Source organism: Phasianus colchicus, chromosome 1 (assembly GCF_987193195.1).
Source record: "Phasianus colchicus chromosome 1, bPhaCol1.hap1.1, whole genome shotgun sequence".
Classification (NCBI taxonomy): domain Eukaryota; kingdom Metazoa; phylum Chordata; class Aves; order Galliformes; family Phasianidae; genus Phasianus; species Phasianus colchicus.
In genome coordinates, this window is record NC_143436.1 from 80,282,214 (window position 1) to 80,403,034 (window position 120,821).

The 120,821-nt window shown below is 39.1% G+C and overlaps 1 protein-coding gene and 2 long non-coding RNA genes across 8 annotated transcripts; 2 read left to right on the forward strand and 1 right to left on the reverse strand.

The window, feature by feature from the left end:
• Positions 1–28,971: 28,971 nt before the first annotated feature.
• LOC116239750 (ephrin type-B receptor 5) lies at positions 28,972–102,438 on the reverse strand. 6 transcript variants are annotated; one of them, XM_090149706.1, is made up of 18 exons: positions 101,983–102,438; positions 98,975–99,091; positions 86,521–86,771; positions 71,009–71,073; positions 69,677–70,373; positions 57,517–57,672; positions 52,309–52,647; positions 43,936–44,060; positions 42,810–42,972; positions 41,869–41,983; positions 39,445–39,500; positions 39,212–39,331; positions 38,619–38,866; positions 37,517–37,732; positions 34,296–34,445; positions 33,954–34,147; positions 32,581–32,736; positions 28,972–29,997 (listed from the first exon to the last, which is right to left on the reverse strand). In XM_090149706.1, the coding sequence occupies exons 3-18, from the start codon at positions 86,612–86,614 to the stop codon at positions 29,889–29,891; spliced, it is 3,003 nt and encodes a 1,000-aa protein (XP_090005832.1). In that variant the 5' UTR covers positions 86,615–86,771; positions 98,975–99,091; positions 101,983–102,438; the 3' UTR covers positions 28,972–29,888. The 6 variants fall into 6 exon arrangements, 5 of the variants coding, with proteins under 5 accessions (XP_090005832.1, XP_090005829.1, XP_031465801.1 ...); XM_090149703.1 differs by lacking the exons at positions 98,975–99,091; positions 101,983–102,438 and adding exons at positions 77,450–77,513; positions 77,602–77,701 and having other exon boundaries at positions 86,521–86,592; XM_031609941.2 differs by lacking the exon at positions 98,975–99,091.
• LOC149919790 (uncharacterized) lies at positions 85,686–86,610 on the forward strand. Its single transcript, XR_016470819.1, has 3 exons — positions 85,686–85,765; positions 86,070–86,241; positions 86,528–86,610. It is a non-coding gene; the product is annotated as an uncharacterized LOC149919790 (long non-coding RNA).
• A 12,483-nt stretch (positions 102,439–114,921) lies between the features above and the next one.
• Positions 114,922–116,018, forward strand: LOC149919791 (uncharacterized). Its single transcript, XR_016470823.1, has 2 exons — positions 114,922–115,868; positions 115,959–116,018. It is a non-coding gene; the product is annotated as an uncharacterized LOC149919791 (long non-coding RNA).
• The last annotated feature ends 4,803 nt before the right edge of the window (positions 116,019–120,821 follow it).

Here is a 120,821-nt window from a genome sequence, read left to right on the forward strand (position 1 = left end):
ACATAAACAAGTTATCCATGGACTACAGTGCCATCTTTCTATGCCAGAATAAGTTGTCGCAGAATTATTATCTCTTCTCATATTTCCCACTTGTGGAAGAGTTATCTGGATTCATTACACTGCAAACACAAACTTCATTCTTGATTAACTTTGGTACTGACATTGTAAATTTAGTTGGAATTACTTTAGAGCCAAAGACTTCCAGCAATAACCAGTGTTAAGAGAATAAAAGTCAAAAAATCATGAAGTGAGCCTCCCCAAAGAGTAGGATACATATACATGTAATTGTTCTGATATCTAGAATGATTTCATCACAAGGAAACATTAGAGGATGGAAAACAAATGTTACTTTAACTGTCGGGCTGAATCATGGAATCATAGAATCACAGAACCATACAATGACTTGGGTTGGAAAGGATCTCAAACATCATCTAGTTCTGATGCCCCTGCCCTGGGCAGGTTTGCCAACCACTAAATCAGACACTAGATCAGGTTGCCCAGGGCCCTGTCTGACCTGGCTATGAACATACAGGGATGTGGCATCCACAGCCTCTCAGGGCAGCCTGTTCCAGCACCTCACCACTCTCTCAGTGAAAAATTTTCCTCTGATATCTAATCTGAATCTCTCCTCTTTTAGTTTAAAACCATTCACCCTTGTCCTATCACTATCAGGTCATATAAAAAAGTGTGTCTCCTTCCTTAATATAAGCAAGTTTGCTGATGACATTAAACTGAGTGTTGCAGTTGATACAGTAAAAGGAAGGAATGACATCCAGAGGAATCCAAACAAGCTTGAAAAGAGGGCCTATGAGAATCTAATGAGACCCAACAAGATGATGCACTTAGGCTGGGGCAATCCTAGATATGTATGCAAGTACTTAAAAGGAGCTTACTGACTTTTTAAACTATCTTATAGTAATAGTACAATGGGGATGGTTTTAAAGTGAAAGAGGGGAAGCTTAGATGTTAGGAAGAAATGTAATTTGCACTTCTACATCAAAAATTGGTTGGTGCATTTCCTATTATGTAATGTTGTACAAGTTCACTAGAAGATGATGTCCATTTGTTCTCCAGACTTTCAATGCGTTCTTTCTCCATAATGTTGTGGTGACACAAACCGTCTGCAAAGTTGCTTCTGAAGCAGAAGGTCAAGTAGCTCTCCTTAAAGTTCAAATGAGTCAATCATTGTTGCTGAGTTTTCTTTTTAATTTCCCGTTAATCTTCCCCCCCTTCCAGTAAAAACCACAGCAGCAACACCAAAAGCAAAGCAAAAAAAACCCCACCCACAATCCATTCCTCACCTTTCTTTCCTTCTTTTCCCTTTCAATGAAATCAAGTTGGAATTCATGACCTTGGGGCTACCATTAAAAATTCAAGTGACACAAAAGATCTGAAAGATACTCCTTCAGCAGCTGTAATGTCATCAAAGTGCATGTGTATGTAACTTTGTTTTTGGCAGCTTAATGATTATTTACATTTTCTAAAAGTCTTCTCTATATTTAGATAATATACATCCGCATTTGAACCAGAAATACAACAGTACTGAGTTACTGGATAAAATTTTGACTTTCATGTTTCTCCTTTCAGAGTTTCCCTGCAGATAAGTTGCTAGCATTTCTCCTTCCTAACTGAAAATGCAACACAACCTGCATCACTTCGCGTCTTTGTGGAATTATACTGAAAGTTACCATTTATTTAACACTTACACTTCACAAAATTTGTAACTGTAGAAAACAAAAGAAACTCAATTCTATGGCCTGTCTTGGTATCTTTGGAGATCTGCTTTCTGATTTTATTTTCGTAGCCTCATTTATATTAAGAGCAAACTGCTTCAAAATCTTGAAATTGGTACCACTTTTCAATCAGAAAAACAGTAGGGATTTTTAACCAGCTGAGAAGCCTTACTGGAAACTGCAGTGCACATAGCAGCTCAGTCTTAACTCGCTCACTTACTCACCTCAACTCACTACGAAGTATTACTTTAGCTTATTTTCTGCATCCTCCCCTTCAGGGAATAGCAAGACTTGCAGAGGTAATCGGAACCTTATCGATACGGCTTGTACTTTACTTCTTTTGAGAATCTGGTAATATATAACTTAGTGATACTATTCAAACTGTTGAATAAGATATCTAGAAATATCTGAATTCTGCAGAGAAGGATTTGTGAACATCACATCTCTCACTTAATTACTATCCCTGGACTCCTTTCTTGTTTTGTTTTGTTTTTTTAATTAAAATATTTTTTATATTCATAAATGTTCATTAGGACAAGTATGCTCAGGTACGAAAAAAATGCAAAGGCTTTTCTATTTTAAAGCTTGTATTATTGCCATGTTTTAAAAATTTCAGGAACCTAATGAGGAAGAAGAGCTATTACTACAGGATTTTGAAACCCACCATGACTGAATTTATTTATTTTATTCCAGATAAAATTATTGTATTAACATGTCAGAACTGTCATCATGTACTGCTGCATGACATTACTTCCTTAACACCTACCATGGTTTGCAACTTTTGATTTTGTAAGAAGATTAAAATTGGAAAACAATAAAAAATACTGCTTGCCTCTTAGTATCCAGTCTGATCTTGTAAAATTTATGGTTTATGTAGAGTCAGACATGTTTAATTTTCAAATAAGAAAAATGAATCTAAGAGTGTAATACCAAAGAGGAGATGGTAAGTATTTATGGGTTGGCTCCATCTTTAAGGTTAATTTCTCAAAGATGAGTTACATTTCAAAATCACTGAATTAAAAGTCATCAGTATCCAACCATTAGCAAAGTATGTACGATCATTAGCAAAATATGTATCTTGGACAAAACATCTCATTAGCAAGAGATGTAGTTTAGAGAAAGTGTTATGAGAATGTTTTAACCTCTTCTTTTTTGGAAGCATAGTGTCAAGGCCTACTAGAACACAAACTTCCTTGGCTCCTCCTTGAGCCTTCTCCAGGCTTGAGGTGGAATCCAAAGGGAGAATGAAACCATAATTCTCATGTAAATGTGTTTATTCAACAATATATGGATCCTCTTGCAGCAAAGTTGGAGACCTCACCTACAAGTGGAGGCACTGCATAGGCCTTCCCAGTTGCTGGGAAAGGCTCTTCACATCCTCACAGCAACCAGGGCTCCCCAGTGTCTGCAGATCTGAATGGTGATAAAGTATTAGGGCAATCTGTGATATATCTTTCTTAATCACTATCACTATCCTCATGTAGGTTCATTGCCTTGTTCTGTATTATTCTTGCAGTATTGTTTCACTTATTTTCTCATTGTTTTAAACTTAAGTAAAGATAAATGCATTTCTTTAACTTGACCTTTGTGCTGATCTCTGTCCACTGGCAAAACACTATGCACTGTAATAGTTCTTACCATCAGAACAGCAAATTCAGTATGTAATTATTTATAATTTTTCTGTGTATTACACAACAATTCTTAGTCTTTCCTAGTATCAGAGAAATTACAGATGTTAGGAACTTAAAAGGTATTTACCACAGTGGTATGGGAAATTATCAATGAAGTTTGAGAGCTAGCTTGTTACACTAAGATGAATTACCTTTGGTATTATGTTCCTATTTTACATGTGATGAAACCATGATGGAGAGTGCAAGTGTCCAAGGGAATAGATGCATTTGGTAGCACAATAGTTTTTATATTACGTATTTCTTTACACCAATGCACACAGCCTGGGAAATAAGCAGGAAGAGTTGGAATCCATAGCACAATTAGAAAACTGTGACCAAATTGTGATCACAGAGACATGGTGAGGTGATTCACGTGACTGAGGGGAGCCAGTGGTTGAGGCCTTTTTGCTTCATCTTACAAGAGGTGTCATGCTCACAGGGGGTTTTCAGTCACCTGGATGTCTCCTGAGAAGGTAACACACAGACTGGAAGCAATCCAGGAGACTCTTGGAGTGTGTTGCAGATAACTTCACGGTCCAGATATTAGATAAACTGACCAGAGAAGTGTTTCTGGACATAATGTTCACCAATGCAGAGGAGCTCATTAAAGAGATTAAGATTGTAGGCACTCTGGGCTTAGTGACAATGTTCTGGTAGAGTTTGTGATCTTGAGGAGGATGGTCTTAGCAAAAAAAAAAAAACAGTCAGGGCCCTAAACCTCAGGAGAGCAAACTGCAAGCTATTTAAGGAATTACTAGATAAGATTCCCTGGAAAGCTGTCCTTAGAGACAAAGAAGCTGAACAGAGTTGGCAACTTTTTAAGAATGCCTTTCTGAGAGCACAAGAGTTCTCTGTCCCCAGACAAAGGAAAACAGGCAGAAAAAGAAGAAGAGGAGGTAGGAAACCGGCATGGCTGAGCAAGGCCCTGCTGGTCAAACTGAGTAGTAAGAAGGACATATACAGGCAGTAGAAACAAGGGCATGTTGCCTGGGAAGAATAAAGAGAAGCTGTCTAGACATGCAGAGATGGGATCAGGAAAGCCAAGGCACAGGTGGAACAGCATTTGCAAAGGATGTTAAAAATTACAAGAAGAGATTCTACAGGTACATTGGTCAGAAGAGACAGGCAAAAGCAAGGGTACTCCTTCTCATGAATTAGAAGGGGAGAACAGTTTCAAGAGACACGGAGAAGGCTGAAGTACTCAGTGGTTCTTTGTCTTAGTCTTCACTGGCAGGCAGGCTTCTCATTCTCTTACATCCCAGAACCTCACACACATGAACCTCTGGGCAGGGACTGGGGAAGAAAATCTCTCCCAGCAGTAAGACAAGAACAAGTTCAAAACCACCTCATGACAACGGATGTGTATAAGTCCACCTGGCCCAATGGCATGCATTCCAGGGTCCTGAAGGAGGTGGCAAATGTGGTTGTCAAGCCACTCTCCAACATATTTGAATTCTTGTGGCTATCAGGTGAAGTCCCCAGTGACTGAAAAAGGGAAACATCACTCCCATTTTCAAGAAAGGAGAAAGGAAGACCTGGGGAACTACATGCTGACAAGCCTCACATCTGCGCCTGGAAAAATCAAGGAACAGATACTTCTGAAAGACGTGTCAAGACACATGAGGGATGAGGAGATGATATGAGACAGATAGCATGGCTTCACCACGGGCAGATTATGCCTGACCAGTCTGGTGGCCTTCTATGATGGAGTGACAGCTCTGGTGGCCAAAAAACTGATGTTGCCTACCTGGACTTGTGCACGGCCTTTTACATTGTCCTGCATGACATCCTTATCTCTAAATTGGAGAGATATGGATTTGAAAGGTGGACTAATCAGTGAGTAAAGAGTTGGTCATAGCCAGAGGGTTGTAGTCAACGGATCTATATCCAGGTGGAAACCGGTGATGAGAGGTATCTGCCAGGAGCATATTTGGGGATCAGTACACTTCAACATCTTTTTCAGTGACATAGGTCATGGGATTTAGAACACCCACAGTAAGTCTGTGGACAATACGAAGCTGAGTGTTGCAGTTGTTATGACAGACGGAAGGGATGCCATCCAGACGAACCTGGACAGGCATGAGAGATGAACCGATATTGAGCCTAATGAGGCTCAACAAGGCCAAGTGCAAGGTGTGTCAGGGAAATCCCAGATAGAAGTACAGTCTGGGAGAAGAACTCCTTGAGAGCAGCCCTGCTGAGAAGGACTTAGGTGTCCTGGTAAATGAAAAACTTAACAAGCCAGCAGCATATGCTTGTAGCCCAAAAGGCCAACAGTATCCTGGGATGCATCAAAAGAGGAGTGGCCAGCAGAGAAAGGGAGGTGATTGTCCCTCTCTATTCTGCCCTTGTGAGGCCTCATCTGGAGTACTGCACCCAGGCCTGGGGCCCCAGTACAGGAAGGATGAGGAGTTTTTGGAATAAGTCCATAGGAGGGCCATGAAGATGATCAGAGGGCTGGAGCACCTCTTCTACAATGACAGCTTGAAGGAGTTGGGCTTGTTTAGCCTGGAGAAGAGAAGTGTCAGGAGAGACCTCATTGCACCTTTCCAGTACTTAAAGGGAGCTTCTAAGCAGGAGGGAAATCAATTTTTTACACGGGTACATAGTCACAGGACAATGGGGAATGATTTTAAATGAAGAGATAGGAGATTTAGATTAGATAGGAAAAAATTTTCACTGAGAGGGTGGTGAAGCACTGGCACAGGCTGCCCAGGGAGGCTGTGGATGCCACATCCCTGGAGGTATTCAAAGCCAGGTTGGGTGGGGCCCTGGGTAACCTGTTCCAACGCCTAATTTAATGGTTGGCAACCCTGCCCACAGCAGGGGGTTGGAACTAGATGATCTTTGAGGTCTTTTCCAACCCAAGTCATTCTATGATTCTGTAATATTAATATTAAACTCTCCATTAAAACACCTGAAGTTTTACACTAAATATAGTGCTGTGTGTACTGGGTAAAAGAAATTTCAACTCCTCTTCACCTGTATACACAATATGTATTGTGCTAAAGACACAATAAAAATTTGAGCACTTAAATTGAACCTCTGTTATGAATCAGAAGTCTAGCTCAGTTATCTAATACTTCTGAGATGCATAGGTGTGAGGGAAAACATATTTTAGATGTTCAGCAATAGTATTCTACAGAGATATGTCATTTCATTTCACTAGTATTCTGCAGCTTGATTTTATTTCCGTTAAGACTTCATTCCAAACTTTGAAATTGTCATTGAAAAGAATGCCTGCTCACCCAGTTAGATCAATTTATTAGGCTGCTGCAAAGCTGAATTTTGTAGGATGAGATATAGTTGCCAGAAATAAAAGTAAGTTTTCAAGTGTATCAAGATGCTCCAAAATCTGAGGGAAAAAAAGATTAATTAAAAATGTAAATAACAAAAGACATTCTAAACTCAAATGATTGTAATGGTTTTTTGAGAACACTGAATATATTTTAACACTAAAAATGTTTTAATATTCCATATATTTTCCTCATCAACTTTAGGAAAATCAGTCAATCAAATAGTCTCCTAAGCATTTGCTACACAGTCTTTCTATCTGGAGAAAACTTGTTTCAGTACCATCATGGTCTGTAGGAATTTCCCTTTCCTTTATGTAGTGAGAACACTAGGGCATCCAATATGATCAGAAAAGACTGAGGAGAGTGTATCCACTCTGCTAAATGAGAACGGAGAACAGGCTAAAACAGACATGGAGAAGGGTGAGGTACTCAACAATTTCTTTGTCTCAGTCTTCATTAACAGTAAGGCTTCCCACGTCTCTCAAGTCCCTGAACCTCTAGGCAGATAAAAATCCCTCATGCAGTAAGCCAAGAGACAGTTTGAGACCACCTGATGAAACTGCAGCTGAACATGTATATGTTTATGGGGCTGGACAACATGAATCCCAGGGTCCTTAAGGAACTGGCTGATGTAGTTTCCAAGCCACTCTCCATCATATTTTAAAAGTTGTGGCTGTCAGGAGAAGTCCACAGTGAATGGAAAATGCCATCCAAAGGGACCTGGACAAGCTTGAGAAGTGGACCCATGTGATCCTAATGAGATTGAAGATCAGGGCACTCACAGACATGAGTATGGATATTGAGAGCAGCCCTGCAGAGAAGGACTGGGAGGTTCTGGTGGATGAAAATCTCAACATAAGCCAGCAGCTCAGAGAACCATCTGTATCCTGGCTTGCATTATGGAGGGTGCCAGCATGGTTAGGGAAGTGACAGTCCCCCTTGGCTTGTGAGGACCCACCTGGAATAATACATCCAAGTCCAGAGGAGGTCCATGATCAGAGGGCTGGAGAACCTCTCCTATGAAGAAAGGGTGAGGGAGTTGGGCTTGTTTGGTCTGGAGAAAAGAAGGTTCAGAGGAGATCTCATGGCAGCCTTTCAGTAATTAAAGGGGCATACAAAAAAGATGGAGAGAGAATTTTACATGTTCTTGTAATGATAGGAAAAGAGAGAAATGGTTTTAAACTAAATAAAACTTAGGCTAGATATTAGAAGGAATTTTTTTACTCACAAGTGGTGTGACACTGGAACAGGCTGCCCAGAGAAGCTGTGGATGCCCCATTCCTGAAGGTTTTCAAGGTTGGATGTGGCTCTGTGCAACTTGATCTAGTGGATAGCAACTCTGCCCATAGCAGAGGAGTTGGAACTAGATGATCTTTGAGGTCCCTCCCAACCCAAGCCATTCTGTGATGATTATGTCAATTTAACAAGAGATCAATTACCTAATTCATTTAGCAAGAAACCTGTTACATATCTCATCCTCACACTTCAGTTTTCATACTTCTTTGATTAAATAACGTAAGAGAAAATAAAATAACAGCAGAGATATCTTTATAGGTGCAACAGATGTCTACATTAAAGTGAACTTATGGAGATCAGTCTTTGCAGACCCTTTGCTGATATGTTTTTGGTTTAATGACTCCTGGGGTGGGGGAAAATGGCTTAGAGTAGGTGAAAGGCATACATAGTTGTTCCCCAGGGACTGGACTGTAAGCAAATGCATCAGGATTTGCTCATCATGGATAGAGACACAAGAAGTTTTCCTCCAACATAACACAGAAGACCTTCAAGCAAACCTTTGGCTTTCTTTTGCAATGAGGGGCAAAATGTAACAGAAAAAGAAAGAAAGTGAAAAGAAAGGAAATGCAACTCGTGACAATCTTTGGTATTCTCTGCTGTTTCTCTTAAAATCTGTACTTGGAAATCTGTTCTGGAAGCTCTGTGTGGGGCATAATCAGAATACAAAGATTTCACATAGCTTTTACCAAAAAATTGTGCTTTTTTAGAGAGAACAGAGCCTTCTCTCTAAAAATCAGAAAGTGGTATGGAAGCAAAGTGTGTGCTGCCTTTCACTAAGCAACTTTCCAGCAGGCTTTCTCTGAAACTTACCTTCAGCCAAATGTTGCAACTCTTTGTTGATCTTCTGTCTTGACCTTTTCCATAGAAGCACTTGCTTCCCTCTTAGGTTGTTTATTTCGGGTGAAATACGGAGAGAAAATGCTGTTTACAGGCATACATTAGAGGGAGAAAGACATGTAGGTGACCATTACATTAGAAGGAGAAAAAGATGAAGGTGACAGTTTGAGTTCAGATGGGGAGGAAGAGCACAGCGCCATGGAGATGTTCCTGTCAGAGAATCATGGGTTTCCCCACTGGCTCTTGCCACAGTTTGTAGGGTGAAAGAGTTCAGGCCAGGTTCCTAGATGAAATCAACCTATTGCAGCAAAAAAGCTATGGCTAAGAGCTCTCATTCCTCACTGCTTTTTACTTCAGATCTTTGTCTTGTCTGCTGTTCTCACCTTGTATTTTTTTTCTGCCATAGGCAAAAAATAACTGCTGTCTTCAGGCAGCTCAGAAATAGTTCTATTCATATAGCACTGGTTGTTAAAATGGGCATTTCAGAGGGCAAACCTCCTAAGGTCTAACTGAAGGGCACTGCAACAAAAAGATATAGATGATTTGACTTCAGTAGGTCCCAATTTTTAGGGAAAGAGTAACAGAGACCTTAGTAATCTTCTGCCGTCTTTAGTCATCTGTGGTCTCAAAAGAGATGTACTTCAACCTTTAGCACAATTGCAACCAGAAATTTGATGTGTCACACCCATCCTCCATTATCTTCTCTGTTATGTCTCCTTTCTGCTGAAATATTTGTGGAGAGAGACACATTTTTAAAGCATTTGTACTTTCTTCTGACTGTGGATAAGAATGTAACAGAGACTTACAGATTATCTTCCACCATCTACATACAAAGTCCTAGGGGAAGAAAATCAGTCAATTAGAAAATGCCTATTCAGTCTGAATATATGTGGCCACAGTATCTGACATCTTGTGCTTTGGCTGCCACTGAAAGGAGAAGATCCCTCTCCCTCTTTCCTTCTTGTGCAAACACTGATGCTAATGTATCTGTGCTCCAACTTGCAGCAGAGAAATGAAATTGCTGCAGACTACAAATCTGTGGAGAGTGTTTGTTTTTAGCTGTTGCAATTCTTCTAGTGTTTGCCGAGAACTGAACTATCATTGACACATGCAAAAGAAGGCAGAAGCAGAGAAAATGATAGGGCTGTTTTCTTTGTTCCCCCCTTCCACCCCCCACACTCAAAATGGCTGTGCAGCAGCAACCTTAAACACAACTTGCTTAACATCCTCCTCCTGTGATGGTGCTGTGCATTGTAGTGGGAGATAGCTAACTGTCTGTAACTAGGCTGCAAAAACTACCCCTTCAGCCCTTGGTGTGCTTGCTGAATGAGTAGTATTTTTGAGTTTTAGCTGAGAAGTACCTCATTCCTCCTTGCAGAGAGCTATATATGAAAACCGTCATTGTTATAAATTTTAAGGAGACAAAGCATCAGCATTACTTAAATGATACTTAGGGGGGGGGGAGGGAGCATGCTCTGGGTGACCTGCTGCTCTACGGGGTTGAATACAGTGAAAGAAATAAAACCCTTTTGTCATTATAGGAATTTTTTCACAATGTGAGCATAGTAGCTGCTGTAGACTCTTTTCTTGTGAGGCATTTGGAGAAAATTAAGTGCTGTGCTGCAGGTGATAGTTTCCTGTGGGTGGCCAAATAGGTGACTCATAGGACTGGCTTGATTGGTTGTTTATGCTATTAAGTCTTAGGGTGCTTACATTTAATTCTGTTTGTCTCAACCATGATGAGTTGCACCTAGGAAAGTCATGAATATGAAGGCAATAAAACTTGACCTGAGACCTGAAGTACAGAGGGCCAGTAATTATAAAGTAACGAGATGTAACTGTAAACCTTTCTTCTAAGCCCTCCTACTCCATTACCTAACAATGTTCACCACCACTGATTTAACCAACTGTCTATAGCAAATAATGAAATTAATGGAATATGTTTGTAAACAGGAAAAGTGTTAGGCGTTAAAACATTTCACTAGTTTACTGGTTTACTTTTAAAATTTTAGACTGTTTAAAATAGATTGTATTTAAGTACAACGAGAATATACTAATGCTTAGGGCTATAGGCTACTATAATTTGAATGAGAGAACATTACTCCAGTCACCATCACTCCAAAAACTTGCTTCTGTCTTTTTCTGTAAATGAATGAGAAAATTTTCTGCTAGAATCATGTAATCATGTGTTCAGCCTTGGTTACTTTGTCATCCTATCACACACACACACACACAAAAGAGGGAAAGAGGGTAACGTGCACAAAAGCTTATTGAAAGCATGAAGAAACTATGATGTAAGAAAGACATGAAATTGTTTGGTTTAGAGAGTAGGTGAGTAAGTGGGAGTCTCTGTGCATGGAGGGAAGATGTCCTAAGACAGTCAATGGAGTAAAGAAAGATGGCCCTATCCTTCTTATAGGGGAAGAAATATGAGATGCTTAACCAAAATGTTAACCAAATGTTAACCAAAAAAATTGTTTTTAGAGAAAATATAATTAACTTCTGGAACAGGATATAGTGAAGTAAAAAGCACAGCACACACACACACAAAAGCATAGAGAATATAGAGGGCTTTTTGTTGTTGTTGTTTTTGTTTGTTTTTAAAGTAGATTAAATTCATAGTTACTAGCATAAACCTGTAGTTTACCAGAATACAGTCAGAGATGCAGGAGACTTTTTAATGGTGAAGCTTTACCAGGAAAGGGACAGTTAAATGCCCTGCAGGTGCTCCCATCCTCAATGCTATTATGCTAATTCACATTATATATCCCTCAGCATGAACTGTCTCATATATTTAATGAGTGGATATGATCCAGATATTGGCCTCTAGAAAACCCCTGGCATCTTTCTCCATCATATATGACATTGGCCAGATTCTCTAACAGAACACTGAATTAGTGAGCTGCAACAGTGTCACAGTATGGTAAAGACTATATTTTCTTAGTAGTCAAGATAATAATGAGGACTAGACTATCATCTTAGTTTCACAATATTTCTTAACTGAAAGCAAATTTGTGTTGCACAAGTGCAACTTAATCTTGAATTTTAATTGTGGTTCATCGCCATGAATAACTTCCTCTGATTAATTCATGTTTTAAACCAGGTCAACATTGATTAAAAATTTTGACTATATCATAGAGATTAACATCTTGGTTAAATTAAAAATCAGAATGAGTTGATCTTCCAAAGATTTCCATTTCTTAAAATCTGTATATACCATCTGATTATGCATTTTAAATGATTATATACAATTAAATTATAGATATATTTTTGGAATATGCATAGTATGTTTTGGCACTACATGCATTCCTGGCATAGGTAAGGCCAAAGACTATCGTTGGTGTGTGCATGTTTCATGCTAAATCAGCTTTGTTTAGTCAGATGTCTAAGAAGTGCCCCACTACCTAGCAAGAACTGGAATTTCATGTAGAACTGTCTGGGCATTCTTTTAGATGATTACATAGATAACATGCCAAGGAATGCAGCCCTGCTAACAGAGTATTAGCAACATAGTCATTACCATAAAAGAATGACTTTTTCTAAAAGGTTTATCTAAAAGTTTATTATGTAACACAAACAGCCTAGAGCCATTGCATTTTTATGAGCTAATTCTTACTGTCAGTGACACTCTTCAACCCCACTGACCTCAGCTAGCCTGTCCAAGTGGGTCCAAGAATGTATGACCTTTTGACCAATAGTCCTTCTACCTATGTTATCTCACAAAGCTACACAAATATTTGAAGGTTTTTTATATCTGAAATCCAGTTTGATTTTTTTTTTAATTATTTAATTGTACCTGGCAAATAGAAATGTGTAGTAAGTACAATTAATTAAAAAAAAATTGTGTGTGTTGGAGATCAATCTGTTTAAACCCAATTTCATGTTTTACTTTCTGTAACTAGCATCTTTTGCAGGTTTACTTGCAGAACAAAAGCTGAGTGAGAGCTATATGAGCGCCATGAAGATGATCTGCCACAATGATGGGAGAAACTTTGTTTCTAACATTACAGAATCACAGAATGGCCAGGGTTGGAAGGGATCTCAAGGACCATGAATCTTCAACCCTCCTGCCACATGCAGGGCCACAAATCTCCCCATTTAATACTAGACCAGGCTGCCCAGAGCCCCATCCAATCTGGCCTTGAACACCTCCAGGGACTAATAGATTCCAGTTCTAATAGATTTGAAGTAGTTTGATGTTCCTAGGCTTCACCTTAGTTCTACAAAAGGATTTCACAGAAAATTGCAATGATATTCTCTTCATTTACAAAGGTGATCTATGATCTTGAAGTGACATTCCACCAACTTTGCTCTAATTCACTGTGTAGCCAAAATTAACATAATTCTGAGCCCTAATTTAAAGAGAATTATGTTCTGATCTTAACCTAAACTAAGCTAGTTTTATTCTTAAAAAAGAATAGGATTTCTCCATTACTCCAAATCAAATATGTCAGTTGTTGCACTGTTTTTTTTTTGATAGTCATTTACTCCACGGACATATTCACATATATTTTATTTACTCAAAATAGCTTGAATATAATCTCAAACATCTCCACTTCTTTGTTGCATTTTATATCAGAAGTTCAGAATGAAGATAATTCTCAAAACTCTGTATTCTGGGCAAAATACAGTATTTAAAGACTTAAGATACCAGTATTTTATGATGACACGCAATCCATATTCCTCCTAATAGAACACTACTCCTCTTTAGTACAGTTCTTAAAGAACTTGAACCCTAAGGCTTTTAAAATGGAAATATATGTGATGATCTCTAGGGTGATATGATCTTCTAGGGGAGAGAAAATCCTTATGTCCTGAGTTACCTATATCTAGGATGGAGCAGTAGATATGTTTCTAGACTAGCCTTTGGAGTAGAACTCTAGTTTAGTAAGGAAAGGATTTATTTTGTTTGGAACCTACCAGACTTCTAAACTCGATAACCATAGTAAAGGGACATTAATAATTGGTGATATTTTTCCTTACAGTTCTTTTCATGAAGTGGATCTGAAATAATAAATATTTGAATGGTTTTAGGCTTGGATTTTATCTGTCTGAAGATAAAGGGGCAATTTTTTTCTCTGGTATCTGATAGCAGGGCTTAGTGGTTACATCAGGGAACTGAATGACACGATACCTTAGAGTTGGGCATTTTCATTTTGACTGGCTTTGTGAATTTGATAATGCTTTTATCACTCTCAACATCTCAGTTTCCTCATCTGCATAATAAATAGAAAAAACATAGCTGTGTTCTAAAAAAGATTTGAGATAATCAGATGGAAACAGCAACATGAAAATGAATATAAAATTTAATACCTCAAGAAGTAGAAAGATGGTTCACTGCAGTCTCAAAGCTAGCATGACTTACATTGAGATGGCACGAATCTAAATTGCTTTCAGAAACATTTCAGCTTTTTTTTCAGTTTCAATATGAAGACAACTATACCTGGAATACTGAAGAATGGAAGCAGCCGAGGGAAAAATAGAGAAATTCAACCAGTATTATTTCAAAATAATTATACCCACAACAGCAATATAATAGGAAATTAAATGACATTTTGGTCTATTCGAATGATGTCTCAGTATCTTTTTTTTTTTTTTCCTCTCTAATTGCATAAAAATAGAGGTTCATTTACTTCACATTTTCCCCTTCAGTAAAGATGTCATTGTCATCAGTGTATTTTTTATCTCCAGATAGTGTAAGAATATTTTACATGTGTAATTACAGGAGGGCAAATCCCTTCTAAATGTATACATATTCTACTTGGTTTTATATTTTTCATTATTTTCCTAACGTTGCATGAAGAATAAAAGAACAGTAGGTACCTGGCCAAATGATACACAATGGTACAGTTGTATTTTGAGAAAATTGAAGTAAAATTAATACAAATTCTGACCCGAGACTTTTCTAATCCATGATTCAATCTCTGTTGCTTGGTGTAAGAATAGTCAAAGTTAATAACTTGGAAAATAATCTCTTAATCTCTGGCTATTATTTTGAAACAAAGGTTTCATTTTCAAGATTGACTGACATATCCCTAAAGAATTGCCCAGATGTATTGTTTCCAATAATACACTGAATATACTGCGTTGGTGATTCTAATTTCTGCTCAGGTGGAGGTGAGGATGATGAAAAAAATCAAGTAGATATGATATGGCTGGGTACTTTGTTCCTTAGAAGCTGTAAGAACAAAGAAACAATTTGCCCATGTAGGGAAGGCAGCTAAAATAAACACTAATGAATAATGTGCTCTGCACTTATTCTTGAAAGGCTCCTTTTCTTATCAAACCACGTGCACACTTCCAAAGCAGAGTGTCTATTTATTCAGGAAGAAGAGCTGTTTTAATCTCACATATCAATAAAGATCAGACTTCATGTTGAGTTAGTTTATAGCAGCACGTTTAAAAACTGAAACCTAATTGAAATGCTTTGTATATACTTGAAGTTGTTTCATGTAGATCTTCTCTAAACATAAACATACATTTTTACTCTTTAAAGTGTGATTCTGTGCTAGCTTTTTTAAGCCAGTCCAAATATGTGTGGATAATACAATATTAGTCTTGGTAAATGCAAGTTAAATTTCTAGAAACAGCTTTAGGCAAACAAAAAAGTGTTTCTGGGTACCCAAGACACAGTTAACATAATTAACTAAATGTCACTGTAACAATCATTGTTGTTCTCAGTGATCACGGCAGGTCTATTTACAAATAAAAACCAAACTAACTGCCAATCTGATGCAGTTGTTTTGTATTCTGAATACATCTGAGAACTCTCCTACTTTTCTGTCATTAAAACTTAGCTTTTACATCAGTTTCCAGATATGCAAACTGGCAGTTTTTTGAACAGCTTACTTGTAGTCATATACTGAGTTATATAATTCCTACCAGAAACAAACAAACAAACAAAAAAAAAACAGATTTCAAACATAAGATTTCCTTATGCCACTTCTATTTTTCACTCAGGTCTCTGCTGCCACCTTGTGGTCATATAATTTCATTACATTAGAATGGATATCGGATTCGTATTACATCCTTACCAAAAATTTGTCCTGGGATCTTACAGTAACAATCCAAATGAACAGTTTCTAGTCCAGAGAAGTATTTGTAGTAGTCATTTGAGGTACACTTTTATCTGTGAGTGATGCCAGACATTTTTAGATTAGCAAATTCTTTGCAGATGATTATTTCTGTCTCACACCCACTATCTGTTCACACTGAAGATTGCTCCAAAGAGATTTTTCTATCCACTGAAAAATAGAAGCCAGTGCTTGGCAAAACACATGGTTTATGAGTGTTTTTATTCCCACCATCATTCTAGAAGCAGCAGAAACACTGATGAGAATTTTCATTTTTCAGTGAGCGAGAAAATTTGATTTGATCAACCATTTGTCAGGCAACTGTTCAAAAAAGCTATTCTGCTGCTTCCACCTCTAACAAATATATATGTTATGAAAACAACTGTCATATTTATTTCTTATCTGTCAGTCAATTTTCACAAATGTTTATTCTCTTTGGCATGGTGGTCTATCTCTCTCCAGAAAGGCTTACTGGCCAAACAGACCTAAATACCACTGTATTTGTTGAGGTAATTTTCAAATGCAAAGAAAGAAAAACACAGGCTCGAATGACATTTTATCTTATGTTTTTATTAGATAGAAAAGATCCACTTGCTCAATGAAGTTAAAAAAGCGTGAAGAACTCTTTTCTTCCTACAGTCATACATCTGAATAATAGTAATTGTCAAAAGAATAGAAAGAAAGCTGAAAATTTGCTGTTATGTAATTCAGAGCTAAGTCTTGCTTCTGAAATTGAACTAATTGCATGACTCAGTACAGGGACAAAGTGATGAGAGGATGGCCTGGCAGACATAAAATTGGCAAACACCAAGAAGAACATGTGTAAGAATTGTGCCTTTGAGGTAATGCCTTTTAGTTCTTGCTGTGATGTGTTAGAAAAAGCAGAGTAAACAGGGCAGAGAAGTGATTATTTACTTCAGCGTAGATGAGGCTGCATTTAGGAAAAGTCCTGGGTTGAGATCTGCAGTACAGAAATGAGTACAGTTAAGGATCAGTGTAATATTTAGAGCGCTGGAGGAGGGCAACTGAAAAAGCAGTCATCCCACTCTTCTTAGAATAACACAGTGAAAGAGAGAGGCAACTGAAACAGATTGCATTATGGAAAGTTCTGATAGGACTTAAGGAAAGAAATCTCCTGATTGTAGTTCAGGCTCAGCATGGGAAAAGCTTCCCAGAGTTTCTAGCTGAAGAACCTAAATCCTTGGAGATGCTCAGAATTCACTTGAAGAACCTGGTGAGCAGGAATTTTAAGTAGAAAATCCCAGAGAAGACACCTCCAGAGGTCTTTTCCAGACAAAATATTAAATTCTGACAAAGTAAAATTATTTTTTCCTTGAAGCTAGTCTCATAAACAGGTGGTTTGTTTTTGTTCTGTTTTGTTTTGCATTTGTGTTTTTTTATCCCCCAATTAACAAAACAAACAAACAAAAACCCAAAGAGTTTTAAATACTGGTTTGTGGTTGAACCAGTATTAAAAAAATGGGATTCACAGTTTACAAACTGGGAGAAGGGCCTCAGAAAAACTGGTTGTGGTGACATCAATCAGTCAGTGCCTTTTGTATCTGGTAAAGTCTCCTCCTTGCTATCAAACCAAACACTCAATATATGTGCATTAGTTTTAAATAAATAGTAGATAGGAAATCAGGGCTATCTATCTTCTATTTATTTTGAGTGTAATGATTTCATTGGAAAGGTAATTTTCTTTAGGGAGTTCCTGCATGTGCAGGGAAGAGGCACAACACTCTCAGCACTTGAATTTGAATTTTCATGCTCCAAAATACTGTTGCTAATTTGTAGGAAAGCTGCAGTCATTGGAGGAAGCTGAAATAAATGAAGGTAAGAAAACCCCTTCCTATTTCCTACCTTCCGAAAGAGGAATTTGTCTCAGCTCAGGACCCACTATATGTACTCTCATTCTTCCTAGATACATTTGATTGTGTTATTGGCCAATTATCAGATTATGATGGCTCAAACAATGGGATTCTCTCGTTACCCTTGGGAACATGCACCAGAATAAAGACTTCTCACTGATTCATGTTTGTTTATTTTTCACATTTGAATCTCTGTAAACAGTTTCTCCCTACATGTTTTCACTGCTGCTCTCTACATGCCTTGTAGTCTGTCACTGTACCATATAATAATGGTTTCTAAAATCATTAACCAACACCATCTGAAGGATGAAAAGTCTAGAATAAGTATGTTTGTGGCAGAAAAATTAAACAATCCAATAGGAAAAAGTGAAGAGAATCTGTATTTGGCTTTTCAAAACATAATGAATTTTTCTTTGTATTGTATTCCAGGCAGAGTATCATTCACTACTCAGAGAGTTCTAAATCGAGAATTTTGCCACAGGTTATGCAGAAAACAAAAAGAGAACCCTGTACTGGAACTCTGAAGTACTTTGATATTTCGTTAAGTGGAATATTATACCGCAAAGCATGCTCCTTTTTACTGGGTTTATGTAGGAAGCAGCAGATGTTCTATACTGAACAGCTACTGTACACTGACTCACTCTTAGGTAGCTTCTATTTTCCTTTTGTAGACTTACCATTGTTTTTTTTTAAATATATTTCATTTTGAACAATTAAGCCTGAGTACACATGAGACTAGAGAACAATGCAGATTTCCAGCCTACCAAATATCTTGCAGACATTTAGGCTCAACACCTTTCTTTTATTCGTGACTCTCTTAGGAGTACTTTCTGACAGGAAAGAATTGTGATTTTGAAGGTTTGATAACCATTCCGGAGGAACGTTCCTGAAGAACCTGCTAAAAAAGGAACATTTGAACATTTAATAATGAGAAATATCATCTGTCAGTAGTTTTGTGTGAATTCACTCTTCCTTTTATAGTTATCTCAGGCAAGTAACTAGAGGTAGGGGGTGAATACTAAAATGGTATTTGGTGGCAGAACTGTTTCTTTTCCAGTCTTAGCATTCGTTACTTGTCCTCTGCAGCTGCAGTTTCAGCCCAGAATTTTCATCTGGACCTACCGAAAGATAAAAAGCTACTCATCTGTGGAAATAGCATTCCGTTTTCTTCTGAGGGACACAGCTCTTTTCTGCTCTTTCTCATGTATGTATAGCTTTCTATTCTGAGTCATCACTTAAGATACCATAGTCTACATGGACAAACAGAAGCTATGAAGACATCAGAGTAGTCTCCTTTTCCATGGCATGCATGGAAACCAAGGAGAAACACAATAAGTGAACATACAAGACATAAGTAAGATGGTTTCCCCCCCTTTTTCTTGGATACTTTTGGAGTATCAGGGCCCACAGTTGATTTAAGGAAAATGCTAAGCCTAATTCTTCTTTCAACATTTCATAAATGTTAATAAATCTTGAGACTAGCATCCCAATACATATATGTAATATAGTTGCCTCCTTACGCAGTCAGCACCTGAGGTCCTCAATTGTAACTATGCATTCATATTACCCACCAATATTTAGTAACTTCTGAAACCATCTAGTGTATCAAGCAATGCATTACTGGTAAAGCTTGAATAGCTAACAGCACTACCTAAATGTTATGCAGTTCCAGTAAATGCTGAACAAATGTCCACTGAAACATACTCCAGTCCTCTTCTGTATGCTTCCTTCTCTATCATCTTTGGCTTCTGCATGCAATTTCACAGATGCTGGTCAGCAGAGGGATGAAGTCCTTTATCTAATCTACATCTTCAACCTCATATAGCGCTTATTTAATACCTGTTAGCCATTTATTCTCTGTTACTCCAGTCTTGCCCTTTCAGCAGATTTGCCATTAACTTCAAGCTTGATTTCCCATTTTCTTAAGCACAACCTTCTCCAATAAAACGAGTGCAGTGGTTTTCATTCTCTCCTTATGAAAAGCATGATGCTGCATGTTGTTAATACACTTCCTTAGTGTATAATCTTATTTTACTTTAAATTAAGAAGCTGATGAAAAGAAAGCTTATTTCTTTTTCATTTCAACAGATTAATGTGACAGGGTACTTACAGATAGCATTAATAATTTTTTTTTTAGTATGAAAAGAATCAGTGATCAGCCTTTTGAAGAATAACTGATAAATCTGAAACGGGAATGAAAAATCCAGAAATGATGAAGGGAATACGTGCAGTTCTTGCATGAATCTCATAGGTTGCCTGATAGGAAATGCTGAGCCTGGTAGCCTAACATTTGAAGGTAATTTGACTCTTTGTACAAGTTCTAATCAAGCATGATAAATGTGCAATTGCCGTGGAATCTTAACTTACTGCCTGAGTCAGTTATGTTTCGTTTTTAATTTTCATCAGCTCTCTAGTAATTTAATAAGTGAACTGTAGATCTTTGATTGTGCAAAATACCTGATCTTTAAAAGGTAGCACACTGATATATATGTCTTGATAATTCTCAAGAATGCCTGTTATCTTGAAAACAGTTTGTTACGTTCTTGTAGCAACACTTTTTAGGATGGCCATATTATTTGTTCTAAGACTGTGAACAGGCAGTTTGTTATTGTTCTGGTATTTGTGAATCTCCTCTACTTCAGGCTTTGAAGGATAATGATGTGCAAGCTGTTCAGAAACTTCTTGCTTGTAAAACCTGTGAAACTCATCAGAGATGTGTTTCTTGATAAGAAGAGGAAGCTCCTTCATGTGCTACCTTTGGTTAAAATACTTTTTGAGAAGAAAACATCTACGGTCTGCATGTTTTCACAATGGGCACAGGACTGTAGCTGTAGAAAAATATAAACTTGCCAGGGTGGCATGGAAATGGCTGAACACTGGAGATTCAACACAGAGATTGTTAATTTACCATTGTATCCTTGGTTGCATTGGGAGAGACATGTAGCTGCCTTGTAGAACAGCATGGAGGCTTGTCTCTGACAGAGAGAGCCCAGAACTTGTCAATGAATTAATGGCATGTAAGTGGTATGAGCATAGGGATGCTGAGCTGAAAGGAGAATCTCAGAACACCCAAATAACCCAAAGTGGTCCAACATCTGCATCCATGCAAGAGATGCGCTCATGATCCAAGGCAACCACCAAAAATGACCTGCTCAAGCATGCTTGATTATATAGTCCCTTGACTCATTGGTGTGACACCTCTGGATAATTTTTCCCTTCAAGAAGTAGACTATACCAGCATTGATCTAAAAAACCCGTGTTTAAAAATTCATGTTGTCCTTGTAATATATCCCACTACCAACCTGTTTTCTGCACCTCACAGCCCCATTGGGTTTATATAGCTTGATAATCGAGCAAGATCACTTTAAGATAATCCCTTCAGAAATGTGTCAGCACTGCAGGAAGCAACATGGATACAGAAGATGATGCTTTTCCTCTCTGAAACTTCCTCACAGATGTTGCTAGATGCAGTATAAGCAGTCCTGGGGGAGTGACCTCCCCAACTAAACACAGCCAGTGAGAGAAAAATACATCTGAAACTCTTAAACATTCATTTGGCCTTCAGGAGCAGCAGTATTGATTCTGTTGTTTTACCCAAATTCAGGGCAAAAATTACATTTAACTCTGGATTTTTTCTGTGAGTTACTATTTTAGAATGCTTTCATATCAATTCCATGCATTGTTTCAGAATTGTATTTCTGAGAAATACTGAAAAAAAAAATGAGTATAATCTAGAAATTCACGTGGAAAACCTAGATATTGTCATTTCCCTGCCTCCAAATAAGCTTCTACATTTCTCCGTGCCTCAGTTTCTCCATCTGTAAAATGTCATGAAAAATTTCAGAGCCATAAACAAAGGCTGTTGGAAAATTTGGTGAATTAACAAGCAAAGTATTTGAGATACTCACACAGAAGCTGTTTCAGAAGTGTGAAAATATGACAAGGAATATAAGTGTAATGAACAAGGCATTGAAACAACTTAATGAGAAGTGCTGAGAATGAATGCTGCTTCTTTTGAATGACAATTTGTTTCACAGCTATGGTTTTTCCTTTTTGATCAAAATAAAGTCTGCATATATGGGAAACTAAGCCAGATCTTCTAAAGGAGAATATCCAGAATGTCTTCTACGAAGTCTCTGTCAACATGTGAATTAGATAAGAGTCTGTTTTGAGAATTACAAAAAAATCTAAAGAAATTAGAAATTTAATCTCCTTCAATCCATGTGTATTCATTGTTGATTCTCATGGGAAACTGAAAATCCCGTGTTTCCCCAAGCATCTGAATTTTCCACTTAAAAAATATTTCTGGCTATGTTGTGAATGTTTAATTGTTAAAGAGCTTCTGGCATCTTTGGTGTGGTGAGACACAGTTTTCACATTATTAAGATGAAAAAATATATCAGTCTGGTAAAAAGCAATAGTGGAAAAGGGAGTTGATGACAAGAATCCCTGAGCCGCCGGATACTCTCATCTACTTTGGTATTTATGTGAGAGCTAAACTGATATGATGCCTTTTTATCTGATATACTAGCTGAATGTCTTTGTATTTGTCTTCCTTTTCTTCCTCTTTATATCAATATCTCTAGCCAGTAGCTTGTCTTTGTGTCTTTCATAAACCCTAACATTAGAATTGACAAGGAAATCTAACCTTGTCTGAAAACTTTGCTCCAGAAATTTTGTCATTGTTTGAAATAAATGAAATAAAATAAAATTAAAAAAATTACTGCATTTACTAAAAATTTTCCTATCTAGAATTAATTTTCATTGTGGAGAAAAGTCTGAGTCTGTAGACATCCTGAAACTGTAGCTAAAAAAATACTTTAATACTGGGTAATAACTTTAGTCTTCTGTAATATAATGATACTGAGAAAAATTGTTCATGACTTCACTGTCACCCATTACAACACTAATAGAATTAAGCTGAAAACTTCATACTGTATTTTCTCTTGTGCTTAAGAGCAGAAGATCTTCAGTATCCAATCTAAGCAACTTCAAATATGCAGTGTGAAATTCTGAGATATATTGAAAATAATAACAAAACAAAGCCAGCATAAAAATGCTATGAAGAGCAAAAGAACAGATTGCATGAAAGTATTTGTCTTGTTAAATGTTTTCTTCTCAAGTATTTCTGTTGTTCTGTGGGCCCACACAGGTTGATTGGAAATATTTGATATCAGCTATAGCTTTTCTATTTGCCCCTTAAAATAATTTAGTTATTTTTGTGTTAATTACACTGCTCATTCAAAATACAGCTTTCAAAAAATATGTATACTTACAAAATTTCTTGTGTGCTACTTTGAAATTAAAGATAATTGCCTGTGAATGCACAGAGACTGGTAATTTAGTCATCTGTCTTTTGTTTCTTTCTTGTGTGAATCTTCTTTCTCAGTGATCATGTCATGTCTCATCACACCACCTCATCTCACCTCATCCCACTCCATCTTGTCTCATCTCATTTCATCATATTCTTCAAAGAAGCAAATGACAGCCAGGGAGAGCATTTTTCAAAAAGGTCCCAGAAGACATAACAAAAAGTAAAGGAATTTAATAACAAAAAGTATAGGCTGAGCATCAGGAAATATTTCTGACAGTCAGTAAATTTGGGTATGAAGCATTTCCCCTAGGAAGTTTGTAGAGATTTCAAAGCACTATTCACTTAAAACAAAAACAAAAACAAAAACAACAACAACAAAAAATTACTGAGTAAAAAATTAAAGAGGAATTATTTGTTTGGCTGGCGGTTCTCTTTTTGTGGAAGAGATTGGCAATGCTGATTAAAGATTGATTAGCATTGTAAAATACTAATACGAAGACTCATTTCTAAAAAACTTTCACGTAAGGTTAGTTCTTGACAGCTAGAGAAATAAGTGCATATTCTTTCTACATAGAATGAATTTCCTAAAAAACATAGAACTGAGAATGATCTGTGTTCTACTGGTCAATGAATTCCATTGCAAAAGGCTTATAGTGGTCTGTGGTTGGATCAACAGCAGACTCGGTGTGGGAGCCTGATTTTTCTGTCCATGTACAGCATTAGTTAGGCTAATGGTGTCTGGTCTTGATATTCACTTAAAAACAATGGCCAAAAATGCGATGAAGCAATGACCCGTAACAATAGTATGATGGCAATATGAGAGCTGTGACAGGAAGTTTTTAAATATTTCAATTTTTTAGAATATAGAGGGACCTGATTGTGGTGGGAAACCTGGAAATATCACGTTACAAATAGCTCTTACTTCTCATTTGGTACAGCAAAAAAGTACAAGGCAAACCGCAATTAAAGATTGTGTAGCCTTGAGGGAAATGAGTCTAGGTGTCTGGTAGATTCATTGTTCCTGAATTAGTCAAAATTAGATGTCTTGCTAGCTAATATCCTTCAGTCAAGTATAAATTAAACTCAACAGTGAGTAGAAGGGTGAAAAGTAACGTACTGAGGAGTAAAGGTAATCAGACTGGATAATCAGTGTTCCCTCTTCTGCCTTAATTGTCATGGTAAGATGCTCTTGTTTCTTTTGTGAAACAATTTAGTCTTTTTACTTGTACTTTGCCTAAGCTGCAGATATGTGGAGTGTGGCCCAAGCAGAACCTGCTGAAGAAAAAGAGTGGTCATGCAAGATCAAAGAATAAAATGGGGCGTAGGTCCAGTAGCAATCCTCTAGCTGATAACGAGCACTGCCCCTAGCCATGGAGGTCAGATAAAAGGCCATAGTTATGCCTCTGTCACTCTCCTTGCATAACACCATGTGGTCCAGTACACGTGTCAAAGGACTGAGCTATGAGCAGGAGTTCTCAGGGAAAAGAAGAAGTACTGCCTTTGGCAAAAATACGGAGACCATAAAACTGTGTGATAATTAACACATAGGTAATCCCTCACATTTTTGGGATCTGAAAACCAGGTCTTATGGAATGAATGGAAGTTTGTCTGCTTTGCTGTGAAGTCATGTGTTTTTCATACCCCTGTCTATATTTTAACCTGTGCACCTTCTAACACTTTGCCTCCTGCCCCTTGCTCATCATGGCAAACCGTGTCTAAAAGGGGTATAAAGTCAGGACATTGGAGGACAATTTTCAGAGCATCACTCAGCCAGCATGAGACCCCTCCAGACCGTAAGCACACCCAGTCCCTGGACTCCATCCCGCAACAGATGTGTTAATGAGACAGGTTGTATAACCTTTCCTGCCCTAATTTACCTTCCCCAAAATTTGTATAACTTTACCCAATTTACCTAATTTACCCTTATCTACCCTAACTTCCTGCCCCCAGAATACTGATTAGTCATAGGCTAATACACTATTTGCTTAGAATACATGTGATTATAGATCATATGTGCAAACACGTTGCTCAGAATATATTTGTTTTTTGTGCACCTGATCTGTGTCAGTGAAGTGTGCCACAGTCACTAGCTGTGATTGAACAAAACAAATTAGGGAGCAAAGTGGGACAGTAAAATTCAAATTGTTTTGATGCACCTGGTATGTGTTAGTAAAGTGTGCCATAGTCACTGTCTTCTCATTGGGTGAAATAAATTGGGGAACGGGGTATGTCAAGATGGTATTTCGGGACCTCATGTGGCTCAGCTGGTTCATGGTAGATGTGATCTTTGGTTTTGCATCATGTAAGCATATGTTAGCCAACAAGATGCCACAAACAAGCTAGCAGAGATTAAAAGGCTAACATAATTCTCCAAAAGATAGCATATTTTAAATATTCACCAACAGAATTCTACATGTAGTTTTCCAGTATTTGTGTTAGGGTTAGGGTTAGGGTTAGGGTTAGGGTAAGGGTTAGGGTTAGGGTTAGGGTTAGGGTTAGGGTAGGGTTAGGGTTAGGGTTAGGGTTAGGGTAGGGTTAGGGTTAGGGTTAGGGTTAGGGTTAGGGTAGGGTTAGGGTTAGGGTTAGGGTTAGGGTTAGGGTTAGGGTTAGGGAGTTAGGACACATGAGTGTGGTTATAAATCTTCTATACATACTATGAATATGTACAAATGCCTACTCTGTTATTTCTTTTCTTTTTCTTCAGTCTTTTTTTTTTTTCCTTTCTCATTTTTCTGTGTTCTCCTTCTCATCCAATCCCTTCTGTCATAGCTGACCTGATATATCTTAGCAGAAAAGTTGCTTTGATTTGGTTCCATTAAAAGAAAAGTTATTTAAAGGACCCAAATTCTGTGAATTCAGAAGAAGAGGACAACTGGAATTTGATTCAACTGTGGAAAAACTCCAGTACTGCTAGTAAGACAGAATCTACATCCTTCTCATTTTTCTTTTTTTTTCTTTCTTTTTTTTTTTTTTCAGAGAGGCAATATGAATTCCCTTCCAGTTCCTGAGCAGCAAAAGCATCCCCTGGCCAACTACTGCAGTTTTATTATTCAGCATGATGTCATGTAGTATGAAATATACCTCTGGCCGTTTTGGATCAGCTGTTCTGGTTCTGCCCTCTCTCAGCTTCTGGTGCACCCCTGACCTCCTTGCTATCAGGACAACATGAGAAACTGAAAAGTCTTTGACCTAGTGTAAGCACTATTCAGCAACTAAGCTGTTGGTATGTGATCAACACTGTTCTGATCCTAAATCCAAAACACAACATCATACCAGCTACCAGGAAGAAAATTAACTGTCCAACTGAAACCAGGGAACATACATAGGAGAGACCAGGACGACATAGCGGTTTGGGCTAAAATCCGATGCTATAGTTTATGGATTATCAGGTTATGCTGGCAAGGGCTATGACAATGGCCTTCAGTTTTCTTCTTTTTTCTATTTTTCCTCCTTTGTTTTCTTTGCTAGCTTTTTATATCATCTTCCAGACCCAAAATCCTGATGGCCACTTTCACAACTACACTAAATCGCTTTTCAGTACTTATGAGTTCTTTACCAAGATGAATGGACCTGCCACAAGTGGAATAGATGTACCCCTCATATATTACAACAAATATTTAACCTTTACTGTTACTGCCATTCTCTTTATGCTCAACTTGCTCACTGTTGTGATGGATGCCACCCTGTGGAGAGTGGCTTATAAGCAGGATGAACTTTGGAGAATGCAGGTAGGAAAACTGTTCAGTTACATATTCCCTCTTCTGAATTGTGATGAATCTGATGGAAAGGACAGACTGCTTTCCAGTTTCGAAGAGAAAGAACTGGGTCCCAGAGACATGTGGCCAGTTTAGTTCAGAAGAGTTGTGGATTTTCTTATGGAGGGAAAAACTGAACACATATGAGCAGAGGTGAGACTAGGTGATAATTACATGTATGCCATGTGGAATGCCAATAACAAAAATCATAAAGACAATTAAGGTGATTAGAAAAATGTGGCTTTTATATTTGCTACACTGGTCTCATGGCAGCCATGGATATTCTTCTCTGTTTCTTCTGCTTCTGCATCCTGTAATGCCTATTATACACATTACAGATATTATCCACGTTTACTCCATATAATAACTTGTTAATCTCCCAGCTGATTCTCCAGCAGATAATATGGTTTGGTAAGACTTTATTGTATTGTTTCTTTTTTTTTCTAGTAATTACAGATAGCAGATGTCTAGGTGGATCCCACTGCTTTCCCTTCTGATTCTCATTCCTACCTGTTGAGGGTGCTCATATATTGCAGAAGATCTCCACTGATGTCTGTTGGAACAGAAAGCGAGATTTCTACTTTCACATAGGGTTGAGTAAAGTAAGATCAGGATATTATTTCTAGTGCTTTTTTTCTTCCTCTTATCTTTTGTTTATTCTCTAGTACAGGATTACCCTTCCTTCATATTTGCAGAGTTGAGGAGTGACATGATGACCAATCACTCAAGACATAGTAAACACAACAACCTTTGCACCCCAAGTTACGAGGAAAAATAGGATGCCCTGAGAATATATAGAGGGACTTGTTGCAGAAGACAGTTGCCCTCTTGCACTTCCTCTACGACCTCAAGCCTCTCTCTGCACAACTCTAGCTACAATAGGACATCTTGAATATTGATCCCTTGGGCCAGCTGTAGGAATATTTCAACCAAACTTGAGAACAGGGAGAAGATCTATGATGTCTTATCACTAATTACCTATCTTGGTATAGCAATGTCCTTATTTCAGATGAAACAGTGCCAATTGCACACAGGTGTTTGGTTGTACCTGAGCAATGGAGTGTGGAGAACAGCAGACACCATGATGGTGCAGGGGATGGGACAGAGCCAGGACAGGTGCCTTACCTGGTGACACCATGTGGAAGGCCATAACGCTATGGGGAGTTGGCCAGAGAGCAGCTGCTGCTCAGGGGTTGTGGGAGCACTGATCAGTGCAAAGGAGACCTTGCACTGCTGGTGGGATATTGTATTTATTACTGAGTATTGGTTGGCAAGTAATTGCCTTGTGACTATATATATTGCTATAATTGCTCTTCTGTTTCTGTTTTCCTCTTCTGCCTTAGTAAATACTTTTTTATCTCAACCAATGAGTTCTGTTTTATTACAAATTCTCTCCCTCATTCCATACAGGGGGTAGGTGGGAGAGTGAGCAAACAGCTGTGTGGTGTTTAGCTGCCAGCCAGGTTAAGCTACAATAAGCAAGTTAATCATTATCCTTTGTATGTGAAAACAACTTTATCATAGACTTGGTATGCAATAGTAAATGTACTATTGCCTGCACTCCCACCAAGCAGATAAATTAAATGCAGATCCCCATAGAAGGCTATTAAACCTCATTGTCTTTAGTCTGAGAGTAAGACAAGGCTCCTATTTTGTTTCCTACTGCAGAAAATTAAGTGCTGAAAAAACATGTAGGATTAAGTTTCCATTGAGCTAAAAAGAGACCAGAATTTGAACTAGATCATTAATTTCTCCACTAATCTTGACCACTAAAAGGGACTGCTGTCTATGAAAAACATAGCCTGCTGTTTCTCTAAATGGCCTGCAGAACTGTTAAAACATACTCATATATGAATGCACGTACATGTGCTTGTGCCCTCTGTGGAAGGTGCTGGAGACCATAGATTCCCCTCAACATTTTCTGCTTAGTATCCTTTCTGAAGAGGGCAATTCTTGCTCAGTCTCACGTGCTGTGGGTGTAATTGATAGTCAGCATACACAAAACTTTGGATTTGTGAGCATTACAAGATCCTAGAAACTCTTTAAAAAGTTACAGACTCTTGCTTTTTACAGGTGGACCGCTTCTAGTTTCATTTCTATTTAAAAAATGAGAAAAGGAGAATACATTTTTCAGTTGTAAAGGACTTCAGATTTATTTCTGTTACTCTCTTCCATATCTGCATGGGGTAAGGGGAGGGACTGGAGGAGAATTAGAAAAGAATGAAACCAGAATTGAGTGCAACTTGCACCTTTCTTCTCGAGAACGGGCTCTCCAATTGAAAATTCAGCAGGATGGATTTTATGAACCATTATTGTTTTATTCTGTTTACACTCCCATAGATAGATGCTATGCATCTAAGTCTTGCTGTTCCTTGCTTCAGCACAATGGATTAGTAAGTTTCCCTTCTGGATCATGGGACAGACCCAAGAACTGCATATGTTATAGCATAGAATTTTAACCCCTTTACTCTTAACCTCTGTGAAAAACTACCAGGTGATGCATCTCATTGTTTACCACATACTGTGTATTAAGTGGAATTCCAGTTTCTCATAAATCCGGCATACTGCAGATGGAAGCGATGTCCATTTCCAACTGAGTGATAATCTCTCACAATGTGCTGATATTCTTCTGGAAAAATTGTGATTTCTTTGTTGCTTTTATTATGTCGTTATCACTTTGTTGAGTTCCCAGTCACAGATAAAGCCTGCTGATGACGTTGGAGAATTGTCTGATGATTTTAGTTAGTGGAGAAGAGCTAGCAGGTGCTTGTGATCTGTCCAAACTATTATATCAGCTCCCCCCTGCGTTACTATAACTTTCTCTCCCCTGACCTACTCCTAGCGTATGATGCCACCAGCTATTTAGCTCTGCTTTTAAATCATGGCAAGATTCTCTTTTTGCTGATGGAATGGGACATGTAATGTCTACTCTCTAGGTGCAATAAGTCTTCAAAGAGCATCTCGCCATTTCCTTTTCTTACAGTGTCAATCCCTCTGAATCCTCTCAGAATTTCAGTCTGGTGAAATACAGAGAGTTAAAGCATCACACTTCAACTGGTTCAAGCTGATTCAAATGAACTTTCATGAGCTGGATGCTGTTTAGAATCTTTTTCTGGTGACCAATCAGGGTAATTCCAATACGCTGGAGATCTCTGCAAAAGAACAGAAAGTGTTGAAAGTGTTAAAATGGTTTTATTATTCTGAACAGTCCCAGTTCCTTTCCCCGTTACTCCATGTTGATATATGTGGTTATCCATATCTGGGAAACAGTTAAAAAGGTTTCTGCTTTTGCTTGGCAAATGTTTGGATAGACGAGGTGTGGGCAGAACTTGATAGATCATTATTTAAAAAAAAGCATTTTCCTTGCTTCTGTGCTCTATGTAACACTTCACAGAATCACAGAATCTTAGGAAGGCTTGAGCTGAAAGAGACCTTAAAGATAATCCAGTCCCAATTCAGCTGATAGGGTTGCTAACCCAGATAGGGTTGCTACCAACTAGATCAAGATGTCAACCGTCACATCCAGCCTGGCTTTGAATACCTCCAGGGATGGGGCATTCAACAACTTCTCTGAGCATCCTGTTTCAGTATCTCACAACCCTTGGAGTAAAAAACATATAATCCTAGCATAGAATCATCATAGAATCAGGAATGGCTTGGGTTGGAGGGGACCTTTATGATCATCTAGTTCCGACATCTAACATAAATCTCCCTCTTTTAGCTTAAAACCATTCCCCCTTGCCCTATCGCTATCAGATCATGTAAAAAGTCATTCTGGATTTTTTTAATAAACTTTCTTTATGTACTGAAATGCTGCAGTGAGGCCTTCCTGGTACCTTCTCTTCTTCAGACCAAATAAACCCAGCTCCCTCAGTCTTTCTTCATAGCAGAGGTGTTCCAACCTTCTAATCATCTTCGTGGTCTCCACTGGACCCATTTCAACAGTTCTGTGTCTTCCCTGTGCTGACAGCCCCAGATCTGGACACAGTATTCCAGATAAGGCCTCATGAGGAGCAGAATTGGGACCATCCCCTCCCTCTCCCTGCTGGCAACCCCTCTTGATGCAGACCAGCACACAGTTGGCATTACAGGCTGTAAGCACACACCTCTGGCTTTTCATCCACCAGAATCACAAAGTCCTTCTCTGCAGGACTGCTCTCAATGAATTCTTCTCTAAGTCTGTACACGTATCTGGGATTGCCCTGAACAGAGCTGCACCTTGCATTTGGCCCTCATTGGGTTCATGTGGGCCTACATCTCATACTTATCCAGGTCTCTTTGGATTGCAATCCTTCCTTCTGCAGTATCAACTGCACTACTCAGCTTGGTGTCATCTGCAAACTTGCTGAGGGTCAGCTTGATCTCACTGGCTATGTAAATGATAAAGATAAGAAGCAGCAGTCCCAAGACAGATCCCTGAAAGATATTGCTCATGACTGCCCTTCATGTGGACATAGCTGACCATGATTTCAGCAGCACCCATCCAGTCAACTCCTTATCCATTGAATAGCCCACCCATCCAATCCATTTCTGCCCAATTTAGTTACATGGATGTTCTATGGGACCACATCAAAGGTCTTACAGAAATCCAGGCAGATGACATTGTTCAGTCTTCTCTTGTCAACTGACACAGTCATTCCATCACAGAAGGCCATCAGATTGGTCAGGCATCATTTGTCCCTGGTGAAGCTATGCTGGTTGTCTCAGATGACATCTTTTGCATGTACCTTAACAGTGCTTCCAGGAGAATCTGCTCCAGGATCTTCCCAGGCACAGAGGAGAGGCTCACCAGCCTTAGTTCCCTGAGTCTTCCTTTCAGTCCTTCTTAAAAGTGGGATAAATGTTTGTTTTTTCTAGTCACCAGAGACTTCTGAAGTTCTGATAATGACTTTTCAAATGTGCTGGCATGGCAACTACACCAGCTAGTTTCCTCAGTACACTGGGATTGGCCCCCCTAACCTGGCAACTTGCGAAAAAACATTCATCCAAGTGAACACCTTTGCACCAGTGACACCCATTTCTGCCCTCAGGCTCTAGGGTGATGTCCAGAAACTGTAGTTCCTTGAAAATGAAGGTCTGGGCAGCTCTTTCAGCCCTTTGGAGGTCTGTTTGGATACGTGGGTCTGCATGGGAAGGTTGTGGTCTCTCCATCTGGATTTCAACTGATTGCCCCAGCAAGTGACTGTTAATGGTGGTTATGCTGTGTTTAAATGTACTGCTTCTGTTCCTGATCTTGCCCATGCCTTGTCAGCCACTCTCACAATGTCTGGTTCTCTCCATTGGCTCTCTCCACTTCCCCAGAGTCTCTTCAATTGCAGCAACATCCCTGCACACCTTGATCCTCTGGTCCACTGCAGAACATGCCTACATTGGAGCTGATCACCTCAGCAAGTAGTATATACTTAGTATATAGTGTAGCTGCTCTACACAACCCCCTGTAAGTGACTGCTTCTTGTGTCAGGTGTCATGAACTTTCTGATGTAACATTCTCTCTGTAACACTGACAATATGTTTTGTACTGTATGTCAGTTAGTGCTTATATATTAGTGCTTATAGAAACAGTCTATATATATATATATACACAATGGTATGGAGGGCAATTAGAAGTCCTAATAAAGATGCAAGACAGAGTAGCTACTTTGCTCTAGATTCTTTCTCCTGTTTTATGCATATATATTCTCCATATAGCTCTCACTTTCTGTATTGTATACTATAGTCTTTGTCTCTATACTTACTCCAGAGTCATGCGTGATATGACCTCAAATGTAATCAGACCAGCCTGGTCAAAGTTCTCCTTGTAGCGACCCATCTTGATGGCATCCAACCACTCATGGGCATTGCTGAGTGAAGGAAAATCTGGAGGGGAGTTGCTCAGGAGAGGTTGAGATGGTCTGCAAAAGAGTCAGCTTCTAAAATTCCCTGTTATCAACATCAGTGACCATGATAAGGTCAGTTACAAGAGAGAGAGAACAGCACAGCATGGACTAAGCAATTACATTTGTTCTTCATGCCTTGATTCACAAAGCCCCTCCTTAACATCTTTTTCTAGATTATGCCTTCCTTCTGCCTAAAACTATCCACCCAACCTAAGCTGTTGATCCTTCCTTCCCATTTTATACTCCCCCAGGAACAATCTCCTCTTCTTATCCCAAATCTTTCCACTTTCTGGGTCTAAAGCTGTCATCAGAGCTAAGAGCTGCAGTTTCCAAGGCACGGAGATGATCTTGTATCTTTTCCAAGATGTATGTTTGTATGTTTCCAAGGCACGGAGAATCTTGTACCTTTTTACCTTTGTGAATAGCTCTGCTTCTCGAGGATGTGGGTTTTTTTTTGCATCACAAAGGACCCTATAAGATAGTGTGTCATTTGGGTTTCAACACACATAAGGCAGAAGAAAGCAATGTCAAAGAAAATACTGTTTATGAATGTCATGTTCTGTTTTTCCTGGCATCTGAATCTGTCCAGAGCAATTATATGCTGTTTTTTAGTAAATTGGGAATTATTTCATTTTCCTACTTGCTCCAAGCTTCGCAGTGTGTTGCACTGAGTGAAGCCTAGAACTGCAGCAAAATCTTCCATATCAGCAGGACGTAATTCTATTATCAGCCCATCAGCTTTCTAATCTTAGCTCCATTTACCTCCCTCTGGAGACTTCTCCCTTGCTAACCTCCTCCCTCTGGTTCTATCAGGTAGCAAAATAGAGATGTGAAAATATGAGATGTAAACTGCAGTTCTGATTAGTTTTAGCTACAGAATTCCTTCACTCCACAAGCTATGGTCTTTTTTTTTAACACCTCCTGTTGTCACAGTTTTGTGATCATACAGTACCTTGTACAGCTGCACCAACCCCAAAGGTCTCTCAACTCATCAAGATCTCTTGTTTGTCATATTCAGCACTCACAACTCCTAATTCATCCTCATCACCCACAAACTGAATCAGGATATACATCTCTTCCAACTGTCTACTACATTTTTTATTTATTAATTGGTCTCAGTCTCGGAAGAGAGAGTTGGAAAAACACTATATAGACTGATTTACTGCCTTCTTTTCCTTATGATGTCTACCCAGAGAACAGCTGTATTATTTTGCATTAAATCCTTCTCTCACCTGCTGCTCCCAGTGCCAGTGGCTTTGAGAGCAGACGGCTTGCGGATCATTTTATCTAGGGCACTGACTATTTGTTCAAATTTTGGTCTCTGGACTCGTTCCTTTTGCCAGCAGTCAAGCATCAGCAGATGCAAAACAGTTGGGCAGTCTGGGGGTGGTGGCAGGCGATAATCCTGGTCAATGGCATTAATTACCTGCCAAAAAAAGTAGAATAAAGTTTTATCACAAGTGAGAAAATAAAAGACAGACAAGCTTCAGTCACTTGGCAGTGTGTGACTTTCTTCTGCTTGAAGATGCAGAGCAGAAAGGCAGATGTACGTTCCCACCACTTCCCCAACTTACATCCTGGTTGGACATGTCCCAGTAAGGTCTCTCACCGTAGGACATCACCTCCCACATGACAATGCCATAGCTCCAGACATCACTGGAGGAAGTGAACTTGCGATACTGGACAGCTTCAGGGGCAGTCCAACGGATGGGGATTTTGCAACCCTAGAAAATGTAAGAGAGTAATCAGAATGTTAGTGAGATAAGGACTACTTGGGAAAATGACAATGTTGACCAGGTCAGATGCCAGCGGAATGACATATCTCTAAAATGATGTGACAGTTAATGCTGTCTTGTACGCATTGGTGGTTTAAATTCAAAGTTTGTTAAAAGTTTCCACCTTGTTCTACTGAAACCTACAAGTTAAATAAAAAAAAAAAAACCAAACAATATAGATTCATGTCCCCTTGCTGCTACAAATTCTAAATATAATGGAATTTAAATTTTATAGGTCTTCTGTGCAGTACTTAAGAGGTAGCAGACAGTCAAATCCTCCTGAAAGTCTCAACAATTTGGAAATTGAAAGCCATGCAGAATAGAATAGTTGAACAGAATAGTTCAGTTGGAAGAGACTTACAAAGATTGAGTCCAACTACAATATCCAAATGCCTCTTAAAAAGAGAGAATCACAAGATATCAATCACTGTTCCAGTGACTAACTGGAAATTTCTCCCACGGTCTAGTCTGAACCTCCACAAACAGTTTTGAGCTATTGCCACGTGTCCTGTTAAAAGAAACGGGATAACAGATGAGCAACCCTCTGTCTACTAATCCTACTCAAGAAGTTGTAGAGAGCAACAAACTAGACAAACCAAGTGCCCTCACTGACTCCTCAGAGGACATACTTCCCAAAGTTTTAACCAGCTTTCTTGCAATCCTCTGGATGCATTCAAGTATCTTAAAATCCTTTTTAAATTGTGTAACCCAGAACTGCACACAGTATTCCAAGAGAGGTTGGACCAATGCTGTATGTGATAGGATAATTACTTTTTTTGACTGGCCAGCTATGCTGTGTTTAATGCATCCCAGAACACAGTTTGTCTTCTTAGCTGCCAGGGTACATTGATGGCTCATACTGAACCTACCAGTCAGCTTCCCCACATCCCTTCTTGCAGCACTGCTCTCCAGCCAATCTTCCTGTGTGGCCTAACCTTGCCTAGAGAGATCATAATGCTTTCTTTTTCTACTTGAATTCCAAGAAGAGTTCCTTATTCAGCTAAACTGATCTTCTGTCCTGCTTACTTGATTTATGACACAGTGGATTTGCCTTCTGTGCTTCTGTGCTTTTAAAAGGGGTTCTTAAAAAGTAATCAGTTCTTGTAGACTCCTGGGCCCTTAGAGGAAGATTCACAGGGAACTCTGCTAACTCCTGAGTATTGAAGTTTGCTCTTTGAAAATCAAGAATGACAACTTTGCTGACTATTTTTCTCATTTCACTAAAAATGTTAAATTAAAACATTTCATGATCACTTTGGCTACAACAGTCAACAACAGTCTCATCTCCCAGGATGCCTTCTGTACTCATGAACAAGTATAGGAAGACACCTTTCCTGGTTAGTTAATTAAGTATTTGTGACCAGAAGTTATCTTTGACATACTTCAGGAATTTCCCAGACTTACTTGTCACTACAGTATGATGTTCCCTGTTAATTATCAGAGAAGTTAGAATCTCCCAAAAGGACAGGGACTACCAATTCAGAGATTTCTCTTAATTGTCTATTAAATAACTAACCAATACTGTCATTCTGGCTGAGTGAACTATGATAGAAAACTATGACAGCATCTGCTTTTTAGCATGTATCCCTAATCCTTTTATCCAGAGGCACTCAAGCAGGTTATTCCTAACCAAAAGGACTGCACCTTAAACCTCTTCCTTTCATATACTGCAGCTCCTCCACCTTGTCTGCCCTGCCCATCTCTCCTAGACAGACTATAGCCCTCTATCCCAGCACTCCAGCTGGGGCACTTGTTCCACCAAGTTCCATTATTAACAATGATGTCTGGGAACAGACTGAAGTTTTGGGTTCCTCCTGTTTGTTTCTCAGTAATAATAATAAATGCATTGATGTACAGGCATTTCAGATAGTCTCCCAAGCCTTCAGTGCTCCCTGGACCAACATAAACACTCCCATTAACTGTGTCATTCCTTGCCTTACCCACAGTATTCCTGGTGGTTACAAAAAAGATTTCTTGCAAAGACAGCAGTGTTGGAGCTAGATGTTGTCCTGGACTTGTCTGTTTCTTCCAATATCCTTCCATGTCAACAGAAGGATAGAGGAAAACACTACCTAAGCTCCTGAATGCTCTAGTAATCATCAATTTTGATTACCTGAAACTTCCTGAGGTAACATCATTGGTACCTACCTGAAAGAGCAGGATTTGGTAACAGTTGTAATAAACTCTTCATTACGCTAGTAACATCCCTAATCTGAGTCCTGGGGAAGCAACAAACTTGAAAGAGGATCCGATCTGCAGATGGTCCTCAATACCAGTCCTCAAGAGAGGATCCTGTACGACCATAACTCACAACATGAACTATCTCAACTTGCAACACCAATGATGGATACTCTGAATGACTATCATTAAATCTCTCTTCTTTCCATCTTAACCTCTCTGACATGCAGTTACAACCTGGCAGATGAAATATGATTCAGGTGTGTTGGTTCTTCAGAATACGTATATCTAAAACTTGTCTCCCCTTTCAGTGACAGAATTCTTCATTCCTTGCATTCTAAATGGTAGTTTCAATACATCTGTTACACCACTTTTATGGAAGGTATAAAGGGCATCAGAACATTATAGGCAATAAGTTAATTTGATGATTGGTAGTAAGACTATATTTAGGCCGATTATCTTTTCTACAGGAAAAAAAGTATTCTCTCCTCAAATGTAGTAGTACAGACTTCAATCTTACCTTCAGTTCTTTTAGTTTCCTATAAGAAGCTCATGTAAGGGAAAAGATAGCATCTATACTAGTTTATGAAGCTTGTCCTCTTTTCGTCCTATTCACCATCATCCCACAAAGAACTTCACTTAGACTCAATTTCACATGGCAGAGGGAATCAGATACTCAAGTTATCGTTCTTTCTTTGTTTGAAATAGACAGCTTGCAAGGTAGAAGGCTTCACCCTCACCTGACTGGTCACACAGGCTTTGAGATGGGCTAAAAAGGATGCACACAGAACAAATTTATAGTGGGCAGCACTTCAGTAAATTACTCCACAGTGGTAACTCACCAGAGCTCCAGTATAAGTGGGATTTGAAGCATCATCTTCAAGAAAGCGGGACAAACCAAAGTCTGACACCTTGCATACAAGGTTACTGTTGACTAAGATGTTACGTGCTGCGAGATCACGATGCACATAGTTCATGTCTGAAAGGTAGCGCATGCCTGCTGCAATCCCTCGTAGCATTCCCACCAGCTGTAACACACTGAACTGTCCCTCCTTCTGCTGCAAGTGAAGAGGCAAACACAGGCTTTTATGACCACAGAAAATGAAGCCTATGGGGAAGACTATCAAAGAGAAAGTTAATAAGGTAGATTTATGAAGTTAGAAAACGTATCTTAATTTCAGCCAAACTCTAAGGCCTCATGAACACCAAATAAGAAAGGAAACTGGGCCTAAGGGACTGAATCTCAAATGAAATCAGACTTTGATGACGTACTTCTGAAGATAAATCTCATATTGTGGTCATATCCTCCTTTAGCATCCTATGTCTACTCTCTCATTAACTACTAAGATGTCTAAGTGAAGGAAAACATAAAATCCACTCTTAATGTTCTGAGATTTTTACAGTGAGTTCTATTCAATTCCATATAGTGGTTTCGTGTGCTTTTCAAAATGCACCTGCTGAAGTGGCTGGGTTGAATTATAATCTGCATCAATGAAGAAAGAAGTAAAGCATCTATACTACAGAAATATCTGTATTTTCATTTCATTATTGGAAAAAAACACTGGAGACTCTTGAGTCCAAAAATAACAACAAATTGAATTATTGGAAGTTACTTGAAAACATTCAGTGGAATTAACAGAATTATCTGAACAGCAAGGCAAATTTAAAGTATGTCCATAGTAAGTGAAAGGCCATGTACAAAGTACAATTTCATATTGTTGAGTTTGAGAGGTCTAAAAGAATGCATAGATGATAGGTGAACTTTTGTAATATGGGCTTCAAAAACAATTAGCCTGATTTGCTGTTATTCCTATTGCACATACACAGGGCTATTGAGGACTTGTGGAGACAAAGGGAAGAGGAAGGATAGGCAATTATCAGGTCTGAGAATGGCATGTAGCAAGACTAAGAGGTAACAGTTGTGGGAGACTCCAGTTATGGTACCCTGAGGAAGGAATCCAGTGATCCATTCTCCATGAACTCTGTGACAATCATGACTGGTCGGCTTTTGGTTACCACACCCTCCAGGTGGATGACATTGGGATGCTCAAATTGCCCCATGATGCTGGCCTCACTCAGGAACTCTCGACGCTGTTCATCAGTATAACCTGACTTCAGGGTTTTAATAGCTACTGTGTATTCACGTTTCCCTGGGTGTTTTAGGCGCCCAAAGCACACCTCTCCAAATTCTCCTGTTAGGAAGGGATGAAACACACTTCAAGTAAGGAAACACAGAAAAGTGTTTAGTCAGGTGCATTAAAACATTCCTATATGGAAGATTTCTGAAACCGCTTGGAAATAATGTTACTTAGGACCATTTAGGTCAAAGTAAAGTTCTTGATGAAGGCTCTGAATTCAGTCAGGCTGGGGACTACTTGTTCAGAGTTCAAATGAGGAAGTCAAATGAATCTTCAAAGGGTGTTTTAAACTTGGTTTGGAGAGAGAGAGACTTGATGTGTCAGAATCTGGCCCACTTCCGGCCACTAGTGTGCTAAATTAGGACAAGAAAGTTCAAAATCTAAAGATTCACATACTACCTGATCCAATGACCTCCTCAATTTTGATGAAGGACACATCAATCTCCTTGGCAAACTCTCGAATAGCTTCATTGGGATCTTCATACGTGGAAGGATCAATGTAATACTTCACTCCAAGTCCTGCAGTGGAGGAGACAGTCCAAAACATCACCAGAATTTGCCCCTGAAGAAAATGGGTTCTACTGAGTCCTGAAGAGATACGTCTTTGCCATTTGCTGCTTAAGAACACTTACCTCGTGTACTGATATACTGCTGCAGGCGGTCTGTGTATGGAGTCTCTTGCCTTTTACTGCAGGACGTAAAGGAAAGGAAAGTCAAAACATGCAAAAGTCTGCCCTAGATATTGTGGTAGGCTTCTCAGTGAAAGACTCGAATCCTTGAATTTAGGTATATATGATACTGTTAAGAACCTGCAGATCTCTTGGTAACCTAGCTTGTTTTCTACTTGGTAGATTTTACACTATTGTGTGCAACCCCACTTTAGACATGAGAAATCAGATGGAATCCAGCAGTTTACTGAAAAAGAAAACTGCAGTTTAACTTTACTGTCTTGGAAGTTTTCTTTATATTCTTGTTAATTTACATTTTAATTTTATTGAATTACAACAAATTATTATTTTCAATAACAATCTAGTTCATCTCCTGTGAAAAAACATTCAAAAACATTCTAAGACCAACCTACTCAAATTACAAATGCTTGACGTATATAAATTCCATTATTTATTTCTCATTCTTCTTTAATAGCATGTACTTAGACTACTCAGTATGGTACCCCAAAACAATCAGAAAGAACAAGATGGATGGACATCTGTTCCATTATTTGATCTCCACATGTGCAGCTTAAAACAGTCTTTTACTGTAATACTTATTGCAAATAAGAATCTAAATTCCAATATGCACAGGTTATTCTCAGCATAGGTGCTTCTCAGATTTCAATATCATTTTAAATGTGTTTTATTCAAGCCATTTTTATCACATGACCTAGCTGTTTTTCAAGTATTATCCAGTTCTTGGTCTGATCTTAATATTTTCTATTTTTTTAGTAACATTCCTTCCATCAATGTTTATAGTTTTATTTCCCCCCTGAAGATGTACATAGTAGTTTACTACCTTTTCTAAATCATATTAATTATACTAGATTGTAAATCAGACCCATGTTTCTATAGAATCATTGCTGTATACAAGAAGTCTTATGAACTCATCCACTTTGCTGCTTCAATACAAGACCCATCTGATTCAATTAGCATCTGAAGTCAGAGCTTTGTGAAACATAATATTACTTTTCTTTACTATTGTTTTATCATTGTAACAGGAAATGTGGATTATTCAAACTTATGAAGCTTATTTCTTAAAATTCTGCTAAGATTCCACAACCATAGATATTTCCTTCTTTGAAGTCTGTTCTTTCTGTGGGGGAAAAAATGCCTTTAATGGGAACTCATACCTACAAACTCTAACTCTGCTATTGGATATGAAAGTCAGGTCAGCATTCAGGTTTTTTATAGGTCATCTGACGTATTAATATTTTTCCATCATAAAACCAAAACAAAAAATCAGCTAGAATAGGTGTTTTACATTGTATATTAGCTGGACCAGATGTATCAAAAATTTGCAAAACCAAATTAAAATTATTGTATTTGTCTCCATGTATATTTGATCTTTTAAAGATTTTCATGTGAATTTCCTACATCATCAAATTAATTTTCCTTATCAAGGACAAATTAAAAATAGCCATACTATTTCTTCACTTTCTCTGAGCCACTGCTACATGATTCCTCATGTATAAATGTATCTACTTTGATGATATTTCTTTTTACGTGTTTACATCTACCAAAAAAAAAAAAAAAGGATTTGGTAATATTAATTTACTCTGGGTTTGGATTTTTTTTTTAGAAAAATATACCCTTTATTGACTTGCACACATAATTTTAATTTCACATTTCCATCTGTAACAAAAAATTGTATTTTAACAGTTCAAATCTACAAAAGGAGACAACATTGTGAATATAACAATATTTGATTTTTTTCTTCCCAGAAATAAAAATATTAAAAGTGAATACACACTGATGAAGAAAAAAAATAAAATAAAAAAGAGAACAACAACAAAAAAGAGCTAACACTAGGTGTCACTTTCTAAAGATAAATGATTTATATAGTTCTATAGTTCAGCAAAGAAAGTTAAAAAGTTCACTTTGTGAAGTGGCAGAGTGGAGAAAAGATCCATGAATTCATTACTGACAGTCTAAGGAATTAAGTTCAAAACTTTACACTGAAGGAACAGGTGATGACTGTTTTTTTCTTCAGCCCTCCTTCACTGTTTACTTTTATACCTCTACACAGCTCTTCCAGCAACCCTCGCTTTTATTCCTTTCAAAGATTTCTGCCCTGCTCTTTTACCATATCAGACTATCTCTACATTGAGTTTACATTTTTTCCTTTCCAAAACTGAAAGTGGTATTTGCTTTCTTTACCCTGTGTTTTATGAATCTGCGTTCTGTGGAATGATCTGGGATGTACAGTTTTTATCCTTCAGCAAACTGGCTACAGCTAATTGTAGATCAGGCAGCTGTTCTGGGGATTGTGTTATGTAGCAGGGGTAAGAAAGTTTCACTATGTAGGGTGCAGGCACTGGCAAATAAGCAAGTCAAAGAAATCACCTCTTGAAGATGATGGCAAGAATGGCAATGGCAGCAATTACCAAGAAGGCTAGACCACCAAGTGCTGAGCCCACAATAAGTGGTAGTCGGTCCTGTGCTGTCTCCGTGTGCTCTCCTAGAAAAGAAGACACACACGTGCAAAAGTACAGAATAGGTACAATTAGAGTTTCCCATCTGCTCATCTAGATTTCAGCTGTAATTCTATCCGTATCAGCCTTTTGCCTCCCAGCCTAAACCTGATCATTTAGCAAACGCTTGCCTTGGTTATCCTTTTACCCCTTCAGCTGTGCTTCTCCAGTGCTTTCCCTCCTATTTTTGAAAGCCAATATTCCCTCCCAGTTCATTCTTCATTTCCCTAGTTCACCGACATCTCATTAGCCACTTAAATATTGGCTGGCTCTAAACCTGGGCTTTGATCCCATTTCATATTATTATTTTAGCTTGTAGACACATGTACCTTTGATTAAGAGCAAAGGGCATCACAATGCAGTACATTGCTCTCTGCATGAATGGATGGTAATACTGCTAGAAAGTAAGGTTTTGTGTATATGTTCTTTGTCCCACTCGTCTTAAGACTTTCACAGAGCATTCAGAAGTAAGATGTCCTGTCACAGATGGAGACCAAACCACGGCATATAGTGCTATGCTCCTAAAGAGAGTTCTATTGACACACACTGCTCCTGCTGAAAAGTATATAAAATCAAGGAGTAGGAATGGATAACAGGAAGGTAGACAAAGCTAAGAGAGTGTAAACAACATGCTCTGATAACATGAATTTTCTGGGAGTGAAAACAATTTGCATATGCAAATTGCAACATACAAGCACACAAGTTGAGTAGCAGTGTCTTGCAGCATTCTCCTGAGGATAAGCTAATAAAAAGAGTGACACATGGATAAAAGATGGGCATGTGCAGATGTGAATACAAAATGGTAGCACTTACCTCCCATTAAAGTCTGGAAATACATCTTTCCACTGTATGGGCCATAACCTACTGCTGTTCTAGCTCGTACTTGGAAGACATAGATCTTGCCTGGACTCAGATTTAATACAGTGGCCATGTTAGTTTCACTAGTCAAAGTAAATGAATTATCCTCATCTTCTGCCTGTGAATGTCAGTGACCAAAACAAAAAAAAAAGTGAGACTTTTGCCAATATGGCTGGCTCTTCGTATCAAGGAATAATAGTTTCCATATGGGTGTAATATTTTTTGAATCTGTTACAGAGCCTCCCAATGTTAATGTCGCTTCTCATGGCTACTTTTCATTCCCTTATGCCTGGGTTTCCCACAAAGCTCTCAGTGACCCTTGTGAATCTTTTCCAACTCAGGATTCTATGACTCATGCAAATCTCATTGGAGAATTCTGAGGAAAATATATCCAAGAAGCTAACAGGCAGGTTGTTACAAACAGCAGGCCCCTTTGCTGCTAGAAGAAACAATAGCCCTACAGAATTCTGCACATATTTAAATAAGAGATCAGATATAGAGTATGACAACTTGTCTGAACAGCCCTATGGACCTCTTCCCCTCAAGATTAGGAGTTGTGAAAGAAGTGAATGGAGAATGACTTTGTATTTGTCACCCTGTCATTTCAGCACATAAACATGTAACTGGGATCTGCCAGCTAGTAAATGAAAGAGAGCATTCTTTTTGCCAAAATTTCTTAGAGGTGTCCATCTAGGCATAAATAGCGACACGGGACAGTTGCAGTGAGTCCATTTCCAATATGGACTTTTGGAAACTTGAGCTTCTTCCACTGTTTCCTGTATCAGATGATGCTAAATTTATTCAGTTATTTCAATCACGGCTTTTTACTTTAGCTACAAGCATCTTTTTCCCTGTTTAACATCATCTCTACATGGTTCCAAGCTGGGAAATGCAGATGGACAGATGTTAGATGAAGCATATATTATGAACTTTGGTGCTTACTATAGTTTGATCTTCCTTCATAACTGGATCATTTTTCTCAGCCTCATCCAACCTGATCCAAGGGTGAATCTTCCAGATAGAAGACTTCCCCATTCTCTTCTGCATAATAGCTATCTGCACTGCATCACTCTCTTCTCACCTTGTCAAAGTACCGTAGCTGGTAATCCAGGATAACCCCATTCGGCTGGTCTGGTTGAGGCCAAGACAGTGTGATGCTGCTGGTAGCACGACTCACCTGATGCATCATAGGGATTGAGGAGGGCACTGGAATAAAAGAGAGAAGGAGTGATTGCAAAGTGAAAAAGTTAACAAGGTCCTATAGTTGAATATTTGTTATGAAAAATTAAAAGGTTAGGTCAAACCTCCCTTAATTTCCCTTTTTACTTTGTAAAATAACCAGTAGAAAACCAAGTACAATTTTACTGTACTGGGAGTAGAGATATAGTCACTGAAAATTGGGACAGACAATGAAGAAAACCACATCTAACTGATCGTGCACAGGAATTCTGAAAATATATATACTGTAGTTATAATTATTTTGGGCTTCAAACTTTAAACTTTTACATGCAAAATGAAAGTACACTGACAGAGTGTACTTCCTTGCTCTAGGGTCATGCCTGGACACACAATATGATAAGAGCAAAAGAAGATCACACTACTCTCTAATGCTTCTCCCCTATAGTATAATACTTTGCCTGGGGAAAAACAAAACAAAACAAAACAAAAAAACAAGTATGGGTTTCCAAAATAACAGAGTTCTCTCACTTCCACATCACTGTTGCAAACTAGAAGATTGACACTGAAGGATACAGATGAGTTAAGAAATAGACTTTGAAGTATTCAGTGGTCCCACATCAGTTACAGATCATAGAGAATGAAAGCATCTCATTTTCGTAGCCTCATCTGCAGCCTACTGTTCAGACTAGCTCCTAAATCTCAGACCAGCCCTTAATAAGGCTGTAATCCAGATAACAAAACAACTGTTGTATTGAGGAGTCTCAGTATCCCTGCATTCCAGTTTGAATGGACTTCTGACCAACACTCTGAGTTCAGATTTTTATATTCAAGTTTCACTTTTATTTAAGGTCAACACATTAAACACAGCCAGAGAGCTTTCCCACATTTCAAGTAGGGTTTTCTAGATTTCTCCTTTGAAACACCTCATAGAAATGCAAAGGTGATGTGAAACGTGGATGCATTGGTGTAAAATAAGTTTACTGTCAGAAGCTTATTAACAAAGTTCTTTTCCCAGTGTTAGTAAATTAGGGAATACAAAGTTCAAAGTTTCCTATCATAAGAAAGCACCTGTGTTACCATGCCTCTTGTGCCACCAAAGTGCTAAAAGCATGTTTTCCTTTACATGCATTCTGATCTTCAACAATTTGTGTAACAGAACATTGGTTTCAAAGCTTCTTTCATGTATACAGTGAAGCACTTTGTAGCTTCACTGACTATTCACTGAACGCAAATGGCATATTGTGAGATATGAGGCCTGCATATTTTAAGAAAGTTTGAAAATAGACTGGTTTTTATATTTCTTAAAATATTTATAAAATAGCAAATGTATGGAAAATTCTTGCACAAGTATCACATGTAACACCTAATGAAAGATGTTAAGTAGTCTAACTGCTAGGTAAATACAGCTCTTAGATTCTATTTTTTGTTGGATGTTGGCTGCAATTCTTCTACATGTAAGGATAATATTTTTCCTGCTAGCACACAATGGTGGATTGAATTTAGAGTACCATGAAAACGTTACATTCTCTGAGTTACTAGTTTTTGACAGGTTTTTGCTCTTTTCTTGTAATTCTGATGCCCTTGACAGTAGTATCTAGTCAGACCAGCAATATGACTCTGCAAGCCTAAAATTCTATCTAAATAAGTGGAATTGGGTAAAGAAAGAATGTGAAGGAAAGGGGGACACCTCTTCCTTGGTTCTGCTCCTCCAGGAAAGGGGGACACGTCTTCTTTGGTTCTGCTTCACCAGAGTTACTCAAGAGGAACAGACTGATTCAAAACCCCTTCGTAGGGAAAAAAAACCAAAACCAACACACCTATATTCTCCAGATTTAGGAAGCAGACAGAAAACAGATCTCATCTTGGATCAGTATACCTTGCTACCAACTAATCTTCATGAATAGACTGAGGAATCACATGACTTAAGTTTTCTTTACAAGATGTACTAGGATCCCACAGTATGTCCTCTTCTATCACCCTAAGATGCCATACAGCTGGGCTTGCCATCACCAAGAAAGAGAATAAGACTTTGGGACGACTGAAACATTTGATGAGCAGCAAATGGAAGTTCTGCAAAGATCAAGGAATGCTAGATTATCATCATCACTTATTTTTTAGCTTCACATGTATGCAATTCACCAATAAAGAGTTCATGAAACATTCACTTTTTTTATCAAGTTACATTGAAGATACAATGATAAAAGGTTTTAAGAAGAAATTCTTTATCACTACAGAGGATGCTCAAATGCTACCTGCCTGTAGGCCTGATACACAAACCTTTTTGGGAAACAGGAATCAGGATGTCTTTATTTCCTAGGAGAGACTTTAGCACTGAGGGAGATTCACAAAACTTAGTTATTGCATAAATAAATCCAGACAAAAGGTCAGAGGTATGCAATTATTATAGAAATAATAATACTAAAAATAAAAATAATCTCAATTTGCTAAGACTTGTAGAATAAAAACCAGTTCATACCAAGAGATCTCCCAGTAGTTCAGGGATTTTACTACTGGAGCGCATTTTGTGTTGTTTGGTTGCTGCTTAGTGATGGGTGTATATCTCGGGTTGAGCCCAGCCACTCTGCAGGATAAAGCTGCTGCCAGGATGGCATGGGACAGGGTATGGGTTACAGGACAGGCTCGGCCAGTCCTCATGAGGCCTGTGGGCCATGAGTTGGACATGCCTGTCCAATCTCATCAATTCTGTGATACTGTGCAGACAACTGAATCACTCAGCCCTACTGTTTATACTTCCATGGATCACCACAGGAGTTCAGACCACTGATTTACAGGTGATCATGTCTGTAAGATTCAAATTAAATCCCATCAAGACCAGTGATTCTTTTCTTCGCCTTTCCTGTCACTTCAGAGGCTTCTAGAAGCTTCTTTAGGCAACCTTTTTCATGTTGTTTTGGCCTCTAGATTTCACATTTTGACCACTCTCACCTATGCCTTTTTCAAGCTCACATCTCACATTGTTACTTCTACTTCTTTACCTCTTCAGATATTTTGGTCTCAGGTAATGGCATTACACCCCAGCCTTGTTCGACACACCATCCCACATATCTTCATGGAAAATGTCTGAATTCCACACGGAAATCACTTTCTTCACATCTTCAACAGCTTCTCTTCCTTTTGGCAATGCCCTACGTCTTTCCCATAGATTTTAGTTGAGTTCTGACCGTTTGTTTTTTTTAGGAAATCCTGTAAAAGTATCTTGGGCTGTACTCTGACATAAATTTGTCCTGTAGTTCCTGTGTATGAAGAGTGCTTTTGGAAGGCAAATTAGTTATTTTCTCTATCCTTACTTCTATTATTACTACTTTTTGTGAATGGGTTCCACTTATGCCTAATATACAAAGAATTTTCCCTTATATCACAAGGTGACGGGTGACATTTGGATGTTCTATTTTTTCAGAAAGCTTCTGTCTTTATTGAAAGAGCTGCTGAAACCTGAAATATGAAAGGAGCAAATTCATCCTCTGCTTATGCTGCAGAAGTAGGGCAGTTAGAGAGAAGAAACTGAAACAATTTCTTCCTGTGGAGTGACCAGAGCAATTTTTAAGATCCCACCACACCCGGGCAGATCCACTGGAGACAACAAAGTTGACATATGTCGCTAAAGGAAAAATTAAACTTCAAGAGTACTTTTGATGTTCCTATACAAGAAGAAAACTTGGTAAATTCTTAGGGATCTCTGCTGAGTGCCTGGAGTTGGCAATTAAAGTGGTAAGTAAACAGCTTGTTACTTTGGAAATTAGTGTAATTTATTCGATGGATGATGAAAAATCAGCTCACATGTCATTTGCTTTAGCTTTAGCTGCTGGTTTCAGCCTGGCAAAACACAGTAATATTTATTTTTTGTCTATGGGACACTTCCATTTCTTTTTGAAAGAAAAAACATCTTCAAGAAAATTTTCCTGACTGATTCATCCATTTGCCTTTTTAAACTCAGATCATACTTGGAATTTAAGTCTTTTCCTCCTTTCCACCTGAAAATCTTATATCAGGTCCTTTGAAATTTCCTGGTATTACCCATAACTATCATTGTTTTCACCCAACCTCCTACACAAGCCTTCAGCCTCTCCAGCTTTTATTTCTGCAGTTCTGTGCTTCTTTGATATTGCCAGGTCCCACTGATCTTAACCCACCTGATGCAGAAGGCTGCTAGATATCTTTCCACAGGTACAAAGCAATCTGGTCACATCACCTTTGTCCTCTGTTAGCTATCATAGTATCTGGATTCAGCTAAAAATTTCTAGTTGCTTTTAAAACTCTGCAAGGACCTCTCCAAAATTTGCATCTCTTCTGTCCTTCTCTCTTTCTCTACTGACTAGCAATGCAACAAATTTCAGAATGAGTAAGTTCTGAATAATATAACTCAAGTAACCAATATTATTTCATGCCTCAGTGGAAGGCATAGGAAAAAGAAATAATGGATAGGCAGTTTACAGCTGTACACAGAGAGTTTTTCCAGTGTCCCTAAAATGAAAGCCTAACTTCTGCCCTGAGGCATGAGAAAAATACTGTTAAAATAATCACTAAAATTTTAATCAGATTATTATTATTTTTTCCAATAATATGATGATTGGTTTTAAAGTTCTGTATTCGCTCTGTGCCAGGCTCTCTCCTGTCTGAAGAAGAATAATCATGTTAAAATTAAATAGTAGTCTTTCTTCATGCAATTCATGCTATCTGGAATGGCCTCCTAACATCCTTCTACATATCCCGATACTTCTTTAGCTATTCACCCTTATCACTTCAGATCCGAGCTGAAAGCAATTCCCTTTTCTCTTGTCTCTCTTCCGGGACAGTTCTTCCTCCTGGTGCTTTGCTTCAGTGCCACGTAATGCATCATTTTATATCACATTATTACTATCCAAAAAAGGTTTCAAATGTTTTTTGCTATAAGAGATTAATTCTTATTTAAAAAGTTAAGTCTAATATCAAAGAAAGTTTCTCTATGCTAGTCCTTCTCTAAAAACATAGTCACTGAAGGGTAGGAATATCATAATCATGCTATCGTATAAAATGTGATTGTGTAAGTAGAGGGTCCTACCATACTTTGAATTAGGGTTATTAGACTCTAAGGGATAAGCAAACCCTTAGATGAACAGTATTTTGGAGACAAAGATGAAGAGCAAATAGGTAGCAGGGAAAAAAAAAAAAAAAAAAAAAAAAAAGAAAAAAAAAAAACTGTGCCAGGACAGAATACCACCTATGACATCTTTAATAAAGAGTCACAGTGTGGGGAGGAGTATTTTTTCTATCAGCAAATGAAGGAAGTCAGAAAACTCTAATGCATGAATAAGCAGAATATGCAGAAGCTATCAGTACTGAAGGGTATTTCTTTTGTCACTTTTAATTCAGTGGAAACCAAATTTATGATATATCCATTCATTCAGACAGTTCATCTTTCTCCAATTTAGATTTTTCTGCTCTTCACATCTTCCTGTCTCCTTCTTGTTTCTTTAAGAATGGAACAACCTGAAATATCCATCTTTGCCATATAATAAAAATTGCTAAAATAATAATAACAACAATAGTAAGCTAAACCAATGTGAAAAACTGCTGAGAGGATTGAAGGGAGAGGGACATGGATGATGCGGGCGTGTAATGGAGGAAGCAGGGTTTTGTCACAGCAGAGCTATCACCTTGAATCCAGGGTGGCTCATTTCAAGCTCACTCCTAGTGAAGTCACGGAAGAGCAAGAAAAAAAAAGGGAACACAAAATCAAGCCACTCTAAATACATTGTTTAAGGAATACTGCCTTCTCTCATTGAAGACTGCATTAGTGCATGAGAGAGCACTCTGGAGAGAGATAGCCAAGTAACCCAACATGCCCAAACATGCTAACAGACACCCAGGAGAATAGGAGTGGTGGGAAAAGTCAAAAGCAAAAAAGCAGATTGGTGATTTTAGGCAGAAGGAGAAAGCAGCTGTTCATTTAAATTACATCAGGTGAGGAAGGCTGAGGAGTAGCAGGAAGAAAGAGAATTCTTTAGGATATTCATAGAATACCTGCCTATATTCAGCAGAAGTCAAAGGATTTGCCTGAAATTACCAAGTGAATTATTCAGCCCAACCTTTCCCTGTAAACAAAAACTGACCACCCACTTGCAGCCAGACTCCTAAGAGGACGAGGTATCCCTGTATACGGTCCACTACTCAGTGTCTTTGAGAAAGTAGTTCAAAACCCCTGGTATTTGCTAAAAGTAGGAAGTTGCTTGGATTGTATATGTGTTTCCTTCCTTCTGAAGGCACAGAAGAAGCAGAAAGCAAAAGATGTGATTTAACCAACCTCATATCCTGCAGCGCTTTTTTCTTTTTGAGTTTTACTGACTTTTTTTCCCCAGTGGTTTCTGCAACTACAGCGTGAAATCCAATTAGTTTTATTTTAGTTTAACATTTACACGTCTCTAAATGTTTACAGACATTTTATGTTGCTCAGTTTAAACTGTTCCCCCTCATTCTCCTTATCATATTATTCCTCTCCATACCTTCTCAACCAAGCTGCGTACAGTTCCTCTCCATACCTGCTTATACATGCTTATGAAGAACAATAATGCCCAATCTCTTATTGCTAACATTTAGCAAAACTGTACACATGCTCGCTCCAGCTGCCTCTGTATTTCAGTCCTTGTGTAGGATATTCACAGAAATACAGAATTCGATGTTCTTTCTTCCAAATATACAACTTCTTTATACATCAATTTGATTTCCTCTTCAACACTTTTACCTCCTTTTTTTTTCTCTGACTGCCCACACAAATCATTTGTATTTTAGTGATTATCATGAAGTATAATTAGTTCCTCGTCATCTGTCTTGTTTAGTTCCTAGCTACAAGGATCACAACAGCTTTGTGAAAAATGTTAGATATTTTAAAAGTTCTATCAAGGTAAAAGGCAAAAAAAATCTGTTCCTTACTGACAAGAGAATAACATTCCAAAATCATTTATCAAAACAAGGATAAAAAGGTAAGAGCAAAGTACCTGTAAACACAAGGTGTGCAAATAATGGAGTGCAGCTCAAATAAATTAGCAATGGTGACTCTGCTTCTGGATGTTTTATCAAAATTCAGTTTAACGCTTCCCCAAGAAGAGTATTATATGTAGGTGATTAGTAATTGTGTACATTCTTTCTGTTATGGCCTGTTATACAGTGCCTATCAGTATTCTTTATATTTACGTAACGTCTTTCTCTATTTTCTACCTTCTTACTTTATTAAGCAATAAGGCAAAAAAAGAATAGATTTGACAAAACACTCAACACTATTTGTTAAAGTGCATCGAGGTAGGAACTGAAATGAGGGGATTGGAAGTTGATGTACTGGAACAATACAAGGTGGAAAAACAGTAACTTTGAAATTAAAATTGAAGAGGTGAAAAATTCTAAATATGTATATGAATGTACATCAATGAAGTATAAGAAGATGAGGGATTGAACACTTCTCCTATGAGGACAGGCTGAGAGCTGTGGCTGTACAGCCTGGAGAATAGACGGCTCTGAGGTGACCTGATAATGGCCTTTCAATATTTAAAGAGGATCTACAGGAAAGAAGGGGACAGGCTCTTTATCAGGGTCTCTGGTGACAGAACAAGGGAAAATGGTCTCAAACTCAAAGAGGATAGATTTAGGTTGGATATAAGGAAAAAATCTTTTATAGTGAGTGTGATGAGGCACTGGAACACATTGCCTAGAGATGTGGCTGATGCCCCTTCCCTGGAGACTTTCCAGGCGAGGCTGGATCAAGCCCTGGGCAACTTGTTTTAGCTGTGCATATCCCTGTTCATTGCATGGGAGTTGGATTAGATGATGTCTGAACGTCCATTCTAACACTAACGATTCTATGATAAAATGGAATTTTATTTTAGAATGGATTCTATGATAAAAATAGGAAATAGATGAAGTGAACAAAAAAAAAAAAAAAGAAAGAAATGTTTTCTGAGAGCTGCTGTGGAAGCTGATGCTCACAAAATTCTTATCAAACTCTAGTAGCAGACAAAGCAAGATGCTTTGTCTGACCCATGCAGCGACATTTCCCATTGCTATATACTCTAGGGCATTTTGTCCTCAACATCTACTCACCATGTACAAGAACATCAACTGATAAACTGCAAAAGGGGAAGAAAAAAAAGTCATTCAAGAGAAATCAGGAAATAGGAAGACAGAGGTGAAATCAAGCAATTGATAGAGCAAGATAAAAAAGGGCAAAAAAAAATAAATGAGAGACAGACATAGAAATTTTGTGACTCAGTTGCAGGAGGCTTCTCACCTGACTGGCTGGTGCTAACGTTGATGGTAGCATACTGGGGTGCTTCTGAACTCAACTCAGTCACCAAATTGACAGCCTGGATCTCAAAAGTGTATTGCACGCGGGCCAATAGGTTGGAGACTTGAACACGACTTTCTGTCAGGCCCACTTGGCGTGGTTCAAATTGTACATTGTCCCCACAGCGCACACATGTCCCTGCTGACCTTGTTGGGCATTCTTTGCAGATGACATTGAAGAAAACATCCTTGCGGCCACCCAAGTCCTTGGGGAGGCGCCAGGTCAGGAGCACGCTGGATCCAACAATTTCATAGCTGAGGTCACGGGGAGCAGAGGGGATGCCTAGAAGACAGTATGAAAAACAAAAATCTTACGAAAGAATGGGAAAGAGGTAGGGGAGGGAATAAGACAGTGAAATAGGGAAAAAAAATGGAAGATTAAAAATTAAGATGCTTTTTCTTCTCATTCTTACTCTTTTCTAGATATCTCTGGATAAGATTAAGAAAAATGTGCTCTTTGCTATATCAGACATACATTTATATACAAAAGGAATAACTGCATGATCATATTTTAGGGATACAAAATTGACTAGAAAGGTCCTTGCATCAAGGGTGTGACTTATATTTTTCCCCAAAAGAACATCCAGTGTTTAGAAAAGTTTCAAACCTTTGAAATACTAAATATTACACAAGCTTAGTGAAGACTTGCCTCCACTGAGACCTCTGAATTCTCTCAGATTTTAGTTTGCCTGCTCCATATATTGCAACAGCTGAACAGCACTTGCCCTACAATTATTCCTGCTACAGCATTACAGCGTACAGAATGGCATTCTAACAGCATTAAAAACAGCCCATTCTGTGCCTCCACCATGTCTTAGTTTCATCTGAGACGGAATTGTTTTTTTTCAGTGCCAGGTATGATGCCATGCTTCGGTTCTAGAAGAAAAAAAAATGTTGAAAATATACCAATGTTTATAGTTGTCTACCAAGCCAAGACCATTCACAGCAAAGGGCCAAAGGAGCTGGGAGGGAACAGAATTAGGACAGCTTCTGAACACTTGCAATGCATTGACAACACTGGGACATACAAACACTGGGACACACATTTAGCAAAAGCTACGTGGTTAATCAACATTCAGGGATCTGCCAATTGAGCTAGTCCTGCCTAATCAAACCTCCTACATACTGCAGAAGAGGATAAAATGCCAGTGCTGCACATATCTACATATCTTCCATGTTGGGCAAGACAGCCTGGGTTATTCTTGCCTTGGGCAAAAGCAAACCTATTCATGGGATTGCTTTTGATCAAGGACCTGGGTGCACATTGTAGGTAATGTGGAAGGATGGGGATATCCGTTGTGTACCTCAAGGTGATTTGATGCCGGGTGAGAACAGCCAATAATTTAAATTGTATGATGTTAACTTACTACATAACGCTGCATGTCATTTTATTACAGTTATTATAAGAATTGTTAACAGTGGTACAATAAGAATTTCCCAGGTTAAAGAACAAAAAACTTCAGTGGAACCAGAATTAGTTTCTGCATGCAGAATCCAACACTGTGAATCATCCTTCCAGCACCAGAGGACTGTTACAACAGATGAAGCCCAAAGTTATGAACTAAAATGAATACCATGGACAACCTACATTAAAGGCCCATAGACTATAGGATTTGTTAGGATGTGTAGAAGTTGTGACACCTGAGCATGATATAAATGGTATGGGATAAAGGGTGGATATTATCTTAGTTTCATCTGGATGAAATTGTTTTCTTCAGTGTCTGGTATACTATATTTTGTTTCTAGGAGAAAAACAATGAAGATGAACATGCTGATGTTTATAGCTGCCTGCTAAGAAGTGTTGTACAGAGCCAGGGCCATTCTCAGTGAAGGGCCCAATGAACTGGGAGGGAACAGAATTAAGATGGCTGACTTAAATTGGCCAGAGGGATATTCTATACTATATGACGTCAAGCTGAATGAGTTTTGAAGAGGGTGGGAGTTCATCTAGCTTTCTTCCCCTGCTTGGGGCTGGCTGGGCATTGGATGTGGGGTGCTGAGCAATTTCTCTGTTTTAGAAAACAGTTTTATCTTAACCCAAAAGTTCTACTTTGTTTTTCTCAATTCTCTTTCCTATCCCACTGGGAAGTAGGGGGGGGTGAGTGAATGACTGTGTGGTGCTCAGCCACCTGCTGGGTTAAAGTACAACACACCACTTGCCCTGTCAGAGGCAGTAAAGTGAAGGTATAAAATGCAAAGGATGAGAAGACAGCATGGGGATAAGAATGGGACAAGACACTAAAGGCTAGACAAAGCTGTCAGAAAAGTAAAAATAAAAAGCAGAGTTGCACCGCTAAATCTGGACATGGAGACAGGAAAGGCAGGGACAGAGTGGCTGAGCTCAGGAACAGGGAGGGGTAAGGGAAAAAAGAATTACAAAACACATCCTTCCAGAAGGCTTGAATAAAAACTAAGAATTCTCATTCTCACTATTCCTCTATTGCCTATGCATAGGTTTCATGCCTATGCTGATAGGCTTTTGTCTATTTGCTATTGATTAATGTAAAGGATTGTATTATTTATTATTACAGCTGGATGAGGTTTTTGTGGGGGATCTCTCAATCTACAGTCTTGTTCAGTGCTGGAGCATCTGAATGTATTCTGTACCTAGGGGACTCACTTCTAGTGTTATGAACAAAATAAAAATGCCAGAAAATTGCACACAGAAGACTGGTTAAAATATATTAGGTAAGATGAAGGATTAGAATGTCAAGAAACATAAGAACTAAATTCGATTTTGTTAACTTTGCCACTTTGTATCTGTAATGTATTTGTATTCTACTTGTATTGTGATATAGTATTTAATAGTATAATCATATACTAGTTTTCTCTGAGGATTCTTATTGCAGGCAATGCAAAGGATAAACAATTGCTCAGGAAAAAAATCCCTGTGAAGTAAAAATTGCTTGATGTTGTTGCAGATAGAGTCTGTGCAGTATATATAGCAAGAGATTACAGAAACAAAACAAAACAAAACACATTTCCTAATTTCTGAGTGTTTAACTTCATAGCCATAGAGCAACTGTAAGTTGCTTTGGGACATAAATTACTTCCATCACTGCCACAAAATTCATGAGTGATTCTTAATGTGTTGTTTAAACTAGACTGTTGAGAGCTCATCACCACTCAAATTCCTTTTCTGGGGTTAATTACTTTCTTAATCTATTAACGTTCATAATTATAGAACTAAAGAATGTCTTAGGGTGGAGCTTAGCAATCATCAAGCTCCAACCCCCTGCCATGGGGCAGGTTGCAGCCGCTAGATCGGTTTGCCCAGGGCCCCATCCAATCTAGCCTTGAATGCCTCTAGGAATAAAATATCCACAACTTTTACAGCAACCTGTCCCAGTGGTTCACCACCCTCTGAGTAAAGAATTTTTTCCTAACATCTAACATAAATTTCCTGTCTTTCAGTTTAAAGCCATTTCCCTGTGTCTTATCACTATTAGATCATGTACAAAATCGCTCCCCTTCTTGCTCATAATCTCCCTTCAAGTACTGGAAGGCTGCAATGAGGTCTCTTTGGAGCCTTCTCTTCTCCAAACTAAACAAGTCCAACTCCCTTACCTTTCTTCATAGCAGAGGTTCTCCAGCCCTTTGATCATCCTCATGGCCTTTCTATCGACCCTTTCCAATGGCTCCAGATCCTTCTTATGCTGAGAGCCCCAGACCTGGATGCACTATTCCAGATGGGGCCTTACAAGGGCAGAGTAGAGGGGTACAATCTCTCTCTGGTGGCCATACCTCTTTTGATGCAGCCCAAAATACTGTTGGTCTTCCGGGCTGTAAGTACATAGTGCTGGCTCATGTCCAGCTTTCTGTCCACCAGAACCACCAAGTCTTTCTCTGTGGGGCTGCTCTCAAGAAGTTCTTTGCCTGGTCTGTAAACATATCTGGGATTGCCCTGACTCAAGTGTAAGGAGTTGTTGAACCTCGTTAGGTTCTCATGGATCTTCTTGTCAAGACTGTCCAGATTGCTTCGGATAGCATGCCTTCCTTCTGTGGTGTCAACTACACCAGTTAGCTTAGTGTCACCTGCAAACTTGCTAAGGGTGCACTCAATTCCATCATCTATGTCATTGATAAAGATGTTAAATCCCATGACAGATATGGGAATACAAGAAAAACTGTTCAGAGCAGAAGCTTTGGAGCAAGATAAACAGCATGAGAACCAAGGTCACCTCTAGAAGAAGAAAGAACGTCCCACGGCTCTGACTGGATAAGCGCCTGTGTGAATGGTTGAAGAGTGTTCTGTAGAAAGCTTTGTTGACATGTAAAGGTGGATGGGAAAGTTGTAGGGGTGGATGGGAAAGCTAGAAAACTTGTGAAGGTATATAAGTGATGTGAGAACTTGTAATAAATGATTTGGATCATTCACATCTGAGACCGTGCATCAGACACTGCAGACAGACCCCAGGGGGACACCACTCATCACCAGCCTCCACCTGGACACAGAGTTGTTGATAACAACTCTCTGGCTATGACCATCTGACTGACTTTTAATCCAACGAATAGTCCAGCCTTCAAATCTGTGTCTTCCAACTCAGAGATAAGGATATGGTCTGGAATGATGTCAAAGGCCTTGAGCAAGTCCAGGTAGACATCATCAGTTGCCTTTCCTTTGACAATAACTATGAAAATTTATAACCAATAGATAGCTCAGTGAGAAAATCGATCATTTCCATAAATATAATTTGAATTCCACACAGTAAACATGGTCACTTTCAGTTATAAAAAAAATATTAATTCTTTTAATGTACTATGTTTATCCTATGTGTGAAATGAGCGTAGCATGTAATGAGAAATTAGTATATTATTCTCTCATCATCTTATGCATACTTGCAACAGATTTATTTAATGTTGCATGAGTCATTTAAAATCTGGCATATCTTTATTCTAAGTATCTGATATTGCAGCATCCCAATATTCTAAACGCGCAGTTTCTCTGGCGTACCAACATTATAAATAGCATGTAGGAACACTTCTACCTTCTAATCTACAGTCACCAAGAGAAGGAAGCCCAGGGACATTTTGGACTGTTTCAATTGGTTATGAGAAGAGATGAGCTGGAACTTCCATGAATCATTCAGACAAATTGTCTCTCACTAACTGCCCTTCTTCCTACTTTCAAATACTCCTTTCAAATACTTACCAGTGCAGGGAGCATCAGAATTGTCAGAAGCAGATCGGTAGTAGTGATTCTGACACACACATTCAGTGGAACCTGGCAGTGGAGCATGGCTGTGGGCAGGGCAGGGAAGGCAAGGGTCATCTCCCACAGATGCTTTAAAGGAACCAATGGGACAGGCTAAGGAGTGGAAAACAAGACAGGAAAGAATAGGAAATTCATTAATCCAGATTCCAGAAACAATGTAATGTTATTTGTATTTAACTCATTGCTGGTGTTGGCAAAACTTTTTACTAGCTACGGCAGGTTTCATTGTTTTATGGCAGTACAGAAAATATCAGCTCTGAACTTGAGTATTGTTTAAGTTGCAATTTTAACACAGTTTATTTTTTTCTGTAAAATAGATACTTAAATTAATTCATCAGCAGATGAAAGAGAATCAGTCCAGGAACAGCTTTGGCCATCAGATATAACTGTCTTCTCTTTACTCACCTAAAGCTCTCCAGTGCTTATGAAGCCAAAGAGTGTAGTCATGTGATCTGTTTGGAAATAGCCATTAACAATGCACATCTACTTTCTCTCAGCTGGCATAGCAAAAAAAAATGCTTTTTTCAAAAGCTGTTTTAGACAGTTTTATTGCTTAAAGTAATGTAAGCTACCATGGCTGATTTTGCATCAAATTGAGGCCAGAACTCAGAAGGGCAATCCAAACTGTTTTTCTGCAGTTCCAGAAACTTCCCAGGCATGGATAGAAGCCTCTTAAGTTGGTCAAGTTTAATCTACAAATTTATAAGAACATGCCTATGGAAAAAGCTGAAACAAGGATGGAAATCCATTGCGCAGGAAAGAAAATGAAAAATATAATAAATTATTATGAATATGGGAGTATAACACATTCTAGAGTCAGCAAAGATGCTGTGCTGAATTACCTAGCAGACAGCACCTGGATCTTGTGCTAAAATATTAGGACACAGCTTTTATAATTTTAATGCAAGTTTTATGCATGCTTTTAAAGCTGCTTTCCTATATAAATAGACATTTTTAGATGTTACCAACTAATTAACTGTGGTAAAAGTTCATTCATGGACTGATACTTGTTTAGTTAGTTTCACAATAAAGGATATTTCTAGGGAAGGAGAAGCTTTCATATAGACCCCAACTGTGTGTTTGATTTCAGAAGACAGATGGGAATGTTGCTTTCTACATTAAAGAGAAAAACTGTCCAAGTGGTTACCGTAAGCAGAAGAATCCAAAAGACTGAGAATAGCAAAAATGTTATATACCAAAGAGAACTGCGTAAGAGAAGAACATTGTGTGCAACTGTTAATATGAAGTTAGGACATCTAATGAGTGTTCTGAAATGGAAAACCACACCAGGAACTGAAGAATTAACTCACCTGGTAATTGCTTACTATGCTAAAGGAATGCAGGCTTCCACCTTCAATAACAATAACAAACTTTGGAAATTATTTTTAGCTCAGGTGCTAAGTGACCATTTATGCATTTTTCTTAACACAGAACTTCAGAAAAATAGAGTAGCTCACTTATTGATCCTCCTTTTCATATGCATTCAATTCTTATTGCTTTGAGTTTTCTAAGTACATCGGGGATTTCTGATGTATACTTTGGGCCTGTATACAGCCACATTCCAGACATAGCAGTCAATAATATCTATGAAGTCCTATGAGCTTTAGGTCTCTAGTATTATTTCATCTTCTTTGTTTGCAGTCTTCTGGCTACAGCATAATCTCTACATGCATTGTGATAGAGTGGTAAGTCTTGGAAGAGTCAGATTGTAATGCGGACTTCAATAATAGTGAATGATAGTAATAAGATGCTTGTATTTCCAGAAGAAATGGCAGATATAGAGCAAGGATCACACTTTCAAATTCTCATTTCTGCCACCCCTAGTTATTTCTACTTCCTATGTCAAGAAAAAAAATAACCAGTAAACTGAAATCACATGGCATACTAGAAACTAAGCTGATTTGTAGAAATTAAATAAGATTCACATCTCTCTCACCTTCCTAATGAAAACTGGGGGAAAAGGAATAGAAAACAGACTATGACCTAAAATTTCTAGTTAACAGCATTTTTCATTTGCAGTTTTGTCCAGTATAGCTGGACTGACTATAGTAGAGACTAATTGATCTTCATATAGCTGAAGAATATCCTGCATGGTCAAGGACCACAGCTGTCATCACTTTCTACTTCCATGCGAATTCAGCTTCTGTATTCGTCAGATAGCTGAACACATTTGTGAGCATCTTTATCCTTTTCCAAAATTGCCTAAGATATGATAGCTTACTTCTTACAGATGGCAGTAATAATCATTCCTATGACATGAAGCTCTTCCTAGCATTGCCTCAGTCTAGTCACTCTATAAATAAGGTATCAAAGATTAACTCAGAAGGAAAGAGAAAAAAATTCCCCGGCAACCTAAATATGCAAAAGCTACCTCCTTTTAGTCCAGCAGTTGTAGTGAGCCTAGGACCATCCTTCCATTGTGTCCAGCTCACTGTCATTTCTGCAGGATTCCCTTTTTCACACTATCGAAGTTCACAGTTTCTGTGTGCCTTACATCCCCTTCTTAATGCAGATCATGGCATCATGTTCGTTTTCTGTCATCTTACAGTCTCTGCAGATATCTATTGTGTTCACTGGAAACAGTCAATAATGAATACCCAAGCTGAAAGGAACCCACCATCACCAGGACTAACATGTATTCTCTTAGTGAACATCACCATCTTAGTACCATCCTGGAGAAAGCCTGAACGAGAACAGCTGTTCCTGGAACACTTCCACCATTTGCCTATAGAACAACCTCACAAAAAAACTATTGATAAAAATTAAGCCACAGGCCTTATCACTGGATCATCCCCCAGGCACCAGTACTTACCAATAAAACACAGATTTAGGCCTCATCAATTGAGGAAATCTAATGCAAGGACAGAAGGTAGCAGAGTTAGCACCTCAAGGGATGTAGTAAGCTGCCACTTCCCATTAATCAAGGCTGACTCTGGCATGCGCAGGTGCTTTTTCTCCCAGCATGTCTCAGTCATTTTCACATCTTGGCCCAGTTCCAGAATGCCACAACAGTTTAGTTGGGTACAGCTCTTTTCAGAGACACTGACCCAATTTTCCTTAGCTCCTCCCTAGAATACTCCCTGCTGTGTTGTCTGCATTCATCTGAATGCTCTGAGGAAAAGTTCCTCAGAGAGGCTAGAGAAGCAGTTTCTGATAGAGGACTAACATGTCATAAACAGCAGAGAAAAGTCCTGGGATCATGTGTAGAAGAGGAGAGAACTAAAGAAAGCAAGAGAGAAGAGAAGGCATAATGAAAAGCTCACTTTGGCAATAAGCACAGAAAGGAAAGCTTCTGATAGCAAACAAAATAGAGTAAGGAGAAGGATCAAGAAGGGTAACAGAAATACCAATAGACATACATGTACCTGCAGTGCCATTTTTAGGGCACGACACACAGTTAATGTTAACTATTTGTATCCAGTCATGCTTTGGATCTGAGCTGGGACTTAGGAAGACGCTTAGAACAGCAAAAAATCATTCTCCTTTTGACTGAGACAGTGATAAGAGCTCTGGGAAAAATTCCTTTCCTGCAATTGTTTAGGAAAAATTCATGTTTCCATTTTAAAATATGGCAATTGTGTGACTGATCAATTCTGAAGCAAGACATATATATTTATATGTCTGGGATATATTTGTTCTGACTGCAAGTATAGGAAGGGAAATAGTCCAGGTACTAGATTAACAAAACTTTTTGATTCATGAAGAGAAGATCAATATATAAAAATAGATAACAATGATATAAGGTGGTGTATCTAGGGAGCTGTTGCTAGTCCAGAAAAAATTTACAGGAAAAATTGCCCAATTCTTATACATGCATACATGTGTAGTTTATACAGACACATTCTCATGCTCAAATCTCTTCAGCAACAGAGTAAGGGAAAGTTAAAGACATGTTATTGGATGGAATTTAATCAGAACATCCTGTCCAAGTCACCAGACTGTTTTTGGCTGCTGTCCTACTATGAAGGAGAGAGCACAATACTAGAAAGCAACTGCTTGGGGAGGTCAGATGGAAAGAACTCCAGAAGAGGGCAGAAGAGATCTACTGGCTTTGATATTGGCTATTGATAAATTTAGTAATCTGAAAATATTTCTTATTAAATGCATTCGTAGAATTGAATGAAAGAAGCCCCATGCCCCTACAGTTATCCAGCAGAGATGCAAAGGTTTTAGGACTGCATTGATATTACTACATCCAGTTTTGGATCCCTCAGAGCTATTGAAAAACTGGAGCAAGTTCAGCAGATGGCCACTTATATATTCATACAACTAGAGCAACTGCTCTATGAAGAAAGGCTGGGGAAACTTCATTTTATTAACCTCAAGAAGAAAAGGCTTGGGGAATCTAGAATCAGTCTTCCAAAGTCTTCAAAGACTTTTCTGGTAAGACAGACCTAGGTTCTTTGTAGTTGTGAACAGTAGAAAGATGAGAGGTAACAGGTATAAATTGAAAAACTGAAGATTCTGACAAAGTACAAGAAATTCTTTCCATCATCACAACCATCAAGGAAAATTTCCACAGAGACGTTACACAGTTTCCACTCAAGACCATATTAAAACAAAGCCCTGAGAAACCTCTCTGATCTTTTTCTGAGGCTGTTTTGAGCAGGATGTTAGACAGGAAATATACACGAGTTACTGCCCAGATATCTCTCTTCTCTAATCACACAAGATATATGCAAACCTTTTACCAGTGCCGTATTACATCAGTTCAAGACAGTGTTAGGGAGCCTTAAGACATGGTCTGCATCACTGCCTGATCTGATAATGACTTATTCTTGAAAAATCAGACACCCATCCCTTTACTTGCATTGGACCTAGTGACTGTGTGGTTTTAAAGTGAGTCCATTCACCTATCTAATCTGTTGGTAAAGTAGTCCAACAAATAAACAGAGTGGGACAGCAAGAATGAATATTAGATGTGAGAGTATCAAAAATGAACAGAGTATCAGAGCTGATATTAGAGTAAAATTGAGAGCAATATAGGAGTACTTGAGATCACAGCCAGGGAAAACTGGCTCTGCAGAGGGCCTCAGATGGGAATGATTCTAGGCAAAATATTATCAGCATGGAGTTTAAAAAAGGATAACTTGGTATGGGTCATGCTGCTTGCTCTCCTGAAATAGAGGAGGACAATGCAAGACAAGGATGTGAAATGGATCAGCTGTAAAGAGGGATGGAGTTTTGCAGTTACAAATGTGGTTCAGCTCTGGTCAGTAGTGTGTTCCCGTTGACACCAGCTGGGACAGGCCCCTTCCAACACGAGGTAGTTCCTGATCTCTCCACAAAGAAATCAACCCTGCAGTCCTCCCATTGCCAAAACCTTGTGAATCCAATGTATTACTAAAAACATTTTTCCCCTTACTGTCTCCCTTCTTCATGGAGGTGTTTAATGGAGAAGGTTTAATAACTGATACTAGCCCTCAGTAATATGGCTGTGATTCATTTTACAATGAATACAATACAATTACAATTTTATCTTCTCCAGCTCTCTTCTTAATACACTGGCAAACAGCCAAATGCCTACCCAGCCACTCCCAGACCTCAGCATGACATGGGGAGAAAACAGAATAAGAATGTGGATTGAGATAAAAACAGGGAGATTGCTTACCCATTACTATCACAGGCAAGACAGATTTGTCTCGGGGACACTTAATTTACTGCTCTTTAAAATAAATTTGGGTAACTGAGAAACAAAAAACAAATGTTAAAACAACACTTCCTCCCCTCTCTGTAACTCCTTCCCACCAAAATCTTCTACCTCACTCAAGAAGCAGGGGAAGATGGGATGCGTGTGGTCAGTGCATAGCAGCTCCTCTCTCATGCTTTTGCCCTTCCCTGGCATAAGTTCTCCACATGCTGCAGTTCCATCAGGAAGCATTCACCTTTAGAACATTGGGTCTACCACAGGCTGCAGAGAATATCTACTCTGGTGGCTGGAATACTTCTTCCTCCTGCTCTGACTATCATTCTCTCTGCTGTTTCTGTCTTCTTCTTCTCTCTTGCTCTGTCTGGTATTTTTTCCTTTAAATGTGCTTGCCTAGAAATGCCATATGTCTGATCAGTTCAGCTGTGTCCTGTTCTTGGGCTGTTGCAGAATTGTCTGGAAACATTTGTGTCTGGCACAGGAAAGCCCCTAACCTCTTCTAACAGAGGCTGCCCTTTCATTCTCCACCATTACTAAATCCTTATCACAGAAGTTGCATATGTTGTGATACCCAACAAAGGGGGCAAAGCAGTCTAACTCTAAGCAGGAGACTTCAGTAAGTATATTTATATCTCATGATCTCACGATCTAAGTAGCTCCCACCACTCCTCATCCCTTTCAAAGTATGGTCCGATTTGTGTTTTTTCCAATATTTCTATGATCTTTTCTTCCTCAGAGATCAAAGTGGATAAAAGAAGAAAAGCTGATTCTCTGAGATACAGAAGCAGCAGGGTAGCTGGTGGGCAATTGCAGATGTAGAAATACATGGATGCAGTAATGGCACATTTTCAATGATATGGGGCAAACACTGTATTGGATACTAGTATGAGACAGAAGAAAAACAGATATAAAGCTTGACTGACAGAACTGCTCTGGAGTTAGTTTGCATTCTGGACTTCAGAGGGAAAAAGAGAAACACATTATTAAATTAACAGCCTTATTTTAATGACTTTTCAAGTTCAAAGATCACCTTACTACTTCATTTGAAAGTGTTAACTTAGCACTTTATCAAATAGTCATTTCTTCTCTTTCCCCCTGACATTCTCATTATTGAAATATTTTCTAAATTATGTTTCAGTCATTAATTCTAAGTACTATTTGCAAAAGCATCTGATAACCCATGGGACTTTTAGCTAAGAGCCCATGATAAACAGTGGGCAGTGAATGCCAAGAAACATATCACACTGTAAACTGATTTATGGGAATTAAATCCAGGAGCAACTGCTTCCATAAATGAATCTATCAATTTGAGATTTACCAGTGAGTTGAGTAATATGGGAGCCAATAATCTAAGATGACCTAATCACTCAGAAATTTCTATTCCAAACCCTCTGTGAGGAAAAACTCTTAGAGCTGCAGAAAACCCCACAAGACAAGAATCACACAATCACAGAATTACAGATTGTCAGGGACCTTGAAATATCATCAAGTTCAATCCCCCTGCTGGAGCAGGAACACCTAGATTAGGTCACCCAGGAATGTGTCCAGCTGGGTTTTGAATGTCTCCAGAGGAGATCCCACAAACTCTCTGGGCAGCCTGTTCCAATGTTCTATCACCCTCACCATAAGGAAGTTTTTTTCTGGTATTTTTGTGGAACTTCCTATGTTACAGCTTGCACCCGTTGCCCCTTGTCCTATCATTGTATGTCACTGAGAAGAGCCTGGCTCCATCTTTCGGACACTCACCCTTTACATATTTATAAGCATTAATTATGTCACCCCTCAGTCTCCTCCAAGCTAGAGACCTAGAGACCCCGCTCTCTCAGCCTTTCCTCATAAGGGAGATGCTCCACTCCCTTAATCATCTTTGTAGCTCTGTGCTGGACTCTCTCAAGCAGTTCCCTGTCCTTCTTGAACTGAGGGGCCCAGAACTGGACACAATATTCCAGATGCAGTCTCACCAGGGCAGAGTAGAGGGAGAGGAGAACTTCTCTCGACCTGCTAACCACACCCTTGTAAAATACCGCAGGATGCCAATGGCATTCTTGGCCACAAGAGTGCAGTGCTGGCTCATGGTCATCCTGCAGTCCATCAGGACTCCCAGGTTCCATTCCCTTACGCTGCTGTCCAATAGGTCAGTCCCCAACCTATACAGGTAAAGTATACAAAATGCTCTTCACTTGCCCTTGTTATATTTCATTAAATGTCTCCCCATCCAACTCAACAGCCTGCCCAGGTCTTGCTGGATGGCAGCACAGACTACTAGTGTGTCAGCCACTCCTCCCAGTTTTGTGTCATCAGCAAACTTGCTGACAGTGCACTCTATTTCCTCGTGCAAGTCATTGATAAATGTATTGAAGACTACTGATCCCAGTACCAACCCTTGAGGGACTCCACTAGATACAGGCCTCCAACTAGACTCTCTCCCATTGAACACAATTCTCTAGCTACTTTCTTTCAGCCAGTTCACAGTCCACCTCACTACCCCATTGTCCAGACCACACTTCCTCTGTTTAGTTGCAAGGATGCTGTGGGAGACAGTATCAATTGCTTTACTAAAATCAAGATAGACCACATCCACTGCTTTAACATCATCTATCCACCGGTTTACATCTTCATAAAAAGCTATCAGGTTGGTCAAGCATGACTTCCCTTTGGTGAGGCCATGCTGACTGCCCCTAATGAACCTGTTATCCTTGATATGCCTAGTGACAGCACCAAGGATAAGTTGTTCCATCACCTTTCCAGGGATGGAGGTGAGGTAGACCAGACTGTAGTTATCTGGGTCCTCCTTCTTGACCTTTTTGAATATTGGAATGACATTTGTTTTCCTCCAGTCCTCAGGCACCTCTCCTGTTCCCCATGACTTACAAAAGATAATGGACAGTGGCCTGGCAATGACTTCTGCCAGCTCTCTCACCACCCATGGGTGCATCCCATCAGGACACATGGATTTATGGATGTCCAGATTGCTTGCTGTCCCCTAACCCAGTCCTCATCAACTGAGGCAAACTCCTCCTTGATTCTGACTTCCTCTGGGGCCTCAGGGGTACAAGGCTCTTCAAGACAGCCTCCAGCAGTATAGATAGAGACAAAGAAGGCATTTAGTAACTCTGCTTTCTCTGTACCTTCTGTACCGGGGCACCCACCTCATTCGTTAGTAGGCCTACACTGCCTCTAGCATTAGTTTTATCTGCAGTGTATTTGAAGAAGCCTTTTCAGTTGTCTTGGCCCCTCTTGCAAGGTTTAATTCTAAGGAGGCCTTAGCTTTCCTACTGCCTCCCTACATCCTCTGACAACAGTCTTACATTCCTCGCAAGTTGGAATACTGTTGGGATGCTCTGATTTTGAGCTTGGAAGAAGCATTCCCTGAATGTTAGCCAACTATCTTGGGACCTTTTGGCTTCATGTACCACGTCCCCTAGGATTTCCCCTAGCAATTGCTTGGAAAGGCCAAAGTTAGCCCTTTTGAAGTCTTGGGTTGTGATTCTGCTTGGTATTCTGTTCTTCCCACGTGAGATTCTGAACTCCACTACCTCATGGTCGCTGCAACCAAGGCTGCCCTTAACCTTCACCACTTCAATCAGATCCTCCTTGTTAGTGAGAACAAGATCCAGCAGCGCTCCTCCTCTAGTTGGTTCATCCACCATCTGCATCAGGAACTTACCATCAATGCACTGGAGGAGCATCCTGGACTGTGGATGGCTCACTGAGCATGCCTTCCAGCAGATATCAGGGTAGTTAAAATCCTCTATGATAACTGAGGTCTGTAAAAATGAGGCTGTTATCAGCTGTCTGTAGAAGGCCTCATCAACTTCCTCATCCTGGTCTGGTGGCCTGTAGTGTACACCCAAAACTGTACCACCCATGCCAGCCTGCTCCTTAATTCTCACCCACACACTCTCACTTCTCATCTGCCCCAGCACAGCACTCAATGAATTCTAGTTGCTCTCTGCCACCTTGTCTTACTGGTCTGTCTTTCCTGAGAAGGACACAGCCATCTATGACCACATTCCAGTCATGTGAGCTGTACCACCAAGGCACCCAGTTTACACACATCTCCAGGAAGAAAATAAAACAAGATTCCAACTTTCCCTTTTCTTCTGTAAGCTGCCATTCTTCTCTCTGATTGTTTTGCAAAAGAAAAAAATTCTACTTGGATAAAGTGAAAAGTGATGCTCCCTCACACCCTATCAGCTTGAGAGCTGACTTATCTTAGATGTCATTTCACCATTCTGTTTAGCTGGAGAAATTTGCCATATAGTAAGAATCATCAGACACTCTTAAGAAACTAATGAAAGAAAAATATCTTAACTGATGGTAGGAAGCAGAGAAGTAGAAGGGCTTTCTATCTACTCTGAACGCTTCTTGCCAGACTCTCTGTACTAAATAAACAGGCAACAGTTGTTCCAGGAAGGACTCCATGGACTTCCATATGGTGAGGAAGAAGGCAATGCCCACACTCTTCTACTAAAGAAGAGACTTTAATATGGAATTTGCTTCTCCTTCCTATCCCTAGTTCACTCTTTGGTCCTGATAAAAAGAGCTCTATGCAGGACATTCAGTAGAGGTCTGCTCTTAGACTACTGCTTTTGCTCTGTTATTTCATATAGAACACTATATAATCACATATCTAATCCCTTAGTTCTTAGGAAGAAGTAAGAATATACAAAGAAGAGAAGTACTAGAAAAGACACTTTATAAAGTATAAACAAGAGGACATATTGAACTAGCTGAATGTTTTTTCATTCTGACAGGACAGGAACATATTTTTAGCATAAGAGTTCAGGTCCTCAAGAGTTTACAAAAAACATGAGGAGAAAAATCATCTTCTAACATTAGGGTTCACGAGTTGGTTGTTTTTGTTTGCTTATTCTATGCTCAGGAAGCAATTAGTAGGAGTAGTGTTCTGAGTTTGATAAACTGTAATACTTAAAATATTTGCCTATTCTCATCTAAGCCCAGCTCCTGCAGTAGTGGAGCTGCAGGGGAGTGTCTGTGTTTTGAAGCCTATAAAAGCCAGAACGTTTGAAAATCTGTAAGATTTTTTTAAAAAATCCTCATTTTTACTTGTCCATTCTAATTTCCATAGTTTTTGAGTGCTTACAACTACTATCTGATACTACATTTTTGACTGGTAGTTTATCTAGATTTTACTTGGATTAGTCTCAGTACTGATACAACAATGGTAGTGCCATTTAGAACCACTGTATGACCAACTGAGTTTTCTCTTTTAAGAGCAATACTGTATGACTGTAGCCTTCAGGATGAGCAAGATAAAAACACGCACATTTTAATTGTACTCAAAGAATAAACAAATAAGCAGTACTAACTAACTATAATTCCTTTCATAAATTTTCAGCACAATGAACTGTGTTTTAATAATGTTATTTTGCATAACCCCAACCACTTCAAAAAAAAAAAACAGAAAGCGAGTAACATATTGACAACCATTAACAATCTATTGGATTTGAACTTTGTGTTAATCAGTATACTTGTACTCTCAATGTCCCAGTCAAACTCTTATTTGAATAAATTACAGTCCAACTTAAAAACTGTGTCTGCAGCTGAAAACAAGCTCCACATTAGATCATTAAATTTAATGTTTTAGAGTACTAATTGTGATGTAGCAACATTTTATATTGCTGGGATGCTGAGTAGAAACATATCAAAACCAAGGAAGGATGAAAATGACATTATACATATTATTATATGAGCAAGATAAGCCACAGTTTGGTCTAATGGATTGTCTTGAGATTGAAATGGGAAGACAGTCAACATATTAGTCTGGGTAGTCAGGTTTTGGCCAAATACCATTACTTAGAGATGCCAATTTATTCTACTTACTCTTAGAAACATTGCACACAATGTACCGTCAGCTTCAGGGCAGAGAGTACATTAGAGATCTAAGAATAAAACAGTTATCACTGTTCCTTACCAAGTCAGGCTCACAGATCTCTGATCCACTGTTGCATGACCAGGATGCTGCCACTTCCCCTTTCTTTTTTTTACCATTGGTTTCAACAGCACCAACAAAAGGGCCCAAGATAGTTAGGATGGTAGGTTATATTAGATTTGACCTCAGCTCTGCTCCATGTGACATGTCTACTGTAATATTGTTGCATATTCATAAAGAAGTGTAACCACATTAGAGCAGTCTAGTTACAACGTCTCATTCTGGAAATATAGCCCAACAAGCTCTCTCTGGTCACAGCTTAAACTAAGGCCTGAATGGAGTTTCCAACTGTGTTTCTGGTTCCAGGACATGGTCCCTGATACTGTAGTCTGAGGAACTGGAATCATAAGGAGAAGAAGCTGCTAGTACTCATTCATTCTCTGTGAGAAATGATTTCATCTTCTAGCTCTATGAACTTCTGGCAAATGCCAAATGTTATCAAAGGGAAAGAATAAAAAAGTGTCTACATAAGGGGTGGGAAAACGGCATCTCACCTTGACAAGCTTGTTCATTGTCAACAGATTGGTAACCAGCCTTGCAAGAGCATCGTCCAGTGGCCACCATCCACTCTCCTTCTCCATTGCAGTGCAGCCGAACACCTGAAGACCCAGTTGTGCTTGCCTCTTCAGCATTTGCTACACACGTCCCTGGTGACTCCACCAGTGAGGTCTTTTCTCCTCCAGCAAAAGTTTCAGGGAAGGAGGCAAATCCTTTCACCACAGCTGGACACTTGTAGAAAAAGACTTGGACTGCCACCAGGGACATACAGGCTCCTGAGTCCTGGAAGGCCAGGTAGAAGCCATGCTTTGTGAGTGGCCCAAAGCTACGTACTTTAACATTCATCCTTACCACCTTCCCAGTTCTGTCCACCTGGGAAAAGCTTTCATCAGCTGCAATAGTATCCACCTTGGTCCAGGGGCCTTCATGCCACTCTGGCAATTCCTGAGAGGCTATGTCAACATTTGACTGGTGGTAGTAGAGTGTGAAAGTCTCTTTGCAAGTAGAGGCCACAGTACGCATGCTGGCACAGTCTCTCACTGAGAAATGGAGGCGGACATGGACTCTGTGGGCTCCGCGTCGCTCTATGAAGTGAGTACGCAACCAGTTATTCTGACCCGGTTCATCCATGTTACAAACTTGAAAGGTTCGGATTTGGCGCTCCTTATCATCCCGGACACTTACTTCTTCCCACTATAAAAAGAAGAAACAATATATAAAATTTAAAAAGGAATTTGGCATTCAACTATGCCAGAAATACAGGACAGGCTTTCTCCCTTTTCTTTCTTCTTGCCCTGTGTTTGTAAGGATTTGAACCTGCTGCTGTCATATGCAAAACAACACACTACACAGGACTGAGTATGACCTGGTATAGAAGAACTGTTAAAGCATATAGGAAAGAATTATTTTGAAACATAACTCATGAAAAATTGTCATGTGGCATTGAGAATCTTGAAGTCAGAGAGTCACATCTTTTCCCACTATTTCCCTATCTCTACATACACGCATTACGCAAACAAGACAGAGAAACAAGAGATCACTATGGAGAAAACATTAATGCATCAGTCTGTACTACCCAACTCCATCAGTTGGTCTGAGCAGATGGTTGGATAGAGACCTATTAAGCATTTTAGAAGCAGAGAAAGGCAGCAGAATCATACCCAGTATTATCTTCTTTTAGTAATCTGAACAAAGTATGTTCAAGTTCTTTCTAAGTATGTGAAACCATAAAACAAGTCTTGTTTATTCCAGTCTCCCTTTCTTCATCAGCTGCATGCACACCTTCCCAGCAGAGATGACATCATGAAAAGGGCAAAAGAAACGCTTACCCCATCAGGAGGGTGAGAGGTCCAGCCAATCTCTGAGGTCTCTCCAGTTGTATCCAGAAGTATTTCTGTTTATATTAAAAAAGATTAAATAAAAAAGTATGTTGTGCTTTCCCAGTCAGTCTAGCATCTTATCTGTCCCTCACAAATTGTCTTTGACGATTAAAATCAAAGAAGCCATCTCTTGTAGAGAGCTTCTACACACCCAGAATTTAGATTCATATTTTGAGATTAAATACAATAGCTTACATCTGCATTAGGAAATTAAGCATGCCCAACACAGAAGAATGGGGCATGTGATCATGCATACACCATGGTTACTAGGTTGTCTGGAAATATTCTGGCCACACAAAATCTCTACCAGGCAAAGTGTAAGCACAGTCACATTATTGAATAGTTACTGTAATGAGCAGTACAGGTGAGAACCCTCCTTTTCAAAAGGAAATAGCAGAACAGAAAGAGTAATTACATGAACGTATGCCAGGCTTTCCATAGAACCATGGTTGTGCATATGTAAATATGGACACTAAGCCAAAACATGTTTGTTTCCAGCTCTGGAATAAAATTTCTGTGGTGGAAGTTTAGGATGATAACTGAATCTGTAATGTATTCACTTTGTTCTGGAACAGGGCATTAGGCTGCAAGTCCAGCTTCATCAGAAGCTCAGTATTAAACATTCTCGTGCATTATTTGCTCAAGAGTAGAGTACATGCAAAATTTCACAGGCCTAACTTATTCCCTGAACTAGTCTGCGTTTCCATTGAATATGAATCTACCACTGGAGACAGGTACTAGATTTCACTGATCTAGGAGATGGTATTCTCTGTCCAGGTACAAAGCAATACAGAAGAGATTGTAACAGAGCAAGCTATATCTTTAGTATTCTCTAGCAGTTTATATCAGGTCTGTAAATGCCCTGGAAAATACTGTTATGCAAGCATGTGTACTTTTCTGTGTATACTTACAATGGGACATGGAAGAAAAAAAGATTCAGTCAAATAGATATTGACATGTGTTGATATACACACTACAAGTCAACTGTTTTTTTTTTCCCCTAAGTTCTGGAAAGTCATTCCCTTTTCCTTCTCTTAAATTTCCAATTTTCTGTCTTTCTATTTTGTGTAAAAGAAAAAGAAAAAAAACAGAAGATACTGGAAAAGAGAAACAACTGCAACATCCAGTTTATTTACACCTGGTATTTATTAATTATCTCATAAGTGTTTTTTAAGGACATGATTACCCCATCTTTTACGCAGACTTCTATTTTCAGATTATGGATTGCAAGTTTCACTATCTGTGATCCTTGGGATCTGGTCCACATTAGTCACAGAATGCTTGGGGTTGGAAGAGACTTAAAAGTTCGAAACGACTTCTCAGGGCAACCTGTTTCAGAGCCTCACAAACCTCACAGCGAATAATTCCATCCTAATTTCTAATCTAAATCTACCCTCCTTTAGTTTAAAGCTATTACTCCTTGACTTATCTCTACATTCCAGAATAATGTGTTTTTTTCCCTGCCTTTCTTGTTGACCCCCTTTTAACTACTGTCAGCTCATGTTGAATTTACCAACCAATATCCCAAGTTCTTTTAATCAGAGTTGCCTTCAATCTATTCTCCATCCATCCTGTATTTGAGCTTGGGATTGCCCCAGCCCAGGTACACAACCTTGCACTCGGCCTTGCTGAACTTAATAAGGTTCACAGCTCAAGACTGTCAAAGTTCCTCTAGACGGTATCCCCCTTCCAGCATGACAACTGCAACACACAGCGTGGTGTCATCAGTAAACTTGCTGAGGGTACACTCAGTCCCACAGTCCATGTCACCAGCAAATATGTTAAATAGCACTAATCCCAATATTGATCCCTGAGGAACACCACTAGTCACAGGTCTGCACCAGAACATCAAGCTATTGATAGCAACCCTTTCAGTGTGACTATCCAGACAATTCCTTATCCATGAAGTGGTCTATCTGCCAAATCTATGTCTATTCAATCTGTAGACAAAGATACCGTGTAGGACAGTGGCAAGTGCTTTGCACAAGTCAGGGTAGATGGTGTCAGTTGCTTGTCCCTCATCTACCATCCGTCACTACTGTAACCTTGTTGTAGAAGGTCACCAAATTTGTCAGGTATTATTTGCCTTTAGTAAAGCCATGGTGGTTGTTACCAATCACCACTTTGTTTTCCGTGTGCCTTAGCATAGTTTCCAGGAGGATCTGCTCCATGATCTTACCAGGAACAGGGGAGAGATCAAATGGCTTGTATTTCCCCAGGCCTTGAATCTGCTTTCTTCCAGTGGGTGATTCTTACTTCTCCCAGTCCCTGCCTCTGTATTCAATGTGTTGGGAAATGTGGCTAGACCTGGAAGTGAAGGCTGAGGCAAAAAAGTCAACAAGTACCTCAGCCTTCTCCATATCTCAAATCATTAAGCCACCCATTTCCTTCAAAGAAGGGCTTACACAGGCCAGCAGACCAGGTTCCTCTCAAAGCAAGTCTCATAGTTCAAGCAGCTGAAGCCCAGACTGTAGCATCAGTTCTGTAACCATTTGTTGATTCGCTAAATTCAACTGCCTGTTTCAATATTCCTTTTCTCTGGCCAGGAAGACCAATGAAAGAACTACCCACACTCCAGAGTCCCTTAACTGCAGCCCTCATGACTGTGTAAACCTTTATGATATTCTTCAGACTGCTCCTGGCTGTCTCATCGATGCTCACATGAAAAAACAGCAGTAGATAATAGTGGATGTATGAGGCATAGTAGTTTCTCAGTTACAACCCCGATACGAGCTTCCAGTAATAAAAACACGTCTCTAGATAGCGCATCAAGTTGGTAAATGAGTGCCTCAATATGTCTGAAGAAAGTTGCCTACCACTATCAGCTGTTGCCTTTTCTTAGTTGTACTTGTCAACCTAGGAGTAGACTGTACTGGATTAGTCACCTCCAGCATCTCTCCTGATAGGAGAGTTGAGTCTTTCCTCTTCAGTCTGCAGAGTGGTGAAGCAGATCTGCAATGGCACCTCAAGCTTCAGGGGAAGCATCTTCTTCCTGCTAGGCCCTGCTGTTCCAAGCTTCCATCCGTCCATGTTACTGGCCCCCCTGACTGCTGTGTGCCAGTGGGGGAATTTTTGGTTGTTTGACCATTAAGTGTGGGTCCACTGCAAAATGCATCTGGAACAGGCTCAATCTCCTTCTTAGATTCCCTAATGTCATGCAGCCTTCTCGCCACCTCCTGGCGCAAGCACTCACTTGCAGGATATTCTCTACTTTGGCACACCTTTTGCAGGTGTAATCAGCTACCTGGTTCAGAAAGGTCTAGGTACTTTCTGCAATCTGAGGTCTGCACTGCACTGAAGTAAATGGTGCAGATCTCCCAGCTAGAGCTGAATTCTTTGCTCTCAGACAAGTGCCCACCATTCTGCCTTGAGTGTTAGATCAGATGAGTGCCCTTGAACAGTGCAGATGCTTACGGAAGAGTCCTAGCTGCTGGGTTATACGTACTGTGAGTCTTCCCCCTAGGCTAATGGAATGGCTCTCCTTCAACAAGGATTTCTATCAGCAGAAAGAATAGAGTAGACCCATTCTAAGGAAAACATCAACAACTGTCAGTGTTTATCCAGACCTCAGCTTTCAGAAAGTCCTTGAACTTATGTTTCCTACATGAATTATTTCTTAGGATTTTCTGAGGAGCAACTGCAGTTGCCAGCTTCAAAAGCAGTGTAAAACATCCCAGCTGACTTGCCAGAAATGAAAAGAGCTACTGCTTACTGCTAAGCCAGACCTCACTACAATTACCTAATAGGCCTCATGAAATGCTGTGCACCTTATTAATCAAGCTATGATAGAACATTCGAGGAGAAAATATCTGAGAAATGCCTATGCCTTCTTGAGGCATAGTCCCTGTCCAGGCAGTCCCAACAGGAGGGCTTCACATTCCCCAATGAACACTACTGACTGAACTGCACAGTCTGAGGGACTGCATGTCATGTCATGTCAATCCTTCACCACTGGGTTCCCAAGCAAGTCTTTGACATGCTGAAATAACATGAGGTCATTTTTAAACAAAGAATGATTTTTTTTTTTCCTAATAATTTCTGAGTGCATCTGTTTTACCAAAGTGTAATGCAACTATACTGTGGAATATCTGGGAGAAAACAAAAGAAAAAAAGATTCGTGCAGGGAAAGATAGATAAAAAGTAAGAAAAGTCAGGAAAAGAGAGAAGACTGAAAATACCTGCTCAGTAGCTTGGGTTCAGCCATGACTGGTGGAAAGCATATTTTCTAGGTGGCTTCTCATTAGTAAGCAAGGTATGTTTTATCAAGCACATGAATATTCCACAAACAAACACACAGAAGCTGCCTGAAGCACATAACTGTACATCTCACAGTAAATATTTTGTTAGGGAGCATTAAAAAAAAAAGTGCACAAAAGTCCCTTTGTGTTTCCTCTTCTCCTACTAGTTGTATGCCTCAAATCAACTCCCCAGCCTCACTGGCTGTACACACTCATAAATCTAACAAGCTGTTTAGTTCTGAGAACAACTGACACAGTACAGTTCATGCTTACATGGCTAAAAACCCTGCACTTACAGAACCATATGATTGTATCCAGTCTGTCCGCTAAGGTTTAGGAGAAGATTAGGTGGCATGGCCCAAGCCCATGACAAGGGACTGTTACATTATTTTAAGAGAATAGATGACTACATGCCAGTGTACAGGTGTAAGCCTTCACTCTGCCAGTTCATTACCACTGATGTATTAGTCCATATTCTCAGTGTGCCGAGCCAGATCAGTATTCTGCTGTGCTTCAGCACAGACAGCAATGATCTGTTCAGTTGAATTTATTGGTCTGGAAAAAACAAAACAAACAAAAAACAAAGAAACAAACAAAAACAAAACAAACAAAAAAAAAAAACAGCTTGCACCATTTCTATCTCATTCAAAACCAAGGGTCTTGCAATCAGCAAATCACTCCCAGGACCAGGACAGTCCATGATACCAGAGACATTTAATTAAGTAACCTCAGAGCCCCAAAGTAATGCTATTCCACTCTGGATTAAAATTGAGGAATAATCAGAATATCTGAATAATCTGGAGTTTTTTAAACACAAGAGATGAACAAAATTCTGCCTTGACTCCTGCTTTAAACTTATTAGTTTTAGCAAGTATGAGATTCCAGTTTCTTACGGAGACTGTTATTTTAGTTTAAAGAACATAAAAACAGCTGAGGAGAGATTCTCCTACATTTCTCTCAAATAAGAAAAAAATATGATCTTTAATACAACAATCAAACAGATTCACTGTACTCTTCCTAAAGCAAGTTCAGAATTAACTACATATGCATTTCAGTGTTTTCTGCTCTTACAGGCCAGAAAGGGTAAAAAATCCCAAAGATTAGCATTGGCAGCAGCCTATTCTTAAAACACAAACCAATCTCTTCATTTGCATTGTATTATGATGTCAATATCAAGCTGAATATGGCAGAGACTGGAAGTCACTAGTCCAGATGACAATAGGCATATTAATAATCTTCTAGGTAATTCAGTGCTTTCAGCAAGACACTGAAATATACTGCCTGCGTTATAAGCAAAATATTGCCCTGGTGCAAAAAGATGACAGTTCACCCAAGGATGATTGACTCTGGGACAACATCCTTGAAGGCAGAGGGGGCCTAATAGCTTTCTAGACTGAAACACACTTGTCCTCAGCATTTGAACAGTAGAGTGGTGCAAGGGGGACTTACACAACCCAAGTTTAGGCCAGTCCATAGCCAGAGATTAAATTTGTTCTTAAGAAGACAGAGAAACATCCCTTTACCTGTGGTTTTAGAAGGTGGTGCTAAGAATGATCAAATCATAGAATCACAGAATAAAACAAGATGGATCAGAAGTGTACAAGTCATATTGCTCAGTATCCCTCTCAAGACCAGGCTAGATTACAGTAGATTGCTCTAGGTCTCATCCAGTTGAATTCTGAGTACTTCCAAGTTTACACCAGTAGATAAGGCAAAGGGTACTAAGGTAAAACATAGCCTTCGGGAAATTTGCTTTGCTGTGCTACTGAATGCCTAAGCAACACAGCCATCTGGATTCACATACTTCTTGAAAATAACTGAAATATTATTGGGAATTTTCTTCCTTTCATGACCATGTCTAAACATGAACAAGGGGAAAGACAGAATATTCTGTGAGTTCTGGAAAGAGAAACCATTTTCTGGTCTTGTCCAAAAACATGTTGTTAAGTTCTGCTTAATCAAGTTATCCATCAGAAGCAAGTCTGATCCAGCTCAGTGTGCCCAAGTTTAACACAGTAGTTGAACATTCCCCAGGTCCAACCAGTAGTGAGGTTGAGTGTGAATTCTCAATAGGCACATACACACAAGCATGTAGGCATTACACATATATGTATGTCCAGCCAAGAAGATCAGCACAGACAGAAACACTCACCAGTCATGACTGCACCACCAATGGCCTCATCCTGCTCACCTTTCTGGTTGGTCAGGATGCAGGTCTGTTAGTGGGAAATATATATATGTATTTATATACTGTACAGATCCCTGAAATAACTGTCCTCAAACACTGACCGTCCAGAAACTGACCTCTAGGTATATGTTCTGTCCATTTGCTGGCATCTGAATGTATAAGCACCAAAATCTTGCATCCCCACTCCAGCTGCTGCTATTCAGACACTCTTGCTCACTGTTAAACACACATACACACGCAAAATAAATGCACAGGCACACCCACTGTGGATTCCTCCAGTTGTTTGGCTACAACAAACCCAGGCAGTGCTACAGGCTTGGGGCAGAGTAGCTGGAAGACTGTGTGGAAGAAGTGAACCTGAGGGTGTTGGTTGACCCTCAGCTAAACATGAGCCAGCGGTGTGCCCAGATAGCCGAGAAGGCCAATGGCATCCTAGCATGTATCAGAAATAGTGTAGCCAGCAGGAGAAGGGAAATGATTGTCTCCCTGTACTCAGCTCTGGTGAGGCCACACTTCAAGTATTATGTTGAGTTTAGAGCCTCTTACTACAAGAAAGACAGAGATGCTGGAGCATATCCAGAGAAGGCCAATGAAGCTGGTGAGGGATTTGGAGCACAAATCGTATGAGCAGCAACTGAGTGAACTGGAATTGTTTAGTCAGGAGAAGAGAAGGCTTGGGGAAATCTTCAAAGAAGTTTTTGTGAGGTCGGGGTCAGGCTCTTCTCCTATGTAAGTAGTGACAGGACTAGAGGGAATGGCCTCAAGTAGAGGTCATGTTGGATATTAAGAAAAATCTATTCTCCAAAAGAGCCATCAGACACTGGAACAGGCTGTAGAGAGAGGTGGTTAAGTCACTGTTCCTGAAGGTGTTAAAAAAACATTTAGATGTACTAAGGAACATGGTGTTCTGGGGAGATATTGGTGGTAGGTGGACAGTTGACTTGGATTATCTTGAAAGTCTTTTCCAACCTTGATGATTCTATGACAAAAAGGTAATTTCACTTTTTTTTTCCTCTTCAAGTAAACTGATATCCATTACAACCTTCCTTTGTATATAACAAAAGTAAATGCTATTTCATAGAATGGCTTAGGTTGAAAGGGACTTCTGGGAGCCATCTCACCCAACTCTCTCCTCATGCAAGTTGCACAGATCTATGTTAGGACAACCTTCTATATTGCCAGGGAAGGGGACCACACAGCTTCACAGTAACATATTATTTTGCTCAGTTACTGCTGAAGAGATGTTTCCTGATGTTCAGACAGAACCTACCATATTTCAGTTTGTGCCCACTAACTCCAGTATATCACCTAGCACAACTGAAAAAAAGTCCTCTTTGCATCTCAGGTACTTACATACATTCATAAGATCTCCCTGAGCCTTCTCTAAGCTAAAAACTCCCAACTCTCTCAGCTTTTTCTCATAGGTGTTTCAGTCCCCTTATCACCTTCATGGCTCTCAACTGGGATGGGAAATCTTCATATCATTCATTTTTAGCGAGAACCATTGGTGATGGGTGAATGGTTGGACTGGATGATCCTGTGGGTCTTTTCCAACCTTAGTGATTCTATGATTCTACGATTCTTTGTGCTGGGAGACCCAGAACTGAACGTAGTACTCCAGGTGTAGCCTCACCATTGCTGAGAAGGGGGAGATCACTTTCCTCAACCTGCCAGCAATACTTTGTCTGATACAGCCTTTCGTAGCAACAAGGGCTCACTGTTTATATACGTTCAACTTGGTGACCACCAAGAACCCCAAGGTGTGTACAACAAGGCTGTTTTCCAGATAAATGGTCAGCCCTCAGCATGTATACTGGTGCCCAGAGTTGTTCCTCCCCAGATTCAATACATCACACATCACCTTGCTGAATATCATGGGGCTTACAGCCAATTCTCCAGATTGCCCAGGTCCCTCTGGATGGCAACATAACCTCCTGGTGTGTCAGCCACTCCTCTGTTTTGTGTCATCTGTTGACTTGCCGAGAGCACACTGTGCTCCATTATCCAGATGGTTAAGGAAGATATTGAACAGAGCTGGACCCAGAAGGAATCCCCAAGGTACGCTACTAGTTACTGGCCTCTGTCTAGATTTTGTGCCACTGATCACAGCCCTCTGGTCTGGAACATTCAGCAAGTGTTTTCAATCAACTTAACTTATCTGCCCATCCAGTCTATCTATTCAGATCTTTTCTATGAGAATCGTATAGGAGACAGTGTCAAAAAAAGTCCAGGAAGATAATATCCATGACCTTCTCCTCATCTATGAGGCTAGTCATTTAATCATAGTAGCTTATCTTGTTGCTCAAGTGTGACTTTCCCTTGATGAAGCCACACTAACTACTTCTGACAATTTTCTTCTCTTTCACATAGCTTGAAATGGTTTCCACAATTAACATCTCCATCACATTCCCAAGTATACAGTTTCAGCAAGAGGTCCTTCCTCTTGCTCTTCTCAAAGACATGAGTGACATTTGCTTTCCTCCAGTCTTCCAGCATTTCTCTCCACTATCATGATTGATCAAAGATTATCAAGAGTGGCCTCACAACTACAACTGCGAGATCCCTTAGCACTCATGGGTGCATTCCATCATCACTCTTAGACTTCTGAATGTCAACTTTGCCTAAGTATTTCCTGACCTGATTTTCTTCCACTAAGGATATATCCTTCCTCCAGTCTTTCTCCCTGGTCTCTGGGTCTCATGAAGGCTAGTCTTGCTAGCACAGACTGAAGCAAAGAATGAATTAAGTGTCTGAACATTTTCCATGTCTTGTGTTTCAACTCATTCAGCAAAAAGCCCAGATCTGTGTTAGCCTTCATTTAGTCACCAGTGTTCTTACAGAAGTCTTTTTTGTTGTCTCTGACACCCTTGGCCAGATTCAATTCTGTTAAGGCTTTAGCTTTCCTAATGTTCTCCCTTGACGATGTCTCTGTATTCTTTCCAGGTTACCCATTCTTCCTTCCACTCTCTGTAGATTTTCTTCATGTACTTGAGCTTCATCAGGAGTTCCTTGTTCATATCCATGCTGGTCTCCTAGTGTTTCTGCCCAATCTCCTATTCATTGGAGTGGACTGCTTTCGAGCTTGGAAGAGGTTATCCTTGAATATTAACTAACTTTCCTGGGCTCTTCCTACCCCCAGGTCCCTATTCAACAGGATTCTTCCAAGAAGATCTTTGAAAAGATCAAGGTCTACTGTCCTAAGATCCAGAGTTGTGAGCTTGATTTTCACCATTCTGCAAGCCCTCAGGATTCTGGACTCCTCCATCTCATGATAATTGCAGATAAGGCTGCCTTTGACCTCCACACACCCTTTTTCGCAAATATGAGCCTAACACCTTTCCTCATTGATTCCTGTCACTTCCAGGAAGAATTTATCATCAGTGCACTCCTGCAGCCTCCCAGATGGCTTGTCTGTTGTGCTGTCCCTCCAACAAATATCTGGGTGTTTAAAGTTCCCCAGGAGGATCAGAGCCTCATGAGTTATCTGTCTGTTGAGGGCCTCACTTACTTTTCTTCCTGGTCAGATGGCTTGCAGCAAAAAAAAAACAACAGCAACAACAACAAACAACTATGCTTGTCTTCCTTTTAATCCTAACCCTTAACTGGCTCCTCACCCATCCCCAGGCAGTGTTCTGGGTACTCCAGCTTTTTTCTCACACAAAGAGCAACAGCCACTACTTGTCTTCCCAGCCTATCCCTCCTGGAGGGACTGTATCCCTCCATTGCAATATTCCAGACACAGGAAACACCTCACCATTTCTGTGTGATTCCACTAAGTTCATAGCCCTGCAACACACATCTCTAATTCATCTTGTTAATTCAAGATAATATGTGCATTAGTACACAGGCAGTTAACAGAGACACCCCAGTGTGCTGTGTTCCAAGAAAAAGTTGGGAGGATTTCTCCCTAACAATGCCTTGTAAGAATTTCCTTGCCTATGAGCAAGTGCAGAAGGCGGCATTGATTACATCCTATTTTATTGATCTTGTGACTCCTCTATCATATCACCCCATGCCTTTTATTCTGATAGTGACTTCTTCACAGGGCTGCTGTTTACTCTCTCTCTCCTATATTGTTCCTGGTGTAAAGCCCTCCATATGAGATTAGCCATCCAGTTATCAAAAACATCTTTACCTTGCTTTGTGAGGTGGATTCCATCTGTCTCAAGCATTTTTACTCAGATTACCCTTGAAATGTAGTTTTCCTCCACTTCAATATTAACCAATTTTAGCAATTACTAAGCTGCTTTAAACAACCCAAGATGTCAGACAGTATATAGAAAAGGTAAGGTAAGAGTTAAATAAGAATACTTGAACTCACAGACTTTTGTGTCCATATTTCCCTTTTGCTAAGGAGGTACATTAATGCGAAAAGTTACCAAAGCAGCAGTATTATCCTCTCTGTATCTTGAACTTCCAGAAGACATTTAGAAAGACTGTCCAATCTTTCAGCAATCTGGATCATTTTTTGTAAAATAAATACAGTCACTCACATGCAGAATACATCACTTCTTTGGTACTGCAAAATGAACTCCATGTTTACAGTTGTAAACATTTACAAATCAAAACAAAACTAATATTCCACAGAAAATTCAATTGTAGGCCTTAATAAGAGCTATTTAATTAATGAATTATGATTCATTATCCAATATTTTGACTATAGCTCATCAACCATTTTTAAATTCTTTGTTTCCCTACCTTCTATTATTAGGAGGGTTAGTTTACCAGAAATATTAAAAGACAAACTGTAAAGAGAAATTCCAAGCATATACAAGTAACTGCTCACAGAAATAATATTTCAATCCATTTTTATTTCTGGATTTTTCAAAAACAAAGAAAAACAATGTCTACATTTTTATCATCTGATATGAAATTAAAAAAATAATGCTCCCAAAGTTAAAATCACAGAAACTCTTGAAAAACCACAGACATTTTAAAGTGCAATCTTAATGAGAAACACTGTGCAATCTTATGTCATCATATAAAGTTGAAATGACAAGTTTACAAATTGCTTTGGTTTCCAATGGTAGAAACCTTAGAGTTGGAAGAGATTTTTAAAGACCACCTAGTCCAAATCCCTAGCAACAAACAGGGACATCCACAGCTAGATCAGGTTGGTCCAGCCTCACCTTGAAAGTCTCCAGGGACAGGACACCCACAACATCCCAGAGTAACCTGCTCCAATACCTCACCACTCTTACTATAAAAGACTTTCTCCTTATATCTATATGGTAACTGTTGAGTCACGGTCTGAACCACTGATTGAGCACCTGGGGAAAGAACCCTGTCAGCCCTGGGAGCACAGGTAAAGGCAATTCACCTGTGCTACTGGAAGGGTTGGAGTCTGGCTGCACCTCTCTTAGACCCCATTTAAGGGCTGACTGCCACTAGGGAAGGGTCCCTTTCTGCAGATTCCTCCTTGGTGGAGTTTCCTCTCGTGAGCAGTCCTTTTTTTCCTTCCCTCATAACATTGTTCTATTGTATTAGTCCCTTAGTCATTACACTTCTTGTATCGCCATTCTATCGCATTAATATTTCTGATTGTTACAACATCTAACTTAAATCTACCCTCTTTGAGCTTGAAACCGTTTCCCCTTGTTCTGTCACAACAGACCCTACTAAAGAGTCTGTCCCCTTCTTTTCTGTAAGTTCCCTTTAGATACTGAAAGGCCACTATCATGTCACCTCAGAGCCTCCTCATCTTCAGACTGAACAGCCTCAACTCTCTCAGTCTGTCCTCATAAGAGAGGTGTTCCTTGAATCGTTTTCTGGATATGCTCCAACAGCTCTGTGCCTCCCCCGTATTGAGGACTCCACATCTGAACACAGTATTCCCAGTGAAGTCTTATCAGTGCAGAGCAGGGGGGCAGGATCACCTATCTTAACCTGCTGACCATACTACTTTTGATGCAGCCCAGGATATAGTTGGCTTTCTGGGCTGTGAGGATGCTGCTGGCTCATGTCCAGCTTGCCATCCACCAGTACCCCCAGGTCTTTTTTGGCAGGGCTGTACTCAGTCATTTCATCCTCTAGCTTGTATTGGTAGTGGATATTACCTCAATCCAGGTGCAAAACTTTACACTGTGAGATTCAATAAATCCAGAGTTTTACCTGGGTCCACTGCTCAAGCTTGTCTAGGATCCTCTGGATGGCAGCCTGTTCCTCTATTGTGTTGACTTCACCCTACAGCTTGCTATTATCAGCGGACTCGCTGAGGGTGCACCTGATCCCACTGTCAACGTCATTAATGAAGATATTAGAGTATCAGTCTCAGCTCTAACCTCTGGGTTAAACTCATCACCAGTCTCCATGCAGTCATTAAGCCATTGATCACCACTCTCTGGATTCAGTCCTGCAGCCTGTTCTTTGTCTATTGAACAGTCCACTCATCAAATCCATATCTTTTCAATTTGGAGAGGAGAATGTTTTAAGATGCTGTCAAAGGCCTTACTGACTGGACTTACTGTCCAGATAGATGACATCAGTGGCTCTTCCCTTGTCCATTGGTGCAGTTACACTATCATAAAAGGCCATTAGGTTGATCAAGCAAGATTTGCCCTTGATGAAGCCAAACTAGTTCTCTCATATCACCTCACTGTCTTCCACATGTTTTAGCATAACTTCCAGGAGGATCTGCTCTATGATTTCTCCCAGTAGATGTGAGACTGACAGGTTGATAGTTCCTGGGATCATCTTTTTTACCCATCTTAAAAATGGATGTGATGCTGTCTTTTTTTCCAGTCACCAAGAATACTGGTATTTTAGAGTATTTCAGACACTAAAATATTTTTGTAAGATTTCTTAAAGACCAAAGTGAATATTCTTTATATTTCTCAACTTAAATCTCTAGTCTGAAGTTTCAAGTTTCTACTACATATAATCGCAGGTTAACAGAATGTCTATGGCCCTTGTTTCTTTCTTATGGATAACTGTAATAAACCAATAGTATTTTTTTACATGGTAATCATCACTTACTTTCCTTCCACTAATGCATAATTGTCATTTGCTTTTGACCACTACAGAAATACATCTGTGATGCAAATTAGTTTCGGAGTGTGATCCCAGAATGACACAATACTATCACAACATAAGATTCTGTCTTCCTGACTGAGTTGAGGATTGTACTTCAGCTTATGGACAGCTGCACTTCTTAACTGCCCTATTCTATCATACATGTGATCTGTGAAGTTGTATTACACGATATTTTCTAAAGTCTGTAATGACTGAAAGATTACGGGAGAGATTCTAAAAATGTTCTTACAGGCATTACTGAGTTACTTCATATTTAGATACTTTCCCTGACTACTGCATTTCAGTTCCCTCTACGAGTTAAACAAGCATAAAACAACACTTATTGTACTTTTTAAAATGTAAAAATCAGTAATGAACAATTTCAAATATTTAAGGATTTGTTATATTGTTATTTCCTCTCTGAACTTCCCCCTCGTTCCCTTTTGCTTCTATTAAGTGAAGGAATAATTTAGCAAGATTTCCTCTTCACTGTAAGAAAAAAAAAAAACAAAACACTTTTTCTATCCATTCTTCACTGGCTGTTTCTTAGATTGCCACTGCTCTCCTTTCTGTCCCTCCAGGTCTTTCCTTCCTTGTCTCCCTTTGATTCCTCTCCTTCTTCGGAAGCTTTCATGTGTGAGAGAGATGAGCATTCATCACAGTGTAGTGCAGTTCAGTGAGCACATGCAGCTGCGAGGATACTTCTTGAAACAAATAGGATTTTTTTCAAAAATACATCTGACTTTCTACATCTTGCTCCCATAGCTGCCCTTATATACTGTTCTCACAATCCTCCCTCCTATCATCTATTCTTTCTTCTCCTCTTTTCTTAGCTTCTTTCCTCCCTTTTCTGTCTTCTCATCACTCTTTTCTCCATTCGTCTTAACACAGGCTACCTCTTCTTAATGCATTCTCTCCTTATTTTTTGAGACAAATGGTTCAGATGAAGGGGCAAAAATTCCTGATTTCAGCCCTCTTGATGTTGCCCTGTTGTTGTGGCTTTGTGATTTTACTATTTTTTCGTTGTCAGCATTCCACATCATAACACCATGTAAAGCACTGCGAGTTAAAGAGTTAATGTTCCAGTTCCGTGGACCACTGTTTCTGGGTGCCTGGTTCTCAGAGGGGGAGGGAAGGGGCTGCATTCCCCAGAGGACTTTGCACCCAGAGGAAGGGAGGTGGAGCTCCTGGCAGCTCAGGAGCCTCTCTTTCTTTGGTCGCTGCAGAGAAGCACATGCTGCCTTGCAGCTTTTCGCTTGCAGCTTTAGAGTGAGGCCTTCTGTTTGGACACTCTCTCTCTCATTTTGTTTGATTTGTTGGCCTCAATTCCAATTGAATTGTGTTCTGTTGTGTTATCTTGCATTCTGATATCATATTTAGTAAATTAACATTTCTTAGATCGTTGCCACTGCTGTTTTTAGACCCATTAGACCCATTTACTACCTCCCTGCCCTTCCCCCTTCTCCTCTCTCCCGGAATATGGGTCTGTGGGTCCTCTGCCTCATTAGTCACAGGACTAGGCCAGACCAGCCTGTGAACCACTGACATTTTTTTTTTCTTTCCTTCTTTCCAGGCCTGTGGGCTTGCTGTCCCCATCATGGACACAGATAGATCTAGAGGCAAGTCCATGACATCTGCAGAACAGTATAGATCTTTAGAGACTACTTCACTAACAAGCTGCAAGAACAGGAACACAAGAACCAAATACATGCAAAGCATGAACAATCAGCTTATTCCTGGGGCAAGTAAGTTTATTATTTGAGACCCTCACTTCTGAGGTAGCCAGTAGTCTCATTAATGAATATTTCTAGTTTTTCATATGAGTGTTGTCCTCTCTAGATACAATATTGCACTTTCCTCTAGAATCAATATGAATACTTTTTTATATCTCAGGAGTTAGTGATCAGCCATCATAATCTAGAAAGACATTTGTTTAATAATCATCTTTAGTAGAACAAGCATCCTGAAAACACTTTTTCCTCTGAAGAAAATTCTCTCAAGAATTACATGAAATTGATTCTTACCTTCTAGCGAAGTAACTAGATGAAAGAAACAGACCATCCAGAGCCAATCCATTCCTGACACTCTTCTTGCACTGATGTCAGCATTAGAATCCATGAAGATTCTCTGTAGACTCCAACATATCCAATAAACACACACCACTCCCTTGAATTGTTCAGAGGTTGCTTGGAGTGTTTTGGTACCTTTGAGGGTTTTGGAACCAGCCTGTAAACCGCTGACATCAAGTCAAAGCAGAGACCTTCACACTGAAATACTGGTTAAGGAAAGACAGAAGATGGAAACAGAAGTCAAGTCACAATAATGCAGACCTGACACTCATACACTTACTGTATAATTTACTACTGAGCTACAGGTAAGAGAGTAGCAAAGACCCAGTATGTACCATATTCCCATACCTCCCATCCATCACCCTTCATTCTCAGTTGTTTTGTACGCTGCCAAGATTCTGAGACATTCATGGCATCAGCAAGAATCTTGCTACAGTACTGAAGATGGACAGCATTTTTTCCCTATAAATGTGTTATTAGTCAGGAAGCAAGCACAATGATTTTTAGAGCAAGCCTGCACTACAAATCTAAATTTATTATATAAGTAAAAAACAGGTAAGCAAAAAAAAAAAAACATGACAACACTGCTATTAAATACCTGACATCAAGGCTGCTCTCACAGTGTGGGAAAGCATGGAGCCCAATCCAAGACTGTATTACATCAATCCAGTACAATAACTTTACTAAGGAAAGTGTTTCTGACCCTATTTGCCCAATTCTTGATCCACCAAAGAATTATCATGGTAACATGCAGGTTGCATGCAAAGAACAGTGTGTTTTGTTTCTTTAGGTGCTCTTTGAGCAGAATGCTGAAAGCAGAGAAGACAGGGAACCATGGCTAAGGAGAAAAAAATATATATATCAAGCAATATAAATAAGAAATGGTCTAGTAGCTCAGCTGAAATAGGTAAGAGTTGTAATTAAAAAGGGTAGGCTCAATGAAATTATCTGAAAACCCTGCATAGGGGAGATTGAACAATTTTCAAGTGGAGGAGAAGCAGCAGCCTGGAAAGTATGAGATCAGGCAGTGGAGTGGAATTTGATTTGCTTTGTTAAAGATGAACAGAAATTACCATATGAAATGGGATAGTTCTCTCCTGCATTACTCCTACTGAGAACTCAAAATACCAAACCAGAAGCATCCTGAACATCAGAAAAAAAGATGTATGAAACTGAAGGGAAGAAAAAACTTTGATTCAAGGCAGTTATTTATGAAGAAAAGAAAATCAGTTACACACGACTGAGTAAAAGTGAAGATTTTACAAGCAGATGGAGGCAATGTAGGTGCTATGTATTAGTTTAAGAATCTTGTAAATGCCACAGAAGAAAAATATCACAAAATAAAACTAAAAAGGAGAAGATTTCAAACAGAATGATCAGAAAACCCTCCTAGTGCCATCTGAAATCTGGGAAGAAAACTCTAATTCCTATCTGGTGTTATAGAGAGGCCTTCCTTTATTCCTCAAGATGTGCACCAGGCGTCTTGAGGAGCAAGCGCACCCTCTCAGAGTTCAGGTTCTAGGTTTCAACAATTAAGGCATACATATGCAGTACATTGGAGTACATATTCACTTTTTCAAGGTCTCACAGATACGTGAGAATGTCCCTTTGGGGAGCACTCAATGGTATTGAGGGTGGTCAAGTGCCCACCTACTTTTTCCCCTTTCTTCACCATCAGCTTCATCACTGAAACCTCTGACTTGCTTTCATCCACTTTTCCCCAGTATGGAAGATTTCCATTGCTTAGTAGGCCACAGCCAATTTTTCAAAAACAATGTCCTCACACATTTTCAGGTAAAAGATAGAAGTAGTCTATTGTGACTCCAGTACTTCTTGTGAGACACAATCATTGAGGCAGAAGATAAAACTATTCTGTAATGTTCCTAGTGCATTGAGGAAAAACAAGGCTGTTAATTCACTAAAGTTGAAATGAAATGTTTCATAACTGTCACTTATGAATTCCTTTCACTAAACAAATATATTGGTTCTTAAACTGATGTACTAATCCCTATTGCTAAACAAACCAACAAACCAAACTAGCATATAGCAGTGTCTTCCAGAAAAAGGGTTGAAGACTATTTCTTGAGCCACCTGAAACAAGACTGCCTGTCTGACTGCTCTAGGTGCAAATATTAATACTCAGCTTCTGCCTTCCAGCTAATCTCTAATATTCTAATACCCAAAAGGCCTTTTTCAGGCCAGATAAATTTTTAAGATATAGGGACTTTTAAACATTCATTTTGAAAACAGATAAATGCAGAAATAAAAATCAAAAATGGAATTTTCATTTTTCTTTTCATTTCCATCAGTGGGATGGAAGGAGTCCACTGTTCAGGCTATTTCAGTTACACAGCTTCTGAATGACAAAGCAGGAAATAGAACATTAGTTTGCTCTTATTTAGGTATTTAATCCTAGTTGTGAAATTACTGTGCAATATGTAAAGAACAAATCAGATTGCTACTGCAAAACAACTAAACAAGTCTTCTACCAAGAAGCCACAGAAATAATTCTGTCCCCAAAGAAATCTTTTGTTTCTCCTTTCCTCCCTACTTGTGCATCTATCCCTCTTTTAACACCTGCCCAATTTACTCTGCTAGGTCCTCTGTCCTGTAAATGTTGGGAGATTATTTATAATGCACCATATGGCTTCTGTCTGGACTATACTCAAAAGTTATTTTTCCCCAAAATTAATTGTGACTAAAACAATAAGCTAGATTTAGTTTAGCAGTTAAAAAGGTAAATCTGTCACATTTTTGGATTCTGCCTCTTCTACAGCCTGATGAAAAAATGGTTATACCACAATGAAGGGTAAAGGAGAATATCAAAGAAGCACATAGAGCAGTTGGAGGGAAGTCCTGGCCTCCCTGAATTAATGACTGCCATGCCTGTATACTGCTAACTACTGCTTTGCCTTTCCTCCCAGCACTTGATGTGTGCAGGATTTGACTATGCTCAAAGACACTCATCTAAAATTCTTCAGTTCCCCTACTGTTCCTTCCTTACACCAAACTACTTAAACAGAAACCTCAAGCCATCTCAACTTTTACATTGCCCACTTCTGCTGTGCATACAAGTCCCTTTCTGTGACCTTGTCAGCTTACTATTTCTTCCAAAACTGCTTTCAGATGAATTGTCCTTGCTATAGAAGCCACTATCCTCTCTATCCTCTCCTCCAAATGCAATGTTTGCATACAACTTCCCCACACAGGATACTTAAAAAAAAACTTTCTCAAATCTAAGAACTTTTCCAGATCATCTTGTTTTGTCCCACTGAAAGAATGCTTCTTCCTTTTTTTTTTTTGGTTAACTGGCTCCTCTAAGCCTGTACATGAGTATAGCTTCCCTATAATACACTTAACTCAACAAATACCCTTCATATTTACTATACTTCTTCCTCATACAAAGCATCTATATGCAAAATAAATGCACAACATCTGCGCTAGTATAATCTTGCCTCCTTTTTCACATTTTGAACTTCTAAATGCGTATTATCCCTCTGTGGAGATAAATGAACACAACCTATAGGAGAATGAATAAACTACTTCATCAATTAATTTATTGTTTGCACACTGATTCATTTTGTTTAGGAGTTAATACTCTCCCCATTCGTGTTAAATGGAAAATCACAATAGTGCCATACATCAAATCAGAGGCCTTTCACTCCCCCCAGTTTTCTTCTATTTCTTTCACACTGAGATGCCCTTGCAACTATGGTCATGCCCCTTACTAGGATAAAGCTTATCCACTTATCTTACAGTGCTGTTGCGAAAAGCTGTCACTCAATTTCTGCAGCACTTCATACATGACATAATACTGCCTACCTTCTTTCTTTAAGCATAATTACATTAACTGTTACTCACAGAAATCTTTTTGTACCTCAAACAGGAAGTGAGTGAGGGTAGAATAGCACATAATTTACCACTAAGGGTTTTAAAATCATGAAGTTAATGTGATTTTCTACAAAATTAATCACCGGAGCACATATAACAGCACAGAGAAATATTTAACTGTGTAGAAAAGAACAACTATGGACCGCTAAACTCCTCCTGGTAGGCCATGCAGCCTAAAGATATCTGAGGAATTGTCTGTGCATGCAGTCTTTCAACCTGTCCCATACTCAGAACTGGCACCTTTTTAGCTAACCACAGTATTTTCCTTTATATTTCTCTTCTCATTACCTGACTACATGTCACAGCTTTACATGTCACCCCAGTTTATCTTCCTTTCCACAAACTGTTTGCCTTTGCCCTGAGTTTCCTTTGACTCTTCCCATTCCTTTCCCTTATATTTCTACTATGCTTACCAAAAGGTTAGTACCCATTTTGTTATCATTGCAATTATGAAAAAAACAGTAGTCTTTTAAAATTAAAGATACAAATTAAAGATCCTTTCTTTGCTTGTTCGGTACTTGAATTAAACGTGTAGTAAGGACCACAAAATGTACGTTACAGCTCCTGCATAAGTTCTGTTGGCACCTCCCAGGATCTGACTTGACAGTTTTTATAATGATTCATAAGTCTCTCATACCAATCACGAGTTTTCAAAGAAATACTGTTAATTATACTCAAGTTTCTAACAATAACACCTGGATACAAAACCTCAGATTTATTCTATTAAACACATTATAGAATGTATATATAACCAATCACTTGTCTGATATAAACTTTCCCAAAAATAATAGGAACTGGAATTGCGCAGAGGTTATTTTAGTTGAATTTTCACACAGTAAGAGATTGCAGAAAGAAGAGAGAACAGCAAAATAAGTATTATTCTACTGTGCTCTTATAATCAGTTTTACTCTAGTGTTTCTCAGGAAACTTCCCTTAGTATGAACAGTCCTTTGCAGTGCATTTCTGTGTATGTGGACATACCACGTATCTTCCAGTTTCAGTTGTTAGCTTGTACAGGTATTCTTTTACCTGTATAAAAGAAGGATATATAGTTTTGAAGAGACAAAAATAGATAATTTTCAGCTTCTCAGGAATAGAATAAAACCTTTTTGTAGCACTGTGTAAAAGATTTTCTTTCCAGAATCCTAAGCAAAGAATTTTAGGTTTAGGAGATTTGACTTCAGGTATCCCTGAGAGTGGCCGTAACAAAAACTTCTAGGTGAAAAAAGTCTGTAGTTCAAATTCTTTGCAAAAATCAGCATTTCTTTCTCTTGTACAACTGACAAAAAATAATTTTAAGTAAATTTTTCAGGTTTCACAATAATTTTAAAGAAGTGACACCTACAATTTATAAGGACAAACTTGAAAAAAATAAAAGAAAAAGATGCATACAATTTTGGCAGAGAAAAAAAAAGACATGGAAAATGAGATAACAGGTTTGCAAACAAGGTATCCTCGCTTGCAAGTTGGACAGAAGCTTACAAATTCTTCTCCACTTGATGTATTTATACTCTGACCCAATAAAACTTCAGATATGAAGGTCGATTGAAAACCTAAATTTACGAACTTGGACTTACTACACAGGCTTACCAGGCTAATTAACATTAACTTCTTCGCCCCAGGTGATGTAAGGTTGGAGTTAATTATACATGCGATGTATGATACACAGGGGAGTCACATACAAGGGGGAATATGTATTAGGCAAACCAGGAAGTCTGTAACCTCTGAGTACTTCAGCTGGTGAAGAAGGGAGGAGGGATAATGCAGTCAGGAAGAAAGGATAAAAAAGGCTGCAATCTCTGATGGTTTGAGAGACCATATGGGAATATGCCCCCAGCAGACTCTGCCTGTGTGCAAATAAAGCAAGCTAAAGACTGTCTCTTTTTGGGATAAAGGTAATTGAGCAAGCCTATTTGAGCAAAAAAAAAATTCCGAACAAGAATAAACCTTTATCACAAACAGTACTAAAGCAAAGGATGTCTGACTTGAAGAATGTGTCTCTAAAATCATGCTCTCATCCTTTCATTAATTCTGATCTTGTCTCATCTGCATCTGAAATTAACGTTCTAGTATATACCAAGTTCTGATTCCTAGTGGATGGAAAAATAACAAAGATGTCAGCCACAGCGTTAGTAATGGCAAGATGAACAGTGTCACAAATCAGACTAATAACCTTGACACTTTCTGCCCAGTCTGAGAGATCATCTGCAAATCTGCATGGACAAACTAAGCACAGAGCTGCAAAAGGCCCTTAAGGGCACTGTCATGATGCTGGAAAAGAAATCAAGGCCCTGAAGGGTTGGGTGAGGGGAAGATAGTGGTCTCATGAAAGTAAGACATGGATAATGAAAGCTCAGAACACTAAGAAAAGGGGTATTTTATCTTAATGCTCTTTCCAATTTTCAGTTAAGGATATTCCCAAGCATGCCACATAAAGCTATATATAAACCAAGATCTATGCACGAATATTTAAAATATATACTGGAAGGAAAAAGCAAACAAACAAACAGAGGATGTTTTTCTTCACTCAAACTAATCTTTGTGGACAAAAGTTTGCAAAATTCATTAGTAAAGATTAATATTATTATTTTTTTTTAATCTGCAGTAAATAATTTTAAAAAGTATTTACTGTTTTCACCTCTGATTTCACTTTCTGAGGGATTTACAGCAAAGATATTTGGCATAGGCAGAAAATGCACATTATTCATTTTCACAGTAATCAAATGTACGTTGTCCATTAGGAGACAGCATCATCACTGATAGCTGTTAAAAAAAAAGAAAAAATGAAGAAGTTCAAATTCTGTGGAAATTTCCTGCATTTTGAAATTGACTTTCACTCCATGAGAGAAACTGGCCTTTCCGAAATGACTACAGAAATAACTAATATGAAAACATCCTCATCTAAGTGCTGATCTTTTTATAAACCTAGAAATCTCTCCCTTCTGGCTCCAAAGATGCAACTTCGGGTTTCCAGATAACATACTTTATGATTTAAGGGTTAATTATAACTATGTTTTCCACTTTCATCTGTCTTGTGGCCTTGGGATGTGAAACCGCTTGGATCTCAAACTGTTGTCTGCAAGCATTTCCAGACACAGACTACTCTTACTTATAAAAATTATTTAAATATGAGCATTATTTATCATCGCTGGTTTTATCCCTGTTAAGAGAAGTAAACAGAACGCTTTTTTGTAAAACACAGCAAGGCACAAGTAACAGTGAAGCATATTCACATCAGTTTTTCTTTTTGGTGTCCTTATCCTGCTGTCCAAACCTCCTTCACCTGTCCCATTCCTCGCAATTGCCATTTGGCTTTTATCAAGTTATACCCCTTCATCGCCTATTGCAAAGGTAAGTTCTCTAATTTTAGATCTGTAAGCATGGAACTAGGAAATAAATATTATCTTCGGTCATATTAATTCACTTACATTTTGTTTTCTGCAACAACAGGCTATACAATTTATAGGCTTTAGCTGCAGAATGTGAATTAAAGGGTAGGGTATGGAAATATACACAAAACTAGGAAACACACAGAGAGAAAATGGCTTGTATATGACCACTGTTTGCCAAGACAGGAATTTGGTCTTTTTCACCAGTAGTATGAGTAGCTTCACATTGTTATCAGGCATCAAAGCACTACATAGTAATCCTATATTATACTGGACATTGTCCCCAGAACTGCACAGCAATGCTAACTTCAGTCTACACCTAACCATTTTTGGATGAGAATGTAACATGCAACCAAAAAGCTATCTTGGTAGCAATCCCTGCAGACAAAATAAGAGCACAGACTCAGGGATTATGAAACTAGAACTTATTCTAGGCCTAAGAAAATAACTGATTTCTCCAGTTTTTCTCTCTCCTGTTCCAGCTTCCTTATCCAGAATCTTCATTCAGACTCAGTCCCCTCTTCTCTCATGGTACTTTGGTCTCACATGTTAAAATGACTGAAACCAGCAAAAAGAACAAAGAATATAATTGCCCCATTTAAGTTCAAAAACATCTTACTTTAACACTATTTTTTTTAGATTAAATCTTTTGTAAATGATATGCAGATATTTATTACAGGACAGTAGTAAAGATTAATGACAATTCAAGGCTCAGACTAGGCTTCTCTTCTGATTTTATATATCTGGTTGCCCAAAGTCAGCTCTTGTTCAGGAGACAGATGAGAGAGCAGTGAGGCAGAAGTGGCAGCTTGAAGAAGAGATTTATGTTGCGAAGAAGATAGAGATGACCTGAAAGTGAATGGCTGGGTGGAACAATGCTGAGTTGAGTGGAACACCACAGGGAGTGATGTGCCTTGAAGGCAGGTTAGAGAGCCCCACCAAAAATCTAAACTTGCCACTGGCAGAGCAATAAAGTCTATTGTCAGGTCCTTCTCTCCTCTTCCTCCATCCTACATTTCCAGTTCATTGTTTCCAGCCTCAAGAAACAGGAGCATTATGTGTCACTAATATCTCACAAGAATAGAAAAATTGTAAGAGGAAAAAAGAAGGCATGGTTGTACTATTTTTACTGACAGAGAAGAAAGGAGTAAAATATAAACCTCAGAGCTCATCCTGGCTCCTCTGTGTCTCAAAGGCTCATTTAAATCGATACTGGGACTCATTACTCTTAATACAGTCAAGTTCAACATCAAAACCAAAGGATTACACTTGAAATGAAGCAAGGACAATACACCACTTCCTCTCCACAGGTACTGGTCTCTTGTTCTCTCCTATAGAACAGCAGATCCTAGATGCATTTTTGACAGCAAGGCTGTCTTCCTCTCCAGTTGCTAGAGAGATGATGATAAGAATAACCAAACAGAGGGAAAGGGCATCTTTATTTTATGACTTCTGGTCTATTGCCCACAGTCAAAAGCAAAAGCAAACTCTTTTCTGTGTGTTCCTCGTGTTCATTTGAGCTTTGTTACTTATGGTTGTTTTTTTCTTTTTTTTGGGGGTGAGCGGGGGGGGAGGGAACGGGGGGGAGGAAATGGTTTTTGTTTTGTTTTTACATGACATAAGCAGTAGGGCTTCCACTACTTCTCTGATGGAAGAAAACATATCTTAATACTGAACTTGAAATCATCTACTTTAGGCAATTCGAGAGAGCCATATTGCTTTAACATCACACTGGGAGCCTATAAATTATCTCCAGGTATTACAGATACAGTGGAGCAAGACTTTTTTAGTCATCATTAAGCTAGTTCTCTTTAATAACATGGAAAAAAAAATCCCTACAGTTCTATAATCATTTCTGTTGCTCTCCACTGAGCTCTCAGTTCATCAGTGCCCTAGCACGGAAGTTCAAACGATCAAACACAAATTGTGCATATTTACATCTCTGCCACAAAGTCAGGGACTGTCCAATTTCAACATCATAGGTTCAGTGGTATCAGAAAAATAGCACTGGGCTGATCTATTATATGGGGGAAAAAAAGAATAGCTTTTTTCAAAATAATCCTCTAAAGGTTCATTTCAAAGAATAAGACAGGTGTAACAACTCAATTCTGATCCTTTGAATTAGAGTTGTTCAGATGCTGTTTTAACAAAGAAGAAAAAAATGCTTTAGCTTAATTCCTTCTTTCAAATAATTGAATATTTTATTTTTAGTCTGTGTCCAAAGACTAATTAATTTGCTCTACACCCTACCTTTACACACTCTTCCAGGGGCAATAAGGATTTTAAAATAAAAAGTATATAGGTAACATTTTTAAATGCATTTCTCCAAGCAGTATGTACTTAGTCACTATTTCCTGAGTTGCAGGAACCTGCAGCATTCAGAGTAAATTTTAGTTCAGTAAAATTATCCATGAGAAACAAGCAACTGTCAACATGATTCATTCAGTCAACTTTTGAAAGACTTCTGACTGAAACAAAGAGCACAAGGTATGCATCATTCCCATAATGCTGTTTCAAAAAACGTCTTCTTGGTAAATAGCCTCAGGCAAGATACTATATAGTATGGCACAAAAAGAAAACTAATTACTTTTCAGCATCTGACTCCCAGATTTGTATGTCCCAGCAGAACACAACACTAAGGCACATGCAAACTACGGAAAATTCCCTCTGTCAAGTCTCTGTTTATCAGTTAGATCTGAACAGACCACTAATTTATACTTAGGTCAACACAATTTGTTATCACATCATGCTACACTGCTAAGTCCCAAAGTATGTTTAGGGAGGTACTAGAGGAGAAGGCCAGTAAGGTGCTTCCTGTGCTAGTAATTAATCGAACATTCCTCAACAGAATTCCTGATACTACAATGATGGCCCTTTTATGAACAACACATGCTCCAAATGGGATTAGTAAAGTCATTGAAAAGTGAAAATGCCAGTACATTTGCATTCCCATTGCTGCTGGCACTAGCTCAAAGCACACTGGCATTAGCAAGAGAAGGGACTATCTGGGAGAAAACTGCACAAAAGCATTCTAATCTTGCTGTATTTCCAGCAGCAATTCTTCCTGGCTCAAAGCCCAAAAGAAGTAATTCCAAGTATCTTCCTTAGTACAGAAAGTATCTCTGATCCTGTTTACTGAGATTAAACTGAGCTAAGCTGTGAGTAAAGGAACATTTGGAAGTTCAGTTTTTATAAACAGTCCAAAGCTTGAATTTCCAAATTGAATAACTTCAATTCAAAATCTGTCTAGAAATGTCTGCACTGATATCCCTTGTGACATTCCACCTTCTTAAAGAATAATTAGGAAAAAAAAAACAGTTCTGCCAAGGAAACCTGGTTCCATTTGTAGACATCCTCAGGATCTGTGAGAACCTGTTGTGTGACGCTAAGAGCCTCACACATGCATCTCCATCCCACACAGTGCCTCTGAAGTGGTCAACTGGGCCAAATACATTCATATCATATGTGTGTTTTATATTAAGTGGGAGAGAAATTGTGTCATTTAGGGAGATTTTAAAGCTTTACAGAACTTGGGGCCCTGGGCAGCCTGGTCTAGCATTAAATGAGGAGGTTGGTGGCCCTGCTTGTGGCAGGGGGGTTGGAGATTCATGATCCTTGAGGTCCCTTCCAACCCTGGCCATTCTGTGATTCTATAATTCTGTACACCAGTATGCCATGCTTTACCTTTCAAAATCGAAAGCTTACTAAAACAGAAAAAAAAAAAAAAAGATAGTAATCCTCTGTCTCTTATTCTAGAGTTTAATTATATGATTTAAACATACAGAATATTTTCCACAGACATGACACAGAGAAAAGCTGCACTTAGAAACTCCAGAATCAGCAGAGGAATCATTTACATTGTAAGCCTGGGGAAACAAAACAAAACAAAAACTGTCTGAAAATTAAGTCATAGATGCTTTGATCCACAGGTCTGGACAGGCAAGAATTTCCATCCTAAGGTGAATCAAGGCCTTAAGGATCTAGCCTTCATATGTAAGGCATCAGTTTTCAGACTGGAGAGGCTGACTCTATCCAGCAACCTCTCTAGTCCCAAGATAGCACTTTTATTCTCCTCTTAAGTGCAGTTGTGCATGTGCATGCACATGGGCACGTGTACGTATGCATGTGTGTACACATGAAACAACTGAATAACCATTTTCTTGGCAAAAAAGCCCTGAGTAGCATAATACAGAAGCTTTTGGAAGCATGGAAAACTGATAAGGTAAGCTTGATTCCCAAGCTCAAAAGTGGTCTCCAGAGCTCCAGAACAGTCATCAAATATCAGAAATATGTACTTAGTCTGGAACAGTCATCAAAGATCTGACAGGAGCATTAGCCTGCTCCATGGATACTTTTCTTTTTTCTTAGGACAAAATACAGCATTTTGTACTATAAACAAACAAACAAAAACAAACAACACACACACAAATAACCATGTGCCAGTCCCTTCATAAAATAAATACTTTAAAAATAAAATGCACATGCACAAAAACCAAACCCAAAATGGCGAATTAGCTTAAAACATCAATAGCACATTTAAAAAATTCTGTTCCTGATGGCAGAAGAATATTTCAAAGCACAACACATGCTTCTCAGAAGAAAGTGCTACCATAGTTTTTTTGTTGTTGTTAAATATAAAATTCCAAGTGTAAATTGAACACAAGAGTGATAATATAAAATGGCATCTTCTTACTCAGCAGATTAACTCCTCATGTGTAGCTGACATGAGTAATTAAGAAGTTTTTATTCTTTTGTGAGTCTGCTTGCCTTGGTCAATTGTAAGCATTTAGCAGAGAGCTAGTTTTCTGCTGCACAACATCTACAGAATTACTTGCTGAATTCTTAAAAGTTATACTCTTACAGATCCCCTGAAGTTCATGACACTGCCAAAGAGAACAAATATGGAGAGAAGAGGGATGTCTGGCACAAGTCTCAACAGGGAGAAGCTTGTTAATAAGGTTGTAAAGACTTGAAAACTTGCTGAATTTGTAGAGTTAGCAGCTAGAAAAGTATGTTAGCTGCATTGCTGTAAGGTGATATAAAGCTTCCTGACAGTTGAAACAGTAAGACATAATTGTAGCATAATATTAAAGAATGTTTAAGAAAAATATATAAAAGAAAATACTGACAAAATTACAGCAGACTCCTCAGTTTCTCAGTTCTTTTAAGAACTTCTTCAGTTCTTAAAGCTTTCCTAAAGCTTTAACCAGCTTTTCTTTGTCTTCACAGAAAAGTCTTTTGGATTTCTGGGGAAAAAAAAAAAAAAAAGAAAGAAAAAAAAAAGAAAAAAAGAACTTCATTATGTGTTCCTGAAAGAAAGCACCCTCTCTGGAATATTCTTCACAAATACTGTTCACAATAGTGCCCGTTATGTACACATTGTTACCCTTTTTGGTTCTTAAATCACTATATATATATTTAGCTTGACCATACATACCAGTTTCTACTTTTTCTATCTTCTGTTGCATATGTGTACAATAACCATATTTAAATATGGCAACAGAAATGAGAAATAAACCATGAAATGTAAACAGTATGCCGAAGGTTCTTTGTCCTGATTTTCAGTGACTTTAGGAGAATCTTTCCCACAGGAGCTACTAAGGAATAATAAATGCCTAACAAGGAAAAACAGGTTTTAGCAGGAGCAGACCTGTAGAGGGGAGCATTCCTGAGGCCAGGGGAAGAGCATGTGTAAGTCTCATAGAAATTCAAGAGAGGATGAGCTGGCCACAAAGCAACACTTTCTTAATGGAGATACACGAGGTAAGAGGGGAGAAACCATAGCAATCTCATATGATTTTCATTCTCCACATGGCATATGTAGTATCACAGGAGAGAAGAGGGAAGACAGGTACACCTGAGCACAGTAAAATGTATACAGTGAATTTGTATAAGCTTTATGCCTATCTAATACAATTATCAGACAGCTGAGCTATCAGCTATCTTGTCAGATATGTATGCTGGCAGCCTCCAGAAGCAGTGCATACTGTAAGTAAGCTGCTGTCTCCTTAGGACCACTAATTTCATTTCCCCAAAAAAGCATTTATACTATATCAGTGGGTCGGCCTGTAGGTGAAATACAGAAGCTGAAAATGTTACAGCCTTGGGCAAAAGAAAAGAGAAGACATTCCTTAACTAATCCCCTTTAAAAACAGTCTCTATAACCCAAGGTGTTCTTACCGAAGTTAATAGCTTGGAACAACTGAGGACCTCAGAAAAAAGCAAGAGAGCAAGTCTTTCTGCATGGTTTCAGTGATTAGAGAGGAAACAATCCTGCATCACACAAGCTCCAGTTCCTTGAGTAGTGGTCTTTACTAGTAAACACACAGCCATACTTACTATGCTGTGTTCCTCTAAAAGAGTAAGTCAAATAAAAGAGAACTCAGAACAGAGGATAAGAACATCTAGGGATTATAGAGCTATCCATATATGAGAAGGAACAAAAATCTGCACATGTAATTTGACTAAGAGCACGTACATGCAAAAGGCGATACAGGAATGGATGCAGTCACCTGCAATTACACGAGGCTAGCAAAACAAACTGAAGTCACAACGCGGGCTGTATTTTTTTACTTCAAAAAACACCTAAGCATTGGAGTGATCTCAAACTGGGAATGAAGAAAGCCCTAAAAACAGTTATGTGATCTTATATTAGTGGCTCAGGGCAGGTGGATCCGCTGTGACTAAACAAGACATGCATCCAAATCCAGACTACGTGTTTCTGATTAGTAACTACACTGCAAGGAAGAGGGGAATCTCCCTTGCATGCCACTGCTTAGGCAGCACTTCTGTCTGTTACAAATATGCCTGGCAGCAACTATTCTTTTCCCCTGACTTGACTTTGTTCTTTCCACTTACCCTCACACTCTCCTTCCTTATCAATCTGCATAAGTTGATATTGTTATTAATGGACAGTGCCCCTTGGGAGATATGCTTCACCATCTTGAATTTCTTATTTCTGTAACTTGCTGGGGAGGCAGGTGAAATTCAGTCCTCTCTTCAACCAAATGAGTGTGGTAACAGCAAATGAGACTTCAGAGACAGTGAAATCATTTCACAAAAGGCAAATTTAAATTACCTAACACAGCAACAGTCCTTCCCACACCACAGTTTAATATGAGAAGTAGTAACTTTTCAGCATCTTGAAGAATAGAGTAGAATGGCTTTCCTCTGACACAAACAAACAGCCTATTGTCTCCCACAAGAATATTAAACAATGCTATCCACAGAAAAGGCCACAAAGCCTTCCCTATGTTGATCCACTATAATCAGAAATCTATACCAGTATAAATCTACCCCTGCCTCCCTGATTCAAAGTCTTCTATGGCAGCATTTAATTGTGGCTCTTAAACAAAACAGAGAAGGAGAAAACAACCAGAGCAACAAAACCACACAGAATGAGACCAAATCAACCATGCGTGTTTGAAAAGTATCTGATTTTGAAAGCACTTTCCGTGAGCACAGAAACTGTGACATCACTTCATGCAGCTTTTCTCTCCTTGCCTGCGCACGGCAACAGACATGAGAAATGAGCTTGGGGGAGGGTCTCTCTGGACAATCCGAGCTCCAGTAACACAGTCTTTGATGAGCAAATACCAGGAAAAAAATGCTGTACAATTTTAGGAGTTCTAATCCCATTCTTTAGTACCTCGTTTGCTCTCTCAGCCCGCCCCTTCTCCCCCTCGAACAGAAGAGACCCGACCACACAGCTCTCTGCCTCCGATCTCTTCCGCCGGTCTCACGTCCTTCGGCGCTGGCCTGCTCACCCGCCACAACACCCTCGGTAAGACTTCAGCGACATCCTCTTTACACCCCAGAATTACTCAAGCAGTTTTCACAGAAGCCCTTCCCGCCAGATCTGTAAAGAGCTGCTTCCTGACATCAGAAAAGTTAGACAAAGACCATTTTCACCGTGTAAATCACACCACCTCTGTGGGCCAGTACTGGGTTGTTCCTGCTCCACTCCCGCTGCCGCTTTGTCCCTGGGCCCCAGGCACAGCCGACAGATGTTTTCAAAAAGTCCGATACCTGCGAGCAATCCCAATCCCTGTGCCTTCCTCCTAGCCCTTCTCTGGGAATATTTTTTCCCCTCTCCCCGCGCAGATTCCCTCTCCCTCTGTGTCTTTATCCTGCTTACCAGTATCTGCTGCTCTCCCTTTCTCCAAGATTCAGCCTCTCCTTCCCAACCCCCGCCCTCTCCTGGTTACTCCTGACGTGCCCCTCCTCCTCTCTCCGTGCTCTTCCCCCTCAAGCTGCCTTCCTTTGGGAAGGCCCAGTTTAGTGCACTACGCGATTGTAAAGGGGGACGGCGTACTCCGAGATGGCAGCAGCCTGTACTGTCACGACTCCTATGTACCGCTGCCACCACCAAGTCCCCCCACACACTGCCGCCATCTCGGACTCTCCCGAGTGTGCTCCTGTAGCCAGGACTCCCGAGGGTGCTCAGTGCTCAGCCACTCTCCTTTCATACCCGAGGCACTGGGTTCCATCCTCGATTCATGCTGTGCTTCTTCACGAGCCCCTCCTCAGCCCCCCACCCAGCGTTTTCCAGAGAGACACTGGGTAGGTCCTCCCTCTACCGAACCTCGGAGCTCTGGGACTGGACTGGGCCTTTCCCACTGCTCGTCTTTCTGCAGAGAAGCTTTCCATGGGGATGCCAGATTGTGATAACTTTGCTGCTCGGTGTGGATGCCAGCTTCAGGCTGGATGATACACTGCAGCAAAACGTAAGTGGCAGCATGAATTACTGATTCATGGCTGGTCACTGAAGGCTTTGCTGAAATCAGTGTTGCAGTATAGCATCTGCTATTGTTTTATGGAACTTTCACTTATATGTATTTCCATACTATAATGAGTTTCTGAACACTAAAGATCAAATTTCACATAGGCTAAGAGCTTCCTTATTTCTAGATACTAAAAAGCCTCCATTCTGCTTTAATTTCCAGCTGTGGCCTAAATAATAGATATCCCCAGTAATGAGCAGATCCCCATTGAGAACCTCAGCTTCAAATATGAAAATAATGGACTGGAAGCAACTTTCTGTGCCACTCTTGTCTCCTTTTAGTGCAAGAATATAAGTAAGAGTCTACCTATTCAGACTGTGAATCATAGAATCACTTAGGTTAGTTTAAGACATCTAAGGTCATCGAGTCCAACCATTTGATTACTGAGCTGAATCTGGAAAAAGACTGGAGGACCAGGAACAGGGTAAAACCCTCTGTATCTAGAGTTACATTCACAGTGAATTACAAAGTGGCAAAAAGTTAGAGCGTTATAAGCAACAGTGAAAGTGTAGTCTGAATGAAAAATCTACAAAAATCAGGGCCTTACAATTTCACAGATATTTCTGTGATAAAACAGTGGAATTTTGTGGTTCTTCAAAAGTAGTTTCCTTTTGATTTGAAATATGGGCTGTTTTAAATATTACATACAATACAATGTGACACAATTCAAGCAATTATGCAAATCATTTTCTTAAGTATAAAACACTGGGATCCATACAACAGTACTTTGGCCACCCCCACTGAATGGAAAAAAATATAAGATTCTGCTTAGAAAAGATAGTGTCTGAAGATAGTGTCACATTTCTCCATTCAAAAAACTAGGGAGTTTCTACACTTTGCAGTCTTTTCTAGCAGTTTCATATATGGGAGTATATGCATAGGTACCTACATCATCATAGATGGTATAGTTTCTCCTGGGGGGAAAAAAAAAAACAACTTGCAGTTTTTGGAAGAAGGGTCAGGATACTCAGAAAGAGTATAAGGATATCAATAGCAAGAGTAAGGCCAAGGAAAATCTCCTGTCATTGTTGAATGAGGCAGGGAATGTTATCACTGAGGAAAAGGCTGGAGTCATCAATGCTTTCTTTACTTCTGTCATTTATAGATAGGCCATTTATCCTCAAGCTACTCAGCCCCCTAAGATGGAAGACAGTGATGGTGAAGTAAATCAACCCCCACAATTCAGGAGAAAACAGCTAGTGGCGCCTTCTACTTCACCTAGACCATCACAAGTCTATGGGACCAGATGGAATCCACCTGAGGGTACTGAGGAAGCTGGTGAAAGTGATAGCCAAGACATTTTCCACCATCTATCAGAGGTCCTGCTCAACTGGAGAGGTTGCAGATGATGCTTACTAATGTGACACCCATCTACAAGAATGGTCTGAAGGAGGATCCAGGAAATTACAGACCTGTCAGCCTGATCTCTGTACTGGGGAAGGTCATGGAGTATATCATCTTGAGTGTGATGATGTGGCATGTACAGGACAACAAGGGGATCAGGCTTAGCCTATATGGATTTATGAAAGGCAGGTCATATTTGTCCAAACCAATCTCTTTCTGGGACCAGGTAACCTGCCTGGTAGATGAGAGAAAGTCTGTGGGTATAATCTACCAAGATTTTAGTAAAGACTTTGACTCAGTTCCCCACAGTATTCTCCTTCAGTAGCTGGCAGTCTGTGGCTTGAGCCATATACGACTCACTGGGTAAAAAACTAGCTGGATGGCCAGGCTCAGAGAGTGGTCATGAATGGAGTTAAATTCAGCTAGCAATTAATCACTAGTTGTTTCTGGGACTGACTCTGTTTAATCTTTATTGATAATTTGGATGAAAGGATTGAGTGCATCCTCAGGAAGTTTATAGATGACAAGAAACTGGGAGGAAGTGTTGATCTGCCTCATGATAGGAAGGCAGTACAGAGATATCTGTATATGCTGGATCAATGCAAGGCCAGTTGTACAAGCTTTAACAAGACTAAGTGCCAAGTCATGCATTTTGGTCACAACCAACCCATGAAGGTTTGAGGCAGAGTGTCTGGCAGGCAGCATGGAGGAAAAGGATCTGGTGTTGCTAGTTGACAGCCAGGAAAACATGAGCCAGCAGTGTGCTCAGGTAGCCAAGAAAGCGAATGGCATCTTGGCTGCCATCAGAAATAATGTAGTCAGCATGACCAGGGAGGTGATCATTCCCCTGTACTCTAGTGAGGCCACGCCTTGAGAACCTTGAGTACTGTGTTGAGTTTTGGACCACTCACTACAAGAGAGACATTGAGGCCCAGAGCATATTGAGAGAAGGGCAGTGAAGCTGGTGAGGGATCTGGAGCACAAGTTTTATAAGGAGCTTCTGAGGGAACTGAGATTGTCTGGAGAAGAGAAGGCTAAGGGGAGGCCTTATAGCTCCCTACAACTGCATGAAAGGAGGTGGTGATGAGGTGGGGATTGCCTCCTTTCCCAGATAACTTGAGATAGGACAAGAGAGAATGGCATCAAGTTGTGCCAGGGGAGGTTCAGATTGGATATTTGGAAAATTTTCTACTCAGAAAGAGTGGTGAATTATTGGAACAGTCTACTCAGGGTGGTGGTGGAGTCAGTGTCCCAAGAGGTACTCAAGAATTGTATAGATGTGTTACTGAGGGACATGGCTTAGTGGACATGGTGGTGATGGGTTAATAGTTGGACTAGATGATCTTAAAGGTCTTTTCCAAACTTAATGATTCAATGATTCTACTATTCTTTCTTAATGCTCTTGGGGACAGGGAAGAGGGTGAGGTTCTAGACACAAGTTATTACTTCCTTTTACTTCCAACTCTACTCCCCACCCCCATCCTGATTCTAAAAGAAATTGACTTCAAGAGTAAATACAGGTACTCAGCTCCTCTCAGAATCTGGCCTTTACTCAGTTTGATAGTAAATTTTTTCACAGTTTCAATTATTCCTTATTTTAGTACTATGAGGAGTAGTATCCATCCACTAGAAAGGAACAGTGAGATTGTACTGGGTTAGGAAGGTAAGCAACTGACTACTTTGTTCACAGAAACACTTTCTCCCCTTTACAGTAATGGAATATTTCCCCCCCCCCCCCACACACACACCTTCCCTCACCCCTTCTTGTGAAAGGAAAGCCAAGCATGAAAAAGCTTTGAGTGGTGAAGTCTGAGCAAAGTTTCCTGTGCTACAGAGACACAGACGCACATGAAATGGCCAATAATTCTGTTTAAAATCTCATTTAGTAGAAGGGAAGATGACAGCCCATCTTTTACTAGGGATTGACTTTAAGGAAGCGTATAAATATCTTCTCTTTGATGCTACAGCATTTTTCAGTGCATACATTCATACGTTTGAAAACATTTCCACCTTATTAAACTTTCCTCTAATAGGCAGATTATTAATTCACATCAACAAAGCCTAAACAGTCCACTCTTCTCTAAAATGTAAATGATCACAGTCCAGATACTGGCAGAAACAGAGAAACAAAAGCTCTCCATCCCAAACTGCTTTAGGTCTGTCAGATTCTCAGGTCAATCTTAAGTGTGATAAAACTAGCATAACTTTTGCAACTGTGAGACTGCATAATGTAGATCTGTGGTCTCCAAAGCGGGGTGCATGCTTCCCAGGGATTGCACAAGATACTGGAAGAAAAGATTAGTGCTTCAGTAGTACATGTGTATAATTTATAAACAAATAAAATTCACATGCTCAAAAATACATCCTCATAAGTTTTTACTGACAGAGATACATAATAAGAAATCTTTGGAGAGTGACAATACAGATAATCATGTGAATAATCAAACATTCATTCTATGGGCATAGAATTCCACAAAATATTGAGGCATAAATATCCAGACAGAAAAGCAGATCTCATAATATGTAAAACAAAATAAGAAGATGCACTTTTTAAAACAATGGTCAGAATAAAAAATCACATTCCATCTCAAATTTCCTCACTGTGCAAAAAACATGTTGAATCCTGAAAAGAGATGGAATGTGCAGGGCAGATCTCATTAGCCAAAGAGAAATAAAAAAAGACCCTTGTGAATAGCTGAGAAGGATAAAAGGGAGGGGTGACTCTAAGACATGGGAAATTGATTTTCAAAAGAAAAAAGGGAGAAAAAGGAGAGTGAGAGTGGGAGAGGTGGAAGATAGAGACAGAGAAAGCAACATATATACAGAGCAATCGTAAAAGACAGGGAAAGAAATGGTAGGAATGAGGAGAGGAAGGAGCTGGGAACAGCAAATAGAAGGGCAGGCAGAGGAAAGAGTAAGAAGGATACATGAGAAAATACATTTTATAAGCAGTTTTGAAGCAGAATTATTTTCAGTGGATAAGTTCTGCCTCAAGAAGGTTGTTTTCAGGGGCAGGTTTATCAGGATTTTAAAATATCTCAATTTTCCTTCACATATTTCTAAAAAAGAATCATACCAATCAGATTTGGTAGGTGTAAACTTAAACCTTACTATACTCTTCTGGATGTCATATATTTATGACCTTGTTTTGTTTGTTGCTTTGTTTGGTAATGCACAAATGTACTTTCTTCTTAAGTAAGCTCAGTGTAGAAAGAAGGGAAACTTACAGAAAATCAATACTACTCAAGTAGAGAAGCTTAAAAGTATAAGCAGACTGGAAGGCAAACCAAGAGGAAGTGTGAAAGAAAAGAAGCTGCAGCTTTGGCTCTTGATAGCCATTAGTAGTCAGGCACTAATTTCTATATTTTTTTAATTTTTATCATGAACAATGAGACTTTCTATGAACAAGGAGACATCTTAAGGGTTTCAGTTTTCCCTTGAAAGAAGTGGCATGTTTCTGCTTATACAGAGCAGATGTTCTCTGCTTTTATCCTTCTCTACTGTCACTCATTTCTGCCTAGAGCATTTTATCCTGAACTTCAATGGAAGTGAAGTTAAACTCGAGATGGAAGGAAAAAACAACAACAATCTACATTAGCTAAATGTGCATGTGCTTGTGTTTTTTATTAGTACTGTTGTTAAGTACAAGTATCAGTTTCGAGGATGAAGAAAGAGCTAGACTCATGCCTGTCCACTGAGACCTAGTGGTTGATTATACAGTCAGCCTAGTTCAGTGTTAGGCCTGGGCACTTCGGGTATACTTATTTAGTTCTGTATAGATTTTCAGTCCAGCTGGGTGAGTTCAATACTGCCTGCTGGCTTTTTACTTGAATGCCCAGACCTAGTAAATTAATTTAAAAGTTCAGAAGGACATGAGACGCTACAGGGATTCTGAAGCTGCAAATGGAGGAAAATAAATAACTAAAAAGCCCAACAGTTAGGGCTCAGGAACAGAAACATGCAATTGTGTGACAGATCTGTCTATCTATCTATCTATTTATCTATCTATCTATCTATCTATAGCTTGTGCATGCTGTTACTAAAGCCTTATGTCATAGTTTTATGATTTTTGTAATCGGTATTTCACATCATAATATCATGTAGTACACTGGGAGTGAAAGAGTTAAAGCTCCATTTCCATGGGTGGTCAGTATTTCTGGGTACCTGGTTCTCAGAAGAGAAAGACTATATAGCTCTGCAGTTCTGTTTCAGTTTTCCACTTAGAGAGAAAGATAAAGCTGCTTGTGAGTCACAAGATTGCCCTTCTTTTACTTCTCATCTCTGTGGTGTGTGCTTCCTACCCATCTTTCTTTCAGCATTAGAGTAAGACCTTCGGTTTTGGACACTCTCTCTCATTATTTGATTTATTAGCTTCAATTCCAATTATATTGTATTATATTGTGTTATTTCACATTCCACTATCATATTTAGTTTAGTTTAGTATCAGTTTTCTCCCTTAGCTCATTGTCGCTGTTTTGTTTTTAGGCTTGTCTCCCTACCTTTTCTCCTTTTTCCCTTCCCCTCTACTGGGTTGTAGGTCTCTGTTCCATTAGTCATGGAATTGGGCTGCACTAGGCTGAACTGTGACTCTTTATGAATTCCCTAGAAGATATGAATGTATAGGTATATATTTTAAGAGGTATTTATTGCAGCTGCACTCTTTTCTGTATTCTCGCAAGCACTTGAGATTAGCCTTTTCTATCTGCTGATGTTCTGTCTGTTGATGCATGCTTCTAAGTTTAGCTAGATTTAGTTGTGTTTTCCCTTTAGAGGTGTACAGTGTCCCTGATCCTTGACCAAGCATGAAATTTCTAATTTCTGTTGAATTTCTGAAGTATAGAGACTACAAATTCTGGTTGAAATAGCATAGACAAAGTTTGGAAATATTCCATACTTAGAACTGATCTGTGCTAGATTCAGGTGGTTGTTAGTAATATGAAGAATGACTCCAGAAAGCTGCCTGAAATACCTAAAAGCTCTGTTTTCTGCCACATGCTTATGCTCAAGCAGAACAAATGGAAAAAGAGATATGTAGACAGATGGGAAAATCACTTTTTAAAAATGTGTTGGGATTTAACCAAAATTGCCCAGCTGAAAAAATCCCATAACATAGAACATTTTCTTTGAAGTCCAGTTCAAAATAAGGAAAATAAATCACTAGAGTTGAGAGGGTGAGCAGAAGAGGCTTAACACTCTCAAGAAGCTGAAGGGTCAATAGAACTGATGTTCTGTAAGATAATGTACCAAATTACTGCTTTTCTTTGGATCCCAAACTAGGTAGCTTGCACAAACCTGCGTCACAGTACAGGGTCTCTGGATCCAAATTATAGTATGGGATTATACAAATGGCTACAGTCTCAGTTTCACTTTTGGCTGAAGAACTGAAAAGGGATAGAGGACTATAAATCCAGTTTGGATTGGAATGAATTTTTTTTTTTGAGAGAGAAAAAAATGGGAAAATATTAAGCTTAAAACAGTTCATTTTGCTTAGTATGAGTCACTCCATTTAGCTTATTTGTTTCAGATGTCCTTCAGAAAAGGAAATCTATGGTCACATACATAAAGCTAGTCTCAGACAAATTATTTTATGAATAGTACAAGTGTGTAGCCTGCTAATTTGTCTGCTCACTTGCATCTTGGTTCCAATTTCTTCCCCATTGAATGACTATTTGCTTGGAAGGCATGGAAACATCTTGACAGAAGACATTGTGAATTTCTCTCTTCACTCATCCCACATCCCATTAACAGACTAGCATGCTCAGAAGCCTAGCAGTAATGATATGTTTATTTAAAAAATGTTTAAAATCACCTTAGTAAAAAATGGGAACTGCTTTTAAGGTTGCGGCTCCGCAAACATTTCAGCCCCAGAAGAGTACAAGCTTCTGCCAAGACAGACAACCTTTCTTTCTCCTTTTTTCTGTCCTTATCATTTATCTGAGTTATATAATATTGAGGATCTCATAATAACTATGGATTTTCACTACCCCTTGCTCTTGCAGTCTGTGACTAAAACTATACTCTTCCCACTGAAAATACAAGTAGGAAAAAAGGAGTCAGAAATCCAAGAAAGTAAATCTCAATTTACAATGCTTCCAGAAATTGCTGAAATTTCATTGTTTGTTAAATCTGCTAAACACTGGGGAAAAATACCATCCAGTTTTAACCAAAGTATAAATGGAAAACAGCAACAACAACAACAAATCTCTTATAGATTAGGTGGCATTACTGCTGAAGGTGGGTAGGCAGCTACCTTGGGAGGCAGCAGTAGGAATGAACAGCCAACTCTGTTCATCATGTTGGGGGAATTATCTTATCAGATCTCCTGCTTATCTTCCCAAGTGCTTGCTAAAGGAGTCCAGGCTGTAAGCAGAAAGAACACAGATCTGTGATAAAAGATAGGAAAAAAAAAATTAAAGACAAACAAAGGGAGAATACATGGATCTCTCCAAAAGAAATACCTCCATGCAAACTGTAACAGCACAAAAGAGTGCAGTAACACAGTTTGGTAAGGCAAATTCTCAGCTACAAAACACTATTTTTCAACATGTTCACCAATACTAGCTATGCATTTTTATCTGTGATGACAAGAGCCTGCATGCTGTGCTCATTAAAATCTGCACCAGCTGTACATGGTCGTCTGGAACATGGCTTGTTTTACACGTCACTGTCACCACTCACTACCCATCACCTCATTTTACTATCATCCACTTTGAAGTCTCCAGAAACCTTCAACAGGCTTCAATGAATGCTAATGAGTGCAATTTTTTCTGCATGGAGGTATTCAATGACACACCTTTGTTTCATATGCACTTTTGTGTCAGACACAACTTTGTGTCTGCTGCTGTCTGTCGCACAGCAGCAAAATGTGACGGAATATTGATGGGAAGGTTTAAAATCTACAGCTGTACCACAGATATCTGCCTCCGATATCATGGATCAAAATAATAAAATATGAGGCATTTCTTCCAGCTCAGCCCTCATACTTTGGAGCTAGGTCTCAAGGAAAATAACGTCAAACAGAATTCTTTGAGAATGGGTAAATTTTTTTTTGCTTGTGCTGAAGTCTGTATTTCAGAGAGGCTACAGTTAATACGTGGAAGATCTAAAATTTTCCTGTTCCTTCAAAAGATCTTTCCAGTTCCTTCAAGTAGACTTTTAGTTCGCTGTGGATGTAAAATCACTCAAAGCACGTAACTGAAGGAGTGCTTTCGAAAATCCCGTGTTGTGTCTAGAGGACTTCGCTTTGGTTTCTGTTTCCTAACAGTGCCACTCAGTGGAAATAAGTGACATTGCTCCTTAGCATCTAAACACGCCAAGGAACACTGAAACATGAGAAACGGGTATCATAACTCAGTGTCCTGTTGATGCTTCAGATGAGCATCATTTACTGGAGGGAGCAGTATAAACACACTGTGTACAAATTTTATTTATTTTTCTTTTAGTAATTTCATAGAAAAATAAAACTAGGAAAAGTGCAAACCCTCTCTAAAATTAGGTAGCAACTCTCTTCCAATACCTGTGCAATTATGTGATTCTACAATTCTATGATTCTATGTGCTGAATGTATCCTAATTCTCCATGTAGATGAAATCTATGTATCTACTATGTCTCTTATGCAGCTCTGGTTTCTACATGAAGGAAATACTTTTATGAAATGTAAGACATTGACAATGAGCTCTAGCAATGATCTTCTTCCAGTATGATGACCAGGAATGGAAGATTGATCACAGGACAGAGATGGGTATAAGGCTAAACTTATGAACTCTTTCATAAATAGAGGCCCTTCAGATCTCAGTAAAACCAGACATTTTTGCCTTCTGAAAAAAATCAGTTGCTGTAGCTCAACCATAAAACATATTTAAAAATTTCAGTGGAAGATAACTTAAAGCCTAGAACCATCATTTTTTTCCTGAATCTATGCCTGGCATAACTGTCTGATTCATTCAAAACTGAGAAGGGAATAAGATACTGATAGGAAAAGCTCATTTTGAGAATTTGTTTTCAGTTAAAATTGCTCTCAGAAATATGGCTTGAATTTTGGGTTGCCCCATGTGGAGCTGGGAGTTGAACTCAATGATTTCTTCCAGCTTGGGATATTCTCTGATTCTGTGAAATGTTAAAAAATTATGATGATGTTAGCATTTGGCCTTTTGAGCTAAGTAGTGTACAAATTGCTAAAGGAAGGTGTGAAGAACTCTAGACTAAGCACTTTAATAACCAAGAGATGTAGGGCTAGAAATCTGATCAGTTATATGTCTTTGCCATATAATCTAAAATTCTCAGCTAATGATGGAATCATCATATTTTTCCTCAGAGGGCAGTTGGATTCTACTCCTAAATCCAGTACAATAGCAGAGATATCTGCTTTAAACAACAACAAAACCAAAAATATGTGAGTTGGCTAAGAGCAAGGTGATGTTCAGTTCTAAAACAAACATGTGGGGTGAAGTGTACTTCTTTCAATGTGAGGCATTTTTATTCAAGAGAGCTATAGCACATCTCTGTATCAGAAACACTAGAGTGTATTGGAAGTGAAAGAATGCCTCTATAGCATGTATTAAACTGGGTACTGGGCTAGTGAGTGTTTTTTTTTTTTTTTCTTCCAGGCTTTGCATAAGAAAAAAACAGAAAAAAACAAAACAAAACAAAACCAAAACCAACCAAACAACCAAACAACAACAACAAAACAAAAACAAAAAACAGGGAAGAAGCAGTTGAATAGAATCATAGAATTATAGAATCATAGAATCATAGAATCATAGAATTGTTCAGGTTGGAAAAGAACTTAAGGATCAAGTCCAACCACAACCTAACCATACTACCCTAACTCTAACAACTCTCTGCTAAATCATGTCCCTGAGCACCACATCCAACCAGTTTTTAAACACATCCAGGGATGGTGACTCAACCACCTCCCTGGGAGCCTATTCCAGTGCTTAACAACCTTCTCCATATAGAAGTTTTTCCTGATATCCAACCTAAACCTTCCCTGGTACAACCTGAGGCCATTTCCCCTCGTCCTGTCACCTGTCATCACCAGTGAGAAGAGACCAACCCCGCTCTCGCTGTCAGCACCTTTCAGATATTGGAAGAGAGTAATAAGGTCTCCCCTCAGCTTTCTTTTCCCTCAACTAAACAGCCCCAGTTCCTTCATTGCTCCTCATAGGGCATATTCTCCAAGCCCTTCGCAAGCATTGTTGCCCTTCTTTGTACCTGCTCCAGCACCTCAATGTCCTTTCTGTATTGAGGTGCCCAAAGCACCTCAATATATATATAGATTTAGAATAATCTACATTATTCTAAAATTAAATTTATTGAAATTCACAGTCATTTATTAAAATATAATCACATTTAGTTGGCAAAATCTGAATACTTTTACTTCTCTAACATGCCTGAGATGACCACCACTTCAGGCTTGGGAAGCTACACTACTCTTCTCCTGTCATGCTTGTGCTATTAACTATTTGCATTCAACCTTTTTAGTTTGGAAAAAGCCTCAATGAAATACCTTTGTGAGTGGGCCTGAGTAAAAATGCTGTAGACCTAAAACCTCTACTGCTAATAGCAAGATTCTGTGAAAGTTCACAACCACCCATTGCTGCACTTCTATGACTCTTATGAACAATGTGCTATTTCTATAATCGTTAAGGATTTTACTATCAGAAACACTTCAACTGTGTCTCAGAATGGCTCATAGTAATACACTTATATCACCATAAGAAAGCACTTTGTACTTGAATACTCATAAAATCAGTGTGCAGGAAGTCTTTATTCACCTCTCCACCTAGATGCTTTTCCAATGCCTTTGTTTCCGTATGTAGAGCAGGTTAATGTTCAAACGTCAATTGTGAGACACTCTTGGTGCTGCCTTAGTTGAAAAGAGTAGCTTTTACATGAAATAGAACTGAAAACATGCTTGCAATAAAAACAAAAAATGGTTATTTAAAATGGATGATTTCCTGATCCTTATTTCATGATGTATTGCTCTAAGTCTGGTAAGAAGATCCTGACAAATGTTTTTGACAATATCCATGCTTGAAACAGTCTAAGCCTTGAAAATGGTAGGCAGCTTAATGTATTAAGGCTGGCTGTATTTGTCATGTAGATGTCTGGTTTCTTGGGGGTACACAAGAGGTTCAGCCTCCTACAAACTCTGAATTAGTGAATGAGGCTTGTTTCTTCCCTTTGTTCACTTTATTCACCTGCTGTTACGTGACAGGATACTGTGAAATAGAGTTTTTTTCTCAAAATTATTTTACTCTGTATTAAATACTTAAAAAAAGTGTTACTGCTATGTAGAATCTTTCTCGTGTAAAAAGTCAAGGCTTTAAGTTTTTGTATTTTTTATACAGCAGGAAAACATTTGCTATTAATCTCTTTGGGATATCTTACAACACAAAACACTCTAGAGAGTTAGGTTATCTGGATTCAGAATGTGGCTTGAAAGAATGACAATGTGGTATTTGAATCTAGATATTCTCCTTGGATTTCAGCTGTTACATTTCTGAAAATCACCTTTTTAGCCCCTGACTCACATAAGCTCAGACAAACGTTCTGAATAGAAAGATATTTCTCTTTCCAGGCTAGATATCTTGACCTTAGGATGCTTTTACAGCATATCTCCCCCACAAGGCAGGTACCTAATCAGCTATTTCACACACTAGCACCCTCATCTGTGTTATTTTGGCTTTGTGAAATCAGTTTCTTAATATCAGCTCTGAGATTTATCCTACAGAGAAGAAGAACTTTTGTATTTTTGAGTCAACACTTTCAAAATTTCAGTCACAAGTTTAAAGATGCTTCTGTCTGGTGTAATAGTCCCTGTTCCTTTTCCATGTAGTTCTGCCCATGCAAAAATAGGAAATATAGCTTAAAAGAATCAGTGTGAACATCCATTCATTCCACCAGATGGTATCCTTTCACAAAAGAAATATTTTCAATGTTAGCATATTTAATTATGGCATTAGTCTCTGGGGCTTCATTTTACAGCTGTAGATGGCAAATACAACTGCTGTGATTACTCCACTACGCATCCAAAATACCAAGGTTGGACTGTGACTGGTCATCTAAACACAGGTTAAAAGATTGTGTTAGAGGCTGCTGTGTCACACAGTCATGGAAGTTGGGCTTGTAGTGTGTACTGATAATGCTAAGACAGCTAAAGGAAAAGAAGTTGTCAGATGGTCTCTTCAAGAACAACCTGAATTTCTTTCATTTTTAGTGTGTGCCCAGGCTGCTATTGAGTTCTTATAAAGCAATCCATAAACAGGATCATGGTTGCTGTCTCTGGTAAGTGTAGCATATGTATTTAATGTGCACATAAAATAGCAGTTTTTTCCTATACTATACTCAAAATATTCTGTAGATCTTGAAAATACATTTTGCTGTTCCCTTAAGTCCATCAGAATCTGTAGGAAGATGGCAATAAACAGCCACAGGAATGTAGAGTAATAGAAATGGCTGGGGCACTGCCGAGTATATTAAAACAAACAAAACAAGAAAAACAGTCTTAAATTGGTTACACTAAAATATTTTTATTCTGGAAAGAAAATACCAGAAAGTAAAAATAAAATATACAAGATTAAATGAAAAGGTAATTTTTGTGTTTCATACTATCCTGAGTATTTTCCATCTGAGTCAGTTTGAAAGTTTCTGTACATTTTCAACAGGCACTCTTAAAAAAAAAAAAAAAAAGTGTTTGCTTGAAATTTCACACAGGAAGAAGCTTGGTTTTCAGCACAGATCTGGCTGCTGCAGAGGTCGTTGCTATTGGCTTAAGGCAAATGGAAGCAGGCCTATATAAATAAGTCCCTTACCAAGGCATGCTCTCTGATTTCTGAGTCAGAAATGAGAATGTGGACAGTTTGGTGCTTGGTCTTGTACTTCTTTGGAGCAAGTGAGGCATCAGCTGAGACATCACGCCTGTTCTGCTGTGGGGAGAATGTAGTCTGCTTTCTAACTGTGTTACTTTTGCTTTGTCTCACAGGAGCTGAGATAACACAAAACTCAAGTCTGGTACTGAAAGAAGATGAGAATGCTACGCTGGGATGCAGTCAAAATAATAATCATGAGAATATGTACTGGTATCTGCAGCAGCCAGGGAAGGGGCTGCAATTAATCTATTATTCATTCGGAGCAAATCAGGAAAATAAGGGTGATATTCACATGGGATACGAAGCTAAGCGGTTAAGCCAACAGTACTTTCGTTTAGATATCATGTCTGTAAAGAAGAACCATTCAGCTATCTACTTCTGTGCCTCAAGTTTGGACACAACACTTCAAAGTCACTTGCTTTCTGTACATAAACTCCTCTCCAGTACCTTCCCTCAGAAGGGAGTAGCTCTCAGCACTCCCAGGATAGCGGTATGTAGGTGAAGTGGCTATTCACAAAACATAGGCTGCTGAGGAGCTGGTCCAGGAGATGTTCCCTTTCATTGCTGAATTCCTCTTTTCTGATCAGCAGTTCATCTTCTATCAGTCATAACAATCCTTAAAGGTGATTAATTAAATCCAGACATAAAAGAAAGGAAATGGAAGTACTGTAGCATACATATGGCTAAATTACTATTCCGCAGACCTCTTTCTTCCCTGATACAGAACAGTTAATTGTAGTATCTGTGTGTTGAAGCCACTGTGCTATTGACTGTGTCTGGAAAGGTTATTCTAATCTCAAGAACTTCAATAGATCTAGAGCCACCAAAAGCGGTGAGAAAACTGGACAAAAGATGACAAAAAGAAGCTAAATAGAACTGTTATGTTACAGATAAGCCATTACAGTCCTGGTAAGTTATATGCATACATGGTGGATAAAAAGAGTAAAGGGAAGTGGCATAAAGTAGTATGCAACCTAAAATGACATCATAATCAAGAAAAATATAGATCTATTTTTATTCAGAAATTGTTTTTACTATGCAGCTGCTGCATATGTTTTACATGTCCTATGTCTATTCATTTATGCATCATACCTATGCCTTTTTCCACAGCCAGATAAGCTGTAAGACAATCTATGTTCATTTAGTTGCCCCTTTCATCCATGGATGAGTTATGAGTACATTTCAGGCAACCTTGTGATGTTTCTTCTTGCAAGTTCTCAAAGTTCTCTTTGATTTTGAGCAAGTCTTAAATGTCTGTATTTTGAAGACAAAAAAAGTAGAAGGAGGAACAAGTAGGATGTGAATGTGATTTTATTTACTGTGTGATTTCTTCTTGATGGAATGTTTCATACATGCACAATGTAAAAACACACACAAATACCTATCAGTGTCTTTCTTGTTAAGTATCCTAAAGCAGTACGCCTCTCTCTGTGTCCTTAATGCTGTTTATTGCTGATGAGGTGTAAGCATTCAATGATGAATTCCTAAATTTTTACAAGCAAGAAAGCACCAAGCAAAGCTCTTGTGATATACCATAAAATCCAACTGCAATTTTGATTGTCCCGGAATAAATAATAAGAATATTCTATTTCCAGTCTGAAGTTTTCAAAGGGCTTAAATAAGGGATGTATGATAGCTACTCTGAAAATAATTTTTCCTGTTTTAATATGTTGTTCCGCTACATCAGAGTGAAAATTAGTGGTAGAGGTTAAACCTTCCTGCCTGTGTTCCATTATATTTTTTTCCCTGTCACAGATGGCAGCAAAGAGGCAGTCTGACAAAATGTTATCTGACATGAAAGTACATATGAAGCAACAGTATGGAATTGAATTCCTTCATTAGGAAAAAAATTGCACCTATTAAAATTTATAGAGTCCTAAAATGGTTTGGGTTGGAAGGGACCTATTATCTATTAAGAAGACCAAACAGTGTATGTTAACACAATGAAAGTTGGACTGTAATGGCCTTTTTTGCTAGAAACAATGTCATCGTGACGGCTGTGAGACATTGGGTCACCTCTGCTGGTGCAGGTTTACATGAGTAAAGCATACAAACTCTTTTTTATCATGGTGAAAATGCATAGCTGATTGTGGTAGCTTTGCTGAAAAATAGTGCTTTGTAGCTGAATTATTGTTATTGTGCTTTTTGTATTTGTTGTAATTTCCATGGAAATAAACAGATGGCATTATTTTCAGTGTGACCTATGTGGAACACAGCCATTTAATAAATACAGACACAGCATCCACATTCTGATGTTATTCTTGTATCAATCCGAATTTTGTGAAATTATACTGTAAGTGCTGTAGGGAAAACGATTATTTGTCAACTGTCACAATGTGATATTTGAAAGATATATCTCAAAGCTGTATCTGCTTTCCATATACCCCAACTTACTCTGCCACAGTCCCAGTACAAGAGAAATATCAATAAATTGGAGACAGGTCAGCTGAACACTACTAAAATGATCAGGGAGCTAGAGAAGAAGAATGCCCAGGGAACGACAAGTTATGCTTAGGCAGTTAATTTTGTTCAGCTTGGAGAGGAGTAGACTAAAGGGTAGCTAACTGTGTGACCTTAATACAAACAGAGTTGAAGTTTTAGAGGGACACAGTGAAAGGGCAGTAGGAACAATGTGTAGTAAGAGAAACTAACTAGAGGTAAGGAGAAAAATATTTCCCCTTGATGGTGCTTCAGCACTGGAAGAAGCTTCTCAGAGAGATCATCACCAAATCTCTGTCCTTGATATTCAGAATTCACCTGGACAAAGCCTTGAGGAACGTGATATAGCTTTTGAATTAGATCAATTTTGAACAGAAATATTTATCGAGACATCTCCTGTAGTCTTTTTCCAACAAAATTTTCATCAAGTCTATCTTGTTTTGTTGTTCTTAAAAAAAAAAAAAAAAAAAAAAAGAAGCAGATCAGCAATCCCCCACAAGTCTTTGTTTTTTTGTGGTTGTTGCACAACAGGAACAGCAGCTGCGCATGCAAAAGCCATCTGCAGACTTCAACAACAAGATTGTGTGATAACAAGACAAAAAAACCCATTGGCTTTCATAAGACTCATATACGTCGCTATTTCTGTTCAGCTGTAATACGGTGAACTGACAGCTGCTCCCTCATGCCTCATCCTGAGAGGTTGGGGTGTTGCTGTGGTAAGAGAGGCCAATGAGTTATCAAAGTATCTTTTTGAGTAAATGTCAAACCACATCCTGTTTTAGCTAAAACTCAACTGCTGTTCACTTAAAGAGGTTTTCAAGCTCGTTTAAGCACACCATCTGCTCTGAGGTGATGGACTTGTGGGTGTAGGCTGATGAAAAACTTGGTGTGAACTGGCAACGTGTGTTTACACCCCAAAAAAACCAGCCATATCCTGGGTTGCATCAGAAGAATTGTAGTTAGCAGGTTGAAGGAGGTGATTCTTCCCCACTACTCCATCCCCCAATATAAAAAGATTATGACGATGTTGGCCCCAAAGCAAGGTCACAAAAATTGTCAGAGGGCCATAGCACCTCACCTATGAAGACAGGCTGAGGGAGGTGGGTTTTTTTAGCCTGGAGAAGAGAGGGCTCCTGGGAGACTCCATAGTGACCTTCTGATACTAGAAGGGAGATTATAAACAGGAGGGAGACTGACTTTTTACTGTCTGATAGCGATGGGACAAAGGGTAATGGTTTTAAACTAAAAGAGGGGAGATTTAGATTAGATGTTAGCAAGAAACTCTTTACTATGAAGATGGTAAGGCACTTGAACATGTTGTTCAAAGAAGTTCTGGATTCTCCACCCCTGGAATTGTTCATCTCTGGGTTGAACATGGCTTTGAGATTTGAAGGTACCCCTACGTACCCATGAAAGGGAGGGATCAGAATTATACAACCTTTAAGGTGTTGTAACCCAAACCCTTCTATGATGATCCTGAAGCAACATTTTCTGCAGAGGCCTTCAGAGATACTTTGCCTGGCTCTATTTTCTCCTTGAAGACCCTGGCTATCCCCTCAGGATCTCTTTGCCTACTAGACCTTTTGCCTTGCTTTTACTTTCACAGTTGTTCTGCTTCCAAAATTCCATGAGTACTCCTATATATTGGCCTGCACTACTCCTGTCCCTATTTAGGATGTATCTATGAATAAAATGTATCATTGTTTTCCATTTATTTGCAAGTGAGGTTCTTCTGAATCACTAATTGTGTAAGTTGTGCCACAAGCTAATATTTTAATGAGATGCAAAGTGGATGAAAGATCTCCAGAGGCACTCTCAAAGATTAATAATCTCTTGGATTTACTGTTTATTCTTCACAATAATCTCCTTGACATATATTTCCCATTTAAGCTTGACACCTACAGCTCTTCCCAGTTGTTATTTTAATCTCCTCTCCTCCTACTTTCTGTCTTTCATTTTAAAAACAATAAACATGATTTAACTTTTCCAAGGAAAATTATCTCATGTTCTTGAGAATTATGTTCTACTTTCATTTTTGTGCTCTCTCCGTTCCTACAGGTACACACTGTGACAATGTGCAGCACAACGGTTCAGTTTGATATGTGTAGTGACATTTAGCAAAGACAGTATTTTTTAAATGTTTGCAAGTTTATATACTGTCCAGGAAGGGGAAAGGGCGTTGTGGTTTATCTTTGAAAATAATACTTGCTTATTTTCATTATTTATTGTTTGGGACAGCACTCACTTTCTTACTCCCAACCTTCTCTTCCTCCCATCTCCCCTCACTCTCTACTATCCATCTCACCCTTCCCTCCCACTTCCTCTCTCCCCCTCGCCCTTCCTTTCCCTCTAGCTCACCATCCCCATTCATCTCTCTCTCTCCCTGCTCCCTTTACCTCCCTTCTTCTTCTTCTCCCTCCCTGTCTTTCTCTCCCCCACCCTCCCCATCTGACTTCTTCCTTCCTGCACCCTCCCTCTCTCCCTCCACATAATGAGAATATGAAGATTTCCTTTTCCTTCTATAATGCCATATGCAT

Coding starts and splice junctions, on each gene's coding strand:
- LOC116239750 (XM_090149703.1), bottom strand. CDS start 77,634: ATGCCAGCAAATGGACAGAACATATACCTAGAG. Junction 52,648..57,516: donor TTCTGATGCTCCCTGCACTG/GTAAGTATTTGA, acceptor ACTGTCTTCTAG/GCATCCCCTCTGCTCCCCGT. Junction 37,733..38,618: donor CACTGGATTCCTTCCTCAGG/GTACCATAACTG, acceptor CTTCACTTGCAG/CAGAAGGAGGGACAGTTCAG.